At 36.5% G+C, this 115,025-nt stretch overlaps 4 protein-coding genes across 12 annotated transcripts; 3 read left to right on the top strand and 1 right to left on the bottom strand.

Annotated features, from left to right (window-relative positions):
- The first annotated feature begins 620 nt into the window (after positions 1 to 620).
- Positions 621 to 12,857, top strand: LOC127523241 (phosphoglucomutase-1-like). Of its 4 annotated transcripts, XM_051913745.1 has the most exons (14): positions 621 to 995; positions 2,447 to 2,609; positions 2,677 to 2,823; positions 2,918 to 3,043; positions 3,665 to 3,855; positions 3,988 to 4,142; positions 4,220 to 4,335; positions 7,074 to 7,209; positions 7,291 to 7,474; positions 8,730 to 8,864; positions 8,993 to 9,397; positions 10,415 to 10,583; positions 10,728 to 10,789; positions 10,867 to 12,857. In XM_051913745.1, exons 1-11 carry the CDS (start codon positions 738 to 740, stop codon positions 9,080 to 9,082), a joined length of 1,701 nt encoding a protein of 566 aa, XP_051769705.1. In that variant the 5' UTR covers positions 621 to 737; the 3' UTR covers positions 9,083 to 9,397; positions 10,415 to 10,583; positions 10,728 to 10,789; positions 10,867 to 12,857. The 4 variants fall into 4 exon arrangements, with proteins under 4 accessions (XP_051769705.1, XP_051769696.1, XP_051769686.1 ...); XM_051913736.1 differs by having other exon boundaries at positions 10,728 to 12,857; XM_051913726.1 differs by having other exon boundaries at positions 10,415 to 12,857.
- LOC127523162 (tyrosine-protein kinase JAK1-like) lies at positions 12,712 to 30,972 on the bottom strand. 2 transcript variants are annotated; one of them, XM_051913557.1, is made up of 24 exons: positions 30,821 to 30,972; positions 30,416 to 30,595; positions 30,208 to 30,331; positions 29,170 to 29,302; positions 28,928 to 29,079; positions 27,416 to 27,755; positions 27,097 to 27,297; positions 26,856 to 27,013; positions 25,693 to 25,807; positions 24,427 to 24,622; positions 23,907 to 24,013; positions 23,009 to 23,152; positions 22,843 to 22,930; positions 22,598 to 22,725; positions 21,776 to 21,911; positions 18,967 to 19,118; positions 18,655 to 18,814; positions 18,320 to 18,408; positions 17,410 to 17,593; positions 17,093 to 17,217; positions 14,722 to 14,894; positions 14,154 to 14,271; positions 13,653 to 13,763; positions 12,712 to 13,500 (listed from the first exon to the last, which is right to left on the bottom strand). In XM_051913557.1, the coding sequence occupies exons 2-24, from the start codon at positions 30,537 to 30,539 to the stop codon at positions 13,393 to 13,395; spliced, it is 3,366 nt and encodes a 1,121-aa protein (XP_051769517.1). In that variant the 5' UTR covers positions 30,540 to 30,595; positions 30,821 to 30,972; the 3' UTR covers positions 12,712 to 13,392. The 2 variants fall into 2 exon arrangements, with proteins under 2 accessions (XP_051769517.1, XP_051769524.1); XM_051913564.1 differs by having other exon boundaries at positions 30,816 to 30,946.
- A 525-nt stretch (positions 30,973 to 31,497) lies between these two features.
- On the top strand, positions 31,498 to 38,911 carry LOC127523355 (leptin receptor gene-related protein). Its single transcript, XM_051913967.1, has 4 exons — positions 31,498 to 31,682; positions 32,217 to 32,292; positions 32,384 to 32,567; positions 37,543 to 38,911. The coding sequence occupies exons 1-4, from the start codon at positions 31,667 to 31,669 to the stop codon at positions 37,657 to 37,659; spliced, it is 393 nt and encodes a 130-aa protein (XP_051769927.1). The 5' UTR covers positions 31,498 to 31,666; the 3' UTR covers positions 37,660 to 38,911.
- A 5,470-nt stretch (positions 38,912 to 44,381) lies between these two features.
- pde4bb (phosphodiesterase 4B, cAMP-specific b) lies at positions 44,382 to 108,954 on the top strand. 5 transcript variants are annotated; one of them, XM_051913666.1, is made up of 17 exons: positions 44,382 to 44,517; positions 58,420 to 58,545; positions 71,930 to 72,147; positions 78,811 to 79,008; positions 80,210 to 80,246; positions 80,366 to 80,436; positions 80,780 to 80,829; positions 98,297 to 98,409; positions 102,890 to 102,983; positions 104,526 to 104,716; positions 104,801 to 104,899; positions 104,985 to 105,149; positions 105,498 to 105,597; positions 105,761 to 105,915; positions 106,140 to 106,262; positions 106,350 to 106,532; positions 107,362 to 108,954. In XM_051913666.1, exons 2-17 carry the CDS (start codon positions 58,504 to 58,506, stop codon positions 107,647 to 107,649), a joined length of 2,127 nt encoding a protein of 708 aa, XP_051769626.1. In that variant the 5' UTR covers positions 44,382 to 44,517; positions 58,420 to 58,503; the 3' UTR covers positions 107,650 to 108,954. The 5 variants fall into 5 exon arrangements, with proteins under 5 accessions (XP_051769626.1, XP_051769635.1, XP_051769644.1 ...); XM_051913675.1 differs by lacking the exons at positions 44,382 to 44,517; positions 58,420 to 58,545; positions 71,930 to 72,147 and adding an exon at positions 73,362 to 73,450; XM_051913684.1 differs by lacking the exons at positions 44,382 to 44,517; positions 58,420 to 58,545; positions 71,930 to 72,147; ... (2 more) ...; positions 80,366 to 80,436; positions 80,780 to 80,829 and adding an exon at positions 90,390 to 90,541.
- Positions 108,955 to 115,025: the final 6,071 nt, after the last annotated feature.

Here is a 115,025-nt window from a genome sequence, read left to right as displayed (position 1 = left end):
TGAATGTAGTTTGAAGATTTGATTTTGTGTTTAATGTTGTGAGAAAATGAGTGAAGATTTCAAGAAATGTGTCTTAGCAATTGTGAAAAACTGTAAGGATTTTTTCTTTCTTTCCCACTTGCCCTGGTCTTGATGCAGTAAGAACTTACCCTGGGTCTTTTTTTATTCAGTTCATTCTGGAGCCAGCTAAACCACCTGTTACAATCAACACATCAACGCAGACATTTCATCCGTAAGCATCTTAAACATGCTGCAGTTAAAACCCAAACCCCCCTGACTGTCCCCAAACCTCATCCTGTTATTAAACTATTTGGCATGTTTTTCATTAGCTGCTCAAATCTTGAATGATCCTGGGAGATTTAGCAAATGTCAAAACAACTCATGTAGAGTTTACAGCCAAATCATCCTGGGCTTATTCACACAGAATCAGCTCTGTTTAGCTTCTGAGTAAATGGCTGGACAAATAGTGCACATGAATGAGCCCTTGTTGGCTGTCTTATGCATCTGCCTCAACAGGCCTCTGGAGGCGAGCGTGTCTGACAGTGATGCCCATGCACATGTGTGAGAAGCTGTCTTTAGTTACCAAGTTTATTTTTAGCCCGTTAACGGCCTCAATTTAACTCTCGAGAATGCTATAAGGGCACAAGGCTTTTCCTCCTTCTCCTCCCGTCACTCTCTCTCTCCTCTGAGAGGAGATAACAGCTTTTCCTTCATTCTTCCTCAACGTTTCCTCAACAATGAACGATAGTCCCTTGCAAGTGCTGACATTGCCTACCTCTCCGTACCCCGACCAGAGGCCTGGAACCAGCGGCCTGAGGAAGAAGGTCCATGTTTTCCAGTCTAAAAAAAACTACCTGCACAACTTTATTCAGTGCATCTTCTCCTCCATCGACCTGCGGGACAGGCAGGGCTCCACTATGGTGGTGGGTGGAGACGGACGCTACTTCAATTCGACTGCCATTCAAGTCATAGTGCAGATGGCTGCTGCTAATGGGGTCAGTTGCAATTCTTACAGTTGTTTTCTTATGAAGAACCACTATATGCTTCTAAATCTCATCCAGGTTATCGTGATAGACACCTGGCTCTCTTCCCAAATGCATCATGACAACTGCACAGTATTTTTTGTAGTATATTATAGATTTACTTTGTATTCTTGCAGTTTGATGGCAAGAAATAGGAAAGAAGTTCTAATAGAGTACTTTTTTAACATAACCAATGTGATGAAATGATAGCTGATGAATATGATGAATAGATAGCTAGTTTGTTGCTGACCACTTTCCATTTTTGAATTTGCCTCAAAACAAGACATTTACTCTTGACACAAATGGTAGGTATACAGACACAGCTAACCTAGCTCTCAGAACTTTAGCTAACGTTCTGGCAAGGTTCTCGCAAAGTTATAAACAAACATTCTTCGAGTAATGTTAATAGAAGTTATGGTCTTTAATAGTGCTCTGAAAATGTTAGTTGAAACATTATTTATTCGTAGTTAATGGAATGTACTTTTTCTGAAGAGTTTTAGTTGGATGTTCATCTAACATTTTTTAAATGTTACTTATTTCATAATGTTCAGAGAACATTCAAAAGTAATGTTCGCATAATGTTCGTAAATGATAAAATAGAATGTTCCCTTAATGTTTGAATAACCAAGAAAAAAAATTAAATAATGCACGTTTTGAATGTTCAGAAAACATTCAGAAATAACATTTTCTTAATGGGAACATTAGCAAAACATTTATAGAACATATTTTTGTTAGCTGGGTATATAGGACACATTATAAGCAAATGGTGCCACAGTCTTTAATAGATTTCTAATTTTGCCAATTTGGATCTGGCACAGGTGGAAAGAACATGTTGAGCATGAAGTTACTATAGTTGATCTGGTGAAACTTTTTTTGCTCTATTAACTTTTTACAGCAAACACATTAACACACTATCATTTCTCATATGTGACCCTGGACCCAAAATAAGTCGCACAGGTATATTTGTAGCAATAGCCAACAATACATTACATAAATTATCGATTTTTCTTTTATGCCAAAAATCATTAGGGTATTAAGTAAAGACATGTTCCATGAAGATATTTTGTAAATACTGTAAATATAACAAAAATTTATTTTTGTAAGTAATATGCGTTGGCGATTTTCTCAATATTCTCAATATATATATATATATATATATATATATATTTTTTTTTTTTTTTCAGATTTGTATCTCAAATCTGTATAATCAAATAATTGTATCTCAGCCACATATTGTCCTATCCTAACAAACCATACATCAGTGGAAAGCTTATTAGCTAATTTTACTCAATTGACCCTTATGACTGGTTTTGTGGTCCAGGGTCACATATGATGTTGGTCCAACTGAAATTTATACATTATGTCCTACAATAATGACCAGTAACAAATGGTGTTTAATTCAATGGGGCTGTTGAATTTCTTAGGTGGGTCGTGTTGTGATTGGTCAGAATGGCATCATGTCGACGCCGACTGTGTCTTGTCTGATCAGGAAGATCAAAGCCATTGGAGGGATTATTCTTACAGCCAGTCACAACCCTGGAGGACCTGACGGAGACTTCGGCATCAAATTTAATACTGCCAATGGAGGTAAAATAGCTCATGGGTGGTTATGAAGTTTTTTTTTTTGCGTTATCATTGTAAATCTTTAATGCAGGTCCAGCACCAGAGGCGGTCACAAGCAAAGTCTTCCAAATGAGCAGAATCATAGAGGAGTATGCCATCTGTCCTGAACTCAGAGTCGATCTGGGGACTATTGGCAAGCAATCCTTCGACCTGGAGAACAAATTCAAACCTTTTACAGGTGAGAACATTGGCATCTTTTTTTATAAAAAGAATGGCATCTTTTTTAAAAAAAAATAAAAAATAAAATGTCCTGTCGATATTCTGTCATGCAGTAGAAATTGTGGACCCAATTGAATCCTATGCCAACTCTCTGAGGAACATCTTCGATTTTGCTGTTTTGAAGGAGTTGCTATCAGGAGACAACCACATACAAATCCGTTTAGATGGAATGCATGGAGGTGAGGAACCATATTTCATCGAACAGATTGATCTAGCCATTGAGTTACAACCATAGCCAACGCTTCATCAAGTTCATTTTCCGCATTTTGAAAAGAGCATTTAGAGTAGCAGCTGCATCTACTTAATAGGATGAAGATGCTTCCATGTGTGCCAGTTGGATAGGGATGAGTTTAGACTTGCACTGCTGCCCGCTTCTCTGCGAGATTGAGTTTCCATTTACATGCAAGTGATCTGAATGATTAAAACGAGCCATCTGACATAATACAGCTCTCCTCTTTCAAGGAGTAACTCCATACCACATTGATGATTCATTTGAAATTATAGGAATCTTCTAAATCAAGAATTGATTAGATGACTTCCATTATAACTGCATGACTGTAAATGCGATATTTGCTTGTTTTAAGTCTGGTAATTAACAGAATGTCACGGTTTCTGTAGATGCAGTTTAAATTGTATTGAACCCAGAACATTCCTTTAATGGATAAGAGAAACTTTATTCTAATTGAATCAATAAAAAGGAAGGAGAGTTCTCAATATGAATCATTTTATAACTTGGTCCTGTGTCTCATTAAAACTGCTGACTCTGAACTTTTATTGTTGAACCTTCATTGGTTCTACAGTGATTGGGCCGTATGTGAAGAAGATCCTGTGTGAGGAACTGGGCTCCCCTGCAAATTCAGCCATTAACTGTGTACCTCTGGAGAACTTTGGAGGTTGCCACCCAGACCCTAACTTGACCTATGCCGCTGACCTTGTTGAAACAATGAAGAGTGGACAGTATGACTTTGGAGCAGCTTTTGATGGTGACGGTGTAGGTGTTGAGACATTGAGATCAATGTTGCTACTGCATACGACCCTTTGACCCAAGCGAAAGTGCTCAAGTGACAGTCAGCAAAACATTTTTTTGACCCCGCCCTGACCCATTCACTCTCTCTCTTTCTAGGACCGTAATATGATCCTTGGGAAGCATGGATTCTTTGTTACCCCCTCCGACTCAGTTGCCGTTATTGCTGCAAACATCTTCTGCATTCCTTACTTCCAGCACACAGGAGTAAGAGGTTTTGCTAGGAGTATGCCCACCAGTGCAGCTCTAGACATGTGAATATTACTCCCAAATGTTTCACATTATTAAAGATCTATACTTGCATCTCGACTCACTCTGCTTTTCTATGCAGGGTGGCCAGGGCCACCAAGATCCAGCTATATGAGACTGCAACCGGATGGAAGTTTTTTGGGAGCTTGATGGACGCAGGTCGTCTCTCACTGTGTGGGGAGGAAAGTTTTGGCACAGGTAATGAATGTACAGTACCAAGATATATAAAGACAAAAATACTTCAACTATGGCCACTTTTGGAGATGCAGACAATAAAATCTCTTAAAGAGGACCTATTATGCTCTTTTACAAAGTCCTGATTTTTTTTTTGGGTTCTACTTAAATAGGTTTTCATGCTTGAATGTTCAAAAAACAAATTTTTCCACATATTTGACATTGTTGCAGCACCCCTCCTCCCAGTCTGTCAGTAAAGCCCTGGATATACTTCTGTTTTTTTTACACGTACACAGTTGAACACACAGCCTTGGAAAGTATACTTCATTTAATTTCATCTTTCGCAACGAGTTACAACCCATGTAAACAACTTTGTATTCTTTCATGCTTAAGTAGTACACATGAGGGTACTTTCTAACCTCTTCGCACAATCTCTCATCTATGTAGGCCTCCATTGTCTCTGTAGCTTGTATGCGCTCCGGTCTGTTCTGTTTATGTGGGACAGGCAAGTTAAGTTTTTCTTTGACTACCTTGTGAATCAACACCCCCAGGGCACGGTTGCCACCTTGTGGATAAAGTAATTATTGCAAAAAATTAAATGCGCATGCGCAAGCTGCGTGTACAAAATACGCACGGTTACAAAAATTTGGCGGTGCGTCTAAAGTGCGCGTGTACGCTTCTGATGAAGAAATTGGCGTCACACGCACTGTATGCTGACCCTCGCGTACGCGTAAAAAGTGAAGTATACTTTGGGCTTAACGCTCCTGGCTGTTTCCCAAAAGCATTGTGAGCTAAGTTGATCGTAGAGAACATTCGTGGTAAATGGTCTCCATGATCAACTTGGGTTCGTGCTTTTGGGAAACACAGCCCTGTTTAGTTCCTGTCTCTATGAAGCCCCTCCTTCCAAAAAGTGCAATGTGCTCTGAATGGTAAGCTGGACCAGTGTGTTGTGATTGGTTAACTGCTTCGAGCATGTTTGGGAAATGTCACACGCCTTACCATAACCGCGTTTCAACACACTACTAACACAACTTAATGTACTTGTGTATGCCTTGGGCAGGAATTATTTAAATGAGGAATATTGTGACGTGTTTGTTCCTGGAAGAAAACTCAAGACTACAATCCAGGCGTTTCAGGGAGTTCCGAAAAAGACTCACTTTGGAGTGATTTTGAGCTTTGTAACTTTGCAGACATTTTTCATGCTCAAACAGCAATATTACACACTAAATAAAGTTGAAAACATTAAAAACATAATAAGACCCCTATAAAAACAAACTCGCACTATACAGTATGTACAGGATATACAGGATATACAGTATGTTAAAAGTCACGAACACTCGTGTCATTTCGATCACATCACAACATTCTGAGGAAAATACAGTGAAGAAAATGGCATTTCTACATTTTTAAAAGTAAAGGTGCATTGATGGCTCCATGAAGAAACTAACATCCATGGAACCAAAAGTTCTTGAAAAAGGTTCTACAGATTATTGAAAAGTTCTTTGGAAAACCCAAAATGGCTCTTCTATGGCTTCGCTGAGATTTACCTTGGTTTTTCTTTGTTTTCTTTAAACATGTATACAGTATATATATTATATTTACATGTATTACATTTCATCTCATGCTCATCGCCGGCACTGCTGCCTCCATTGTAAACTATAGAAAAAAATTGATTAGGGGTTAAGGTTAGGGTGAAAATACATAACTGAGGGACAGTTTTTATTTGTGTTATAGAATAAAACATTATAAAATTAAATAAATAAATAAATCTATATAAAATTGATATAATTCAATAAAGACTGAATTTGTTTAATTCATTATTTTCTTAGATTACTGTTTTAAAATACAGAGAGTTTGGGTCTGGGACAAGATACGAGATACAAGACACCAAGACACAGTTTTAATGTGACCTTAAAGGGATAGTTCACCCAAAAATGAAAATTTGATGTTTATCTGCTTACCCCCAGGGCATCCAAGATGTAGGTGACTTTGTTTCTTCAGTAGAACACAAATGATGATTTTTAACAACCGTTGCAGTCTGTCAGTCTTATAATGCTTGTCAATGGGAACTCCATCTATAAGAGTCAAAAAAACATGCACAGACAAATCCAAATTAAACCCTGTGGCTTGTGACGACACATTGATGTCCTAAGACACGAAACGATCAGTTTGTGCTAGAAACCGAACAGTATTTATATCATTTTTTACCTCTTATACACCACTATGTCCAGCTGTCCGGTTGGTGAGGTCTGAACGCGCTCTGACAACGAAAGTGATGTCTCGCACTCATTGAAGTATAAGCGCGAGACATCACTTCTGTTGTCAGAGCGCGTTTTCAGACCTCAAAAAATTGATATAAATACTGTTCGGTTTCTCGCACAAACCGATTGTTTCGTGTCTTAGGACATCAATGTGTCGTCACGAGCCGCAGGATTTAATTTGGATTTGTCTGTGCATGTTTTTTTTTACTCTTATAGATGGAGTTCCCATTGACAAGCATTATACCACTGACAGACTGCAACGGTTGGAGTTAAAAATCATCATTTGTGTTCTACTGAAGAAACAAAGTCACCTACATCTTGGATGCCCTGGGGGTAAACAGATAAACATCAAATTTTCATTTTTGGGTGAACTATCCCTTTAAATATAACAAAATATTTATTATTTATTGCTAGGACATAAAAGTGACCAAAGTTGAAGAAATGCCCAACAGAAAGTGTAGCAACAAAGATATGATTAAATTTGCTATATCTTCTTGATAGGTTCAGATTATATCCGGGAAAAGGATGGGCTTTGGGCAGTGCTAGCATGGCTGTCCATCCTTGCAGTGAGGAGACAAAGTGTAGAAGACATTATGACAGACCACTGGAGAACCTATGGGAGGAACTACTACACCAGGTGTACTATCAGTAAAAGACCATCTCTACATATACAGTCTAGTCAGACATTTCATATTGATGATATATGTACGCATGACAGATTTGATTATGAGGAGGTGGATTTAGATGCGGCTGTGGAGATGATGTTGGATCTTGAGCTGATGGTTTCAGACAAGGCATTCATTGGGCAAGTGTTTACTGTGGGGGAAAAGAAATACCAAGTGGAGGCAGCAGACAATTTTGAATACAGTGACCCTGTGGATGGAACCATTTCAAGAAATCAGGTATTGTTTTATAGTAGATTCTCCTTGTTGAGTCAGTATTATACAAGTAAAAAAAAAAAACACCAAAAAAAGCTATTTAGCTATTTATTTATTAGCTATTTATTGAGACTCATTGCAGAAAGATTATTGAAACAGAAAAAATGTTAACATACGAAATATCGACATGTCATTTTGACAAAGGAACTTGATTTCCTTCCCCCAAACAAGTTAAGCGCAAACTCCGCCCAGTAACCAATTCTAACGATTTCATTGGTCACATCAATGACAGTGCTGATTGTCCACATCAGGGGTCAATCTTTTAGGGGCCATTTATGTAACAACTTAAAAACTGAAAACATTTTATGGTTTTTGGCCGTTCATTTACACAATAACGACATTTTGGGGGCCTGAAAACGCAAACTTTTGCAAATGGGATTCAAAGGGCAAGTTTGTGAAAATGATACCGTTATCTTCTCTGTGGAAACTACAAAAACTCAAATTTGTGAAAATGATAACATCATGGGCTACGTATTACATGTTCAGTCTATAGGCACATAGTGTTTCTTTACAAAGTGACATCGCCAACTACTGGCCTGGCATGAATAATACAGCGTTTTTAATCGTTTTAACCATTTATATTAAATAAATGAATTAGTTTTTGCATTGTTTTTGTCTACGCTTATCCATAGACCATCTAGCACTCTCTTGTGTCTCCGGACCCCAGTTAAAACCCCTCTGCATAAGCGAGCTCCGCAGGCAGCAGACTTCTTCCCGACAGTTAAAACGGCGTTACGTCACAAAGTGCGTAACTCATAGAAGTAGGGACAGCAGCAAGTGTTTAGGGTGTCATTTGGGACAGGGCCATAACTTTAACCTGAAATCTAACGTTTAGTATAGCATAATGATCGGTAGTGATGGGCACTTTCGAAACAGTGCTTTGTGAAGCTTCGAAACCTTTACAAATCTTGTTTTGAAACAAGGCTTTGTTACATAACTGTTTCAAAATGTTTCAAAATTCCAGTGGTTTCAATCCATTGTTATATTGAAATGTTGAAGTTGTTCTTGTTCTTACTTGCAATTAAAAAAAAATAATTAAAAAAATTCCAGTGGTTCACCACTGGGGGGGCGATCTCTGTGAACCCGTGAACCAATGAAATCGGCTGTTGGGCGGGGTTATCGCTTAACTTGTTTGGGGAGGGATACTGTGATTAATGTCTGTAATGAATTGTATAACATTACAACATAAGTATTAAGAACATGTAAACATCCCCTGTAGGGTTTGCGGATCATTTTTAAAGGAGGTTCTCGCATAATCTTTCGTCTTAGTGGGACCGATAGTTTCGGAGCCACAGTTCGTCTGTATATCGACAGTTATGAGAAAGATATAAACAAGCTCTTTCAGGACCCACAGGTAAATTCTTTTTTTTTTCTTTTCAAAATTATATCGTTCATACTTAGGTCTTGCTTACCATATAAAATTAAAAAATGAGCAATAAAATGTTGAGTAATAAGATGTTTTTTCCCCACAACTTACCACAGGTGGCGCTGGCGGAGCTCGTCACTATTGCCCTGCAGCTTTCACAGATACATGAAAGAACCGGACGAAGAGGCCCTACTGTTATTACATAATTACTTCTTATGTCCTAATTACATCTTCGGTTTTTTTAAACATTGCTTTCAGCGAAAAATATAATTGCAACACTCGTCTTATCAGAAGGAGAGATAAAGTGTACAGGCGTTCTTCTTTCGCCTCTTACTGTCACCTTTGCTTGGCTTATGAATATTAATTACGTCACTTGACGTTCCAGGAAGGTTACCGAGCAACGTGGCCATAACCTAATAAATATTCGTGACATGACGGACTCATAAACAAGCTCTGATGTCAAGTAATACTGTAATATCCAGGCTGAAATAATTGTGAAATGAGACGCAACTGTCACTCAGGTAGGCTAACTTCTGATAACGGATATAATTTAAGGAATATGGTGGCTTCTATAAAACAGTAAAATGTGCTATTCCAGCACTGTTTTGAGTGCATGATTCTTTCATTACGGGTTTTGATGTAAAGTCCTTAAAAAAAGTTGGGTAAAACTACTTAAATTTGACCTTGCTGTAATATTGTTATATAAATGTGATTCTGAATGTCTGTGTAAAATGGTATTGCACAGTTGTCCATCTGTCTCATTTGTTTTATGCTGTAGATTCAGTAAATTCTGAATAAATATCTCGTTCACCCAGAGAGAGAGATATATATTTCAGATACAGGCATTAGGCCAGTAGCTTTTATATTTTAGGTTAGGTTAAACAACCTGCTGTAATGTGCATTTAAAAGGTTAACATTTTAGGCTACAATAAGATCCCATTAGTTAACTAACAATATAAGCAATTCATTTGTTACCATATTTATTAATGTTAGTTAACTGTTTACTGTTAGTTAATGTTAGCTCAGGTCCATTAAATAATATTAACAGATACAACTTTTGATTTTAAGTAAATGTTGATATTAACATTAACTAAGCTTACTAAATGCTTTACAAGTATTTTTTTCCATTGTTGATTCATGTTAACTAATGTTAACAAATGGAACCTTATAGTAAAGTGTTACTGTTAAAATGGCAAAATTTACATTGTAAAAAATGGAAATAACAGTAAAATAATTTATCCCAACAACTGCATTCCAGATATTATTACAGTCGTTAAGGAAATCTCTCATGAAGCTTACTATAAAACTCTTTAAACCTGAAACATGTGTAGGCAAACGTAAAAAAGTGTCCTTGTGCAGTTCTAGCAAAAAGTTAAAAACAAACAAACAAAAAAAAACACTTTTTTTAAATATAAGAATGTATATATTTAATATTATTTGTATAACTGATATAATTACTGGTTAAAAAAAAAAAAAAAAAAGAAAAAGAAAGAAAGAATTTAATCAGACAAGCCTGACTTTCCCTCACATTCCAACAGGTTACAGGCCACATGCACATACAGTACTTTTGATGAGTCAGCATAATCCACACTCATTTTAAACTGCTCTCTTGCCTACTGCTAAAGAAATCAGTAACCATGGAAGCATATGATATGCTGTCCTGCTCTCCGTCGACACAAATCATTACAAACAGCCAGGAGTTAGAGGGTAAGAATAACCCACAAGCTACGAACTCCACCTTTCACATCACTTCACTTGCATTACACATTATTACAACTAAATAACATTTACAAAAATCCTATTAAAATGACAATACTTTCGAACCATATTTTTTCACCATTTAAATCACAGATGGTGTTGCAGGTATGGGGCTGAAGTCAAGGGAGAGGCAAGACCACAAATGTTTTAACTCTGTAACTATTTACTTTTTCATTTTTAATAGATATCATAAAAATATAGGCTTTGTAAACTAGCTCATTTTCTTTACAAGACGAGTGTGTAGAATTGCCTTTGAGGAGTATCTCGACATATGGATGAAAATCGCCACCACCAACCCAGAACTTCTGATGGGAAGTGAATGTAAGTGATTTAATAAGACTTATAGTGATGGTGTGGAATACATCAGCAAATCTAATGCTAGTGCTTCATTTGCAAAGCAAACTTTATGATCTCTCTAATATGTTTTCAAATATAGAGTCTGGTGTGGAGATGGTCTGCCAAATTTGTTGATATTCTTTATTACAGCTTTGGATGAATTCAGCAAATATACAGAGAGATGTGAAGTCCATTATGGGTCAACAAGCGGTGAAAAAGATTGTCTCGTTCAAGCGCAGGGCAGCATGTGAGTTGATTTAATGCACGTCCACTCATTACATACAAGTTCAGATAGTATTTTTTTAAAAATAAAATTATTTTTTGTTTCAATTAAAAGTTGACAGAACATTTCTGAGATAAAGTAGTGCTTGTAATGTTCTGTATCACTTTTATCCTATTTGCGCTAGCGCAAACCCTTTTTTGGCGTTAAAAAACTACTGTTGGGATTTACTAAAGACATGCAGTGCAAAATTAGCGCTGAAAAGGCATGGACAATTGTTTTTGCAGCTGACCTTATTGCATATGCATTTGTAGGAGGTCCCCTTTCAGACCCAAGGAGGAGAGGAGAGGAGAGTATTTAAATGAATCACGCAACATGATTTACTAATGTTTGCACTAGTCAATTTTGCGTCCGCAAAGAACAGAGAGCGTGTGGTAGAAGGGAGAAAATATTTTCCACTCGTATTAATTTCTTTGGAATGCCAGAGGAAGACGGGTATGGCGGGGACTTTAGACGTCATCATGACAAACAGGACATTTGGACAGCATTTCTCATGAAAAAGTGGATAAGTATTCATACACAGCGCAGATCATAATCAGCAAGCATGTTTTTAAATAGAGTTGTTTTTTAAATAAAGTTTGAGGAAGCTTGGTGGTGGTGACGTTGATCCGCAACCATGGTGTGCCAAGTTGATAGACAAAACGTGTAAATGTCATAACCCTTTGTTAAACACAGAGCTTATTTTTTGCGATTTTCCGAAAGTCTATGGGAAAAATGCCTTGGCTTTCGACCAAGGGAACCCGTGTGTCGCTAACTTCCGGGTTGGCCTACAAAAACATGTCATCCCTGAGGTACTCTATTGTGCTCTCGCGATAATTTGCCCCATTTAGTAAAATTAAAAAAAAAAAAGGTCTTTTTTTGCTAATTTTGTAGAATAGATAGTAAAGAACTGCACTCCATACAAACTGTTTTAACTTATAATTTTACATTTTTTTTATAGCTTATCAATGCATGCTTTTATTTAGTGGATATAATGGGCTTTACTTTTTAATATTGGAACACCTATATATATATATAATGCTGAACACCAGCACAGTAAAATACTCTAAACATTATTTAAAGTTTTCTGTCATTATGTGCAGCCCTGTTCAGAAGCGTCCAAAGAAAGACATCCAAGTGAAGCACACCCGTGTGGAACGCATGAGAAGACTCTACATGCAGTGCAGAGCTCCAGGTGATTTTGGTCCTGTAGATCAGTCTGTGTGTTCTTGCAGAGATCCCATCTCACCTCAGTTTCTATGTGTACCCCACTAGAATTGCTGATGCCTGGTCCTGCTCAGGGTTCAGATGGGCAGGAAAACTGGGAGCAAGAAATGGACGAACTGGTGAAATGGACCCACTCTCTCTCTTTGAAAGAATTGGATCTATGACCTCTAACACAAATTTAGATAATATCAGGTGATCCTATAAACACAAATCAGAAACTTTTAAACTTTTTAAACTAGATATGATTTAAGAGCATCATTTTTAGATATATTTATTTTAGCATATTTTACTGGATTTACAGTACAATATACTGAATGTCTTTAGGACACATTTAACACCCAGTAATACTTTATTGAAAAAAAAAAATAGAAAAATGAAATGACAAGTATGACAGTATTCATCCACTCTCCATTCTTTCTTTCTCTTTCTTTCTTTCTTTCTATCTGTCTGTCTCTGTCTTAGATATTGCAGTCAAATACAACAAATATATCTCCTGTGATATTAAGGCACTTCTGCATTTTACCTTTCCAAAAATAAATTTAGGTTAAGTGCTAAGTGTAGGTTGTTGTGTTAACCAATAAGAATACACTGTATAAACAGAGTGTTTTGGAGGTAGGTGATTAACTAGCAATGATTTATAGAGAAAGTAACATGCATGATAGTTCTTAATCCCCGGGTATACTTCACTTTCCGCGCCCGCGCATCTTTTAAAGTATACTAAACCACGGATGCGCGCTGATGACTGAGTTCGACACATGCACAGTGCGCTGTTGCATGCCCACCGGGATGTGCGGCCAGCCGAAAATTACGTCATGCGGACGGTGCACAAACGCAGACGGCCGAAGTATACCCCGGGCTTTAGTATAATGAGGAAGGTATTGAAAAATATAAAATTAATCTGAATTCTGTAGGTGAAACTGATGTGATGAAAGGAAGTTAGATGCTTTCTCTAGAGTGGAGAAACGTAAACTCCTCAGTCAGGCTGCTGAAGTCCACTCTGTTTTCTGGGGCTTGACTCCAGCATCTCTGCATCTGAGTGTACACCTGCAGCCACAGAGACACATATATTGGAGAATCTAGCCATAATACAGTATAATACAATATCTGTACATTTTAGTGTACAAATGCACCAAATAACAGCCCTTCCATAGACAAAAGTCCACGGGGGGCTGTTTCTCAGAGGTCAAGTATCTTACCATTTCAGGGCATGAATCTGGGCGTGGCATCCTCCAGCCTTTCTCAAGAGCTTCTACCAGTCTGGCCATAGTCATCTGCCCTTGAGACCGACCAATCATCTTCAGGAAAACCTATCAGAGATATATTTTCAGCAACATCAAAGACTGTAGATATACAAAGACGGTGCACACATATTACTATAAATGGGAGAAAGTGCAGCATTGCGGAATAAGTCCCGCCTTCTAAATAAAAAAGCCTGAGACGTGCACTTAGGACTGCACATGCACATTGGCTGGTCTAGCAAAAATATGTTTTTTAATGCTATTTGAGCATAAGAAACAACATTAATGGGACAGTTTATCCGCCCGGAGGCATTGCAAATATGGACAATGAGTGAACAGACTTTCCTTGAAAGGGACTTTGACAAAATATAATAACAGGAATCAGTGAATGGGTCACTGTGTTACCTGAAGTATTCAATGAAGTCAATATCAGGTTTGTAATGGCCAGGGGCGGCTCACCTGTGGAGGGCTGCTCTCACGGTCACAGTAGGTCATAATTTCATGGAGGGTGACCCCAAATGACCAAACATCAGATGCCTTGTAGAACTTCCGATTAATCAGACACTCTGGAGCATACCTGCACAGACAGAGGACAATTAGTGTAAGGTAGTGCCTGTGGAATTAAACAATATCTGAATCATGTAGAAATCATGTTTCTTGAGCAGCAAACATCCTAGATTGATTTCTGAAAGATCATGTGACACTGAAGACTGGAGTAATGATGTTGAAAATTCAGCTTTGCCATCACAGGAACAAATTACGTTTTGAAATATATGTTTTTTTGTAACTGTATTTTTACTGTAAAAATCTTGCTGACACCAAACATTTGAATGGCACTGTATAAATCACTGGCTAACCTGAGAACTCATCAGAAAACATTTATCCATTTCTCCTTTATATAAAATAATACAATTATATAATATTCAACAAATTTAAAAACAACAAGTTGAGACAGGGATTTACACGATGATTCAAATATTTAAAGTCGTATAACGTCCAATCTAAGCTGAAATGGGTGCTGCTTTACCAGTACACAGGACTGTCCTGTTCTTCTGTCACTTTGTAATAATCCTTATCTTCTTTGATGCTCTTTGTCAGACCAAAATCCCCAATCTTCACAAGTGATTCATTCTCCACTAAGATGTTCCTCGCTGCTAGATCCCTGTGGATGTAGTTCTGAGATCCCAGGTATTCCATTCCCTGATGAACACACAGGAAACGGTCAAACCCACAATATCTATACTATACACATGTAAACTAAAATTACAATGGAAACTGAAAATAAAAAAATTAAAAGCTGAATCAAAATATTAATAAATACTACAATAATACTATATAAATAATACTGACTGGGAACTAAAACGTGATCTTAAAAAATCTATGTTTTATGAATTCTATAAAAACATTTCCAAATATATTTATAAAAATTCCAGTAAGAATCCTGTATATTTGACTCGAGAAGTGTAACAGTACACAATATTTAAAGCGCCATCTTTCTAGGCAGCAGTGTGACAGATCACTTGACAGAAGTACAGTTACTCATAGTGATCGCTACTGATGTGTGGCATATTTATACACTTAAGTCACAATTAAATATGTCTGAATGTAATTGCATTGGATCCAAAATATCAAACTAAGTGGTATCTGTAAGCTTGTTTAGTGTATTTAAAAAAAAAAAAAAAAAAACACACACACACACAAAAAAAAACAAAACAAAAAAAGTAATGGGTAAAGTAATGAGTAATGGGTAAAGTAGCTGCCTGTTGTATTGGCTATCAGTGTTCATTACAAGTAACATGCATTATGTAATCAGATTATTTTTTTGATGTAATGAGTAAAGTAAAGCATTACTTTATAAATTTACACATAAATATTTCAGTTACTTTTATAAAAGAAATGCACATTAATTTTCAATTTAATTAATTTGCTTAAACACCTGAATTAAAATTCTCTCTCTTCTCCATAACACAGTCAGTTAGACAGTTAGTCAGTTAGCTCTAGGGGTCCGGAAATATTCTAAGTAGTCAGAATATAATAATATGTATTTTTAAAAGAAAATGAAGATGTATGTTATATAGGGTATGTTGTTGAATGCATTACTGTTAAACACTTGCAAAAAAGAGAGCGTCTCAGCCAGGTGAGAAAAAGTAACGCAATATTTTAACGCATTACTTAAAGGGGTCATGAACTGAGAAATCAACTTTTCCTTGAGCTTTTGTTATATAAGAGGTCATTGTACTATGAGAATATCCTGTAATTTTAGAACTGAAAACTTCCTTGTTAGTCCAATAAAAGCTTTTACTGACACCAGGCCCATTGAATGACTGATCTTGGAATGTGCCTATCTATGACAGGTGAAACGCCGCCTCCACAGAAGAAATCAACGCCTACTTCATCATTGCACTGTTAGCCCCGCCCACTGGCATGTTTATTGAGATGAGGAAGAGAGAAGAGTGATACAGGCTCCCTTTGCAATTGCTGGAGCTGTCAATCAAATAGCACGAGTTTATCAGTGACCGAGTTCTGGACACATGCCAAAACTTCTGTTTTATTCAACGAATCTCTTAGTTATATCGCGTTTGCGCTGTTAGTAACGATGAAAGCATTTGTTAGTGTACAGAAATTGAGTTGCAATGATGAGATCACTGCTTTCATGTGCTCAACAACATGTCTGTGATCGGCTACGATGTTCATGACTGCAACCTTTCATGTCATGATCTAGATATAATGCCATAGATCTAAATGTAATGCAGCACTTTTCACAATTAGTTAACCTTGAGAGCTGTGATAGTAAAAACGTGCTAAAAGAGAGTAATAAGTTGGCTATTTCAAATGGAACGATGTTAACCAATCACAGCAGTGGGCGTTTACACTGAATTCTCACAGCAGACACACCCCTTAAAACAGAGCGTTCAAATAAGAGGGGTAAAATCAGGGTAGCAAAAATGCCTTTTATTTCTACATTTTGACAATTTTTGATGTAAAAGCATACTAACATTATAAGTGCACCCCAGGAAACACTATAAAACAACACAGTGTACAATAAGGTTCATTAGTTAACTTTAGTTAACTACATTAGTTAACATGAACTAATAATGAACTGCACTTCTACAGCATTTATTAATCTTTGTTAATGTTTATTTCAACATTTACTAATACATTATTAAAATCTTGTTAACATTAGTTAATGCACTGTGAACTAACATGAACATAATGAACAACTGTATTGTCATTAACTAACTTTAACGAAGATTAGTAAATACAGTAACAAATGCATTGCTCATGGTTAGTTCACATTAGTTAATAAAATAACTAATGTTTAACTAATAAACCTTATTGTAAAGTGTTACCAACGCAGTTCATGACCCCTCTTTCCCCAACACTGTTGGCTATATTACCTGACATATCTGAAGAGCATAAAGCAGCAGTCTCTTTTGTCCAATGTTGGATTTGTTACGGGGCAGGTATTCTTTCAGACTGCCGGCGGGCAAATACTCCATAATGAGCTTGATGTTTATTCCTCCTGAGTGACACATTCAGCGCAAGCAATAAGTAATACGGTCAATGTATATATAACTGGACTATATGATCTTTTGTAACTGAAGTATAAAATCTTATTCATGAAGGCGTAAGCCATAAAGATTAGATACAAATGTGAATACTGTGTCTAAACACTAAACAGAGACTTGTGTGTGAAAGTGTGTTTACGACTTGCCTTCTTCATTGCAGATGCCTTTGTATTTGACGATATTTTCATGGAAGAGGTTTCTGATGGTGTTGATCTCTCTCCTCAGGTTGCTGCTCTCATTCTCTGATTTCAGAGATTTGACAGCCACCAGCTCACCTGTCTGATCTCCATTAGGATCATACATACACAGTTCCACCATCCCAAAGTTACCCTGGACAAGATTTATAACGAACAATGTAAACAGATGTAATGAATCAAGGACACATGAAACCAAAGGGATTATGTGATTCAGGAGGGATGAGAGGGAATGTAAGGATCTCATCTCATGATGAATGGATCAAGTGTGAAATTGGCTTAACTTGGTCCAGATTTCCAATTAGAACCCCTAGTTCAAAATTCTAAAGGAATTTATATAGAATTTTTTTTTTTTTTTTTTTTTTTTTTATCTATACTATATTATACTAATTTGAAATTTCATTAAATATTGTTAATGATAATAGTCCCATTAGGAACAACAGTGTTAACTAAAACAAACTATGAAAAATAATTTCCGTTAATTAAAATAATAAAGCTGAAATAAAATAAAATAAAATATAAATATTAGATTAAGAACATTACTTAGAAAAATATTAGAAGTATTGTCTCAGCCATTACCTTAAATAAAATAGATGAAGTACTAAAATTACTACAACTGAAATAAATATAAATTAAAGCTAAATAGAAATGTTAAAAAAAAAACAAATAACTAAAGCACGTAACAAAATTATAAAAACTTAAACTAAGATTAAAATAAAAACTGAAAAAATAAAAAAATAAAAGTGAATTCAAAATTATAAATACTATGATATTATATAAATAATACTAAAATAACACTAAATTAAAATGTGTTCTAAAAACTCAATTCTAGAATTCCATTTTTTTACTAAAAGTCCAGTACCTCTCCAAGTTTTCGGATTTTTTTGAGGAATCTCCTCTTGAAATCTGCAGGATCAGTCTCCTGTGGAGGAATTACCCCTGATATAAGTTCTGTAGATAAAAAATTAAACATTAAATTTAGTATAACAAATACTACCATGATTTATACTTCTAGTTGTATTTTAAAATTTAAATAATACCACCTTTTAAATAACATTTTTTAAGGAGGGTCATGACTATACAGTACTTTTTTTTTTTTCTTTCTTTTTGGTTTTGGGGTGAAATATTAAATCTTTTGATGCACTTGATGACAACAACAACAAAAAAATAATAATAAAAAAAATTCTTGACAGATACCCTGCTCTCGTTGCTCTTTGATGCGGCCCAGCTCTCTTACTATGGCTCTGAAAAACGGTCTCTTCCGGGGGTCATAGTTCATGCACTGGGAGATCAGATCAGCCAGTTCACTGATGCTGGGAGTGACCAGAGTACCGCACACCTCATAGAATCGCTCTTTCTATTTACACACACAGATGTTACATTAAAAACATTATAGTTTAAGAAGCAACTGACAATACATGGTTTTCAATTACAATAAAACAACGGCTGCTTTGGTCAAGTCTAAATGTAGAAACATATTAGATATGTCATCAAGGAAGAGTGAAGCACCTCTGACAGCTTCATTTTAGACAGGGGCACCTCGCCATTGTAGCAGATCTCCCACAACGTGGTCCCAAACCCCCACTTGTCTGCTGCAACGCTTAATGCTTTGGGGTTATTAACACACTCTGGAGCGATCCAGGGGATCCTTTCAATACACTCTGTTGACGTGCACAATGAGTGTTAGTAGTGCAAAATGGGGGTTATGTGCAACAAACAACTAATTTGATATTTAAAAGTTTTTTTATTTTTCTTCTTCTCACTAACTTGTAGATATTTAAACTGAATAAACATCAACAATAAAAAGAACTAGCTAGGCTGGCTGATTACCTTAAAGGGATAGTTCACCCAAAAATGAAAAATTTATCATTTACTCACCCTCATGACGTTCCAAACCCATAAGACTTTCGTTCATCTTCGAAACACAAAAGATATTTTTAATGAAACCTGAGAAATTTCTGTCCCTCCACTGATGGTCTATGTAACTACCAATTTGATGCTTCAAAAAGTTCAAAAAAAGAATCCATATGAATCAGCGGTTTAGTCCAAATTTTCTGAAGAGACACGATCGCTTTATATGATGAACAGATTGAAATTAAGCTTTTATTCACATATAAATATTGATCAGCGAACATAAACAGAAGCTCAACTATTTGATTGACACGCAAGAACAAACCTCAATGGTTCTTGCGGAAGCTCAAACGTGCTGCGTAACACATGAGAATGAACCTTACTGGTTCCTGTGGAAGCTCAAACGTGCTTCGTAACACACAAGAATGAACCTCATTGGTTCTTGCGGAAGCTCAAACTTGATGCATAACACACAAGAAATGAACCTCATTGGTTTATGCGGAAGCTCAAATAAGCTGCATAACATGAGAATGAACCTCATTAGTTCTTGCAGAAGCTCAAACTTGATGCGTAACACATGAGAAATGAACCTCATTGGTTCTTGTGGAAGCTCAAACGTGCTGCGTAACATGAGAATGAACATCATTGGTTGTTACGGAAGCTCAAACATGCTGCACAACACACAAGAATTAACCTCATTGGTTCCAGTGTTGGGGAAAGTTACTTATAAAAGTAATGTGTTACAATATTGCGTTACTCCCTAAAAAAGTAACTAATTGCATTACATGGTTACTTTTTATAGAAAGTAATGCCTTACATTACTTTCGCATTACTTTTTGTCACCTGAGCTGGGCTTGCATGTGTTTTAATAAAAAATAGAAAATAAACGTTCTATTTTTGGTAAAACTAAAGGCCCTTTCACAGCAAAAGTGAAATGAATAAGCCTCAGACTGAAGAAATTGCAAATTCATGCCTGTACAGTAGAGGGCGCAGCAATAAAACAAAAATGAAACAAATGTGATGTTTAACTAAAGTCATTTTTGATTATTGGTATGGTTGAAGTGGATCATCAAAAGTCAGCAGCAAAGACATTTCTTAATAAAGTGAGATTAAATACATAAAGTATATATGTGTAATTTAACATATTTCTTTAATTACTGCAGGTTTGCGTAATATTCTGACTTTGCATTTCACTGCTTTTATTTATTTTGAGGGATACTGAATCTGTTATTGTATAAGTGAGATGAGTAAATGCCTGCTCAGATTTATTCTAGAACTACAATAACCATCATGTTCACACACAGCACACACAAAGCCTCTGTGCTTACAATTCCCCTCACAATGAGGACAGGAGAGCTGTCAATCAATATGGGAAAACAAAGTAACTTGCATTACTTATTTAAAAAAGTAACTCACATATTTTGTTGTAAATTTAAAAGTAATGCATTACTTTAGTTACTTGAAAAAAGTAATCTGATTACATAACTCACGTTACTTGTAATGCGTTACTCCCAACACTGGTTCCTACAGAAGCTCAAACGTGCTGCGTAACACGAGAATGAACCTCATTGGTTCTCACGTCAAGAAAGCATGCTTGAGCTTCCGTTTGTTGAATGTTTATATGTGAATAAAAGCCTAAATTAAACCTATTCATCATATAAAGCGATCGTGTCTTCAGAAAATTTGGACTAAACCGCTCAATTCGTATGTATTAGTTTAACAATCTCTTTATGAACTTTTTGAAGCATCAAAGTGGTAGTTGCATAGACTGTCAACTGAGGGACAGAAATCTCTCAGATTTCCTTTAAAATATCTTAATTTGTGCTTTAAAGATAAAAGATGACAATTTTTCAATTTTTGGGTGCACTAACCCTTTAAAAAGTCCATAGATATTGCCGTCAGTTTGTTCTGCTGTTAACACTTTCTCCAGCAAGCGGATGCAATGAGACTTGTTTTTCTGTTTGTTCATGTGATGTTCGGCATAAAGCCTATGGGCTCTGTCAGAAACTGTCAATGACACTTTAACACTGTAACACTGTTGTTTGCTTGGTTTCTTTTTCTGTCATGTGACAAAAAAAGACCTTTTTTGTTTCTTTTTCTGTAAGCACATTACCTTCAAAAGTTTGGGGTCAGTTTGGGATTTCTTTAAAGAAATTAAAACATTTATTCAGCAAGGACCCATTGAATTGATTGAAAAGTGGCAGTAAAAAAATAATATATTTTTTAATATATGCAGTCTTGGTGAGAATTAGAGACTTTAAAAAAGTTTTGAATAGTAGTTCAGCGCCACCACAGTGAATTCTTATTGGTGTATATTAACATTAAATATGTTCTGACTGGCTGTGATTTTGTCACACCAAGCAGCATTTCAGTATTAGTGAAACTGAAAAATAACTTGTCACTGACACTTGTATGGCGTAAGGGTATACAGAGCCTCTCTAGATAAGCGTGTATGAGCGTTTGTTACCCCTTCGGCTGAGCACAGAAATGGACAGTCCAGGATCACTCAGTTTAATGAAAGGACCACCCTGTCCTTCCAGACCATCCAGCTTCAACAAGATGTTTTTAGAGCAGACATAGCCGTGGACAAGCTTATTATCCTCCTAAAAGAGAGAAAATAAGACAGTCTTAAAGAAAAATGTCTAGGTGGTAAAACTGTCAAGTGATTGCAATAAAGAAGAAAAAGTGTCAATAAAAGGCTAAAATTCATTTATAAACAGTGTGGCCTAATCTTGCATTATTGTTTCTTTTAAAAAAAAAGTTTTGTTTTAAATTATCATTAACCAGGGCTGTCACTAAAACTTTACTGATTTACCTTGAAATATACATTATTAAAAAAGCTATTTAAAAAAAAAAAAAATTATATATATATATATATATATATATATATATATATATATATATATTTAAGATGTGTACTACTTAACTAAACTAAAATCACTAAAACTAAAACTGAAATAAATATAAATTAAAGCTAAATAGATATATTTAAAAAATCTAAACTAATACAAATGACGAAAGCACATGACAAAATTACCAAAATCTAAAGGAAAATGAAAATGAAAACTGAAAATATAAAAATAAAGCTAATACAAAATAATGTTATATAAATAATTCTAAAATAACACTGACTGGGAACTAAAAATGTGTTATAAAAAATCTATTTTCTATGTATATTTAAGACGTGTACGCCTCAAATATGCCTATTAGAATCACCCATAACTTTTAAATATTTCACAGAATGTAAACAAGGGTGAAACAAGGTCAAGTTCAAACTTAAATATTGTACCAAATAACTGAGGACACTGGAAAGCTGCTCCGCAACTTGGAACTTCCAAGAGGATGTGAGATCAGAGCGATGGTTTCTCATGAACAGATCCAGAGGGCCGTGCTGAACAAACTCCTCCACCATAAGAACTGGCAGAACAACAGCAATGAGACGTGAGATAATCTGCAGTAAAAGGCTGACCTATTCCTTTAACTTTAAAAATACAAATAAGCATTGTTGCATTTTTGTCAAGTGGAGCTACTTACTGTCCATGCTGTGCATGCATATGCCATACATCAGAACCATGTGTTTATGGGATATCTTTTGCATTATACTGACTGTGTCCAGGAAGGCCTAAGAGAAGTAGAGCAGTATTTGTCAAAGCAATTACCCGTTATTTACTCATGTATAAAAAGATGGTTTGCCACTTACAGAAATGTAATTGTGTCCTGCTCCCAGAACCTTCAGAACCACATCCACCACCTCATGGCCTGGAAAACCTTCATCATCCTCATTTCTCAGCTTCAGCTTCCCAGAATAGATGTTTGTGTGAGTGCCTTGACCCAGGTGTTTCTCCTGTTTTACAAGCATCAGCTTCATAAGACGGAGCATTTCTTTCCATTTCAACGCTCCAGATAAATTTTATCTAGATGTCCCTGCTGGAAAATCCAACCTAATCTGGAACACAATAGCTGATCTGAACTAGTAGACCACTGTAAACCTGGTCTATCCAGCTTCAAGACTGCAAAACTTTCTTGACTGTCTTGTTTTCCAGTAAAAATATCTAAACATCCTTAAAACCAGATAAACTGAATTGACTAAATTGATATGTACAGTAAAACAAGACCATAAAACTTGCTTTCAGAGAATACATTTTAAATGTACTTTTCTGTTTTTAAATATAAATCTCACTAACATGGCTTAGATTTATGCTTAAATCAAGTCTTATTATTTTAGACAAATTTGTTTTTTTGTTGTTGTTTTTTTTACAAGAAAATGTATTTTGTTCTAAGGGTGTTAAGATTTTTACTAGAAACCAAGACAAAAGTACTAGATAAAGTCACCATTAAAAATCAAAATAGACAATTCTAATTTTTTTAATAAAATATTGCAGTATTTATTATAAATTATTTATCCATGCACATCATTATTTTTTTTTTTTTAGCAGTGCAACATAATGGCTGCCACAGCTGCCCACTTTGGTCAGATCTTCCAGCAGGACACACCAAGAAATAACTTCTGACTATAAGAAAATGTTTTTTTTTTTTCTAGTAAACATATTTAACTTTATTCATATCATACACATAAGCACAGTTTTTTGATGTCCAACCTGGGTAATATCCTCTTTGAGGATCTTATGGAAGATTGTAGGATGACTGTAGGAAGAGCGTGATGATTCTGAATCTTTTCTGGTTATCATGACGAGGTTGGATTGCTCTGTGAAGCAGCGAAATTGAAGATTATTCATGTTTCTGCCATCTTTCAAGACATAAGCATGATTTTAGTCACCCTGTTAAGAACAGTTACTTCTGATTTTGACAGTTAATTCGTTCTCAGAAGAAAATTCAAGACTACAATCAAGGTGTTTCAGGAAGTTCAGAAACAGTGCTTACTGATATAGAGAATAACTTCCTTTGGAATGGACTTTGTGCTTTGTAACTTTGCAGAACTTTTTCATTCTCTAACAGCAACATTACACAATAAAGAAAGTTGAAAATGTAAAAACGTGTAATAGGTCCTCTGTAAATTATTTAATTAAGAAGACAAATATTATAAACCTCTGGCTATCTACTTCTGCAATACTTCTGAATTCTTCTCACAATATCACTGTTGGAGGGAAGCTTCAGTACCTTTTGGCTGGGGTGGGCAGCCACGCTCAAGTCTTAAGCTGGTGTGGTCTGTTGTGAGACACTGGCCAGATAGGTGGTCCGTCAGCTCCCTCAGAGTGGGTTTCACAATATCTGTCCCAGTCAGGAGGTAGCCCTGTGCGCACACTTCAATCTGGAAGTTCTTGAAGGATTTGGTGATGCCGCCATGACAATCCCTCTAGAAGAAAATTTTTGATTGATTGAAGATTTGATTTAGTTATTCTGAGTGAAACATGGAAAAATTGTGACATTTCCCCCTAAAGTTCAACAGATTATAATGCAAACTTATTTTCATATAACATATGTTCTTTGAAGGCCACTTCACACTGCACTGACAGACACAGACTAACGGCAACAGTCACCAGATTACAGTGCGTCACTTCTCAGACATTCTAAGACAGACAAACGGCAATTCAGCATGTTCAATCAACAAAAACAAGCTCTGACAGATGCCAACAGACACCGACAGGGGTAACACACTGATCTGACAAAACCCGACTGCATCTGTCGGTGCAGTGTGAATTGGCCTTTATTCTATATTTGCTGGAGATACTCAACTTTTACTGAAAGCTCTTTTTTCACAAGTAGAATGTATAGTAACTGTGTATACTAGGCTTGCTGCGATAGTCTGTGTTACTGGTGTTACCGGTTCCATCACTTGCCCACCGTCCCCACCGTCGTTTTGATTATTTATAGTAGTAAAATCATTCAGTTAAGTTAGAGAACAGATGCTACAATTAAAAACTGAACGTGTCTGCTAAATACAGCGTGAGCCGAATGAGAGTCGCAGCACAAATCAGCAGCAGGAGTCAGATTTCATTTATCACGAGAGTGAGGAGCTGACTGACAAGACGATGGCGGAAGATTTGGTTTCAAAGCTAAATGTAAAAGTGCCTATTTAAGGGAGTTTGTCATTGTACTGTTTTGTTGTTGTGTTTTTCATTAAGAATAATACTCAAGCAATTGCTGCCCCCGAATTGGCGCTAATGCAAAAGTAAAATGCGCATGGCCGAACCGGCATTTATAATTCAAGGAATTAATTGAAAACATTCGCTCTGCTCCGCACTGTTATGAATGCCTGTGCGGCTGTGCACATTTTACTTTTGCATTCAAATTAGTGATTTAAAGGCAAGGTACAAAAGAGGGAAAAACTACAATGTCACCCACCCCCGCCTCCTCTCGATGAAACCGGTTTTACCAGTGTTGTCACACGTCAATTAACTGGTGGGAAACATCCCTAGTGCTTACCTCATTGCATATGACAGTCAGGAAAATTTGATCGTAGTCATGAGTGCTCCAGCGCAGCAGGTACATGCCCTCCTCATAACCTTCCTGCTTGAGTTTATGGATGGCATATTCAGTACTGAGGGGTACAAAAGAGATACCATTACATCATTACATCTATCATTTGATTATTGGTTACATTAGACAATTGTAGATGCTGATAAAACATACTGAGCAATTTAATTAGAGCTATAGACCTTATTCAGAGCAGCACCATGACAGGTATGAAAGCGAGGCTGTGAGGAATAGACTTACTGTGTTTTCAATGACATCTGCTGTAAAAAGCTGTATAAAGCTCCTCGATCACTTGTAATTTTCCACAGCTAATATTGTCTGAAGTTTTTTCTCTACTGAAATTTCTTGGAAAGATATTTTTGAAGTGTTTCGTCAATCCAAAAACACATTAAAAAATAACAGGACAACCCATAGAAGAGATGTATGTCTATTCCTCACAGCCTTGCTTTCATTCCTGTCAAAGATGGTGCTGCTGTGAATAAGGTCTATAGAATGTTATATGAATTATGGGATGAATTAAAGTTTCATTATTACACTACCATTGAAATGTTTGAGGTCAGTAAGATTTTTTAATGTTTTTGAAAGGCTCTTATGCTCACCAAAGATGCATTTATTTGTTCAAAAGAAATATAGTATAAACAGTAATATTGTGAAATATTATTGCAATATATTGTTACTTACTATTATTACAAAACAACTGTTTTGAAATATTTTAAAATGTAGTTTATTCCTGTGAATTTTCAGCATCATTTCAAGTCTTCAGTGTCACATGATCCTTCCGAAATCATTCTAATATGATGATTTGGTGCTCAAGAAACATTTCTTAATATTATCAGCATTGAAAACAGTTGTGCTGCTTAATATTTTTGAGGAAACTGTGATATATTTGCATGGTTCTTTGAAGAATAGAAGTTAAAAATAACAGCATTTATATGAAACAATGCTTTTGTAACATTACAAATGTATTTACTGTCACTTTAGTATTTTCCTTTAAAACATTTCTTTTTGTGTTTTACAGAAGAAAGAAAGTTTTGGAAGATTTGGAACAACATGAGTTAATTTTAATTTTTGAGTGTACTATTCCTTTAAACAGGATGAGTGAATGTACTAACCTGATTGGACCATGGCAGCCCTCTCGTAGGTTAATTTCCAATGAGACAGGAGCCACATCCCTGCAGAGGAAATGATGTGCATCTACTGTGAGCCTAAAATATCCATCTACAAGACTGGCAAAGGACAGCGCTTCCTCATGGGTCGCCAACATCAGCTCCTGTAGAAAATCAAGAAAATAAAACAGGGTCATACTAAAATGAACCAAAACTGACAGATTACAGATCTCACAGTGAGCCTCACCATGCTTTTGTTGTCCTGTTTGTGGATGGTAACAATGGAGAATTTGATGACAAGATGCGTTATCTCATTAAAGTCTGAAAAGAGTGTCCATCTTTCCCCTCCTGGATCATATGATGCTTCTTTACTCTTAGGCTTCTTTTGTTTCTTACTGTCCCTCTTTGATTCACGTCTCTCCTGGTTGGTACACAGGTCTGAACAGGTCTTGGAAACAAATATTTGACATTAGAAACTGTCAAAATGGATATATTATTATATAATGGATATATTATGGATACAATTTATTAATATGTGGATATTATTTGTACTACAGCCTTCTTACCGCAGAGGGGACTTTACACCAATGAATGCCAGTGGTGCCAGACACCAGGATCTTGTAGTCAACATCAGCAGCACAGCTGGAGTCTGTGAGCATTTGCTCATTCTCATGTATGATAAGGGAAGAGGGTTTAAACACCTCCTGGCCGAAGTGTTTCGTTAGAGTCTCTAAAGTGGACATATATTTGACCTTCAGGTCATGCGTACTGATCTTGTTGCCTTGCACAGTATTCCTGGTGAATTCCTCAAGGAACACTTTAAAGACGTTGGATATGCGTAAACGTGTGAGAATGTTCCTGTGACGTATGGACTCTTGTAGGACCCAGGGGATGTAATTCTTGTACCTGACAAAGATAAAGCATAACAATGAAAGTTTCAGGGACTTTAATAGTTAATAATGGCACAACATAGACTACCAGTCAAAAGTTTGGAAACATTACTATTTTTAATGTTTTTGAACGAAGTCTCTTATGCTCATTAAGGCTGCATTTATTTCATAATAAATAGAGAAAAAACAATAATATTGTGAAATATGTGAAATCATGGTTTTCTATTTTAATATACTTTAAAATATAATTTATTTCTGTGATGCAAAGCTGAATTGTCAGCATCATTACTCCAGTCTTCAGTGTCACATGATCCTTCAGAAATCATTGTAATATGCTGATTTATTATCGATGTTGGAAACAGTTGTGCTGCTTAATACTATTTTATAACCTGTGATACTTTTTCAGGATTCTTTGATGAATAAAAAGTTAAAAAATATCAGCATTTATTTAAAATAGAAATCTTTTGTAACAATATACACTACCGTTCAAAAGGTCAGTAATTTTTTTTTCTTTCTTTTTTTTGAAAGAAATTAATACTTTTATTCAGCACTGATGTGTTAAATTGATAAAAAGTGATAGTAAAGATTTATATTGCTAGAAAAGATTTATATTTTGAATAAATGCTGTTCTTTTTAACATTTTATTCATCAATGAATCCTGAAAAAAGTATCACAGGTTCCAAAAAAATATTAAGCAACACAACTGTTTTCAACATTGATGATAAATGAGTATCAAATCAGCATATTAGAATGATTTCTGAAGGATCATGTGACACTGAAGACTGGAGTAATGATGCTGAAAATTCAGCTTTGCATCACAGAAATAAATTATATTTTAAAGTATATTAAAATAGAAAACCATCATTTTAAATTGTAATAATATTTCACAATATTATTGTTTTTCTCTATTTTTTATGAAATAAATGCAGCCTTAGTGAGCATAAGAAACTTAAACTAAACAAACTAAAAATAGTAATGTTTCCAAACTTTTGACTGGTAGTGTAATGACTCATTAATGGTAAAGTTGCTTCTTCGATCACATGGGGTTGAAATTTCGGACGACTTGGGGTAAAATTTCAACTTTACACCTGTGATCTCCATCTCAGGGAAAACACGGATCATGCAATTATACTTTTGAAATATGTTTCAAAATATATTTCAGACTTAAATGAAAAAAGGAGTTCTTACTCAAATTCACCAACAGGAAGATTTTTTTCAATGGCATCATGGGAGATGGCCATCACAGCCATACCCAAACACTCATTTTCTATCTGCTGGATGTCATTCTCATCACGAGTCCTACGCAGCGGTGCCAGACCGCTCTGAAAGTCACTCTGACTCTGCCAAACATAAACACACATAGAAATGAGCAGCCACAACTTTCTTGAACAACGTATCTTTAACATTGTCCAATGTTCTTGTCACCGTACCTGTGCGTAGAGGTACGTTAGTGAAGCTACATCCAGCACAGCTGCGCCCGTAGACCCTGTCCCTCGTTTGAGAGAGTATCTGCACACTGGAAGAGATGTCTTGCTGCTCCCATGCCAGTTTGTAAAATAAAACCTGCCCCAAAAAGGTGATTATAATGTAAATATGTAAAAGTTAAAATATCTGTACACTGTTTCCCATTAATTGCCTAGACTCTGACGGCCTGCCATAGCTTTTGGGAAGACAGCACATGCATTATTTTCATAAATATGACATAAAAAGTCGAAATTATGACATAATATGACATGAGATACTATGAGATAAAAAATAGACATTATGAGATAAAAAAAGTTGTAAATTATGACATTCTAGTCATAATCATGACATAGCCTACTATGTCAGTTGTGGATATAAAGTCGAAATTGTGATGTCATAATTATGACATACTAAATCATAATTATAAGATTAAAATGTTGAAATTGTGAGATAAAGTCAAAATTAGGTCTTTCTGTGTCATATTATTATTAGATGAAAAGTCAAAATTTTGACATAAAACATCAATATTGTCATTACTGTAGTGTAAAGTAAAATAATATACGTACTGAACTGAAATATTTGGTAACACTTTAATTTAGGGTCTTTTAACTAGTTGCTTATTAGCATGCATATTACTAGAATATTGGCTATTTATTAGTACTTATTAAGCACATATTAATGCCTTATTCTACATTCTTAATCCTACCCAATACCTGAACTTAACAACTAACTTACTGACTATTAATAAGCAGTAAATTATAAGTTTATTGAGGGAAAAGTCACAGTTAATAGTTTATATGTGTTCCCTATACTAAAGTGTTACCAAATATTTATTACTGAAATATTTATTTTTCATTTACATTTATTTTACAGTGCATTTGTTTTACAATCCTAGAGGGACAGAGGTCCACCCCCCACTGTAGTCTAACAAAATCCCATGGGAAACGCTGCTGTACCAAACTGGGAAGGAAAAATAGATGCGAAAAGACTAAGAACAGGAATACCTCATACGATAGAAAAGCTTCAGTCTTGTTGTCTCATCAATGTTGAAGGAGTGATTGGGTGGATACCAGACCTTGCTATATTCATCATACAGGGCAAACAAACTGCTACACAGAGGAGATATACCTATAATAATAAGACAACAATCGGTTTGTCTTGTTTTTCTGTCATAATACAATGTTCATCTTGTGCAATAGCAGAAAAACTTACCCAACTTCTTGGCAGCTTCAACACACAGTTCCTCTGCTGTGAAAGTTCCCGAGAGATGAATAATCTGGTGTGTCTCTGGCAGGTAAAAATGGATCTCGAGCCCTTGTAATATCACTGAGGCCATGATTGACTACTTCTCAGCACTATATAGTGCTGGGTGTTTTCCATTCCAACAATGTCCTATAAATTACAGAACACTCTAGTAAAAACGGATATTCTGTCATCATATAACAACGTCCTCTTTGAAATACGAACACCTGGAGTCATTTAAGGCAGTTTAATAGAAACTGAAAGTTTGAGAAAACGCTCAATTCACAGCTAACACACTTCTCTGTTATTTCTGAATGTCATTAGTCAAAGTTAACTTATAAATTATATAAATCATGTAAACGAATTGTACCTTACCGTCCAGTGCGAAAGATCATCTGATTCACACAACGCGATTCGCTTCCGAAGAAACTGACGAGAATTTCTGATAAACTACGTGACACACAAGCCGATCCTGATTGGCTGCTTGACGTTTCCCTCATTTGACGTCAACTTTATTTAACCCTTAATTCAACAGAGTTTTTGTCACTGTAACTCTGATCATGGTTTGGTGTATACCGATCCTTTAAGGCAAAGTCTTTACGTCATTTCCAGTGAAGACTCTTTGTGGTTACGGGTTGCACGGTGTTACTAAGAAATGCGTGTTTAATAAAGTCCACAATATGGCAGTTTCTATTCTCCTATCTTGTCGTTTTGTTTAGTTTAAGTTTCTTTCCCTTTAATTTTTATTGCTTTAGTTTTCCCCAGTACAAACTATATTCAGTTAAATACGTAGCTATATGCATGTTAGACCTTCATTTATTTTAACATTAATTATTATAATATTCTTTATTATTATTAGACAGACAGAAGGACGGACAGACAATGATAGATAGATAGATAGATAGATAGATAGATAGATAGATAGATGATAGATAGATAGATAGATAGATAGATAGATAGATAGATAGAGATACTGTAGATAGACTGTAAATAATAATAATTATTATTATTATTATTATTGTCATTATTGTTGTTGTTGTTGTTGTACTTGTTTTTCTGAAAAGCTTCAGATCAGTGCATTACTCTACTCTTGTAGATTTTGAAAGGCTGTAAATTTTGAAAGGCTGTACCTTTAAGGGTGTATCAGTAGTTGAGGAGGAAATAGGAAGTCAGTCCATTAACATTTAGCACTAAGATAAAAACAAAAGGCGTTTGTCAGTGATGGCAGGAATAAAAGGTAAAGTTAAACCGTGACTCTTGATGTGATCAACTCTTAATAATATTTTACACAAAACCACCCCGATCATTTTACGAGTGCATCTGCTTTCGATCGCCACCTAAAAAGTCTTGTAAACTCTGTTGAGTTTAAACTACCGATTGTTACATGAATCTTTGCATCGAAGTAAAATATAATCGCAAACGGTGCAAACTGATTAAGTAAAGTCTATAAAGTGCCATAGGGTAAATGATAAGTTGTCAACTAGGGTTCAAGTTTAGCATACGTAGGTTTACTTTAGTAACTTTAGTAACTTTTACTGTTGAGGTCCAGTCTTTTTCCCTATTCAGTAATTAACCAATAAAAATTAAATCAATAAATGATCTTATACATGGGGGGGGAAAATCAAAAAATTAATTTATTTACAGTCTGTTTACTTAAAGTACGTCATGTCTGCAGTTGCAAGCTAATGCCGCAAGGGGGCAACAAATACACGTCATGTTTCAGTACTGAAAGCCTTGGCCTTGACTTATCTGAATTATTATTCCTTTTTAGCTCTTGTTGCGTTGTCCTTCAGTGGTGCGCTTGGACTGACCTTTCTCCTTTTGGGATGTGCACTGGAACAATTTGGGTAGGTTCATGTTTTTGTCATCAGTAGGGATTTTTACTTGACTGAAGTGCAGAAATTCAAGAGACTGTAAATTCTGCTTCTTTCCTCACAGACAGTACTGGCCCATGTTTGTCCTGCTGTTCTACATCCTGTCACCTATACCAAATTTAATAGCCAAGAGGCATGCAGATGACACTGAGTCAAGCAACGCATGCAGGGAGCTTGCATACTTCTTAACCACCGGTATCGTGGTGTCAGCCTACGGGCTTCCCATCGTGCTTGCACGAAAATCTGTGGTGAGAACACAATATATGTACATTTTTAAATTATTATTTCACTTCTGAATGAAAATTTCCTGATAATTTACTCACCCCAATGTCATCCAAAGTGTTCATATCTTTCTTCAGTCGAAAAGAAATTAAAGTTTTTTTAAGGAAAACATTCCAGGATTTTTCTCCATATAGTGGACTTCAGTGGGGTACAACGGGTGGAAGGTCCAAATTGCAGTTTCAGTGGAGCTTCAAAGCGCTCTACATGATCCCAGACGAGGAATAAGGGTCTTATCTAGCAAAACAATTGGTCGTTTTCAAAATAAAATAAAATAAAATGTATATTCTTTTTGACCACAAATGCTCGTCTTGCACTGCTCTGCGATCCGCCACGCATTGCGTAATCACATTAGAAAGGTCACGCGTGTTCTCTCAAAGAAAAGTCAAAGAAAAGCTTAACGAAGTCCTAAAAGTGATCGTTTTGAAGAAATTGATGGGCACGTATGTCAGTACATAGCCAAAAAAAAAAGAAATGAGGGGCTGCCCATAACCAAAGCCGTCGTCCAGCTAAAGGCACTGGATATCGCCAAAGAGCCCCTCTTTTCTTATTTCGGCTACGTACTGACACACTTGCCTGTCAAATTCTTGGAAGAAGCCGCTTTGACGCGGCATAACGGTACGTGTCCACTGGTGCAGAGCGAGCGTTTCATTCAATTAATTGGAAAACTGAGCGTGAAGCATAGAAATGAAGCATAGAAAGTAATTGAAAACATAGAAATGAATTGAAATCGTTTGCTCTGAGCCACTGGACACGCACGTAAGAATGATGCGGCGTAATGGATTAGCATTACGCTGCAGAACAAGTCTTGCCAGTGCTTGACCTTTGACTTCAGGGAGAAACTGCTGTCTTTTCAGCTTTGTGTGATCGGCCTAAGGAAAAAACATTTATATCCCCTGGATCAGATAGGTAATGCGTAACCTGTGTTTTTTGACATGTCAGCATCTGTCACTGTACACTGTACATGTGAAATCTACTGAAAATAAAAACTACAGGTTATTTTTATGGTATGCCATAAAGTGTTTATTTTTAAATGTGATTATTGGTATACTTTTACCATACTTTTAATATAAAAATTAAAATATGAAAATATGCAATATGAAAATAATTTTCAGAAAAAGCATTTTCTTTATAAAAGACAAGATTTGGTCCTCAAAAAAGACTTTTTCTAAAAGGTACATCTTGAAAGGGGGGGGGGGGGGGGGGGGGTGTCGTCTTATAATCAGGGTCGTCTTATATTCGGAACAATACAGTAAGTTTCCATTTGTTAACATTAGTTCCCTTTCGAAGGGGAACGAGACACTGCATCATGGAGTTGACGCTATGGGAACACTCCTTTTGAACCGGTGTCTGAAGCACCTATGCGACACGCCGGTCTTAATTAGCTGCAAAGAGCAAGCTTTTTCTTCTTGACGCCCCAGTGTCGCCTTCAGGACTTTTTGGCACCACTGTCGAGACCTCTCAAGATCCCGAGAGGCGAAGAGAAAAGACTTCACACAAATGAGGTAGTGGGATTTCACTGTTAGTGCTCCGCCCCACTATCTGTCGAGCCCGTGTACACATTGGTGATGCATCCGTACGTCTCTGTTGCAGTAAAGCTAGACTGTTGTAGAGGAGGTAAAGTGATTGTTATAATCACTCCCTTATTTATTCTCCAGATCAGAGAATAGAAAGATGGGCAATTCCATGAATTGCTTCCCTCACCTTTATCTGTCTGTTATTCCCAGTACCAAGAGTTCAGAGGTAGTAGCAATATTCTTGTTCTAGAGCAAATAAAAGGGCTGTGATAAAAGTGGATGATGAGCAATACCATAACTTGCATCCCACATCCTCATTTATTACCCTTCCCCCCCTCCAGTTTCGGAAGTGCAGAGGTGTTAGCTATATGCTTCCTCTGTGATTACATCACGAATGGGCTAGACGGGACAGGAAGAGTGGGCAGTACTGCAGTAGCATCCCAGTTTCTTATCTGTCGCCATATTTGATGGAGAAGTATCAAACTGCTTCTCTTTTAATTACATTCATATTGGAAATGGCATTTTGGCACTTCCCTCTGATGCCCCCTCCTGGTTATGGAGGCTGCATCAATATGTTTCCCTATGTGGATGGGCAGCAAGGAGAATGAGCATTCCACTTCTGTGTCTCACTCCGTTATTTGTTGCCCCCAGTTTATACCTGGAGGTGCTGGTGTGGACATAGTTGGAGGACTATGTTAGCATGTTTCCTAATGGTTTATGAGGAGTACTGAGACAGAGCATAAACGTGGACTTAATCACAGTTAGCAACCCACTCTTTGTTATTCGCAAGAACTGTAGGAATAGGCAACCATCAGCTGATAACAGCTACTTGGTAGGGGGTGTACAAGAGCTCCACGGCACTCCGCTCTCTCAGCAGCCCCTCCAATTCACACTGGAGATTTTAGTCAGGCGATTTGATGTTCACTATCTCCCTAGGACACCCAATACTAGGTAGAGCCCTTCCCTAGGGGTTCAGTAGTGAAGTTCTTTGGTGTGAAGAACATTGCTTCGTTCTTATGTAGAGCATACAGTTGAGAGAACACAGTTCTCTCCTGAGGCCTCCCCTGTTCCTATGGACAGGATGCTTAATTTTGTGCTTCTTTGGAGTAGGTTGCCCCTTTGAACTGATGGCTGAGGATCCGGGTAGCAGTCGGAGTAGTAGCCTTTTGGGCTGCATACTGACAGTCATGCACATGGCGACCTGAGTTCGAGTCTCGGCAGAGATTGAACTGCGGACGTAACCTCAGGCTATCTAGTTCTTGGTCATGGGTACGCTGTATGGTAATGCTTTGGCTAAAGCTTAGCTTATTGGGCAGTTCACAAGCATAGTGAGCAGCCATTTGTTCAGTATGACATAGTGAGTATTCGTTCTACTTCGAAAGAGAATGTCTCAGGTTACAACTGTAACCATGGTTCCCTGAGAAGAGAAACAAGACACTGCGTCACATTGCCATACTTCTGGCATGCATGTTCATCTTCCTTCAGACAATAGAAGTTGATGACGTCCTCTCTAGGCACCCTTATATACCCTGCTGGCGCACCCACGGTAGCCAATCAAGATCAACGTGTAGCACAAGTGCTTCAGACACCGGTTCATGAAGAGCATTTCCATAGTGTCAACTCCATGACGCAGTGTCTCATTCCCCTTCTCAGGGAACCATGGTTAATATATGATGTATTTTATGTCGTAGAATAAAACATGAAAGTATCTTGAGCTTGTTTTAACCACAGACCTAAACCAAAAAAAAACATTCAAAAAACCCATTGACTTGGGGACGATGGAACCAGAAGTGCTCGTTTCTGTGTTTTGGCCTACAAATTTACGTCATACCTGCACTACTCTATAGACCTTATGTAGCCCTGCCCCTTTCAGCGCTGCGCTCATTGTGTTCTGTCTTCCGGTTTATATTTCCACTGCATGAAGGTAAAATCTTACAGATTTATGAATGAACTGCTTGTTTTAAAATCGGTCTACTGACATTTGTTATGACATCCGCTTCAAACATTGCAATGCTCATGATAACTTTTGTTAACTCTACAAAAAGTAAATCCTCTTCATGGGCTAATTACTCTTCGACAGCAATGCCATAGAAATAAACAGAGCTATTGCAAAAACGGAAGTTCAAATACACAATTCTAAAGATGGCTGCGCACTTGTTTCTCTAGCGCACAAGGGCCCTGTTTATACCTGGTACTAAGATGCATTTTGGTCAATAGGATTACAAGTAGACAAGGGAGACACATACGTGTTTACACCTGGTGGTTTAATGTGTCTCTTTTGTCCACTTTCAACCACTTCTGTCCTGATTTCTTCGAGGGGAGGGTCTGTGGGCAGGTAGAACGGATTCGTAACCAGTTTCTGGCTACCAGTTTCTCTGTAGATGGCTAAGCGCTTTAAGCGACGTAAACACAAATTAATAATAAAATTAAAAGAAATATCTGATCATCCTTCATAACACGGTTATGTTATTTCCATCTCATATCATCAGTAAACCATTGCATTACCAAGGCCCAGATCGGCACACAATGGAAGGTTACGCAATGGCCCAACGGTGGAAAAGTGGCTATTGTAACAAATCACAGACATATATGTTGAGCACTTGAACACAATGGCCAATCAGAGGTGTTTACTAATCCTCTCAATGCGTCACATTTTTAAAATTTCAGTACCGACTTTGTATCGAAGTCAGTACTTTTGACAACACTAAGTTAATAATGAATTGGACCCTAAACTAAAGTGTGACCGAAATCACATTGTGCTTGGTATGATTTTTTTGTCTTCAAACCAAACTTGGGTATTCAGCCGATAAAGTTTAAATCCCTTCTGGCTAGCGTGCTTCCCATAACGTTTACGTGTTAAGTCAGTATAGGCCGGGAGTAGGCAGTCTTTTGTGGCTGTTCAAATGCATTCGACCACATGAGTGTCTACACTGTGAAAGCAATCCGGTTGAATGCGTTTTCGACTATCTCTGGAAGCGATTGAAAGTAGACAAGCTCAAAATGTTTTAGACCCCGTTTACACCTGTATTTAGCGCCGTCCACTTGTGATCCAATCGGCCGGGTGTACACAGGGCCATGGTCCACTGGGGAGGAATATCATAATGCAAAATATTAATGGTTTAAAAAATACTATGTCTTCTGTTCATTTAATTTTTTTCTTGCTTGTTCATATAGCAGCTCAGAGGTTATAGCAATATTCTGATTTTGTAGAGGGAAAAACCTCTAAATGTTTCAATATCACTGTGGAAGCACTAATTAAATTTCATAACATTTTTGTTCAGATTGCATTTAGTGCTTACATGTCCATAAAATGATTTAAAAGCATGCACAGGCAGAATATGCTTTCTAAAATAGCAAATGGGTTTTATCTGTACACTGAATTAAATGTGTCACTGTCAATGAAGCTAATGCGTCTCTTCCTCTGCAGATCCAGTGGGGTGCCTGTGGCCTGGTGATGGCAGGCAATTGTGTAATTTTTCTGACCATTCTGGGTTTCTTTCTGATATTCGGAGGTGGAGATGACTTCAGCTGGGAACAGTGGTAAAACCCATCAGGAGGAAGTACATCACTACACAATAAACTGAAACTTTAAATAGTTTCCCATAGTAATTCTGATGAACCCAGGCCTTGACAGAGACTGTGTCCATTGCTTTGTTTCACTCTCTGTTACTCTGCTTCTGCCTTTTCATTTGCATTACATCTCAGCCTATGCATGGCTCTGTATATATACAATGATTTGCTTAAAAAAGCATAATTCTGAAGTTGCATTTATAGAAAGTAGATTAAACAGCAAAATGTAAAGGGTGAATCTCTCAAAATCTGTAATGTGGAGCTTGAGTCATATTTCACTCAATCAAAAGCAATAAAAAAGTTAATTATATTAGCTTATTAAAATGAAGCCTATTTTAGGACCATTTAAGATTGTTTTGCATTAAGTTTTTTTCCCCCCCACCCGCTCATTAACATGCTTGTTTTATACACAGACACTTTTTGGTTTAGGGGTGAATTATGAACAAGTGAACATTTTTAGCATCTTGAATTGTTAGTTACCTTGAATAAATTATTAATGATGATCCTTTGCACTATATATATATTTCTACCAATTAATTGACTAACAATGCCACTGTCACCTTAGCTTTAAAGCAACCCTTTGTTTTTGAAAACTGAAGCACTGTAACCATGGCAGTCAATTAATTGTTTTTCTGTTGCCTTTGTTTTTGCAATGCCACTAATGTCAATTATGGATTGGACCCATTAAGCTTTAACCTTCTTGAACTTGTAAATGTTTACATCAGATTACCAAAGCAGACATTTTCCTGCAGTTCTGTTCCTTCATTTCTTGTTTACATCCACAAGTTTGTATATGGGTCTGTAGAAAAAGAAAAAAAGTGTGCAGAACACTATCAAAAATAGCCTATGATTCATGCAATTCCAGAAATATTTTCTTATAACTGACATAATTCCACATCAAAGCTTATGAAACACTATGACATGATTGTTATGTAATTCAATATAGGCTATGTAGTAAATGCAATGTTTTGATCCAATTTCACCTGAAAGGCATAGTGTTCAGGTTCACACTACTGGTGTTGTCATTGGTATTTTATAACGGTAAGATTATTGTTAGGGTATTATTTTATCAACTGTTTCAAATCTTTTTGTTTTGTTTCTTCGGAGATTTCACTGAATCACTTGTATAAGGGAGGTTTTTGATATACCTTTGTGAACTTTGATTCTTTTTAGCACTTTCAAACAATATCCATTTGATTATATGAATAAATTCACTTGAATTTTTATCTTTTTTGTCTTGTCATAATTTTATATACATAAACAGTGCAAATGTTTGTTTAAAATTACACTATTTTTGACTAATGACTTTAAGAATGTGCATATAGTATGTCATTGCAGTGGCTTCTGTTGATGTCAGGTATGTAATGAAAGTGGCAAGTTACTTACAGGGCAGAGGATGGATGTTCAGAGATTGTAACCATATAAGGACTGTTTTAAAGATGTGTTCACACAGCAATATAACATATACGTGAGTGACAGCACAATGACAGATCTGTATTTACATCATACTTTTACATCTGGCTTAATTCCCAATGCTTGCTGCAGATACTGGATGCCAATACAGAGAGTACAAATGATTTTGTATATGGAGGTGGCAACTATTGTAGGAGTATGAGCAGAGACCAGCTGAGAAATCACTTGAAGCTTTAATATGATGGGTATGTAAAAGCAAGATTTTTCTGGATTGTTGCACCTGTTTGGCCTGTCAAGATCAATTGATCATCCTGAACATATCAGGGTTTTTTATTTTTATAAGTGAAAAGCATGGCCTTCAGTTGAAACCACAGCTGAGTTTGGGCGATGGAGGTCTTGTTCTCCAGACTCTCAGTGCTTATAATAAACTTAGTAGGTGGTCTCCTGCTAAAGTCTTCATAAATGTTTTTGGTAATAATTTTGATTCTACTTGAGCCATATTTTGGATAAAAAGAATAGGCCTCCATTTTAGTTTTAAAGGTGCGGTAAGTAGAATTTGAACAACGCTGTTGGACATTGTTGATATTTGAAATCAACCCAAACGAACCCACCCCTCTCTTCATTGCTCCGCCTCCAAAACCCACACTCCAATACTAACCACCCTGCTCCGAGTCAGTCTCTAACCCCAGCCCGATCACTGCTGGCATGCAAGATGAATGCACTAACAATGACGCTAAACACTGCATTCTCTAGCGGTCGTCAGTGTGCAGTAGTACAGCAACTCTCACTATCTGGCTACTGTGACACACGCAATGTGAGAGAGGATGTCTATTTATCACAGCTGACGCGCAACAAAATGCTTCACGAAAAATAAAGCGCGGTTGATAATCGAACGACAAGGAAGCACAAAAAATGAGCGTACAGTACACAAGAGTAAAAACAAAGTGTTTGTTGTTAGTCGCAAACAGCACAACAGCTCCAGACAATCAAAACCCAGTGTTACTCACGTGAGAAGCGGAATGAAAGCAGCCTCCGCGTCTGTTTTCAGGCCTTCCCACTTAGCTCTCTCCAGCGCTGGAAAGCTTTTCTAATATAAACGTGCGTCCTAAAGCACTTACCCAGTCATTAACCTTCATTCCAGTGATATTCTTTTGAGCTCTTTTGTATTGTGTCTCATCTCTCGTTCTGCTGTTTTTTTTTTTCTTATTTTCAAATCTCCCTCTTACTCCTTCTCTCTCCTCTACCTTCATACGCCCCTAATGCTGATTGGTTAGACGTTTGTTGTTGGTGTCGGCCCAACTAACTTCCAAACAGTGTAGTTGAAAAAATACATACCCCACCTTTAAAGGGATAGTTCACCCAAAAATGAAAATTCTATCATCATTTACTCACCCTCAAGTTGTTCAAAATCTGTATAATTTTCTTTGTTTTGTTGAACACAAAGGAAGATATTTTGAAGAATGTGTTAAACTGAACAGTTTTGGGGCACCATTGACCTCCATAGTAGTTTTTTTCCTACTATGGAAGTCAGTGGTGCCCCAAAGTGGCCTGGTTACAAACTTTCTTCAAAATATCTTCCTTTGTGTTCAGCAGAACAAAGAAATTTATACAGATTTGGAACAATTTGAGGGTGAGTAAATGATGATAAAATTTTAATTTTGGGGTGAACTATCCCTTTAAGATCCTCCTTTTTCAACGACTGTTTGAGATGGTGCCACAATTCAAGTCCAATGATGATTGAGGCAGATTAAGTAGTTAAAAACAACAACAAGGTTTATTTAACAAGAGAAAACAACATGTAACAGAGTGCATGGCACAGACAATAATGGACCATGAATGTGAGAAACAGAGGAACTAAAACACACAATGATAATGAACTAAATACGGACAGGTGAGATCATTAAATGAATGTCCATGACAATGATTAGTGTCGGGAAAAAGAGGAAAAGGGAACACAGGTGACTAAACATAGAGAAAACGAAACCAAAACTGAGCATAATCGTGACAGATGGGAAAAAAATAAGTCAATGCTTCTGTGTTCTCACGCAAATGTTTTGCGTTCTCTCAAGAAACTTTGCGTTTGCTTGCAAACCTTTTGAGTTCTTTGCAAGCGAACAAATGGTTTTTTGGGGGAACTCAAAACTTTTACAAGAGAATATTTTTTCCTCTCATCTCAATTTTTTTCATCAATATGTTACTTTAGGGGCTCCGTACCATTCATATACAGTCAAACCAAAATAATTCAGACATTTTTTATATTTTTGATATATTTTTACTAGTGGGTGCAGGACACTATAGTTCATTTATGTAAGTGAGGATAGCAAAATAAAGTAAATTGTGACATATTATACCCAAAAATTCTTCATACAGTGGACTACCAGTAAAATTGATAAAAAATTTCGGACCAAAAATTATTCAGACACTTTGACCTGACCATGTTTTGCTTAAGTGTTATCTGACATAATTAAGATTAATTTTTTCGGACACAGTTTAACTCTTTAAGATCTTGTCATATTTTATTACCATTTTTTTAATCTATAGTGAATAAACTGTATTAATGAATGAAATGTTCAAGGTGCCTGAATAAATTTTGGTTTGACTATAGGTGGTCTGTACCAAAATAAACCGGTATCAGTTATATTGACTATTTTTATGATAATTTTATAATGCTTTTGCATCCTTTTTTAATTTTGAAGGCATCAGTCCCTGTTGATAGTAAATGCATAGAAAAATAGATATATATTTTGCATCTTGCTTTTAAATGTAGATAAACACTTAAAATATCTAGACTTGTCCACACTATGCAAAATCCCAGGCATACTGTAATTTATTGCAAGGAAATGGCTAAAGTTTCAAATATTCAATACTTTAATGAGATTAAAGGGATTAAATGACAAAATATCACAGAAACCCTGCCTGAAGACAGGAAGACAGAGCCATCCTGCTGAGTTGTGTCTTTCTCTGAGCGCTTCTCTTGTGCTCTGATTCAAATAAGTAAATGACTGGTCCGCAGACAGTGGCCCTTACGGCAGCGGTGCCACTCGGTAATGACCTCCCCTGGGGAGTTCTGCTCTATTTTAAGCGCGATCAAAGCGGCCAGACTGAATGATGATAATTAAAGAGGAGGAAGACTGTCTTCAGAGGTGTCCTAAAGGAGATAAGAAACATCTTGTAATATATTCATGCATTTGGTGCAGGTTTTCAAATATTGATGCTTTGAAAATAATGTTCTAATGGCACACATCCTATATAAAGAGGGAAATAAATGCAGAATTGTCAATCTGACAACATCATTCACAGGAGACGCATGATGTTTACTTTCAGAAAACATCAATGAATGAATATATTTGAAGGCTTAGTCACATGCATTCATGCCTCCAGAAAAAAAAAAAAATCATTCAGGAATTAGTTTTTATAAATCATAATACTCATAATTCCAAGACACTGGAGAGATACAGGATAGTTCTTATAAAAACGGTAGATGTGGGTTAGGAAAGGGCCCTCCAGTGGCCATGAATCTCATACCTCACAACCGTTGCCTGGAAACAGCCCGGTGATCCTCTGATTTATTTATTTCATTCATTCACCAAATTTTACTCATTGTTTTTTTTAATTTCATTTTATAATTACTCAACAGGTAACACTGACCTTGTGCTTGACCCTCTGACACATTGCAGATGGTTTGGCAGCTTTTTTTTCTTATAAGTTTAGTGATGTGTCTCAAACACAACATATAAGGCAACTTAGTGTACAGAGGCTGTATATAGAGGTGAATGCTCTATGGAAGATCATGCAAACAAGTCTGCACGTTTTAATAGACACTTTTAATAGTCACTTTTAATCTAATTTAACTGTCATTTTAAGCTATTTTCTTAAGCAAATATAGCTACAAGTTTCTTAGAAGGTTCATAGTCAAATATTTTACTATGTAGTGAGAAACTAAGGGAGTGTCTTTATTGCGTCAGAGATGTGTCACAGCTTATTGGTCCAGTTTCAGTTTGAGATCTCTTACTCAGAACATAACCTGTCTTGGAGCAGGTTAGCCATGGAGCGTTAAGTTACTATGGGGATGAACACTGCTAAAAGCTGAGCCTCTTTCATGGTGCCTAAAACTCAAGGTTGGTACAAACTAAAATCCAGCGTAAGCGTCAGTTCTGGCAGGTCACGTCAGTCAAGCTCGCATAAGCTGACTCCCAGGTGACTTATGTCTACCTATAGGAATATGACGCCTATCATGGCATTCATATATAAGCTCCTCAGTATTATCAGCAGCTATTTCTCAGGAGCTAATTAAATGGTGAATTCGACAGGCAAATCAAACGCATTTTAAAGAAACATGGCATTCAGATTTTCACACTCAGTTTGTGTTGGGGATATCAGCATAGGTTTTGTTTTGGGGGGTTATTGCTGCTCTCCCTGCTCTTATCCATGCTAGGCTGCATGGATGCGCAGGGAGTTCTTGCCCAGAAGAGAACCATACCGCCAATACAAACTCTATGCAATTATCAATCATATTTGACGATAGTGGTCCTGACAGAAATCCAGCGTTAGCGTCAGTTCTGGCAGGTCACGTCAGTCAAGCTTGCATCAGCTGACTCCCAGGTGACTTACGTCTACCTATAGGAATACGACGCCTATAACAGCATCCATATATAAGCTCTTCAGTATTATCGGCATTCTCAGGAGCTAATTACCCTCCTCCATCCCCAGCTCCTCCTCTCTTCAGTCAGGATTGGCCTTATGATTCCCCTGAATCAGACTAATTCTTGAAATATGTGTACATGTTAAATTATTGACATTAATTATATCTGCATATGTTGGTTCTGTTCTGTTTACCCTAAGGGGGGGTTATTGCTGCTCTCCCTGCTCTTATCCATGCTAGGCTGCATGGATGCGCAGGGAGTTCTTGCCCAGAACAGAACCATACCACCAATACAAACTCTATGCAATTATCAGTCATATTTGACGATAGTGGTCCTGACAGAACTGAAACATATCTGGTGTTTTCATGATCGGATTTGGTTAGCTATCTGATCAGAGGAAAGGCATGAAGTGACAAGGTGTAAACAGACCATAGATACAGTAGATAGATAGATAGATAGATAGATAGATAGATAGAATCTGCAGTCTCCTTTAATGTCTTGTCGTGATTCTTGTTTTCTGGTTTCTTTCATCTTCTCCATTATCATTCAATTGGAGGGAATAGGGGTGTCAGGAGGATCACAGCACACCGTCAATGCCAGAGTCCCAGAGAGGAGGAGGATGGGGAGGAGGAGGGTTGTCCCATCCGCTGGTGATGGGTGACCACTTCCAATAGGATAGGAGGGGTTTACGGAGAGGTCTGTTATATTTGCTCTCACGCCGATTTTATTCGTTCATCTGCGACTATCATCTCGAAACGACAGCGCATGCATATAAGGTAAGTTTGCACGGGTCTCTCGGTCCCGCGGGCTATTGTTCGTTGCATACAACGATTCAACCGTGCACTAGTTCGTGCACTTCATTGACAAAGCAGAACATTACGTTGTCGCTTTCTAAGCATTTGACTCAGGACTTGAATCGCCTCTCGAACATCGTGACTGTGTAGGCTGATGTAAGTTGCTACTTGCATCTGTTAACGTGTTGGCATCGTAGTTCGCGCGTATGATGATTCATGTAGCCGATGTAACAGTGATCTGTTAAAGTACCGATACAATTCAATCAAATGACTAAATATCTGCCTAGCTGTACTATATGAAAATCCCAGGCTATTTGAAGTTCATCTCATTTGGTCAAATTAAGTAGACCTGGTCAAACGATGCACGAGGCACGCGCAGACTGTCAGTGAATCGTTAAGGTGTTTTTCACTGGAGACGTCGTGTTATTGAATATTTTATCTGACAGGGTTGTTTTATCTTTAAAAACAACGGGTTTTTTTGTTGTTGTTTTTTTTTAATGTTTAGGACCACCGGCTTGTGAATTATCTTAATTAACTTGATGAACTTCATTGCCTGATACCTTTTCACTGTTCTGCTCTGGGAAAAGTGTGAAAGCTCATCATACAATCTCATGAATATTAATTGACGTTATACAAATTTCTGCTGTCAGACTAATATAACTGCGTTGCTGTGATAATAAATGCACAACGAGGCAACGTGGTTCATTCATTCATCCCTTCTAATATCATCTGTATTATTGAGGAATATGGTTAAATGTTATGTTGTTCTTAAAGGTATGTATACCACATTACTTTACTTATTACGATATTACTACCATACCAACATTTTAAGAATGAACTTTTTCATGTAGTTCGGCATATAGAGTGATAATTGAGTGATGAATTTGATTTATTGACTCCTTGGGCTTTAATGTTCACTTTCAAACAGTTACATTGAGAATAGCCTTTCTGTGTGATGACTTCCTCTATGGAAAAATTCTATGATGTAGGGAATGTAGACTTGAATAATAATTCCTGTTGACTCTTGGAATTTCCTATTGACTTTTTTTTTCAGGAAATAGGTCTAGTATTCGGTGCCACATTGAAACCTAATAGAACAAATTAAATGCATCTCACACCACGCTGTCTTCTCCTCGCCAACCCCATACAGTTCCCATCCTCATTTTCTCCAGCTCTGTCTCTCCGTCTCTTACCCTGACATACATCTTGTAAATTGTTCAATACTGTATTCTGCCATTCATTAAAAGTAGGCCTAGCGGACATCATTACAAATAGCTACTGTTTACTGGATCTGATGTTAGACATCATACCAATTAAAAAAGAACAGCTCATATGCCCTTGTTATATATTTTGTTTTCAGGCAAGACTGATGAAAACACAACTAACAAATTTTGGTCCTCAAAATGTTCTGGAAATGTTAGTTTATGATCCTAAAAAAAGCCCAGAAAAAAAAACATTCTTATAATGTTAGATATTGGTTTCACCCCCCAAAAAATGTTAGAGGAACAGCTCATATGCCCTTGTTGTTTTCAGGTAAGATCGATGCAAACACAACTAACAAACTTTGGTCCCCTAAATAATCTATGAATGTTACTTTAAGGTTCTAAAAAACCTAAAAAAGAATAGTTAGATATTGGGTCCACCTAAAAAAATAACCAAATGGAACTGTATAGCAATGTTAGGGGAACAGCTCATATGCCCTTGTTGTGTATTTTGTTTGCAGACAAGATCGATGCAAAAACAACTAACAAATTTTGGTCCCCAAAATGTTCTTGGAATGTTAGTTTATAGTTCTAAAACAACCTAAAAAGAGTGTTCTTAGAACGTTAGATATTGGTTCCACCCCAAAATAAATAACCAGATGGAAAGTGAAATGTTCTGTTGAAAGTGTTGTGCCCTCTTGAGGTGAGACCATTAAAAAAAAACAGCCATCTGTGTGCACCCCAATCAAATAATAACTGGGACATGTTTTTGAGATCTAATTGTCTGATGTTTATGTATAAACATTGTGCAGTGCATTTATCTGAAATGACCGTTTGAGCGATCATTCCCCAATTTGTTTTACTAGGTGTTACATGATGACTGTCTGTTTCTTACATGTAATTATATAATTCTTACATAACTGCTGAATCAATTGTGACATGGAACAAATCAAAGCTATTAATGTAGATAGAGAAACAAAGACTTGGCAAGTTGGCAACCCCAGAGGCTGTCTGTTTTGCAATGAGTTTGTTGCAGTGTGCCAGTGAATTGTATAGTTCACGTAGACAGTGATGTCAAATAATTATACTGAGCATTGTAGTGAGTACATTAATGAGTACACATCGCATAGCGTGACATTGTGTTGTCCAGAGATTGTTTACAGCACAGAGCAAATGATTGTACAGGCCAGTGAGAGACATCAGCTAATCTGCTTGCCCACAGGATATTACACTTAGTCAGGGGATTCAACAGGGGGTCCATGTTGGTATTGAAAACAAATCTCAAACAGATTTTTGTGGGGGAAAATATAGTAAAAATACATTAAGTTAAAAAACATTTTAAAATATATTAAAATAGAAAAAAGAATTATTTCAATAATTTAAAATTATTTATATCCTCTACCACCCCCCCACCCCACAATTGGGATTATTGCTTTTTTTTTTTTTTAGGGAAAAAAAAGAATAGAAATGCTGCTTAACATAATCACAAGCAATCAGAAGATATTACTGCATTGTTACACTATACAGTTCAAAAGTTTGGTGTCGGTACGTTTTTTAAAATATTTTTGAAAGAAGTCTCTTATGTTCACCAAGGATGCATTTATTTGATACAGCAAAAAATACAATTAAACAGAAAAAGTGTGAAATATTGTAATTTAAATTAAAGGTGTAATGTGTAACATTTGGGAGGATCTATTGACAGAGATGCAATATATTATAACTATGTTTTCAGTGGTGCATAAAGACCTTACATAATTAGCTTATGCTGCGTTCACACTGAACACGTCTGGGGCGTTTGGGGCGTCTGATTTACATGTTAAGTCAATGTAAACGTGCGTCTAGACGTCCTGCGGCGCGAATCAAGTGTGTAGCGCGGCGCGAATCGGCCGTTGATGCGCGAATGGCGCGGCGCGAATTGAGCGTTCACGCGTCTGATGCGCGAATCGAGCGTTCACGCGTCTGACGCGCGAATCGAGCGTCTGACGCCCTAGATGCCCGAGTTGAAAAATCTGAACTTTGCCGAATATTCGCGGCGTGTTAACCAATCAGGGACTCTGCTTTGGTAGTCACGTGTTTATGACGTGATCAGCGGTGGAGACCAGAACAAAGATGTAGGACAAATTAATAGTCGCTGTGTGTGGCCACCCTGCTCCTGGAGTAAATGGTGAAACTCACCAAACTGGGAGTGTCTCTGGATAATCTCATGAACCCAGACACGGCGAGCCCGCCGACGCCGCTGATGGGCTTTCCAGAGTAAATAAAGCCAACCCACTCTCTCAGCAACATCCATATCCGCCATTATCTAGCAAGGAGGCCGGCAAATACACTGGGTAGCACAGGTAGCACGCCAGGCAGAAGCCCCTCCCATGACGCGAATTCGCATCTGAACACACTTTGTTTAAACGCGCGAATAGAGCGAATTTTGACGCGCGTCTGAAGTGTCTTACTTCAAAATGTTCAAGCGTCCAACTAGACGCGTCTGACGCGAATTTGACGCGCGATTCGCATTTGGTGTGAACGCAGCATTAGAATGAGCCATTTTTATCTTATACACCGCGGGTCCTCCTCCATGTCAAGTCGTCATTATGCGCCGACATGTTTCTACAGCAGCCCTAAACGGACAAACACTCTACAGAGCGCATTTAGTCACTATATTGTTGTTCTTCTAAACCGTTCATGTTTTTGAGGCAGCTTGCATCGTCACTACGTTGAATACGCACAAAGAAGAAGTAGTAGTAGTAGTAGTCGTCTGGTTTATTAGAAGCAGAGACCATTCTTTGTTAGAAGTAGAAACCTCATTGCTTCACACAGGCTACTCTCTGCTCTCTCAGACACCTTTAAATGTTTTCTATTTTAAAATATTATTTATTCCTGTGATTCAAAGCTAAATTTTCAGCATCATTACTTCGGTCTTCAGTGTCACATGATCCAGACATCTTCTAATATGCTGATTTGCTGCTCAAGAAACATTTCTTATTATTTATTATTATTAATGTTGAAAACATATAGAAAGTTTAGCAACTCTGATTTCAGTAATTTAAAATAGAATTTTTTTGTAACATTAAATTAAACTTTTTTTTTTTAATGTAATGCAATTTAATGCATCCTTGCTGAATAAAAGTATTAATTAAAAAATATTACTGACCCAAACTTTTAAATGTTGGTTATGTAGAGAACAAAATAAATAAACAAAAACAGATTTACATAAAACAGTTTTATTGTTGACACAATGTTAGTCTGTAGCGATCACAAATATGAAACGATTTTTATTCAGCAGCCAAATGGTTGAGCTAAAATAACAATTGGACACATACACATACTCTAGTAGAGAGTTGTACACATACACCATATAAAGGCAGGCTGCGTCCGAAAACTTAGGCAGCTGACTTGTTACCTCACTGCCTTAAAGACCCCCTGTGGTGAAAATCAAGTTTTTAATGTTGTTTATATGTCTATGTTGTGTTTTCAATATGCTTTAAGACAAACCATGTGCAAATTGACGTCAACACCATTGCTAAGTATTTTCTCCTTAAAACTGCAGTGAAAAAAAGACTCTCACTGGTGTCTGTGATGTCACAAACTACTTTGCAACCAATCACGTCAACGTGCCGGCGGGCTTTAGCATATCATTAACAGCGAACTAGCTTGGGAGTCTCGAGAGAAGCCAGGTTATCCCAATACATTTTTCTGTTGATATGAAAAATTGTGTAGATTTAGCAATATGGCATTTGTATGATGTATATTACGATGACGATATGAACTATATGCCTTTCTCTACTGATGTTCTGAGATGTTCAAAACGTTTGTAAGGATACTGATTGTTAGAAGGCAGCTGTCTGACTCTGAGATGATGAACGGGACCATGGTTTGTTATTTTTATCAACACATTTTTAGCTGTTCGATAACAGCTAAAAATAGCAAAAGGCTAATCATATTAATTACCGTTATGTGTCCGATGTTGTAAAGAGCGATACTATTGTGTTGAGCGAGTTAATCTCTGAGCTGGCGTGAGTGGAGGCGGGGCTAATTTGCATATTCAGTGATGCGCGTATACTAAAAGAGGCAAGGGTGTAGAGTTACATTCAAGCTATTTTAAGTAATGAAGAAATTTTTTTCACAGGAAAAACGTTTAAATATGTCATTTTGATGAGTTTTAAGGGATAACGTTATTGACTACAAGGAGACTTTAAGTTATCCAGAATGACTTTGTAGCGAGCGTTTGAACACAAAGGTACCTCACAAAACTGTGATAACGTCGCATCACTTAGGCTTTTTTCGTAAGTTGAATATGGAAGGCGTAGGACGTCATGTAAGCGTTTAAGAGGCGTTACACTTTCTACGTAAGTTGAATACGGAAGGCGGTTTGGCGGAAGCTAGATATTTTACTTTATAATTGGTTAAATGTGTGTTGTTTTGGAATGTCGTTTTACAGGCTTCAGTGTAACTCGCAATCCATTAGGAAAAAAAAAAAAAAAAACGAGCCGGTTGCATTGTCATTTTCACAGTCATTTAAAGCAAAGTAATTGTTTTGGAAATTCTTCTGAGAGCTTGACTGAATTTGAAATGGTTGGCAGAACAAAAATAAATATATCCAATTGAAAAAGTCACAAGTCTCTGAGACCCTACATGATCTGTAAATATTTTGCTTTCCATACATAAACATTAATGCCAGGACACATTATTTTATTGACCAAGTTAACATAACCATGTTTTTATTCAGGTCAGTGGTGGGACAGGAACGTCATTGTGGCTACAGCATGTGGATATAAACAAGCGCTGGTTCTGGTAATAAGATTGTGGAGCTGGTGAGCACCATGGAGTCTTTGTTTCAGCTCAGATAACATATTGTGTCTGACGTCTGACTCAATAAACAATACACGCCTGTTTGTCAGGAATACAGAACATGAAGTGTGCACTTTTGGTGCCCAGCTATGGATTTTATAAGACAAGGCAACTGTACTGAAATCAAAACATTACAAACATGTTGTGTTAGCAATATTGGTCAGCATGACCAGTTTTGATGGCTTTATATTTAATGTTGTATTCAGTCCTATGGTGGCTGAAGAAAGATATTAAAATGTAAAATATAGATAATCATATCCCAGCTTACTTGTTCACACCTTTCCCTTTACATGATTACAGTTCATGCCTGCTGTTATAAACTAGACGTAAAATAAATTTCCACCTAATTGAATCCATCACCCTATGTTGTAATTTTGCATAAACTCAAATTTTATCTTAGGAAATCTGTCTAACAAATTGAGTACCTCCACCAAATAAGAGAAAGATGAGGGGGAAAAAAGAAAAATAAGAAAGTGTGGAGCTGAAATGTAAATTGCCTCATCAAGGTTCTGCACAAGAGTCCATGTGATCATTTTTCACCTTCTGCATAAAAACTGCATGAAAGTGAGGCAGAATCCATCAAGACCTCATTATTTATCTCCCCGACCTTAAACTACAAGTACTTTATTTGGGTGGAAAGGCAAATAAAAGGCAAACAGTTCTATCACTAATGATTTAGGCCATCAGTACTATGAAACCCTGAATTTTCCAATTGAAATGGTAATGATCCACATGAAATGTAGAAAAACCATGTCAATTCACTTGTGAAAGGGTTGGTCAACCACTCAATATAATGTAATACTGTATACTGTAACTATCTAAATTAAACCAGAGGCTCTCAAGCAAACGTCCAAAGGGACCTCAAGATTTAAAAATGAGTATTAAAATAATCTTTCACCCCCTCAACTGTTGAAGAACCATGGTTCCTATCTGGATAATTTTAAGTTTTAAAGCCTAATTTAAAAAGTGTGGTTTTTAGACCTGGAAAAGTTATGGAAATTGTTAAACTCTTAAAGATGCAGTATGGAATATTGACAGCTAGTGTTTGAAAAGGGTACTGCAGTCCAAATTCAAAACATTGGAGATGTTTGTTTCTCCCACTCCCTCCATGTTTTAAAGGGGACCTGTAATGCCCCTTTTACAAGATGTAATATAAGTCTCTGGTGTCCCTAGAATGTGTGTTCGCCCCTATTTGGTTGTGAGCAAAAACACACCGTTTTGTGTGTGTCCCTTTAAATGCCAATGAGCTGCTGCTCCCAGCCCCCTTTCCAGAAGAGGGTGGAGCTTTAACAGCTTGCGCTTTGGTTGCTCAACAACAAAGCTGGAGAATCTCACGTTGCCAAAATGATGATTGTCAGTAATGGTGTTCAGCCTTACATTGTTCAAACCGGATTTGGACACTGATGAAGAGACTCAAGAAGTTACTAACTTTTAGAATGCATCTGGACGTTTCTGAATGGTTAGTGGATGAATTTATGTAGTTGCTGTGGAGTTGATTCAACTCAACATGGCCTCACTGCCTTTGTTGTGTGTTCTCAGGGGCAGGGTTTATGTAAATTTTAGGGAAGAAGCTCGTTGTAGTCCCTACCAGCCATTTGTTGTAGTCCTTAAAAAACAATTTCTGTAAAGGAAAATATCTCCCTTTGCATTGAATTTTGAGCTTTGTAACTTTGCAGACATTGTTTATGCTTAAATTACACACTAACTAAAGTTAAAAAAGTGAAATCATAATCAACCACCCCTTTAATATGCCTCTGGACATAGAGCTTTTTAGATGAAAGCCGAGGCTGTTTAGGTCGAGTAGAATCTGCGATCTCTGACCTAGTTTGTTTTCTGGCTTCCGTGGCTACAATACACTGTTTTTTCTGCCAAATGGCAACCCAGAGTGTCAAAATACTATTGGGTAAATTGGCAATGGGCGGGATCACATAGACCAAAACAAAAACAGACATTCCGGCATGGAACACACATTTCAAGTAGAATTGTTTTTCGTAGAAACAAGTATGTGAACTTAGCATGTTTCCTAAATCTCTGCAAACATATAATGGTAATTTTGTGGTTTAGTACAGTCAAAAAAATTTACATACCGGCAACTCCATGGGCATGTCTAAAATAAATAGGCTATACAATTTCCTAGTAATGCCAAGCTTTGAAATATTTTATTTTTAAAATGTTTTAGACAAATTATTTTATTGAAGTTTGAGAACCACTGCTTTAGACATTTAATAAACCACATGTGGAAAGGAGACAATATCAGGACTTTATTGCTGTTTTACACAACAGTTAGTTCCAGTCCTCAAAGAGTGTCGGGACAGTTGCGTTCTGGACTTAAAAACCAAATTCCACTTGTCTGTGTTTGTGCACTGCTGACAGACTGTCTGTGTAGTTGGGATTTTTTCAGTGAGTCATTCTTAAATTGTTACATCAGTAGATGTCTTTATGAGTGAGCCAGTGAATCATTCATTCAACCAACTCTTTAAAAAATACTGATTCATTCAGGAACAAAACAATAAACTTTGTGAACTAGTCATTGAATCATTCACTTGATTTGTACAAAAACACTGACCTGGTGTCAAGGTTCTGCTGCAGCTTCATTTGGAGCTGTTTTGTTGGCGGAGCAAAAACAGATGAGCACTGTAACTAGCAATAGTGTGTCTGTTGTATAAAAAGCAGTACAACACAATCATGCTGCCTTTCTTGTTACTGCAATAACTTCTTGTATCTGCAATGACCTAAGGCGTCATTGCTAATTCTAACTAGACACTTTTGAATTAGTAACGGAGGCTCTGAATCATCTTTTGAACTAGCAATGGCAAGTAAGTACAACTCACAAGAGAGTCTTTGTTACGCTCTTTTGTTTTTCCTTGTTTAAACTTGCAGGAGTGTGTTATGGCCGTACATCAGCTGTGCTTTTGCTCATGTGATATTGCATTTATAAGACTTATCTTAGGAGTAGCTTCAAACCCATCGTCTTGCCTTGTTATTTTACATGTGGTTGCAGCCCAAAATAGGTCAGGTCAGTTCTGCCAAATACATGTGAGGCAAAGCAAGGCAAGTTTATTTATATAGCACATTTCATACACAATGGTAATACAAAGTGCTTTACATAAAAAGGAATTAAAATCAGAAATGCAACTAATGTAATCCAATGCAATAAACCAAGTAATCATACATAACTAGGACAGCAAAATAAATAGACTTATCAGCATTTAAAAGGGAGTAGAAAACATTTCCCATATCGTTTGTTATTGACGTCAAAGGTTTTGTGTCCAATCAAACTCTATGGTGATCAAATACTCTTGGCAAAAACTATAAATATTTGCTCCAGTGTTTATCCATGTGTTATGCTGGTAAATCACACTTATGCTGTGTTTTTACATTTACAAAATCGTCTTTTCAGTCTTTCTCATGTTATTCATCCTACCATATGACACACCAGCCTTGCAATAAGTTAAGTTTTTAATATTATGATTATGTAGAATTGAACAAGCTGCCTTTTAAAAAGGACCCATTGTTTGTGTGTTTTTACATTTTCAACTTCTTTAGTGTGTAATGTTGCTGTTTGAGCATGAAAAAGGTTTTGAAAATTACAAAGCACAAAGTCCACTCCAAAAGGAGTTGTTCTCTTTATCAGTAAGCACTGTTTCTGAACTCCCTGAAATGCCTCGATTGTAGTCTTGAGTTTTCTTCTGGGAAAGTACTTGTCACAATATCCCTCATTTAAATAATTCTCACCCAAGGCATATGCAGAATAAAAAGTGGGCCTGGATGAGTTGCATTAGTAGTGTGTTGAAACCCGTGGTTATGGTAAGGAGCATGACATTTCTGAAACACACTCAAAGGGGTTAACCAATCACAATACAATGACCCGGCCGACCAATCAGAGCCCATTGCGCTTTTTTGGAAGAAGGGCTTCATAGAAACAGGAACTAAACAGAGCGTTACTGACAGACTGGGAAGAGAGGTGCTGCAATAATGTAAAATATGTGAAAAAAATTTTTTTTGAACAATCAAACATGAAAACCTGTTCTAGTAGACCCCAAAAACTAAATCAAGACTTTGTAAAAGGGCATAATACGGTCATCTTTAATTATGAATGCATGCAAAAAGTATGGAGGGAAAATGTAGTATAGGCAAAATAAATATGTCCATGCCTTAGTTGGTTAAAAAAAAATGATGCTTGGAAAAAGTTCAATGTTTCAGCTGGACAGGGATCTCTAAGGCAGGGGACAGAGCCATCTGGTGTGGCTCAGGAACACAAAGTCATACAGTGATCCAGTCAGACTTCTGATCTCAGTGCCAAAGAGACATTGTTGTGGCACTGTTTGAAAAATGTGATTCACTGTCGTCATCTGACCAACCTAAACAAGCTTGAAGAAATCTGCTACAAGGATAGGCAGATATTATTAACAAACTTCTTTATATGCAACAATGGCAGGTAACCCAATATTAGTGGAACAGTTTTTCACAGCTATATTTCTTTTTGTTCTATTTCTATTTTAAAATTAAACCCAAATAAGATAATTGAGCAGTGATAATGTAAGACAATAAACATAAAAACAAAAAATGTTTTGTCCCAAATGCTGTCCCAAGCCCTTTCAGTCCTCTTGCGATTCTATGTTTTGGTGAAGTAAAGCCGTATTTAAATGTCAGGTAGTAGTCCACTGTGGAGCCAGCATTTGTGGGGCCCTATCATACACCTGGCACAATGCAGCCCCAGGTGCGACGCAAGTTATCATTTTCACGTCCTGCGCCACGTTGTTTAAATAGCAAATGTATTGTTGGCGCTTTACTATTTTGAGGCAACTGAAATAGACTACGCCATTGACCAACTGAAACCTGGTCTAAAGTCAATGCTGCAATATTTGTTTTGTTATTTAAAGAGCGCGTTAGTAATATGCACCTATATGCGGGTGCACAACGCGCGTACATTCTGCTTATTACACACACACAGGGACGTGCAGCAGCACACAAACATGCCAAATATTAAAAATAAAAGGATTACAATGTATGCTTTGGTGGAATCCAGCTTTTCCCTTAGATGGTCTGCTCGTGCACGAGGTTAAAGCACTTCCTCGCTAGAGAAGCGTTTAGTTTTTTTGCTTGCAAATTCCGCCATGTAAATGCTGATTGCACACACAGCTACATTACCAGACTGATGGGCCTAGTTTTTCAATATAATGTCAAAATATGTATAAATACTCAAACTTGCATCATTATGAAATTTTATTAGCAACATTTCGATCAATCAACCTTGCTCAGACTTACAATACACACATGGATTGCTTAATATAACATTTATGAATTCTTTCGAATTTGTATAGGACTTTTATCCTATGTACATATGTATGTACATTGATATGGATCAAACCATATGTGAACCAGCATAGACGTGAAAGGGATTATCTGATCCTGGATAGCAAAACATGGGATATTCAAATCCGGATCATTCTGATCCAGATTAAACTTTTTGAACAACTGGGCCCTGAAGATGCAATATATAAAGTATATGTTCATGTACAAATCAGTTCTAAAATGGTGCTTGGCAGGTAGTCCATTTACTTTTCCTCCATAATGAAATAATGTAACATGTCACGCAATTTGCGATTTTCAATGTTGTCAGATTACAGTTACTGACTTGATTAAAAGCAGATTACTTTTACACATTTTAAATATGGAATACATTTAAAAAATAGATGGGTCTGCTTGCATTTGTGCAATAGTAAAATACCTAAAATAGAATAAATAATCAGCAAAGCTTTCTTCACACAGTTCTGTTGATTATAATGGGTGTCATTATCTTATTTCTGCGAGCAATCCAGTGCGGTTGCATCGAGCTGCTCACTTAGATATGGTTCAGACTGTGCCAAACATTAAAGAACTTTGCACCAATGTAAGATTTACAAGAAATGTATCGAAACATGACAGGTGCCTTAGGAAAAAGAAGTTTATTCAAGTGTGCTATTAGTATACTTATTTTAAACTAAAAACAAGAAAATATACTTTCAGTCTACTTTTTATGTACTTCTCAGAAATATACTTAAAATTGCACAAGTACACTTTACTTATACATGTACCCAATCTTTTGATCGAGATATACTTAAAAGTATAATTAAGTAATCTAACTATACTTGGCTTGATTGAATAGCCTTTTTTTTCACATAGTTTTACATACTGTCTTATAAACTTACATTGTTTGAAAATATAAACAAAACAGATATGTTCCTAATTTTGAGTATCTGAATTTTTGTGTAGGCTAGTCCATTGGTAGTGTACATAGGAATTTACATCAAATCTACTTTACTCTTTCCCCGCCATTCACTGAATTTTCCAGCTATCCATGTTTTGGCTGTTGTACGGTAGGGGGCGCTATTACAAATCTTCTAGTACAGAATTTCCAGATCAAAACACAGGTAAAGAAGAAGCAGAAACAATTGATAGAAGATTGCTTACGCAAATGTAAAACAAAGCGATCATCAAGTAAACAGAATATAAATCAAAACTGCCTAACGTTACTGAATGAAATGCCATGAAGAGGAGACGACTGTGAAGCTTTGGGGTGTTGACTTGAACTACTCCATCATCGTTCTCAATCTGATCCATATGTCTTTGCCAAAAAAAAAAAAAAAAAAAAAAACGATTTTCTCAGCTTTTTGTTTAAAATGTTGCTTTTTTTATTATGAAACTTACCCACATCCAAGTGTTGATAAAAAAAAAAGAATGCATGAAGCTAGAATAAAATGTTTTTTAAAATGGAAAGAGTTTAAGGTATATTTCAAGTATAAAAAATTTATACTTAAATAGTAACATAGTAGTATACTAAAAGTACAAAAATAATATATAAATTGTAAACTATAGGTATGTTATGTTAACTACATTAAACCTACAAGTATACTTGCCGTATAAAACTACTAAACTAGAAGTTTACTGAGAGTACACTTCAAAGTGTACTTTCATAAACTAAAAAAAATTCTACAAGTATTAAAATAGTAAACTGCTAGTGTAGTACAGATGCAGTACAAATGAGAAATTTAGTTGTGAACTAGTTGTGCACAAAGTTTACTACTGTTACACTTATACTACACTTAAACATATACTTTCATATACTAAAAACTGGGCCAAATGAGTCCTACGCAGTATTGAAATAGTACACTTACAAGTTTATTACTAGTACATTGATATTAGTATACTTACTTCATAAAGTATACTTAAAAATATACTTGAACATTACTTAAGTATACTTCCTAAAATGAACTTGAACTTCTTTTTCGTGAGGGGTGCCATCATATGCAAACAAACAAGAATAGGTTTGGTGTCAGTCAGTGTACAAATACTGAAAACCCAAAATCTGAGTGTTTTTCTTTTACTATTTTCCATTTAGTTTCCATTAACAACCGTCTGTCCATTCCATACCATTTAGATGAACAATCATTATACTCAACGAAAGGATGCAAATTGCCTTTAACTGTTACTGATACGTTAATCATCATAAATATATACATTTTGCACTACTTGGATCCTGCTGTTTACAAAAGTTTGATGTTTTTATTTTAAGTTTGTTGTTTTGTATTTGAGTAAACATAAACAAACCTACAATGTGAAAACTCAATCAATGTGAAATATAATATATTTTAGAACTTTTCTTGTGAGATAGTATGACCTAATGTTTATAATTTGATGTTTATTTGGTTTTTATTGTCTTCAGTTTCATGTTACTTAACACAAGAAATTAATATCAAAACTGATAAAAAAAAGTGACTTTAATTTGTAAATTGGCCCAGTGGAGGGTTTGATGAAGAATTATGCTAATGTTGTTGTTTTTTTTTTCTTCTGGCTACAGTACACAGCAGAAGTCCATTTGTATGCTGGTGGAGAGTCCCAGGAGACAGAAGAACCTTCTGAGCTGCAGCTGTCAGCAGAGAACATGAGGAAGAGCCGGAGTGTTTTGGCAGTGACACCTATAGATGTGAGACATTTTACTTTTGTGCTTGAATAGAGAATAATGCTATGCAGAGATTTTTCTTTCTTTTTCACCCCAACTTTTAGAAGTTTAGATGCGATTTAGACATTTAACAAAATCACATGTTGGTTTTTGCCCTTTGTTGTACACCTGTGTTACATGAGGAGATACAGCCAGGATTTCTGTGCAGTAAAATGTTATGCTTTTTGATTTCTTGAGAAAGAACTAAAACAATCAACAAGCTCTAGGCAAGCGTGGCCACAAGAACATAAACAACCAATTAACCACACACACATACAAACCCACACACTCATACGCATATTATTAATAGCTATTTATGAGGGACATGGGAAAAAATGGCAAGCACCATAAAACCTTAACGGAGAAAGAAGGACAGAACAAAGATGAAAAAAGGGCAGTCATTCATTTATCTTATTCATGTTTTTAATTACCTGAACTCTGCTGGTTGTAACCAAATTAGGCTTAACGTTTTAACAGTCTTTGAATTGTAATTTACATAAAGTATATTACTGAAACTCTGTTTGAAGGAGAAGTGTTTCTTCCCCAAAATAATTATTCTCCAATTAGGGTTAGTTTAAGTCATTGTAGAGACAAAGAAACAGCATTCGCTACCTATTTTAATTCTAAAATGTTGGCTTAACTTTTTTCTTTTGTCCTTTAGGAATTGATTTTATTATGAAAAGTGCTCTGCAGCTTCAGAAAAGGTTCTGGCAAGGTTCTCTCAAAGTTATGAACTCACATTATTCCAGTAACATTAATAGAACATTTGCTCATCTGGTCTTTAATAATGCTCCTAAAACATTAGCACAAAAACATTTTTACATCGTTCATTAAACGTTTTTTTTTTTTTTTTCTGAAACTTTTTAGTTGGATGCTTGTCTAACATTTTTTAAATGTTACAACTTGTTTCAGAATGTTCAGAGAACATTCATAAGTAACATTACTATAATTTTTGCAAAATGGTAAAATGGAATTTTCCCTTAAAGGAACACTCCACTTTTTTTGAAAATAGGCTCATTTTCCAACTCCCCTAGAGTTAAACAGTTGAGTTTTACCGTTTTCGAATCCATTCAGCCGATCTCCGGGTCTGGCGGTACCACTTTTAGCATAGCTTAGCATAGTTCATTGAATCTGATTAGACCGTTAGCATCTTGCTCAAAAAAGACCAAAGAGTTTCAATATTTTTCCTATTTAAAACTTGACTCTTCTGTAGTTACATTGTGCACTAAGATCGACGGAAAATGAAAAGTTGCGATTTTCTAGGCCGATATGGCTAGGAACTATACTCTCATTCCGGCGTAATAATCAAGGAACTTTGCTGCCGTACCATGGGTGCAGCAGGCGCAATGATATCACGCAGCGCCTGTGATGGGAGCGTGCACAGGGAGCGTGCCTTGCAACCATGGAGACATTTGTGAAAGACGCTGCATAAGTACACGATGTAACTACAGAATAGTCAAGTTTTAAATAGGAAAAATATTGAAACTCTCTGGTCATTTTTGAGTGAGATGCTAACGGTCTAATCAGATTCAATGAACTATAATAAGCTATGCTAAAAGTGGTACCGCCAGACCCGGAGATCGGCTGAATGGATTCGAAAACGGTAAAACTCAGCTGTTTAACTCTAGGGGAGTTGGAAAATGAGCCTATTTTCAAAAAAGTGGAGTGTTCCTTTAATGTTCACATAAGAGAAGAAACAAGAAAAACATTTTAAAAAACATTTTTAAAGCAGAGAACATTCAGAAGAACCAAAGACAATAGTGTCATTATTCAGCTCATTTTAGTTCAGTGTTGATTCAGTTGAGTTCAATAACAGTGCAAAGTTAATCAGTTATGACATTATTAACATTAAAATTATATCACTTAATGAAATATGTTATGAATTGATTTTTTACTGTAAACTTAATGGGATATTTTTACAGTGTACAATAAACAGTGATGTAAATATTCTTTCACCGTATTATTAACAGCCACAATGGACATTTTTCGCAGCTGGACAAACAGACCACATGTCTGCCGCGAGCTGTATTTGTCCAATCAATCTTATTGACATTGTAAATATGCAAAAATAGATGTACAGTGTGAAACAATTTTAAGCGTGAAACGCCAGTGTGATACTCTGGTTACTAGATATAGCTCAGGCTCCCATTTTTTATTTAAATGCACTACTAAAAATAATATCTAGAGGTACTTACGAAATTTGTATTTCAAAGAACACAAAATTTGTTCAGAAATAATATTTTCATAACTTAAAGGGAACGTTAGCAAAATGATTTTAGAACATATTTTTGTTAGCTGGGTCTCTATGACAATAATAAATTGTTCACAATAGGACCAGATAAATTTTTTCGAGTAAAATTGATAAATTTTGATTTTTTAATGTTGGCTTTATTGATATTGATTTCTCAGAATGTTAAAACTGTCACTCAGTGATGTTTTCAAGACATCGACCTGTATAGTTAAATAACCCAGAACTTCTGGCTCAACCGATGGCATGTTTTTGAAACGGAACAATCAGTTTGTCTGAAAAATTATTGATGGCACTGTATGGCGGAAGCAGCACTGAAAGTGTTTGGGTAAACGGTCATTATTTCTCCATCTGGTGTAGCATTAGTCACACAGAAATTAAATACATGACCTTTAAAGAAAGGTGTACTCAGTGTTTTCTTTATTTATATATTGCTAGCCGATATTTTTTTTTTTTTTTTTTTTGTCTTTGAAAAGTAAAAAAAGCTGTTACATTGTTCATTTGAGTTGGCATTCAGTAAAGCCTTTTGGAGATGGAGAATTCATAAAACATCCACAAAGTTCCTGATTAGGTTCCTGTACACAGAGGAACAGTATTCACACACACATGCAAACAGACTATTCACTTCAGTAGTCTGTTTGCATGTGCACAATGAAGTGAAGTGATGACGCTGATATTGATTGTCTGAAAAGGCCATTCTCACCTTTCTTCGCTATCACTCAATGAAAGCTTGACACTCATCTCTCCTGCCTATGATTAACGTCCACATCTGCACAGTCTATGGCAGCAACCCTATAACCCTGTTTATTCTCTAGAACAAGTGCATCTGATTACTTACTGAGTCTTTCTCAGCCAAGAGTGGAGGCTGAGTTTGAGTTTTTCTGCCACTCAGATGTCGGTGTAGAAAGGCTGCAAATATTTTTTTAAACATGCATGCTGTTCATACTGCGTTTATAGAACCTTATACAATCTTTCCAGGGCAGTGATGTAACAAACTAGATTTGTTCTAAAAGAATGTGAGTGGTGTTTGTCTCTGCAAAAGTTGCTGTACTAGGGTGTTATATGGATGATTGCTATGTGGTTGCTAAGTGTGTTTCTGAAGGGTTTTATCACATCAACATGTGGGTTCTAGGGTGGTTGCTTATTGCCCTAAGCCGGAAAGGATGTTAAAGAAAGTTGTTTAGCGACAGACAGTGAATCATACATTGTAAAATATGTTTGCAATTTTTAAAGGAAAAGACTAAAAATGCTACACCAAAAAAAAAAAAAAACTTAACTTTGTTATTTGTAAATTACTTGGTGAAAAATTGTAAATGATTTAACATCACATTATAAGTAATTTTACTGTCAAATGTATGGTTTTTGGAAGGAAAAACGATTAATATTTTAATTAAGATTAATATTATACGATTAAATATTTAGTGGTTTGTGTTACTTTGATTGTGTTTTGTGTGTTTGACCCTGTGCACCATATTTTATGAACAGGCCACTTACCATGAACTCTGGTTAATCATGTGGCTTTCTATTGTACTGACTGTATTATTATGGTGGTTATCAGTACATTTTGAAGAAAAAATCAAATTTGGGAAAGTTCAAGTAGAGTATATTAAAGGTGCAATGTGTAAATTTTAAGAGGATCTATTGACGGAAATGCAATATAATATACATAACTATGTTTTCAGTGGTGTATAAAGACCTTATATAATGAACCGTTATGTTTTTATTACCTTAGAATGAGCCATTTCTATCTACATACACCGTGGGTCCCCTTACATGTTAAGTCACCATTTTGCGCCGGCATGTTTCTACAGTAGCCCTAAACGGACAAACTGATCTACAGTGCGCGTTTGATTGACTAGCTAGTCTCTGCTGTCTTAGATGACGAGATATTTGTCCTGTGTTGGCCACCGTGGCTTCTCTATACCGGAATTTGCAACCTCACCGCTAAAATTTACATTTGCCATTACAATTATAACAACAATATCTTAGTCTAAACCTAAAGTAATCTTGACAACCTATATATCATTTGAAAGCTTTCAGACTCTAGTTTTCATATTTGGTGACTAATTTTTAAAAGAAATGACAGCAATAGAGAAATAGCGATAGACTCTCCATTTCTGATGTGGTGCCAAACTATAACACGCTCTGTTTCTTTTCGTATGTTTTTTATGTGTTTTTGGGAATGAATTCAAATCAAATATTAACATTACTGCACAAACTTCTTCATAATAGGATGTCTACTTCACAAATATTTTGGAAAGTATGGAAAAATATGGTTCAGATCACTCAAACCATATATGGAAATCGAAGAGTATATGGTTACCAGTGGAGTCTGAATGTCTTCTAGTGAAAAAGTTTGGTACTGCGCACAAAAAAATACTACTGAAAGTTATTTTTTTGTGATATCAACCTAAAATTTGACACATAACTTGTTCAGATATTTAGCTTTGATTTTCTTGAAGTTTTAGTGTTGAACATGTTTTGTAAAATATATTTTATATAAAATATAAATATATATATATTATATATTTTACAAAAGGTAACAAAATATGATTTTTTTTTATTCTTCTGTAATTGTTACTTACTCTAATATCAGAGAAGTTTATTATCGCGACAGGTAGAGAGCCTTCCGTGTTAGATATACAGTGGTGTGAAAAAGTGTTGGCCCCCTTCCTGATTTTTTTGCATGTTTGTCACACTTTAATGTTTCAGATCATCAAACAAATTTAAATATTAATCAAAGATAACACAAGTAAACACAATGCAGTTTTTAAATGAAGGTTTTTATTATGAAGGGAAAAACAAAATCCAAACCCACGTGGCCCTGTGTGGAAAAGTGCTTGCTCCCCCCAGGAGTGGCCGGCCGACCAAAATTACCCCAAGAGCGCAGCGACTACTCATCCAAGAGGTCGCAAAAGAGCCCACAACAACATCCAAAGAACTGCAGGCCTCGCTTGCCTCAGTTAAGGTCAGTGTTCATGACTCCACCATAAGAAAGAGAATGGGCAAAAATGGCCTGCATGGCAGAGTTCCAAGACGAAAACTGCTGCTGAGCAAAAAGAACATAAAGGCTCGTCTCAGTTTTGCCAGAAAACATCTTGATGATCCCCAAGACTTTTGAGAAAATACTCTGTTGACTGACGAGACAAAAGTTGAACTTTTTGGAAGGTGTGTGTCCCATTACGTCTGGCGTAAAAGTAACACAGCATTTCAGAAAAAGAACATCATACCAACAGTAAAATATGGTGGTGGTAGTGTGATGGTCTGGGGCTATTTTGCTGCTTCAGGACCTGGAAGACTTGCTGTGATAAATGGAACCATGAATTCTGCTGTCTACCAAAAAATCCTGAAGGACAATGTCCGGCCATCTGTTCGTGACCTCAAGCTGAAGCGAACTTGGGTTCTGCAGCAGGACAATGATCCAAAACACACCAGCAAGTCCACCTCTGAATGGCTGAAGAAAAACAAAATGAAGACTTTAGAGTGGCCTAGTCAAAGTCCTGACCTCAATCTTATTGAGACGCTGCGGCATGACCTTAAAAAGGCGGTTCATGCTCAAAAACCCTCCAATGTGGCTGAATTACAACAATTCTGCAAAGATGAGTGGGCCAAAATTCCTCCACAGCGCTGTAACAGACTCATTGCAAGTTATCGCAAACGCTTGATTGCAGTTGTTGCTGCTAAGGGTGGCCCAACCAGTTATTAGGTTTAGGGGGCAAGCACTTTTTCACACAGGGCCATGTGGGTTTGGATTTTGTTTTCCCTTCATAATAAAAACCTTCATTTAAAAACTGCATGTTGTGTTTACTTGTGTTATCTTTGATTAATATTTAAATTTGTTTGATGATCTGAAACATTAAAGTGTGACAAACATGCAAAAAAATAAAAAATCAGGAAGGGGGCCAACACTTTTTCACACCACTGTAGATCCGGGTCGATAAAGACCCGAATATGTAAGAACGATTGGCGAAACAGTCATGCATTTAAGGGTTAAGAGTGAAAAGTAATTTTTATATCTATGTTCAAAAAGTGGGACAGACAATTAATAGGTAAAACAACTTTATATTTGAACAAACTTTGAAAATAAAAAGTTGTTAAACTCACTAAGACACTGGCACTTCAGGACTAGAGTTGAGGAGTTCTGACATACATCACAGAAGTGTTTTGTATTTTGGGTCTTTACAGTTGTTTTTGAATGGCTGTCTATATGGGTCAAATTGACCCACGAACAATAAGAACGTATACATTTCTGTATGCACATTTCACAACACATCAGCGTGTTGAAACTTTGCATGCATATTCATGACCCTAAATGAGAAAAAGTCACACAATTTCAAGAAAAACAATGTAGGTTAGATAGTATTTCAGACAGATTGAAAAAAGAAATGATAGCTCATTTTTACCATATGTGGCTGACAAAATATTTTTTTATATTGAAATAAGCGAGGAAAAGCTCCTTTTTTTTAGCTTCATAGGGTAGTAAAAAAAACTAAAATAACTAAATATAATCACGAAATGTTATTATTTTGGGTCTGTACAGTTGCCTTAGAACATTAAAATATGCGGGTCAAATTGACCCGCGAACATCACCAACGTAACCAAAATTTAGTGTGTATGTCAAAACACATCAGCGTGTTGAAACTTTGCATGCATGTTCATGACCCTAAATGAGAAAAGGTCTCAAAATTTCAAGAAAGAAAACATAGGGTAACTGATGTTTCCGACAACTCAAAAATCAAAACAGGTCAAACTGACCCGCAACAGTACATGAGGGTTAATGGGATATTTTTACAGTGTACAAAAAACAGTGATGTAAATATTCTTTCACCATATTATTTGTTAACAGCCACAGTGTACATTTTAGCAGCTGGACAAGTGCCGCGAGCTGTATTTGTCCAATCAATCTTATTGACATTGTAAATATGTAAAAATAGATGTACAGTGTGAAACAATTTTAAGTGCAAAATGCCAGTGTGATACTCTGGTTACTAGATATAGCTCAGGTTCCCTTTTTTGATTTAAATGCACTAATAATAATATCTAGAGCTACTTACGAAATTTGTATTTCAAAGAACACACAATTTATTGTCAATTTCTCACATATTGAAACATTAGTAGTCTGGTTTTACAGTACTGTGAGGCAGAAGGGTGTGCGCTGTGACTCTCACATGACCGTAGGATGGCAGGGGGAACACAGAGGACATGCTGCCCATCTGTTTCTCTAAGCTACAGGAGAGAGTCTGTTCTGTCAGATGCTCATGATCTCTTATAGAGAGATTCATTATTGATTTGTGCATTAACCGTTTCCCCAAACTGCAGGGCTTAAAGTAACACCATTATTTCACTCTTAATGGGCAGCCACATTTTTTCTTTAAATTCTTGAAGTGGGTTTTGCGAAACTCAAAGGAAGCCAAGCACTGGTTTTCCAGTTTTATTCAAACCCAAGACCCCATCCTCCCCTCTCGAAGCACTGGCTGTGCGTGTTTACTGACAAGCCTTGTTGCTTAACCCTCAATCAAACTCATTATTAAAGGAGTCAGAGTGGTTGCCAAGGTAACCGATCCTCCCAGCAATTGGCCGGTCTCTGGACATAGTGTTCATGTATATCTCTATTTCTCTTTTATGTATTTGTTTACTTATTTATTTATTAGATCAATGCCTATGGGCAGTGTTATCCTTCTTCACCATGTTCCTTTCAATTCAGCCAATGAAAATTTCTCATTTTCTCTCTCGTCCTCAATGTTTTTCTCATTCACTCCAGAGCGTAGCAGCCTTCAGGGCTTTAATGCTGTCATCACTTGTACTGCAGTGGCTCCACTGTTTGTAACATCTGTAAAGCATGACATGATTGTTAAATGATACCTCACACACTTCTCATGGGAGTCCCCTTTCCTTTCAATTAATTTCCCCTCCATTAATTAACAGGGCTCTCTCGTTTATATGATGTCATTTTTTCCACGGCCTTCCAATAAAAAATAAAGAATTGTATTAAAGGAACACTCCACTTTTTTTGAAAATAGGCTCATTTTCCAACTCCCCTAGAGTTAAACAGTTGAGTTTTACCGTTTTCGAATCCATTCAGCCGATCTCTGGGTCTGGCGGTACCACTTTTAGCATAGCTTAGCATAGTTCATTGAATCTGATTAGACCGTTAGCATCTCCTTAAAAAATGACCAAAGAGTTTCAATATTTTTCCTATTTAAAACTTGACTCTTCTGTAGTTACATCGTGTACTAAGACCGACGGAAAATGAAAAGTTGCAATTTTCTAGGCCGATATGGCTAGGAACTATACTCTCATTCTGGCGTAATAATCAAGGAAATTTGCTGCCGTACCATGGGTGCAGCAGGCGCAATGATATTACGCAACTTTTCATTTTCCGTCGGTCTTAGTACACGATGTAACTACAGAAGAGTCAAGTTTTAAATAGGAAAAATATCAAAACTCTTTGGTCATTTTTGAGCGAGATGCTAACGGTCTAATCAGATTCAATGAACTATGCTAAGCTATGCTAAAAGTGGTACCGCCAGACCCGGAGATCGGCTGAATGGATTCGAAAACGGTAAAACTCAACTGTTTAACTCTAGGGGAGTTGGAAAATGAGCCTATTTTCAAAAAAAGTGGAGTGTTCCTTTAATGCTTAAATTCACAGTATATCATATTGTTTAAGACTGACCCCAAAATGTATTCATTTATTTTTGCATTACAGAAATGAAATGGGGTTCTCATGCGTACTGGAAAACCTGTAATTTCTAAATGTGCAAAAAACAAAACAAAAAAATTGTCCTGGAAAATATTTATGTATAATAAAATTGTCAGTAACAATGCTTTTGTACAAAAACATAGTCAATACTAGGGATAGGTACAAATGTATTTCACCAAAGTCAGCAGCTGTGCATTGTGAAGCAACATCAGCGGGTGAACGAATGAAGCCCTGTCACATAAAAGAAAAAGAAAAAAGATTAGTTGCTCTGCTGCACATTTTATTTGCTGTCATTCCTGTGCTCCAGGCAGCATGCGATTGCAAATTCAGTTCTCGTTCATGAATTATTGTACTTGAATGGTCAAAAATATAAGTGGTACTCAGTGCAGAGTCTATGATGGCCAGCTCCTTCTCTCTGGACGTCCAGTGGGGTGGAGGGATAGAACTCTCCACCTCTCTGGACGTCGAATGTGGTGGGGACATAGAGTTGTGGGTATGGTTAGGGTTAGGGAATGATTAGGGTGTGGTTGTACATTCGCTCCTCCTCGCTGGACGTCTAGCGAGGGGGAGCTAACGTAAGCTCCACTCATTTGCTCTGCAGCGACCACCTTCTCCATAAATATATCTTAAGATGACAGCAGAGAAAAAAGAAAAGAGAAAATTATCCACTGCTTGACTGAATAACTTTAATATATTTATAAAGAATAAGTTTATAGGCTAGTTAATTTATAGAGTGAAGACTATGCAGTTTTTACATTTAATTATTTAATTTCTTACTTGAATGCTACTGTTAAAATGTCCTATTGTAGCCTACCAAATTTTTTATTTTTATTTTTTTTTGCATCTTTGCTTATTTTAAACATAAAAGATAAAATAGAATAACTATATTGTGATATAAAATTACATTAAAAAATATTACATTACTAATATCGTGAAATAAAATTTAGGTAATATCACCCAAACCTATCCCAACCAGAATTGTGAATTCACATTCGCTAACCTTTCACAATTCTGATTTGATTGATAATATGTTTGACATATGATAATATGACTGATAATAGGATTGACAATGTGTTTTTTAAAATTAATTTATAAAACAATTAATTTTAAGTTCTGTCATATTATTCAATTACTTTTACTGTTGTTTTAGTTTTTGTCGTGGTGTTGGTTCAGTATTGGTATCGAGATATTTCAGTCAAGTATTGTATCGAAGTTTGGTATTGTGGCAACACTAGTCCAAAGCAGAGCCGGTGGCTCGTCGGACCGGGGCGAAAGCGGAGAGAATGAGGACAAAGGAGGAGGCAGAGGGAAGGAGGAGGCCGGTGGAGTCGAACGGGTGGAGGGCTGAGGCACAGCCGCAGGCCCGGAAGTCTGTGGTGGATTCAGGACTACGAGGGACCAAGGTGGAGCCAGAAGAACATGGAGCCCAAGGACTGACAGTGAAGCCGAGGGAGAGTAGAGCCAAGGTAGAGCTGATGGGCTGACAGGCTGTGGTGGCATCATAGGCCTGTAGGGAATCCGTCTCACAAGGCCGAGCTGGTGGTAGAGACGCCTGAGGCAGAGCTAGATGAAGACAGAGGCAAGAGCTGCGTGGTATCAGTGAAGGGGCATCTTGGTAATTCACAGAGACAGACTGAAGAGGAGAGAGTTCAGGGGTGGGGACTGGCTCCTTGGTCCACAAATCAATAAGCCAGTGCTCCTCTTCTGGCTCTGGGAACCTGGCGGCAAGCTTTGGGGCGGACATAATGGCTGGCTCTGGCTCCGTGGCGGGCATGTGCGTTGTCTGGTCTGTGGCAGAAGTTCTTTCTGTTGTTTTGGGACACTCCGGACTGAGATGATGAGTTATCCAGTTTGGAGCGGGCAGAGAGATGGCTGCTGAAAGTGGAACTGGTTCCAGGGAGTCAGAGCTGATGTTGTCTTCCTTGACAACTCCCACTGTGAAGGAGGATCCGCACACCCACAAGGTGTAATTGATGAAGTCAGTCAGGGGATGGTGACCCTCCTTCAACAGCAGCATCTGGCCTAAGATGTCATCTGTCCCACTCCAGAATATGGATTTGAGGGCCTCATCATCCCACTCGCGACTCGTGGAACAGCTCAAGAAGCTCCTTCACTTACTCCTCCAGTGTACGGCCCTTTTGCAGTATAAGCAGTCCATGTTTTTTTTATTTCTTTTACTTCTCTTTGTGTCTGTGTCAGTTATTCTGTCACAGTTGCTGTGGTAATTAAGCACGCACAAAGAATAATATTTTTTCTAATATCTTTGATAAATAAATCAGAGATGCAGGAGGTCATTGGATAATCACAGGAATAATAAATAAGCAAAACCACATGCAAAACAAAGACGAGAACTGACCAGGAGTAACAGAAACAGAGCTATATATAGAGGGGACAAATAAAGGCAACTAAATTAGACACAGGTGAAACTAATTAGTAACTTAGGCAGCTAACAAGGTTTAATCAAGAACTAAACTGAAAGGAAACGCAAGAAACAGAAACACAAGAATTAAGTGACAACTAAATTTACAGTTACAGAACCCTGACAATATAGATATGTCAAATGAAAACATTGTGTATATTCAGTTAATCCCCATTTGTTGTCGTATGAAAAATTAAAATGCATATGATCATACTAAAGCATTGCTTTAGGTTTCACAAGATCCACCCAATTACTGCAGTTGCACAGTTCTCCATCAAAGTGTTTAATACATTCCCCTGAGTTATAGCCAATCCTAAACTCCTGTTAAAACTCAAAAAACAGAACAGAAGCAGTAGCTGTTTTCTCTCTCTCTCTCTCTCTCTCTCTCTCTCTCTCTCTCATTCTCAATTTCTGGATTCTCATTAGTTATCCCTCTCATGCGGTCCCAATCTACAGGCTGTTCTCGAGGAATTCCTGGTAGCACTTCTCTCTTCTGGGCAATTCTAATTGAGCTATAAACATATTTTGTGATGATATATTCAGTCTCCTGCTATAGGCTGTTAAAAGAGGATGTTGTCCAGAGGCTACACTGACAGTGATATGCAATCACGGTGAGGGAGCCAGACATTAAACACGCTGTATCTATAAAGAACTGTCAGGAGAGTCAACATGCCAGAGTCCTAGAAACAGAACAGGGCTCTATATCAGTCATGTAGCATAATTGAGAGGCTCACTCCCTAGAGCACCGTAGATCACCCAAAGCTAGTTTAGTGACATCAACCTAAACAAATGAAGATAAGAACAAAATTTATGTGCCATGCTGACAAAGTCAAATACAAATTCACATAATGATGTGTTTTATAAAACTTGCGTGATTGTAGAAACAATTTTTGCTCAGAAATGGCTGGTGAATTACAAAGACATGGCAGGTACCACACTGAATTAAAGTGAAATTTTGAAGTAGAAAGATAATCTTTGTTTTATTTACACACAATTTAACTATTTCTAGCTTCGGCGTGGAACAAATTTGAATAGAAAATTTGAAAATATAATTTACATATATGTGTAGTCATTATTGTATCTCAGGGGCCGTTTACATGACACCATTTTCAACTTAAAACAGAAAATGCGTTTTGGTCGTTCATTTACACAACAACAGCGTTTTGGGGTCCTGAAAACACAAACTTTTGAAAACGGGTTTCAATCTGTACGTTTTTAAAAACGATACCGTTATTGTCTCTGTGTGAACAACAAAAATGTGAATTTTTGAAAACGGTGACATTGTGCGCATGATTATTACGTGTTTAGTCTATAGGCGTATAGTGTTTCTTTTCTACTGGCCTGGAATGCATAATACAGTGCTTTTAATCTTGCTTCGGCCAATAGTTAGTCGGCATTCTGATGTAGAACCTGGAAGCGCTGAACGTAAACAACGTAGGAGAATGTTTTTGAGAATTTTTTTGTTTTTGTGCACAAAAAGTATTCTCGTCACTTCATAAAATTAAGGTTGAACCACTGCAGTCACATGGACTATTTTAACGATGTCTTCAGTACCTTTCTGGACCTTGAAAGTGGTTGTTAAATTGCTGTCTATTAATTTGTGTTCTGAAGATGAACGAAGGTCTTACAGGTTTGGAACGACACGAGGATGAGTAACTAATGACAGAATTTTCATTTTTGGGTGAACTAACCCTTTAACAAGAGAAAAAAATGTAAGATGGGACTTAATTTTCTCCATAAGGAATTGATTAGATTGAATGTAACAGGTGGTTTGAGGGGAAGAGCTGAAGAAAAACAAGAGTAGTTGATGATGTCAACAAAAAAAGATTTTCAGAGGCATAAACACGCTACATGATTTTGTAAATAGTCCATATTCTTGCAAATATTCATTCAGTTGTTCATTTATGTATTAATTACTTAATCGATTATATGGATGATTATACTGTGTGTATGTTTCTTAAACAGTGCATACATTTCTGCTCTATTCTCATTATGTTAGGACAGCAAGGACCTCTTAGGATGTACATCTTCAGGCGCTACACTGGGCGTGGATCTCTGGCGAGGCCCCCGACGGCACTCAGGAACCCTTGTGTTGCCGCCGTTGTCATGGAGACAGACAGAGAGGGCCCGCAGTCCTCAAGATCACGTTTCAAGACCCACGTCACTGGGCTTCATTACTCCACCACGTATAGATATCACACCAGTTCCCCCTGATAGGTAAGCTTAATTTTGAATGCAACAGCAAATATAACACCAGAAAATTGTGTCTGCACATAATTATTTCATGATGACACAAAGTTCAACTTTTAAGCGCTTTTTATTTTATTTTGCATTTTATTGTACTTTGTGATTTAAATAGTAACAAAACTCCTTACCATCACAGGTATAAATTTCATGTGAAAACAGATTCAAATAGAAAACAGTCATTTTAAATTGGAATAATGTTTCATAAAGTTCCTGTTTTTACTGTATTTTGCAGCATTGGTGAGCATAAAGACATCTAAAAATGTTCCTTTGAGAACATGCCAAGGTGTGCACACGATTATAAAATGAATGACAGATTATATTTTTGTGGAACATATATATTATATGAAAACCTCTAAGTCTGTCTGACATTTTTCTTTTAAATGAGCATTTTTATCAGGCTCCTGTGTTTAGGGTTAGATTTCACTTTAATGGCAATGAAAAGGTTATTAGTAAGTTATTGAAATGCCTTATTTTAAAAAAAAATCACTGATAAGAGTAAAATTAAAAACAAAAATGCTCATTTAAAAGAAAAATGTCAGGCGGACTTAGAGGTTTTTGCACCTGAAGTCTTCATATGTTGTCAATTAACCTTTAAGTAATCCTGTAAAATAATCTTGTTAAGTCCAGTTCACTTAGACCCCATTTACACTTGGTTTTATCATCTGTATTGGGTGATACGATCAAAAATTGTCAGCTGTGACACATACTGTGTAAACCTGGTATTAACATCAACAAATGTCTCACTTAACTTCGCCTCTCCAGCCGCACCTGTCTGTCAGTATCAAGTTCATACTCCATCTAAACTGGGCCAAGTAGGCTGCCATGTAGAAGTTCCAAGAATGTTCCAGAAGACGACTCTTGGGAGGGGAGGGCGTGCTGGGCAGAGGCCTGACAAGTAGGCAAGAGGGGAGAATAAAGGGAAAAGGGTTGGATTGAAGCAGATAGTGACAGAGACTGAATGTAAACAGAGTCAGGCCTAACACAGCACCTCAACACACACTTCTACTGCCAAACCGCTGGATTTAAGGCTTAGCGCTTCCACAAATCTCTGTGTATGACACTTCCTCATGGATTTAAAACAAGATGCTGACACTGGCCCTGTCAGTCAGAGGATAGAGATGAGTTTGGACACAGGCTGTCAGTCTGATGTGAAAGAGCACACAGCTGGTGCAAGAAACTCACCCCAGAACTCCCCAGGCATGTTCAGAAAGCTGGTGGTGAATAAAACTGTCCGCCAACGCAGACGCTTCACAGTGGCTGTGTCTCATACCTGGTAAGACTCAGTGTTTGCAGCTTTGTTTTGCTGTATCCTTTCCTTAAATGAGTCTTTCTATGAGCTTTTATTGAAATCAAAAGCACTTCTTGAATATATTTGCCACCAGGATGGATGATTGTAATACTGTGTAATCTAGGGAAATTTGGAAAAAGTGCTATTTATGTTTGAAGATATTTATATTTTATTCATAATGTAAACATCACTATTACTATTATTGCTCATACTTAAAGTTTATGGATTACACTTGGGTGCGTAACTCCCACAAAGTTTGTCCCTTAGACATGGATGATACCTCAATTTGTGTGGTTTATTGATATGCTTCTATTACTTTTATATGGAATTGGATTTTCACACAGTGGGTGATAAAATGGGTAAAAAAAAAATCTATCGACCGTCACTGAGGGAGGTACCCAAGCCAATTCTAAGGATCGAATTAGTGAAACAGTGACTGCATGCTTTTCCTGCAGCTGTATTTTCAGAAGTATTTCTCCCTTAACTCTGTAGTCATTGTTTAGAGAGATCTAAGCAATAAACCAAACCAACAAGCTACGAGAGGAATCAAATCATTAGCTTTGATCTGAAGCAAAAAAAGTATATGAAAATAGTATATGAAAACACTCATCTCATGAAGCATTGCAAATAATGTAATCAACAATGGTATAATAAAAAAAAAAATACTGGCTTAAAGCCAGTAATTAAGAGGTCTAGGAAGATAAAAAATTAAGTTTAATAATAAAAATTAATTAAAAATAAAAAAAAGTGTATTGATATATTTAAATGCATACCATATGCAAATATTAAGCAGCACAGCTGTTTTCAACATTGATAATAATAAAAAAAATGTTTCTTGAGCAGCAAATCATCATATTGGAATGATTCCTGAAGGATCATGTGACACTGAAGACTGGAGTAATGATGCTGAAAATTAAGCTTTGCCATCACAGGAAAAAAACTTACATCCATCAGTCTATCCCATCTTATCCTCTGGGTTGCAGGGATGCTGGCCACAGGCAGGGGACACCCTGGATGGATGTCCAGTCCATCACAGGGCTCAAACACACATTCACATTTTTTTGTGCGTGTCAAATTCACCTATGCTGCAAACCCACACAGACGTGCAAACTCCACACCGAAAGGCCTCCTCTTGCTGTGATGCGACAATGCTACCCACTGAGACACCGTGTGGCCAGAATAAATTACATTTTAAAATATATTTAAATAAAAAACAGTGTGACAATATTTCACAAAATTAATGTTTTACAGTATTTTTGATTACATATATGGAGCCTGGTTGAGCACAAGGGACATGTTTTCAAAAAAATTCTTACAGAGTCCGACCACAAACTTTTGAACTGTAGCATATGTCATTGTGCAATGCTTCATGGGAGTGGTCATGTTTCTCCAAAATAACAACAACAAGCTTTTTTGTTGATCTAACAGCAACTGTTAGTTGATCTCTGTTAAGGATTGCATTATTGTTCAAAAATTAAAAATGGAATTTTTAACTTGGACCAGTAATTAATCACCCAGATCACCCTAACAACATCCTAGCTACTACACAGAACACTTTACTGTAGCTCAGTAATTCAGTAATTCACATTTTCAGAAAAATTAAAAAATTCATTTGTTAAAAAAAAAAAAAAAACTGTTATGTCCTCATATTCCCTGTAGAGTTTCTGCCCTCCAGATGCCACTTATGATGATTCTGCACTTTCAGCAGTAACTAGACTCTTGCAATAGCAGCCTGTTACCACACACACACACACACACACACATACACGTAAGAGGTGGTGATAGTTGCTAGACGCCCAATGTCATTTCTCCCAGTTCCTTTTAACCGTGTCGCTCTGTGGCCTATTTTTCTGTCAGCTGAGATTCCTTCTCACTGTCCTTTCTTTTATAATTGATTGTTTCTGTTCATTATGTCAACCCAAAACAGACTGTTAGTTAGTAGATATTGTTATAATAACTAAGCAGTAAACTATTAGTAGTGATCTAAATCACTAAAAACATTCCAAAGTACCAATGAATTATTTTGAAGGCATTTGTTTCCACCGTCAGATATGAAAAAAATATGTACTATCTTGTAAAAAGCAGTAGTGGATGTGCCTATAGAGAGATTATCATAATGTTGAGAGAAAATGTTCTTAGAACAATGTTCTTGACACATCCATATGGTGTTATTTGTACACGATGAATGTTCTCATGATGTTGAGAGAAAACATTCTTAGATAAAACGTTCTAAGTACAACGTTCATGGAACGTCCTTACAATGTATTTTGTACTTAATGAATGTACTCGTAATGTAGAGAGAAAACATTGTGAGAACAATGTTCATGAAATGTCATGGAACGAGTTAACATGTTCTCCGTGTGTCAGTGTGGGTTTCCACCACAGTTCAAAGATATGAAGCATAGGTAAATTGGCGAAACTAAATTGTCTGTGTGTGAACCTTGTGATGGCCATCCGTCCAGGGTGTTTCCCCCACCTGTGGCCCAAGATGGTGGGAAAGGCTCCAGCAACAGTACAATCCTAAAGAGGATAAGTGATGTGGAGAATGGATGGATAGAGTAGAAGCAATGTTCCCAGGGGAATGCTTGAAGGATTTTTGCATAACCAAGAAAAAATGGACGTTTTGAACGTTCAAAAAACATTCAGAAGTAACATTGTAGTAACATTTTTATCAATATGATAGATTGTATGTTCCTCTAACATTCACATAAACCAAGAAAAAACATTCTTAATACATAAAAAAAAATGATGTTTTGAAAGTTCAGAAAATTTTCAGAAATAACATTTTCATAACATTTTTAAAATGATAGAATGGAATGTTCTTTTACCATTCACATAAACCAAGAAAAAAAAAACATTTTTAATACATAAAAAAACTGGACGTTTTGAACTTTAAAAAAAGACATTCAGAAATAATGTTTTCATAACTTAATGGGAATGTTAGCAAAACATTCTAAAAACATATTTTTGTTAGCTGGGTTAGTGAATCTCCAAATTAATGTAGAAACAGCATAAAGACGGTCTATTTTAAATATGTATTTAATAAATCGTTTTTATCAAGTACAATGCACAAAGGCCAGTATCATCAATACCAATTTCGCTACTGTCTCTATTAAATAGATGTTTTCACCTTTTCTGGGGACAAAATAAGTAATTATAGCCATTCAACATTACAATATAATTAAAAGCCATCAATTCTAACATTTAATTAGCTTAAAAGGGAACTTTTATGCTGCGTTATGCTGCGTTAGCTGTTGACGCTATGGGGAAGCCATACCAAAGCCTCAGCCTAGCCCAGGAAGAAGAAAAGAAAGCATGAAAAAGGTGGCGAGGGCCCCATTCATTCACTCGCAGAGGCGTTCCCATAGCTTTGCTACTTCCGATGCAGCATCTTGTTCCCTTGTCAGGGAACAATGGTTAGTTGTAACCTGAGACATTTTGAATATACAGTATATATATTTTTTTATTTGATTGAAGTGAAATTGTCCTTCTTAAATGGTTTGCTTCTCTGTGCTTTCTTATTGAAGCAGGCAGCTCAGTGACCTTCACTTCAAAGTACTTCACTGCTCCCGGGAGTTTCTTGAGTATGGTTCTCTGACCTATGTCTCTCCTCGATGGCTCTCCATGGGAGATTCCCATCAGGAAGGACGTTCTGTCCCAGGCAGGGAGCAAAAACCCTCACCTGGACTTGTGGGTTTTGCCCCTGAAGGGGTCCAATTCATGAACTCTGGTCTCTCAACTGAGATTGTTGAGACCATCCTAACTCTAGAGCTCCCTCCACTAGGAAACTATTTGCACTTGAAGTGGAGAATCTTCACTTCATGGTGCAGGAATCGCCAGTTGGACCCAGTTAACTGCCTGGTTGGTTCAGTGCTGGAGTTCCTTCAGGATCGCTTTTCTGCTTGGCTATCCCCCTCCACACTAAGGTTTTTGTGGCAGCCGGCCATAGCTGCTTATCCATGCACCTTGGGCGATGGATATCTAGGGAGACACCCTCTGGCATCTTGTTACCTTTGTGGCACACTAAGGTTAAGACCTGCTATATATGCGTGAGGTCTGGGGCTTTCTCACTCAGTAGTCATGCAGGCCTTTTATCCTCCTCCATTGGTGTCGGTGGACCAAGCTCCAGGGTCTCAGGTACATGTCCTAAGCTGTGCTTGGCATGATTCACGCAAGGACAGGCACTTGTCAGTATGGCGTAGTGGGTATTATCATTCCCATAGCGTTGCTACCTCCGACACAGCGCGAATTCCCTCGAAAGAGAACGTCTCAGGTTACGACTGTAACCATTGTTCCCTGAAAAGGGAACGTGACAAAAGCTGACTATGTTTGGTGCGGGTATCAGTTAGCTTCCTCTATAGCATCACGGGACGACGGGATGAATCAGTGATTACACGGGTGCTTCAGACACAATCACGCAGAGGCGTTCCCATAGCTTCGCTACTTCTGACGCAGCGTCTTGTTCCCTTCTCAAGGAACAATGGTTTCAGTGGTTTTAAATATATGTATATTTTTATTTTATTGAAGTGAAATTGTCTTTCTGAAACAGTTTGCTTCTCTTTGCTTTCTCACTGAAGCTGCTCAATGACCTTCACTTCAAAGCATCAGTTTTGACCTGTTCTCCACGATTCCTTTCTTCCCTGTCAATCTTTTCATCTCTGTTCAGTGCTGTTTTCTATTAGCTCTTGCATTGAGTGCATTCTTTTCTACTCAATAGTTTCTGTATGCACCTCTCTTTTAAACTCTGACATCCTTCTTTCTCCTTTACCTTTTTCCTTTTTTTGTACTTTTTTCCCCTTGTACCTAAAGACTTTATCAGTATTCACTCAGTTGAGACACAGCACAAGTCTGACTGAGTCAGTGTCCACTGATTCAGTCAGACTTGTGTTTCAGGCCTCTGAGCTTTTCATGTTACACTGTCTAGATCAGCATCTCAAATGGTTTTGCTTCAGGAACCACATTTTACAATGGCTGTTTATAACTAAAGATATCAGAAGTATTTTCTCCCATTTAGGGAGTTAATGTGCAGGTGTTTATTTTTCCCTCTCATGTCCTCTGTCTTTTCTCTCTTGCAAAGTCATTTAGTCTAATGCACTTTGCAGTTTACTCTCAATAAAACCGGCCACTTAGACAGAAAGAAACCTTCTGACTGACTTTTGTTAAAGTGACAACCACATTTTTGTTTTGTCTTGATGTGCTGTTTACAGACTTAAACAATACATAAAGGTGTGATTTTGCAAAAAAATATTGTTTTCCATTTGCAGACATTAATATTAGTTTGTGGGGTGGTATTTTATTCATGTAACCACAATGTTGACTCTATGTGTCTCTCTCTGTCTGTGTAGTTTGGAGGTGGAGAATGGCCCCTCTATCGGCTGTAGTCCACTGGACCTGCAAGCGTCCCCAGGCTCTGGTTTGGTCTTGCATCCCAACATGGCCAGTCACGGGCAACGGCGAGAGTCTTTCCTTTACCGCTCGGACAGCGACTACGACCTCTCGCCCAAATCCACCTCTCGCAACTCCTCCCTTGTTGGAGAACAGTTGTGAGTAAAAGCTCAGTACTTCACACCTTTACTGACTGGCACTTAACATGATTTGTTCGCTTTACACCTTAACAAAAATACACCAATACTGGTACAATAAATCAAAGGTGCTCAGCCCAGCTACAGTCTATCACAGTTTGTTGAAAATAGTAAGCCAAACACTATGTACTTTTTCAAGTGGATTTTTGAAGTGTGTATACTATCCATGCATGCTTTCCATTTAATGTTGCCACAACTCCAATGGAAGTGGAGGAGTTTGTGATTGTAAAAAGTCGTGAGAAATACTATAGAAAGAAAAATTAATAAACATCCTAACAAGATAAATGCCATTAATGTTTCACACAAAATATAGCACTATTTATTTGTTAGTACGGAAGCCTTAAAGAATTAGTTCATTTCAGAATAAAAATTTCCTGATAATTTACTCACCCCCGTGTCATCCGAGATGTCTTTCTTTCTTTAGTCAAAAAGCAATTATGGTTTTTGAGTAAAAAATTCCAGGATTTTTCTCCATTTAGTGGACTTCAACAGCTACCAACAGGTTGAAGGTCCAAATTGCAGTTTAAATGCAGCTTCAAAGGGTTCTACATGATCCCAGATAATGAATAAGGGTCTCATCTAGCGAAACAATCAATTATTTTCTAAAAAAATGAACATTTATATACTTTTTAACCACAAATACTCGTCTTGCACTAGCTCTGCGATGCTCCATGCATTATGTAATCACGTTGGAAAGGTCACGCGTGACGTAGGCAGAAGGGACAAATTGTTTCACAGTATAACATAAATTCCAGCAGATTTTAGCTCAGTCGGTACACACTACACACCTGAATCAGTAAGTCAAGGTCTTTAGGTTCACCACACTCCTACAGGCAGGTGTGTGTGAGCAGGTTTGACACTAAACTCTGCATTAAGGTAGATCTCCACAAGTAGGACTCAGTACATCTGCAATAAATCATTCAAGCCTTTGCAGCTGCAGAAGAGAAACCACAGAAACAATGCAGAAATAATGCATAACCTATTTAAACCTGAGAGACAGTATAGTCTTAACATATTGCTCAGTATATTACATGAAGTATATATATAAGGTAAACAACTAATACAGTGATTTATTTTGAACGGAATGTGAATTTTTCTAGCATGGACAATACAGCACACAGGTTTTGTATTCTGTATGATTTTTGTTTTCTTTGGTTGTCAGACATGGTGAAGATCTGATAGTCACTCCTTTTGCTCAGGTACGTTTGGCTCTTGCTTTTTTTTGGAATGGAAGGCTATATCAAAACGTGAATGATTTTACACATGTGGACTGTTTCACCTCCTTTCATATCTGTGTCACTATCATTTTATTCAATAGGTGCTTGCAAGTCTTCGCACTGTTAGGAATAATGTCAGCTTCCTGACAAATGTGCCTTGTCCCTCCAGCAAGTAAGTGAATTTTATGTGCGTTTCATAAAATGTAATATGAGATAATACCACAAGAGGGCAGAATTCACTTAATATGTCATTTTGTCAGACTGGATGGATACGACACTAACCTACTGTACAGGCCTTCGTTCTTATAATGATAATAGTAAATGTCTATTGATTTTTTTTTGTCTGGTCATTGTAACAAAATGAACAGACACTTTAACTTTGTAATTGATAAATCAGAAAAAAAAATGTTACTCTTAAGTTTCTGAGCAGATGCTAAGTCTAGTGTGTTCAGTTGGTGAGTGAGTCATCCGTTTCTATTGAATTTTCTCATTTATTTTCACGCTTCACTTAATAGAAGATCACCAGTCAGCAGTCAACCACCAATGACCAAAGGCAACCTGTCAGGTAAGATCTTCTGAAGCCATTCACAGACATTAGACTGAGGAAAGTTCAGTGGTCGTAAACCTCAACGTGACATCGCACTTATAGTAGAATTACTCATATCATCTTTACTTGAAAGCTTACAGGATCATGAAGGGAAGACTATGATCTGTGTTATGAATAAATATAAAGTACCAAACTATTAGTTGAGAGAGTGTTAAAAAGTACTGGGGAAAAGTTTAATCTAAGTGGAAGACGTAAAACGTGTCAAATCTTGTCCCCTTGTCAAGAGCCTTTTCGTATTTCACCACAAAAGAGAAATAAGTAAATTAAAGGGTTAGTTCACCCAAAAATGAAAATAATGTCATTAATTACTCACCCTCATGTCGTTCCACACCCGTAAGACCTTCATTCATCTTCGGAACACAAATTAAGATATTTTTGATTAAATCCGATGGCTCAGTGAGGCCTGCATTCAAAGCAATGACATTTCCTCTCTCAAGATCCATAAAGGTACTAAAAACATATTTAAAACAGTTCATGCGAGTTCAGTAGTTCTACCTTAATATTATAAAGCGACGAGAATATTTTTGTGCGGCAAAAAAACAAAATAACGACGCGAATCGAATCAGTGACTCGGAGCGCCAAAATCACGTGATTTCAGCAGTTTAGCTGTTCGATAGGAGATCCGAGTCACTGATTCAATTCGTAAAGCTCCGAAGCAGTGTTTTGAAATCGGCCCATCACTATACTGTTGAAAAGTCGTTATTTTGTTTTTTTGGCGAATGATTTTGTTATTAAAATCTGCATTAAAGGTCCCATGAATTAACTTGACAATCTCATGTTTCTTTACTGTGTTTGGGAGGGACATATTGAAGGACCCAATCAATCAATCAATCAATAAAAGTAATATAGTAATATTAAATAAGTCACAAAGCATGATTTGTTAGTCGCTATTGCTAGTCTGAAGTAGGTGGTTTTATGGGGAGGAGCATTCTCATTCTATTGGACACAATTTGATTGGACCAAAAATGTTATGTTTACGCTTGTAAGTGCAAGATGAGTCAATATTTTTAGTAAATTTTTCCGGTTCAGTTTGCCATATTTTCTTGCTTATAGATGGTACAATAGAACAAACAGACTAACAGCCATTATAAAACGCTAGTTTTGATTTCATGGGTGTTCAAATGCAGTGGTGTAAAGGATTTGAGTAAATGCAATTAGTTAATAATTAGTATATTTGGCTACTTTGTAGTTTGACTGAGTATCAAAGATATTAGCAACCTTTACTCACTTGACTAGATTTTTAAGTAAGAATATGTACTCTTTACTCCAATACATTTCTGATGAATAATACAATCACTTGTTACATTTTGCATGGCACCTAACTGTTTCTGCAGCAGTTTATTTCTGCTACAAAAGAAATGATATCGGCATCTACAGGGCATTGAAGGTTAGGGGTGGGAGAAAAAATCGATGCATCATGATTCTCTCCAATGATTCTAGATCTCTGAGCTTAGTTTTTAACCGCATATGTGATGATGCTGCTTGTGTTTCTGAAACACCCGTATTCTGTTTGCTTCCAATTCCTCAGACACACACACACACTACTCGAACCTTCCATAAAATAATCTTTCATAAAGTGAATTATAAGGACAATCGCGAGCTTCATTTCACAGGATATATGCGCTGTAAGAAATGCACGCTTTGCTTGATGTTACACGTGCAGTGTGCAGTCTCGCCAGCCGGTATTTTAATTACAAATGCTCAACGAAGGCATCATTTATGTCGTTTGGAATGCAGTGGGCTTATATATTAAAAATATGAAACTCACTAACAGAAGGCTGCTTTCAATTTCAAATGCTCATGTGCACTTTGTGAAGAGGGCTCGTGCATGCAGCTGCGTGCGATTCTGTGTTTGTGGTTAAATGTGCATTTCAAAATGCACGCAAAATTAATGTAAACACAGTCTGTTATTAGTATGAATGCAGCTTATTAGATCTTCCGCTGTCTGTGATGTCATCAGTAATTATCAAACAACAGTAAAGCTGAGAAAAAAAAATCACTCACAGCTCCTGAATGGAAAATATTCAGATACTGAAAGCTCCCTTTGTTTATTGCTTGTAATATGTTTTTTTGTCGTTGTTCCTCTTTATTATTTACTACTTGCTTTTATGTTTTAAAGCTATTTTAGTTTATATATTTAAAATTCTTAACATAGGCCTACAAGTTTTAATTTAATTTTTTATTTTGTAATTGTTAAAAAGTTCGCTACTTATAGATTACATATGTAATTAAATAATACAAAAAAATGATTTTATGATTTTCTAGTCGGTAAACTACTTAATAAGTCGATCAAGAATCGTTCTGGAATTGGATTGTGACTCCCAGAATCGTAATCGGATTGTGAGGTGCCTAAAAATTCCCACCTCTATTGAAGGCGCTGCTTCTTGTGCATTTTGCCCTTATTCACCCAAACTTGTCAACAAGGCTACTTTACGCAAATGTGAGTATTTGCGTAAAGATAAGCTGGCAGTTGTGAATCTCAGGTGTTTCATTTGAGGACAAGCCAAAACCAGCATGTCCAGTGCAAGTAGGCTTTGACTGTTTCATTTTAATTAACCATTAATCTGTTATATTGAAGAGACCTTTTTGAAGGATATTGTTTTACTTATGCCCTTTTTGAGCACTTGAGCTTAACTGAGACTGAGACTTGTCTGTAGACGTTTAAGAGGTTGTGTCGACCTTGATTTATTGCAATATTAAAGGGTTAGTTCACCCAAAAATGAAAATTGTGTCATTAATTACTCACCCTCATGTCGTTCCACACCCGTAAGACCTTCATTCATCTTCAGAACACAAATTAAGATATTTTTCATAAAATCCGATGGCTCACTGATTCGAAACAAAAGATTCGTAAAGCTTCGAAGCTTAATAAAGCAGTGTTTTGAAATCGCCCATCACTAGATACTGTTGAATAAAGTCGTTATTTTGTTTTTTTGGTGCACAAAAAGTACTCGTCGCTTCATATTATTAAGGTTGAACCACTGTAGTCACATGAACAGTTTTAAATATGTCTTTAGTAGCTTTCTGGGCATCTGAAAGTGTTAATTATCTTGCTGTCAATGGAGGCTTCACTGAGCCATCGGATTTTATCAAAAATATCTTAATTTGTGTTCCGAAGATGAACATGTCGTTTTGTGTGGAACGACATGAGGGTGAGTAATTGATGACAAAATGTTCATTTTTGGGTGAACTAACACTTTAAGAAGTTTAGTTTTATTTTCATTTTAGAAAATAAACATATAATCACTCTCCTCACAAATGAACTGTTTCTTGTTTTTCACTGCCATGTCTCTTATGTGTTGACTAGTGCATGTGTACAATCAGTATGAGTAAAATAATTAAGTACTGATAATATCAGATACTGTAAGACTTTTACTCAAGTCGTATTGGAATTAGGGACTTGTAACTTGTAATGGAGTCATTTGTGCTGTAAAGGTATTGTACTTTTACTCAAGTACGGTTTTAAGGTACTCTTTACACCTTTGTTCAAATGGAATAAATGTTCTTGTTTTTGTAAAATGAAGCAGCAGGTGTTGTTGTGCATGTTTTAAACACTCGTTATCACGGTTAGTATGATGGCCACCGCATCTCTCTCCATCTGAGCGGCTTGAAAATCCCAGCGTCTCTGAAGAATAGAGAAATGAGGGTGTGAGTGTGGGTGGAGGGGGAAGAATGAAAGTTTGAGTAAGATAACGTGCTTGTATGACCTCTTACACACACACAAACCACAGAGACGCAATGTGCGTAAATGCAGCAGCGCGACGCATATAAAAAGCTGTGTTTATTGCATGCATGAGTGTGTGCGTTTGTGCAGGTGTGAATAGTCATGCGTAAGCATGCATACTTAAAAAGAGCAGGATTATGTGCGCACAGCTGTTAATAAAATTCATGAAAGTGTTTGCCGGTTTGTGTGAGAATTTACAAGTAAGTGAATCTCGTTAAACATGTCCAGGTCATATTTCACCCCAAAATCAAAATCATCCTTTTTCTTTTTTTCTTGTAATATTTGGGATGAACTAGACCTAGACATGTTTTTGTGAGATTTGCCCAAGTGGTTTTGGTTTATGGTGCAAGGGAAACAAAAACTATGCTCACATGTGTAGTAAATGTGCCTGCAGTTTTGTTTATGTGAGCTGTGTGTGTGTGTGCTCCAGGTGTAAAGGCTTTCACCACTGATCTACTGAGCTGAGAGTTGAGAGGAGGGGGGGGTAAAGGATTGTGGGATGTTTTGGTTCCTGTTTCAGAGGCCTCTTAGCCTCATTGACGTCAGTCACCACCCACCTACTAGTACCTTCACTTCCTGTGTGTTTGAAAGCGCAGACGCCTCATGGTCCTGGCAGGAAGATACACTCACTCACACGCTGAAAATGGTGGAAAACTCTGCTCACTTACGTTGCACAAGCATATTAAGTTCGCCAGAGGAAATCTGAGCATATCTAATGTTGCGCAGTCCTCACGCAGACCGCTGTCTCTGTTGGCCTGTTATGTGTGTAATAACGCAGCATGAGGATGTTGCTGTTATTTGATCACAGGAGCTTCATTGCTCAATACTTTTACTGAAATCTTTTGTGACCAAATGCTTGACTTTCACATTTACTCTATTATTTTTTACAATGGGTTAACTTGTTAATTACTTTATACATACACATACATTAAATAAATATCATTTTCTACTCATGCCATTCCAAACCTGTATGCACTTCTTTCTTCCATAGAACAGGATGTTGGTAATAAACAGTTTCGGTTCCCATTGACTTGCATTGTATGGACAAAAAATCCAATGGAAGTTAATGGGAACTAAAACTGTTTGGGTATCAACATTCTTCAAAATAACTTTTTTTGTGTTCAGCAGAAGAAAGAAATGCAAACAGGTCTGAAATGACGTGAGGGTGAATTTATGATGAGAGAATTTTCATTTTCTTGTGCACTATCCCTTTAATACATAATAAATAAGTACTCAAAGAGAGATAAATAATCTATTATTTATTAGCATGGTTGCAATATACCAATTGGAAATTACAAAAATGCACCAAATATTTATCTTTTTTTATATCTAATTGTTAGAATATATCATTATGTCTTATTCTAGGTCTGTATCTAGTTTAGTATGGGTTTAAGTACAGCATATTGTATCTTTTCATAAAGGTAAAAAATTAAATACCTTATTTATTATATATTTCATTTATTATACATTTTGATGATGATTATTATTATTACTATAATTATTATAGGTTTAATTATAGTTTATTTAAGCTTTTGGGTTTTTTTTTAACAATAATGACCGTAATTATTATTATTGTTGTTGATGTTATAAAAATATTAATATAGTTTTAATTGATTTAATTATTGTTTGTGTTGTTTCGTTGATTTTAGTCATTATCATCATCATCATCATCAAAAATAAACTACAAATTTATACGACAAACACAACCAGACAAACCAAACAAAGCCAAACCAAATATACTGTCCTGTTGTTTCTATAAATAAATGTCTTTAATTGTAAAAATAGACTTGATTGAAAAGAAAATTGTTACAATACACATGTGTATTGTATATGTATAATAAAACACTTCACAGCTGCATGTTTTCAACTGAATCTAAAGTAGAGAGAGATTTAATTTTTTTTTGTCATTGTGTCGTCATAGTACCCTTTTGCCAGTGCCCTGGCCCTGAACCACGGCTTCATAAAACACTTCCAGAGAAATTAGGGAGGGAAAGAGGGAGAAAAAAAGACAGAAAATAAAGAAAAGAACTTTCATCAGGAGCCAGACTCTTCAGGGAGAGAGGTCTCATCCTCTGGCCTGTGTTTATACTTTCTCATGTAAATCTCTCTCTCATACTGCCAAAGGCCCGTCGGGCTAGAGAAGCAATGCCATGCAGAAGACTATCAGGATGAATGCAGGTATAATGACAGAAAAAGCAGCTGCGTAAAATCACTGTCTGGACTGGAGCACTGTGATTGGGCTCATGGCCATTTTACTTACAACAAAGTACTTTTCAAGCAAAAAAAAAAAAAAAAAAATTCATTAAAAAAAGTTGGTTTATTAGGTTTCAACTTGTATATAATACAGTGTTTCAAATGAAGACAATAAGTATTGTGACACTTTCTGGTTTGTCCGAGGGACATGTTCATAGTTAGTGTGATTCTTTACACCTGTGGTTACTCTGTTAGAACATCTGTGTAAATTAAAGAAGAACTGATTTAATATATCCACTAAAAAAATCATCAAAACACCAGCTGGTTAAAAGTTATAGCAAAATAGGCACTGCATAATGTCTGCTTTGTTATACTCTTTTCATACAGCTCAGACTGGATGTGAATCGATGAACAATTTTTGTGGTTACCTGTGTGCTGATGCAACTTGTGCTTAAGGTATTTATAGGGGTTGTAAACCATATTAGCAAGATTGTTGCAGGTTTGCATTTGTTCACATTCTGAAGAGATGTTGCAGGATGTGTAAACAACCTGTGCTCACATTCACACCATGCTTGCATACTGGAGTATGCATGTTTACACGTTTTTGCACTTAAGTCAGCTAACATATTTTGGTACACGAAACCTTGGTGGTAAGAGTTTTCGGTCAGCTGTCGCGGTTTTTTATAATATTATTCTAATATTATTAATAATTTAATTATTTATTACTCAACTCTATAAATATAACCTCAGTAACTATTACAACTTAGTCCAAATCCAAGAGAACTGTTTATATTATATTATATTATATTATATTATATTATATTATATATAACCTCATTAACTATTAATACACCAGAACCGTTTTTAAAAATATATATATTTTAAAAAATTAGCTGGAGCTGACAGAAAAAAAAAAAAAAAAAATATATATATATATATATATATAGCTCAGGGATCAATTTATGACACTGCTAATGTTTTCTGCTCAAATTGGTGAGATAAAAGACAGTAGCATGCATCTCTTTAGTTTCAAATACATTTCTTGTTTTCATATTTAGGCCATTCTCAACATTCTGTTTTCTACAGATGTTTTCTCACATTGCAAATCCAGTCCATATTTTCAATCCACCCAGGCTGCAAAGCGGCAGTGCAGGTCTTAAAGCGTGCACCCTGGTTAGTATTTGAATTATGCCATTGACGTCAGCAGAGCTGTAAAGCTGACCGGCGTCCCTTCCCCAAAGTAATTTCTGGCCAAAAGCTCTCTATGGTGCATTGTGGAGGCTGTCAAACAGGCGCAAGATGAGTTGCAGACGTGAAAGAGAGCAAGAATGAAAGAAAGCAAAAGAGAGGGAGTATGTGAAAAGAGTTGTTAGATGTAGGTTGAGATAAAAACCACAGTTAGACAGTGAAAGTAAGACCCCCGTGTAAGTGTTTCGTAGGTGCAATAAATGTCAAATAACCTACACAAGACCCTCTCGGCCCATAATGCAGATTGTGTGGCAAAAATGCAGAAGCCCCACAGAAACAATGAGGATTAAATTGTAATCATTTTTTCAGAAGTCGTTTCGACCAAATGGTTCTTTTTTCCTAGTCTCAGTATTCTCCCAATAACATTGTTATGCAAAAACTATTAGTTTCATCAATGCTGATATTTTAGATGGAGTTTTTTTTTTTTTTTTTATTATTATTATTGTTGGCAGGTCTCTGTTCAAGTCTTTTGTTCGGACAGCAGATAAGCACGCCCGTCATTTTTGGCAGCCAGCCTGAGTGCATTTGACCCCAATGACACAGTGTTGATTCATGGAGCTGTTTGGCATTCTAGTCCCCCTGCCCACGTGCGAAGCCCAGACAAACAAAAACAAGAGTGGGATGGTGAGAGCCAATGAGCCGTGCCAGAGGACAAACATGTGCTCGCCTCTAGAACGTGATCCAGTGAGCTAAACTCCACCAATCCATCAGCTCCAGCAAATAACTCAACCTCCGTGCTTCATTCATTAATGTGTGGGTTAGACATGTGGGAAGGTATCCCAGACTGTTTCATTATTTTTGGACATGTCATTTGGTTTAGAATAACACAGACAAAAACATAATAGCTGTAAAGATTCACAATATGGGTCAATGACGTGACAATCTTTTTTCGAGCTGTTAATTTACTTTGAAATACAAAATGCGACACATACAGTACAATAACACTTTTTCTATATTAATAGAATTTTAGAATTAAAATCTTTGTATGGATATTCAGTCATAAAGGTGATCCAGTTTTCTTATGTCATAATAAAAATGATTAAATTAGTGAAAAGTAGTTATTTCTTTGAAAAAAACAGATTCATTGCTTATTATTATTTGAAAAACCTTTGTGCACCAAATCAAAGTCATGTGGTGCAACCAACATTCGGAAAAAAAATGAAATTTAAATGAAAACTGAAAATATATATATAAAAAATAAATAAATAAAAGCTCATTTAAAATAACAATAAACACTATAAATAATGCTAAAATAATGTTGATCAGTAAGACTCTTTAAAGGGATAGTTCTCCCAAAAATGAAAATTCCGTCATCATTTACTCACCCTAAGGTGGTTCCAAACCGGTATAAATTTCTTTGTACTGCTGAACGCAAAGGAAGATATTTTGAAGAAAGTTTATATCCAGGCTGCTTTGGGCCACCATTGACTTCCATAGTAGGAAAAAAAAATGCTATGGAGGTCAATGGTGGCCCAAAGCGGACAGGATACAAACTTTCTTTATACCGGTTTGGAACAACCTTAGGGTGAGTAAATGATGACAGAATTTGCGGGTGAACTATCCCTTTAAATATCAAGGCAAGACAAGGTTAGTTTAGTCTGTAATGTCATGTGGTGCAACACCTCAAAATCTGTAATATTTAATATTAGTATTTTTTTAAGACATTCGTGATGTTTTTGAATAATAATTCAAGGTAAAATACGTGTGTGCTTTAACTAAAGATTTATTTTCCTGGTTGTGCAAACACTTATATGTTATTGACCCATATAACAAAATTTAAACAATAATTACTTGTCCTACACATTTAGTATGTGTTGTAACCATGAAAGATTTTTCAAATACTTCATACTTTTTGCAGTTTGCAATTGCACTTTTTTTGTACAATCTGCCATTTTTCCTGGCAGATGTTAAAATGAGGGTAAAATCTCTTAGACTTACGTTGAAGGAGGGACCAGAGACAAGACTTGGCACAGGGATTTTTTAGCATACAAACACCCTGTGAATCACCCAAAACACCTTGGCATCATATAGCGGGGAGTTTTGCAGGTGCAAGTACCTTTCACATTTTCTTGAGAAATGTAATTCGAATTTGAATTTTTCATTTAAACCCATAGTTAAAAAAGACACATGGTCTACAGCTACAGTCTGTTTCATTTGGGTCCTTTTGATAAAGCATTTTACCGGCATCAGCCTGTCCACTCCATTTTGATATGACATAGAATTGGCCATGACTATCAAAAGAATCATCTGAATTATCTGAATCATACATCTGTCGTGAGTTTGCAGCTTTATGAGTCACATCCAGCAGACCAGTCGAAACGAGAAGCCGTCGACTCTTTGCCTCTTTATGGGTGAAATCAGGAAAACCTGGCCCATATATCAACGGTGCGGCTGGGGACACGAGGACACAGAGAGGGGCAGTGTATGATGGAAAGGGGAGGAGGGGCTGCTGGAACGGCCAAACGCTCTCACAGAGGTGGTTTTGTGGGACAGAGGGGATGCTGGGTAAATCTACACTATGGTCTTTTGTAAAGAGAATCAAACGGTAGGCCAATCAAACAGAAAGTCAGATGCTCTGTAAACCTTAGCAAGGAAGGTTTGACTTCTTAAAGGTCAATGGTAAAGAGTCTCAACATTCACTTACTGCTGATGTACGTCATGGGGTTGGGCGAAAGGGAAATTGTGAAACATCTCATGACATTTGAGTCTAATAATCAACTTGTCTACTTGTGTAATTGTATCAGATCTGCAGGTTCAGCATGAAAGTAGGCCTGCTGAAAATGTGCAATGTCAGTGTGTACATGCCAAAATCTGGTTAATCAGTGTTCATGTGTGACGCCTGTAGGATTTATGTATTTGAAGTTTGATTTTTGTTGCTACTATTGAATTTTTTTCCTATAATGAGGCAAAAATGAGATAAGATAATGCAGAGGTTGATTTGTTTAATGAAAGTTATGCAAGCCGCATAACCAGTTCATTTGGAAAAAAAAAAAATGTCTTTTGAAAAGTGTGCATTTATGTACAACTTGTGTACAAATGACATCGCCCAGTACAGATTGTCATGATGATTTTTGACTGTTGTCAAAGGTGAGATGCGTCCTGTTTTGACAGGAAACAATGCTGTGATGTTGTCAAGATTCTATCTGCTACTGTACTGGTAGTTGTGGAACTATTGAATTTTATTCCATTTAATCCTGGTGTCACGCTAACAACAGAAAACACAATGTGCATCAAGAGGGAAAATCAAAATCACATTGAAAGTAGATTAATCGTAGATTTTGTGTTTTGGGTGGTTATTAGGACGTTACCATTTATATATATATAGATAGATAGATAGATAGATAGATATCTCTAAGCATGAGCAAAAGTAGTTATGTTTTCTATAAGTAAAATATAAAAAAATAATTTAAAAAACACCATATTCTATAAATTATAGTTTATAATACAAATGGCAATATTAATAAAATTGTGTGTGCGTAAATATGTATATATATATATATATATATATATATACAGTTGTGGTCAGAATTATTGGCACCCTTGGTAAATATGATCAAAGATGACTATAAAAATAAATCTGCATTGTTTATGCTTTTGATCTTTAATTCATAAAATTTGCAAAAAATCTAACCTTTCATTGAAGGAAAAGAATTGAAGGTGGGGGAAAAATCACTTTATGAAATAAATGTTTTTCTCCAAAACACGTTGGCCACAATTATTGGCACCCCTAGAATTTTTTATGAGTAAAATATCTCTGAAGTATTCCCATTCATATTTACATTTTTTTTAGCACACCAGGGTGATCATGAACATGAAATTGTCCAGCCATGACTTCCTGTTCCACAGGAGTATAAACATGAGGAAACACAAAGGCCAAATTCCCTTAATCATTCATCACAATGAGTAAAACCAAAGAATATAGTTCTGTTGTGCAGCAAAAGATTGTTGAGCTTCACAAAATAGTGGCTGTAAGAAAATAGCTAAAGCATTGAAAATATCCATTTCCACTATCAGGGCAATAATTAAGAAGTTCCAATCAACTAAAGATGTCACAAATCTGCCTGGAAGAGGACATGTGTCTTTATCATCCTAATGCACGGTGAGGAGGAAAGTTTGAGTGGCCAAAGACTCTCCAAGGATCACAGCTGGAGAATTGCAGAGATTAGTTAAGTCTTGAGTCTCAGAAAGCCTAAAAAAAATGATCAAACAGCACCTACGTCCCCACAAGTTGTTCAGGAGGGTTTCAAGAAAAATCCTCTGCGCTCATCCAGAAACAATCTCCAGCATATTCAGTTGTCAGACACAACTTCAAACTGGACTGGCTTCTATGGTCAGATGAAACTAAAAAAAGAGCTTTTTGGCAGCAAACCCACCAGATGGGTTTGGTGCACACATGGATAAAAAGTACCCCATGCCCACGGTTAAATATACTGCTGGATCTTTAATGTTGTGGGCCTACTTTTCTGCTGGAGGTCCTGGACATCTTGTTCAGATACATGGTATCATGGATTCTATCAAATACCAACAGATAAAAAATCAAAACCTGACCGCTTCTGCTAGAAATCCAATAATGGGCCGTGGTTGGATCTTCCATCAGGACAATGATCCAAAACAAACATCAAAATGGAGCTGGGAATCTGAAGGATCTGTAGAGATTCTGTATGAAGGAATGGTCTCTGATCTCTTGTCAGGTGTTCTCCAAACTCATCAGGCATTATAGGTGAAGACTCAGAGCTGTTATCTTTGCAAAAGGAGGTTGCAAAAAGTATTGAATAAAAGGGTGCCAATAATTGTGGCCAACGTGATTTGGAGAAAAACATTTATTTCATAATGTGATTTTCCCCCCACTTTCAATTCTTTTCCTTCAATGAAAGGTTAGATTTTTGCTAATTTTATTAATTAAAGATCAAAAGGATAAACAATGCAGATTTATTTTTATAGTCATCTTTGATCATATTTACCAAGGGTGCCAATAATTATGACCACCACTGTATATATATATATATATATATATATATATATATATAGTAATTTACTATGCACAATAAATGATAAAAAATGAAAAGCATTATTATATATTATGCACTAAAAGAGGATTAATATGTTCACAAATGCTATATTAATTATTTGCTCAAAATACAGTCTGAAACAGTAATGCTGTGAAATATTACTACAATTTAAAACAATGTTGTCTATTTTATATTACATATATTTTAAAATGCTGATTTGGTGCTCAAGAAACATTTCTTATCAACATTAAAAACATTAAAATTGTAATATTATAAAATATGTTTGTGGAAACCATGATGCAATGTCTTTTTTAGGTTTCTTTGACGAATAGAACAAAAGAACAGCATTTATTTGTAATGGAAATCTTTTCTAGCATTATAAATGTAGTTTTTGATCAATTTAATGTATCCTTGCTAAATAAAACTCAGGTTCTTTAAAAAAAAAAAAAGTGCTGACAATATATCTAATATTTATGTTTCACAAATATCTAAATTACTACTTTCAATCCTCTGATTTTACCAAAATGATCCTGCCCATAATTTTAGGCATCAGTAGTTGACAGTGGCACATGCTTGGCTTCATTTAGGCCCCTGGTGAAAGTTGCCCAGTCGTTGTTCTCTCTCAAGCTCCATGGCGATGACATATTGATGCTGTTATTCGTGTGTATCCATGCCAGGCTTCAGATCTACACACACGCTTAAATGGACTCCATATGTGAAACATCTTGAGCGCAGGAGGCTTCTCTAAAATGACCTTATTCATCAGGAGTAATGCACTGTATATCCCTCACAGACGTCAGCAGGGTTAATGCAAACCCTTCGCTCGGTTGTATCCGGAGCTCATTGTTGGATGTGGTCGCTTTATTTGTAGGTGCTCGCAGGAACTCGGTGATTAACTCATCAGTTAAACTCAAGGGATCGAATTTATTGAAGCGTTTGCATTCGAGCTAATCGATGCATGTGGTATTTCTGCCACATGACCAATCATAGGAGCATGATGATGAATACCGAGTTAATTAATTGGCTGTCTTAGTCAATCCACAGCAGAAAGCCACACTTGTTTAAATTGGGTCTTTTTTTTTGCTAAATGTTTAGATGGTTTCATCTGTTCCTCATCAGCTGATTGTTTTAAATGACTTTAAATGACAATGGTTTGCCTTAAGATATTATTGTGTTTTAAAAAGGTAAAATGCTTACAGTAACTGTGGGGATAATATGAGGCCTGAACAATGCTCAAGTACATGAACTTCTAGTTATCTCGATTCACATACCACTGCGTTCCTAACTGTGTCAAAGTGCAATTCATAATGCAATGCAAAGACATTTGCGTTGTCAGCATTCCCATAGTTTGTTTTTAACAGTTAAGTACAATGGAAGTACACAGGGCCAGACAGTAAACATTACATTTCCGCTTTCAAATGTATAGCCACAAGATAATAAACATTAGACATGTTGTCATGAGACTAGTGTGATAAAATTCAAAAGTTTGGGGTCTGTAAGATTTTGAAATAAGTCTCTTATGCTCACCAAGGCTGCATTTATTTGATCCAAAAAAAACAAAAAAAAAACAGTAATATTGTGGAATATTGTTACAATTTAAAATATCCATTTTCTATTTTAATATATTTTTTAAAATGTAATTTATTCCTGTGATGGCAAAGCTGAATTTTCAGCATCATTACTCCAGTCTTCAGTGTCACATGATCCTCCAGAAATCAATCTAATATGCTGATTTGTTGCTCTGGTAACATTTCTTATTATTACCAATGTTGGAAACTGTTTTGCTTAATTTTTTTGTGAAAACAGCTTTTATTTGAAATAGAATCTTTTTAGAATCTTAGAATAGAATCTTTTGTTACATTATAAGGCCAATTCACACCGCACCAACAAACTCGTCTATTGGAGTTTGTTGGATAGGTGTGATACCTCTGTTGGCGTTGGTCGGAGTCTGTTTTCACCCGACTGAACATGTTTAATCTGCGTTTGTTGGGTCGTGGAATGTCTGAGCAGTGTGAACAGTTTTCCAACAAACGGCAACAAACTCTGACGTAATCTGACCTTTCCACGAACCGTTGCTATGACGAGGCCTGCAAAGACAGCTGTTGATCGCGCCCGCGCCTCACGCACACACAACAAAATACTGGAAACGTGACATCGCAGCTTGTTCATTATAAAAAATAAAATACAGTTTAAAAAAACCACATAAAAGGTACAATAGTCCGTAGTGCAATCCGTGCCATTCAGCAATAGCACTGCTCCACTTCACCGAAAGAGAGAGCAATGCAGGTTTACCTTCAGTTCAGGCCTATGGGTCACATAAATAAAAAGGGTCGCGCTAAAAAAAAGTTTAAAAACCGGTGTATACCAACCGCAACGTAATGGGTTGTGATCAGATCGATAGCTACAGCACTTCGGATTTCAGGTTAGTATTTTTGTTTTGCCTCAATACTTTAATACAATGAAAATTGTAGCAGTATTAAAATAATGCAGTTTAACTGCACAATAGCTGCTAAAAATGACAACAAAACCAGCAAAGATTGCACTTCAGTCTCCATGTTATTGTTTACACGGTCGTCAAGGATACGCAGAGCGAACATGGGCAGCCACGGCATCGTTTACACTGAAACGCAACCACTGCGTTTTCAAACTAAAACGGGCTCTGCAGCGTTTTTGAAAGTCGACGTTTTCGAGGGTCGAAAATGCCGGAATAGTGTAAACGACAGGCGTAACCATAGCAAAAGTTACGTTTTTAAAACAAAAACGCACTAGTGTAAACGGGGCCTCAGTCTGTCAACTGCATCATGATGAGCTTTGCACAAAAGAATGTCAAATCAGCATTCAATTGATCAGCATTAAAATAACAAATCAGCATTCACCCAACAGCATTAAAAAAAAACACTGAGACATTCTTCAAAATATCTCTTTTTGTATTCCACAGTAAAAAGAAAGTCAAACAGGTTGGAACAAAATGAGGGTGCGTGCATGGTGACAGAAGTTTCATTAACTATCCCTTTAACTATTGAAATTTAAACCTTTTTTTTTACTTTTTCCACCATTGATGGAATTTTCCAGCAATCCATGTTTTCACAAAACATTCAAGTATCGTCACGTTATGTTTAGCACAGACCTTATTTTACTCATAAATTGAAAAACCAAATTATTAAAACCCATAGGAAAATCTAGAGGGAGCCAGTAGCGAATTAATCTTCTAGATTTTGATGTCATTCTTTCGCCACTCTATTATGCATCTTCTGAAAGAGTACAGAATCTCCGGATCAAAACACAGGCGAAGAAGAAGCAGAAACAAGCAGTAGAAGCATTGCTTATGCACATGTAAAATAACATCAGACATTAAACAGCATATAAATCAAAACTACTTGACGATATCGAATGAAATGTCGACCCAAGACGAGGTGTAGGACTGTGCAAGCTTTGGGGGTGTTGATGGACTTGACCTACTCCATCTATGTTTTGCTCATCGTTCTGAATCTGATCCGGATGTAGTCTTTGACAAAACCATGAATTTCTTAGCTTTTTGTTCAGAATGTTGCTTTTTTATATATTTACTCACATTCAAGTGTTGATTTAAAAAAAGAATGCATAAAGTTTTTGTTGTTTAAAAGCAAAGGCTCTGATTTCTTTTTTGATTTATTGTATGTTCAGATATTCATACAACAAAATATACTGGGGCCCATGAAAGTTGTGTGAAAATGATCCAAAATGCTAAAGCTTTTTTTTTTTTAAATGCTGCATGGCAGGGAAAGAGTTACGGGACCATGCTTGCTATGCATTGATGATGGATTTGCATTTGTCTGAGCTGAGATTTCTAATGGTGTGTGTGCAATACAGATCTGTGAGTAAAGTTTGAACTGGAAGCCAGATGACCTTGTCAGTGCAACATTTCCTATGGTCATCCTGCAAGGCAGGGAATAAAAGTTCATTTAGACAAAAAATTGCCATCTTTGTGAAACCTAGCTGCAGCCTGAGGGGAGACTCCAGCCTTAGTGTCACACGGAAATCTGTTCCACGATTTAGCGGCGTCTCAACCTCCAGGGAAGTGGTTTACTTTGCTTGGCTCCTGTTGAGCTTTGACTGGATTCTGGCCAGCAAAGGGAGTAAAGTTTGCCTCTCGGGTTGCTCCTGCAAACACAGCCCCAGCTTTGATTTCATACCTCCTTCTCGTTAGCCCTATCGGGGGATCAAATGGAGTTGGTGGGGGGGTCCATGAGTTCTGATCTCTCGCTAAATCCCAATACCACCTTGGAAAAGGCTTGTGTCTACTAAAAGATCAGAGGCTCACTGTAAGGCTGGTGGAGTTATTCAAACTGACGGATACATTGCAGACCCTTTCTGCAGAATTTGTAGTGGGTGTAATTCATTCTTCTAAGCTTTACGCCTTTTTACTGTTGTCTTATCAGCTCTTTTCAGCAGCCTGTCTTTATTGTCACTGGTATATTTTTTTAACTTGTTAAATCCTTTTCAAGGGTCATACTTCATTCCTGGGGCTGGGTCTTATTTCATCCCCCTTATTTTAACCCCAAAAATGATAAAAATGAAAAAATGTTGTTGTTGTTGTTGTTTGCATTGACATTATTTTCATGATAATTAAGAATATATTAATCTAAATCATAATATTCAGACATATTATGATTCATATTATAAAAACTTGGAGGGAAAATATGCTTAATCTACATTAATATAAATGAAAAAAAAAAATGCATTATGGTCTCAAAAATAGACTTTATTTCATTTACGCTAAATGTTGAGTAATGGTTGAAATGTGTCCCTAACATGTTTTTTAATTTATCCATCAAAATAATTTACTAACAAGATAATTGAGCATTAATCATTTTCATTATTCTCTCCTCACTTTGGTTTCAATTAAATGCATTTTTCAGTAAACAGAAGAGGAGAGAAATTGGGAATGAGTTTTAGAGTCCCTCCCACTAAGTTCCCCTGGGTCTGAGGCTCATTGACACATCAGCACAAGGCGATGTGAGGAGAAAGAGACTGACTAGCAGACAGACTGCACAGTAGGTGAGTTTGGAGACTGAGGCTGTGACACAATGGGAAGGACTATGCAGTGAGCTATTAATCCAGCTGCTATCAGTGCAGAATGACTACATCAGCAGCACTCAGCCCACCATGAAAGATCACTGCTGCCCTATCTGCACTGCTCCTGCTGGACCACCTTTTCTGGCCATGCAGCAGACGCTGGATCCTGAATACATATCCGTGTGTCTCTTACCAGATGAATCCTACCAGAAGTTGGCTGTGGAGACCATGGAGGAGCTAGACTGGTGCCTGGACCAGCTGGAGACCATCCAGACTTACCGCTCTGTTAGTGACATGGCCTCCAACAAGGTGAGATGGCAGCTCATCTATTTCCTCTTCACCTGAGCATTGCTTATTAAAACTAACTTGAATGCTGCTCTCTGCATGTTTGCACGTTTGAGCCGATGCAAATTTGAATTTACTGCAAACTTTCTTTATGGTACTTTTTGATGCCTTCCACATTTGTCTGTTATTTCAAAGCCTAATAAGTCAAAGTTTTGTTGGAATATAGATTCGATGCAACAAGGAGGATTTGATACCCTCTTGTGGTATTCTGCAAACACTACTGAAGTACCTTTTGGTCTATCACTAGGATTTGATTATCAGTCTTAGACAGTCTGAACATGTTAGTCATCTTATTTCCTTAGTGTACCAGAATTAGTCAGTCACAGCTCTCAAATGCAGTTTTGAATCCTGGATTTTTTAGTGCTGATACATAAATAGAGTATGTGGTTGTTCTTGAACAGTCTAGTCATGTCGATAAGGTTAATACTGGGAACGTCATTAATGAGTTGTTGACGTGGGATCTACATATATTGTCGCAAAACATTTATACTGTCAATAGGAAAGAATGTAATGAGAACTTGATTGACTGCCTGATTATTACCCAAATAATTGCATAAGAAACATTAAAATAATGTATATTAATTGTAATATCCTAGTTTATATCCAGTTTGTTGTCTTGGTGAAAGGCATTTGGCCCAGCTAACTATTATTATTCTAACAAATGAATTAAACAAGTGTGGGTGGTTACTGGTTATGGATTCAGTGGATTTACTGGAATCAGTGTTAAAAGGAAACTGTTGAAACACTCATTACTTAGAGTGAAAAGCCAAATGATTGAACCAGTTTTTTTCATGCAGGCATTATTTGAGCACCGGCATTGGCCTCTTTTTCAGTTGTGACCTCATTGCTTTGTTTACCCTGATACCTAATCAGATCTAGATAGGACGCACATTACTTCACTGACATTGAAGCATTCTGGACTGAATTACACAGCATTTTATCATTATATATATATATATATATATATATATATACAGTCAAACCAAACCAAAAATTATTTTTACTAGTGGGTGCAGGACACTATAGTTAATTTATGTAAGTGAGGATAGCAAAATAAAGTAAACCGTGCATACTGAAAAATTCTTCATACAGTGGACTACCAGTAATATATATATATACATATATATATATGTAAGCAATAAGGTATGAGAGGCTGTGCTGTATCGTGAATAAGTCACGGCTGAAGGGCGTTGTTAGACACGACACAAAGCGGAGTACCTGCAACCCCTTCAGCCGTGACTTATTCATGATACAGCACTAGCCTAGTGTACCTTATTGCTGCTATAAAACGGTTACCACACAATACAAATATTAAAGCCAGAAATATGTATCAATGCAACTTTCATGAAGTAAACTTTTTCTAAAAGCCTTCCTTCCGCCGGAAAAAATAGTCCCTGACCATGAACAGCAACAGAAGTTACATTATTACACCATTAGATGGCAGCAAAGACTGTCTTTATGAGTGTGTCAGTCAGTAGCGAAGACTTTTACATTGAAAAGTGTGAATTGTTGTCAACACGGAATGAGACGCAACTGACAAATGCTTTGACTAGCGCTGTCAGTCACGGGAAAACCCCATAACTGTTAAAAGGACAAGATAATACATCGGACATTTAAACAGATTTTTTATTATGAACATAGGACTGAAATGAAGGAAAATGCTAAATCTGAATGCAGGTAATAAACTCGCTCACTCGATCTTTTTCTCACAATACTCTTCTATATAATACAGTAAGCTTCAATGAACAATATCAATTGAGAACAAACAGTTTACGTTGCTAAGGGTGGTTGCTAAGAGTGTTGTGTAGTGATACACAGAACCGTTGGGTGAAGCGGTCATAGCCGTGTTTTATTCACGATTGACCAATCAGAATCAAGGACAGGAACTAACCGTTTTATAACTTTATTTAAAATATACTATTACTTTTTTCTCATATTTGAACAGCACTAGGCTGAGTTAAATGAGAGATAAAATGAGTTGGTGCATGGTCATAATATACAGTATATAAAATAAAATAAAATAGGTGCAGGCCTATAAAATAAAATACTTTACAGAATTTAATTATATTTCATTATATTATATAACATTTTTGTAATATTTGCTACATTTTTACATTCTATATACTTTAAAGTATATATATAAAGTATATATATTTTAAAGTTAATATATTTAGACTTAATTAACATACAATGGGTTATATAGTCTTTTTAAGAAGTTCTAGTCATATATTACATTTATAATTGATTATTTCAAAATAATTTGTTATTATTAGTTTAGTATTTATTGTTGAAAGTGGGAAGGCAACATATAATGACATTCAGCTATGTGGTGCAAGTCTTCAATTCACGTCATAAAATATATATGACAAAAGACTGAGTCTTCTTGCCATGCCTTTGAAGTTCATTGAGTAGTAATTTAGTCAGTTCCACCCATGTCTGCAGTCAGAACAAAAGTAGCGTGGTCTCAGCGCGTCTGTACCTGAGCTTGTGGACAGAGAGAGGGAGGGGCTGTGAGTCGTGAGGGAGGAGGGCATGTCTACAGTGAGGTGAATCAGTCAGCACTTTGTCTAACGCATTTCCTGACACCCGTCACAGTGAGCTCACGGGCACTGCCTTGCCACATGCTCACCAATAGTGCGCTAAACACCATCACTGCAACAATGGGACTATGCTACTCGGAGAAAAAGAGAAAGTTTGGTGTGCTAAAAAGCTGGGGAGAGGTGAGTTTTTGTTTGAGTGCAAGTTTTTTTTTTTGTTTTGTGGAGTTTTGATCACAATCTGGCTTTGCTCTGTGGTTTAATCCTGAAGCAACCGATTCATCGGTCTCATATATTAGAGATTGGTTGTCCTTTTTTTGTATAAGATATTAGCTTATGTTGTTATAATAATTGAGAACATATGAGCTCAGAATTCTTTCATTTTTGGAAGTATGAATATGTTTAGATATGTGCAAAAATAAATAAATTGTCAACACTGTGAAAACAGGGAATAGTGCAGCAGTTTGACTTTCTTAAATTTGTTGTGCAAACTGCACTTTTAATTATAAAGTTCGATTTAAATAATTCATTTACACTGGTGATTTATTAACAACTTGATTCATTTAAAACAGTTTATAAAAATATATATATAAAAACTTATTTTTACAAAAGATTAAATGTTAAAAAAAAAAAAAAAAAGTATTATGCATAAATATTTATGCAAAAAAAAAAAAAAAAAAACATTTAGACTAGGTCTAGTAGAAAAATGAGACTTGTTGACCTTGGTTCAACAGTCTAGTTCTTCTATAATATCAGCTGAAGTCTACTTTCATTACATTTATGCATTTAACAGATGCTTTTGTCCAAAGCGACTTGCGACATATACATTTTAGCAATTTTGCATTCCCTGTGAATTGCCTCTATGACCTTGCCGTTGCTAACATCATGCTACAGTGTTTGAGTTTCAGAAAAATAGCCTGTTGCAAAACCACGTTCAGAACTTCCCAGTATAACAACATATTACGGGAATACAGCTGATAGGAACAAATGTGTCATTTTGTACAAAATGTGGAGGATGTGCAGGACTGATTAATAATATTAGTGTTTGTGTGCGAGTTGAGTACGTACTACTTCTGTCTGGCTGAAGTTTTTTTATGCAAACACTCTGCTCTGATTATGTAAGAATTTTCTTTGATATGATTAGTTAAAAATTGCTACAGACCAAAGATCATACAGTAACTGTAAAGTTACTTTGTACCATGGATGGATATTGCATATACAAATTTAAAAACATTGTTAGTCTTGCAGGTTAAAGGCAGAGCATTGTGGGTTTTGTGTGTTTATGTGCATGCGTCCGTCTTTGCTGCGGCAAAGGATGTGGAGTATAACGACAGGAGAGAGAAAGAGAGAGAGAGATAGAGACTGACAGAGAGAAGGAGGAGGAGGGTGAAAGGGAGTCAGAAAATAAGCGAGAGAGAAACAAGACTTAGTGTTGAAAACACACAGTACGGCAGATGCAGCAGATTTCATGGAATTCTGTCTGGATTTCTCCTCTTTGTTGCTGTTTATCTGAACCTGGCTGGGATGTGAAACATATTACAGAGGGATGAGATCAGGAGAGACTGTGGGCTGCTGCTGGAGCCAGCGGTGGACTTTTGTTTGAACTGAGAAGAGTTTGTATAATTCAAATGAAGCGAGGAGTTCAGGGTTTAGGCTACTAACTGAAGACTCCAACATGCCTGAAGTCAACTACCTGCTCTCAGTGTCCTGGGGTTACATTAAGGTGCGCTTGTGGGTTATTAACCGACACACATTGTTTGCCATGTATTGGTTGTTTAATTTGGATGTTGCTTGAGTTTCTTGCATTGCTTGCTTAAAATGCACTGTGATGACTGGCAGTTCATGTAATGAGAAGAAATATTTATAATGTATGGATTTAATAAGACTTGTCTTGTTGTTTGTTTTAGTTCAAGAGGATGTTGAATCGGGAACTGACACATCTGTCTGAGATGAGTCGCTCTGGAAACCAGGTGTCTGAGTTCATCTCCAACACTTTCTTAGGTAAGTCTGAACCTTTGTTTCATCGTCTTATAATGTGCAATTCAATTGAAACAGATATATGGAGAGAAGAGAGATTAATTGTTTCTGAAATCCTGCGGTGTTTTTACTTCAGTATGCAGAATTTCAGACTAGTGGGTTAAACTGAGAAACCAAAACATCATGAGAAACTTGGTAAAAAAAAACATATCTCAGATGGTGACAGAGATAAAAGATGGTGGATAAAGAGGCGGTCTAGCTCCTCCATGAAAACGGTGATAGCTAGAAAGAAGAAGCCTGCACCTCTGTTTTTCAAACCAGTCTGATCTGGTCTGGCATCTATGCAGTGAGAGAGTGTGTGAGAGAATGGAGGGCTGAAACTGTAGTCTGCTTCAGATGCCACAGGGTCACTGTACTCCCCTAACCCTGCCGTTCAGAGCCCTACAGCCTACGCACTTACTCATCAACAGGAGAGTCATCAGTGGGGAGATTTTCAGACAAACACTCTTGATATGCAGTGTTACTGAGAGCTCACACACAGTTCAGGCTCTCCTGACTGAAAAACAAGAGGTGTTTTGAAACAGAAGAAAGAATATGTGGTTCTGGGACGTCACTGGAGAAAAGAAATCAAGAGATTTCTTTTTCATCTCAGGAGAGTTGGATGTTTTTTTTTTTTTCCATGCATGTTTCAAGTATCAACTTTGTCTCAGATGTTTCTCTTAAAAGACCTCAATAGACATAACATTAGACACAAGTACTATAAATCGGATGGTACCAGCATACACTGAAAAATTATACTTTGGTCCAACTTAAAAAAATAGAAAATGTATTAGGTTTTCTCAAATATTTATGTTTGTTTTGAACCTTAAATTTTGATTTAATATTAATCCAAAATATTTCTTTTCACAAAGACACAAACATTCATACAAAATAAAAAGATTATTTAGTATAAAGACCATAGTTAATCAAAGTATTGTCTTTGTACAATTTTTGGCTTTTTACAACTTAATTTCACCATAAACAAAAGCTAAATTGGCTATAATATAAAAGTAGAATTCACTTAAAGGGATAGTTCACCCAAAAAATGAAAATTCTGTCATCATTTACTCCCCCCTCAAGTTGAACTCTCTCTTTAACATAAAAACTAAAACCATATTGTTATTCAATGTTTAATTTAGTTTACTTACTATAAATAAAGACAACTTCGAAAGTCAGTAAAACTAGCCAGTATGTGTTCTGCACATCGACACTCTGGTGTCAAAATGTTTCTGTTATTTTTTTTGCTGGTCCATCTATACAGTACCAGCATCAAACCAACATAAACCAACCTAGGCCATCATTCAGGTCTAAGTTGTTATTTTCAGCAAGGAACACTTAGCTGTTACGTCAACTGTTGAACTTGGCAGAAAAGTTTTTGTAGGTGGCTTGTAGTAATATCAAACTTTTTTTGGCGACTTGAATTTACTCAACGAGTCTGAAAAGTCATGGCTGTTGTAGTGAATTGAGTGTGCGAGTGCTGAAATTAACAATCTCATGAGTAACAGGCCGAAACCTCTCCCCCTGTAGATAAACAGAATGAACTGGAGATCCCATCGCCCACTTCAAAATCACGGGAGAGGAAGAGGAGGCAGCAGCAGCAGCAGCTTATGACTCAGATCAGCGGGGTGAGGAAGGTCACGCTTGGCCCGGGTCTGTCCAGCAGCTGCAGTACGGCCCGTTTTGGCGTAAAGACAGATTTGGAGGACTTGCTCTCTAAGGTATGTTACAGACCACCTGTTGCATGTAAATCGTGCAATTTTGGTCAAGTTTGTACCATAATTGGACGGATCCTCCTTTTGTAGGACCTGGAGAACATCAACAAGTGGGGTCTGAACATCTTCAATGTTGCAGAGCACTCTCACCACCGGCCTCTGACCTGCATCATGTATGCCATCCTTCAGGTTAGTACATAAAAAAGCTCAACTCATAAGTGAAAAGATGAGTTTTTTAAAATTAAATGTAACTAAAGCATGTTTTTTTCTGTAGGAGAGAGATTTAATGAAGACATTTAAGATCCCAGTGGACACCTTTGTGACATACATGATGACTCTTGAAGACCACTACCACGCAGACGTGGCCTATCACAACAGTCTACACGCGGCTGATGTGGCCCAGTCCACACACATCCTGCTGTCCACACCTGCACTGGAAGTAAGAAACTCATATATGTAGCCAGTCATAGCTGTTTCTGAGCACTTTGAACTGATTTGTCTTTAATCTTCCTTATGTGTGAACCCTCTAATCTCTAAACAGCCTGCATGTTTTGTCTGCAGCTGGTTTTTGCTTTGTTTCTTGGTGCAAAAATAAAACTTGAAAAGACAAAGCTGTCTTTTATCTACAAAATATTTTGTTTTATTAAAGGTCATTGGCAAACAAAGTCAAAGCTGAATCTGTTTCAACTTTCAACTTGTGTTACAACATACAGTACTTGAAGTTCACTGCACTGAGGAAAGTTGATCCACGTCATGTAACACAGTCCTTTTCCGTTATTATTTACAGGCAGTCTTTACAGACCTGGAGATCCTGGCCGCTATCTTTGCAGCAGCCATCCATGACGTGGACCACCCAGGGGTCTCAAACCAGTTCCTAATTAATACCAGTGAGTGTGTTTTTATCTACACCTCCCTTTACATATTGAAGTATGCATGCTTTTGGATCCAAACTGCTGCAGTTATTGAAACTCAAACCATATGGAAGAACAAAGCCTCAATGTTATGACTGTTTCATGACTCTCATAAACATCATGCCTCTCTTTACTGCAGACTCTGAGCTGGCGCTCATGTACAATGATGAGTCTGTTCTCGAGAACCATCACCTAGCGGTTGGTTTCAAGCTCTTGCAAGGGGAAAACTGTGATATCTTCCAAAACCTCTCCAAGAAACAGCGACAGACTCTCAGGAAAATGGTCATTGACATGGTAGGCAGAATTAGTGCTAGTTGACTTTTTCCTCTTAACCGTTACATTTTAAGGTGCGGCCTCATTAGAGAAATTTCAGCAAAATTTCACATGCAAAAAACGAGGCCCATTTTCACCCTCACACAAAACTCTCAAATTCCTATTGAAATGACTGGGTTTTGGCTGCAAAATTTTCTCGAACAATAGTAAGTCTCCTAAATAAGTCTCCATCTCTCTCTCAATAGGTACTAGCGACAGACATGTCCAAGCACATGAGCTTACTGGCTGACTTGAAGACAATGGTCGAGACCAAGAAGGTGACTAGTTCAGGAGTGTTGTTGCTTGACAACTATACGGACAGGATACAGGTGAGTCCCGGCAAATGTGTCCTCAACAACATTGTTCCTCACTACTTCCTCGATACCATTCAACATCCTGTCTCACTATGTCTACAGGTCTTACGAAATATGGTTCACTGTGCCGATCTCAGCAATCCCACCAAGCCATTAGATCTGTACCGGCAATGGACGGACCGCATTATGGATGAGTTTTTCCACCAGGGTGACCGAGAGAGAGAGCGAGGCATGGAGATCAGCCCGATGTGTGACAAACACACCGCTTCAGTGGAGAAATCTCAGGTGGGCGTCCAAAGAATCCATCACCTCCAAGTCATTCCATGTGGAAAAAGAAGTACACTTTAGCATACTTTTAAAAAGAGCACTTATTATGGAAATAATATACTTTAAAAAATATACTTAAGTGTGAACTGAATGTAATGTTTTTTCAAATATTTAACTGAATGTTATTTACAATTCAATTAAATTTTTTATAGTTTAAATTTATATTAAATTTAACTTAAGAATACTTTTTTGACCCACTTAAGTATATGTACTTAAGTGGGTCAAAAAGTGTAAGCTAAAATATTATTTTTTATTGAAAGCTGTATGTTATGTATTTAAATATAGGCTATATTTGTAATTACACTTTTGCATTCAGCTGCAATTCAGTATATTTAAAATATATTAACTTTTAATGTAATATCAAATAACACACTACAGTTCAAATTATAGTTAAGCACTTTACATGTGCTTTAGTATGTTAGTCGACACATTAAAATAAGTGTACTTTAAAGCATGACAACAGATTATTAAACTTAATGATTTCAAATGCTACTTTACTTTAAAGTAAAACTTTTAATTTGACATTATTAAAAAGTGGACTTTTAAAAGTGTACTTAAGTGTGTTAAGAACTCTCTTTAAGTACACTTAATGGCCTTTTATTTCATTAATATTATATTATCTGCAGATACAGTTTTTTTTTTTTTTTTAAATATGCTTTTAAGATTTGAAGTACTGTACACTACAAGTGGACATTCAATATAATTGAATGCATTTCTTTTTTACGAGGGATTGGTCATGTCCAGCCATTTCTAGAAGAAACTTATCATGTGTTTGTTTTCCTTTTAGGTTGGTTTCATTGACTACATCGTGCACCCGCTATGGGAGACTTGGGCGGACCTGGTGCATCCAGATGCGCAGGATATCTTGGACACTTTAGAAGAGAACAGGAACTGGTACCACAGCATGATACCACAGAGTCCCTCCCCTCCCTTCTTTGAAACAGGAACTGACGGTGGAGATAAGTTTCAGTTCGAGTTGGAAGTTGAGGAAGGACCCAAGCAGGATACAGAGAATATGTTAGAGACAGACGATGTAGAGATTGAGACATGTTCTCCTTCATCTGCCGAGACGTAGCACCTCACTACAATGGCTGTCATGTTGGCCGTATTTGATGACAGAGTAAAGTGGTGGAATGTTATTCTCCTGCTACCTGAGAATCCCTCAGAGGACCACTGTGTCTTGGGACTCTGCCGTTGTTACAGAGCCTAAAAGGGGAGTGAGTGAACATCCTACACAATATAGTTTTCACAGAAGTTGCAAGAATCCAGTCAAGTTGGACATTGGCAGAAGTGGACGGACGGCCGTACCGAAAGTGCCATAAGATGGATTTTCTTAATCAGTCGCTCCAGTCTGATCCGAATGTTGGAGTGGGTTTCTGTGAAGGAGAAATGCTGACCCTCTTATAAGAGGGGTTTGTACTACAACATCAGACTTTTTTGTAAAAAAGAAAAAAAAAAGACTACTTTTTGTACTTGTGTTTTGTCACTTTTTTGGTGTCACATCCAACTACACTTTTGAAAATGTCAAAAGTGATGAATGTTGTCATGCTGAAAGCAAAAGCATGTAATTCCCAGTCGTGTATTTGGGAATGCAGTCTTCCTAAATTTTGGAGAACAGAATATTCTAATTCTTGTGCCAGCATACTTTATCTTTATTTAAGGAATACAAAACCTTTGTACTTTGTAACAAACAGTTTCTCTTTTAAAAGGCGTTCTTATAAAGCGATTCCTCTGGTAAAACTAATGTGACGTTTTATGTCGTATTAACTATAAACAGGATCCAAAGAGTCCAGCATTTTAGTGGTTACTCTTAAGGAATGTCCTGGGATGGATATAAATTAAGCTCTTTCAACTGTATTAGTTGCGATTATGTTGATTACCACGAAAAAAAAAAAAAATATATATATATATATTAAACTTCTATTGTAAAAGCCATTACAAGTCCAATAAGGAACTACTATTGCAAGTACCTTATTGATTTTTGCTTTTAAAAAACTAATGGATGAGTCAAAATGATTTTTCTTTGGTAACTGACATTATCCCACAGATGCTTTCGATCGAGCTGCACTAGTACTGAACCCAGATCATTCCTTTTAAACCACTTTAATATGGGAAACAAACATCCCAACACTTAATAGTGACATTAAACTGATTTATAGCAGTTTTTTATGTGCTATATATTTAAAAATTACCTCTTTGTGTCTGTAAATGTCACTAAGATACTTTTATGTCAAAGGAACAAAAGAGACTTCAGATTTAACATTTAAAAATTTCAACTCTCAAATCCCAATTAATTTCTCTTTACATGTTTTATTTCTTAGAATCTAAGCTGTTAATATTCACGGAACAGAGTCAACAATAAACCTCAATTACACAATCACTGATGTCAAACAATGTGGTTCCTCCTGTATGTTCTTACTGGTGAGGAACGGATGTGGTGAACACACGTCATTCTGAGATTAGCCTTTAAATCAACAAGTATCTTTTCTTCCTAACAAGATGTATACTATTTGCTTTCGCTTACCCTATGTTTTAATGTTTTTTTTCCCTCTTATTCACGAAAGCATGACTACATTTTGCCACAGTTCAACTGACGTAATTTGCCCAAATTGAAATTACGTTTACAGTATGAAGCTATAACTTTTTTTACTCATGGTTGTCATTGTGAAGCAGATGATGAACATGCACACTGTAGAAGAACTGTGATTTCACTGGTGGAATCACTGTTATCTCTATTATTATTATTATTATATTTATTATTATTATTATTATTATATTATCATTTGTAGTATTAAACCTCTGTTAAAGTTGTGTTGCACATTTCTTATTTGTCAAAAAACAAAACAAAGAAAGAAATGAAAATTGAAAATTGTTGTGATTCTTTTGCATGCTCCATGTCTATCTATAGACAGCCTAGAATTTTACTGAACCAAAAGGGAAAATTTGTCACAGTAACAGTCATATAATATAAACAATATAATATAGTTACAAGGAAAAAAATAGTGGTCACACTTTATGTTAGGTGTCTCTAACTACTATGTACTTGTATACTGTATATATATATTTTTTAAAAATTGTCACGTCAGAGGATGGTGATGAAGGAAGGAGATGGATATAATTCCAACAAACCAAAAACAAAGAAGGTAATATAAATATAAACTCAAAACTCAGGAGTAGGAGAAAACGTAACAGCTTACTAGCTAAATAACAGAGAGACAACATAAGACACTAAACTACAAATTGAGGAGGGTTTAGATACACAGAATAATGAGGGGTAACACGAGGCACAGGTGGGGACTCCTCAATCAACTAATGAATCACTATGACAACAAATGAAAAGCAGGAACAAAGGCAACAGTCTACAGGAACTAAATTGACAACAATATACTTAATGTGTTCATGTTGTATTGTGAAACACTTTTGCTGCCATTGAGGTGGGATATGGGAAAGGCTACGGACAGGTTTGGAGGTATGGGTAGGTTTAAGGGTGGGTTAAGGTGTAAGGGAAGGTCAACAGTATAATTATAGATGTAATACATAAATTAATGACAGCTGTAATTAAATGCTGGTATTTTTTTAAATGCAAGTACAATGTAAAAACATGTATGTACACAAGTGCACTATATCAAATTTAAATGTTAGTACTAGTAGTTAAAGACACTTAATATAAAGTAGGACCAAATTTGTTATATAAAAATAGTTTGCAAACTGTGTGCAATTATACATGAGACAATTTTGCTTTAATAGCTACCGAGTTTGGCTGAGAGATTCAAAACTAGCAGTGATGTAAAAACTCATTAGAACAAATGTATCAAAAGTTTGTTTGCAGTTAAACAGAAATCCAAGCAATTATGGCACACTAAATGATTTATAAATATTTCATTCGTTTAATATCATTTCATTTATTAAATGTTATTGCATTTATTAAATACATACATGAGTCATTGATGAATAAGGTTTTTAAAAGTGTAAAAAACATAATGGATATATAATTAATTTTGATGTATAATTTAATTTTATTAAGTGTTAACAATGAGATTATGTGGTTTTTATAATCAGTTAACACTGCTTTTGTCATTTTTTACAAGATGGACAAAATTTTGGTTTTACCAAATGACACTTTTGGTTATACTGAATGACGATATTTTCAAACAGTGCTAGCTAGCTAGCAAAAGGACAATCAAACATTTTATATTTTAGTACAAGTTTTTAAAATAATACAACATTTTCCATGTTTTATAGCGGTTGTACCGAATGACCTGATGTTTCGAGACATGCGTATGAGCAAGTGAAAACATGAATTTTTCAAATAGTTAAGAGAGAGTTAGTTACTTTGCTTCATGACCATGTGGTCCTTTTTCAGGTGTCTGAATGATGTCACAACCTGTCACATGATACTGAGCGCATGACTTGATCCAAAACGGTCCCTTTACATTGGTTACTCCGAATGACATAAATGAAATTAATTTTTCCGGACATTCTTTTTTCATAACAAAGAAACGACTTCTACACATAATTTTAACCTTTTTTTTTTTTTTTTTTTTTTTTTTTTTGATATATGATGTTTTAAAATCATGCCAGAAAAAAAATGTATATACTTTTATTACATTATAAGATGTTTTAATCACAAATGAAATGGCTGTATTGGCCTTTGGACGGTTAAACCAAATGACCTTTTGCCACTTCAGAATCTTTAAAATACCTTTACATGTAGCAAAATATAATTAAAACCTTTTGGATTCAATAAAAGAGATCTAGATGTACTACCTTACATACTTTGGATGTCATATCTTTGTTTTTTATTATTATTAAGGCCTTATTATTAAATTATTATTATTAAAAAAAAATGACCCGTCACGTCATTTACCCACATAAAAACGGGAGTTGTTAGCTATTTCCCCTGATCACGCTGACTTGACATAAAACACCAAAAACAGAATGAATCAACGTATTCATTCACCAAATATCACAGTAAAGATCATGCAGACGTGACACCTGCCACCTCCTAGAAACAACTGAAGCGCATCTTGCTCAGCAAGTCTGGTTTCATTGAGTAACAGCATTATGCTAAAGTTTACCAGTAATGTTGATGATCAGCTTCAGTAAGCTGACCTTTGTGTAGCGAACACTGTTTGCACTGACTGAATTTGAAGTTGTTACAAAGCATCTCAGGATATCATGGGTGCCACCCTATAAATATGATTTGATTGAAACAAACCCCTCACGTTTATGTGTTTAAAGTCACCAGAATATTAAAGAGACTTAGTAACCACATATTAACACCTTAGCAACCATTAGCGTCATGCACTCTAAAAACAAATATCTTGGCTCAACAACAACAACAAATATAAAAACAGCTTGCATCGGTTTTGAGTTATGACAACTTCTAATGAAATTATGTTCAACCAACAAACTACACTAAGTTAGAGGAACTTAATTTGTAGCATAAGTTAATTAGGCCTATTTAAAAATGCACTTGTTCCAACAAATTTCAACATAATTGAGTGGTGGCCCTGAAACCAATTAATCTTATCTAACCACAAAAACCACATCTTTCCCTTTACTAAACAAACCCATAAAATACCACTAATTTGAAGATTTAAGGCCCACTCACACCAAGAACAATAACTGTAAAGATAACTACAGTATAACAATAAATATTTTAGCTTCCAACACCAACACACAATATCATTCTGTTCATTTTAAGCGCATGCAGCAGTTCTGTCATCTGCCACTTTAAATGCTTGTGCTTTTTAAAGTGGGATGGAATCTGATTGGCATCAGCTGGAGAAAACAGTTCTGAAAGTGTTTCAAACGATTTCTCTGTGCTGTTATTATTATAGTTGTGGTGTGAACTCTACTATTCTTTTATATTTAGAACGATTTTTAGAAATATATCTTTACCGTATTGTTATAGTTATCGTCCTTGGTGTGAATTGGGCCTCCTTATCTGGAATCATGGGAACTAGAAATCCACTGCCCAATTTTTAAATGTATCAAGACCATTTTAGCAAAGATAAAGTTACCACAATTTAAAAAAAATAAAAATAAATTAAGTTAATGTAGTGATCACCATTATTACCAAAGTTTTGCACAGGTTTTGCAAGTACCAATCTAAAAATCTACTTAGATAAATACATAAGAAATATATTTTCTGACATAGTGTTGTTAATAGTAGTACTTGAAAGAACAAAAAATAGACAAGAGGGCGAGGTCTCTGAGTTATTAGAGTACACGAGGAAGATGCTCGGGACGTGCTATTTAGGGTACATTCAATTTTTACCAAAAATCCCGTGACACTTGGGTTAACTTTTTCCATTGCTGCCATGTCAGTAGCTATGAAAGCTTGGGAATTTTTTGGGGAGCGCCACAAAAACTTTGCAGTGTTTGACGTCAAAGTTCTTGTTGTTCCAGTGAGCAGCACGTGGAAACTCAATACATGTGGGTCACTGGAGGCTTTTCTTAGGGCCCTGAGCTCCAGAGGAGGAAGCGATCAAGCTTCTACAGCTCATGGTGAAAACAAGTCTGATCATTTTCCCTTTACAGTAAAGGCCCACTTTGCTGATAACAGGATTGTTTATTATGCACTCAAGATGAGGGCCATGTTGAATATCTGATTATGGTTACACAGAACTCATTCAAGGGTAATAAAACAATGAGTTTGTTGACAGAGAGGGAGACAATTCCTGAGAATGAGGACAGGTATATGCCACCTGATTTTATATATATATATATTTTATTATTTTTTATTTTTTTATATGCGTGTGTGTTGCTTACCTGGGGAACACATGGCACCAAGATGCACAATGGGAAGAAGGCACGCCGGCAGAGGCAGTGTGATGCTTTGGACAATGTTCCGCTGGGAAACCTTGGGTCCTGCCATCCATGTTCATGTTACTTTGACACGTACCACCTACCTAAGCATTGCTGCAGACCATGTACACCCTTTCATGGAAATGGTATTCCCTGATGGCTGTGACCTCTTTCAGCAGGATAATGCGCCCTGCCACGAAGCAAAAATGGTTCAGGAATGGTTTGAGGAGCACAACAACGAGTTTGAGGTGTTGACTTGGCCTCCAAATTCCCCAGATCTCAATCCAATCGAGTATCTGTGGAATGTGCTGAACAAACAAGTCAGATCCACGGGGGGCCCCATGAAATCTTGAAATTACACAATTTTTGCCTAAAAGAACAATACAGAGTAAAAAGTCAGCTCAAATGTGATGCAAATAAAACAAAAACGTCTTTCACATACTGCAGAAATGATCTCACATCTTTTTTTATCTACATGTATGCAAGTAGGTGTAGCTTACAAAGGAAGTTTATGAAATCATTCTAGTAAATCAGTCTCTTTGGAAGGTAATCTGTTGATCTAATCTTTACTCTCACCCAGCACCACAAACAGAACGTCAAGCATTCTGCACAACACAAATAGAGAATTATATCTTACACATTTAGAATGTGCTACACTGCTGAACAAACATTCATAATAAAATTTGATTATGTTCCCTCATTGACAATTTTATCTATTAATAAAAACTTTTTTCTTTCTTTCTTTTCTTTCTTTTGTTTAATGCATTCCTTAGTTTAATACACCTTTTTCAGTATTATATGGCATATTAATATTCAGTGTTGGGTGGTAACTGAATAGCCTAGGCTATATTTTATCTGGATTATGTAATCAGATTCCAAAAATTAAATAGGCCTATTTGTAATTAGATTATATATTGTGAGATATAATATAAAATTAAAACCGAGCATTTATTTCTAATAATAGATGACATTCAAATAAAAATCTTTTGCAGTCGAAACTGACTGCGCACACAAGCAACGTGCATATGACACTGTAGGTTGCGTGCATGCTCCCTTAGCAAATCGCGCTACATTGCCTTTCTTGAATATGTTGTAAAAGTGGGGATTTAGCATTAACTAGCATGAAGAACAAATAGCCTATAGACAGACTGTGCATAAAGATTGATTAAAGACTCAAAACACTGTTCGATACAAAAACATACCCTGTGTGAGTTCTTGTTTTTAATGTTGATAATAGGCTATAATATACTAGAAAGAATGCAAATCCAAATATCCACACGATTGCAAATGTGACATTGATTTTACAACAGTTAAACAAACAATAGTGATGTAGGCTACATTTTAAACACAGCATTGCCAGTACTGTTTTGCAATGAAATAATAGTTCCAACGAATGAATCGTTACAGGTAAATGATTCAATGACCCATTCAGAAATAAAGCCACTTGCTTTTACTGAATGAATGAATGAATGATGACTCACTCATTATGACAGTGAATTACTGCCACCTACTGGAGGGTTTAGTTGAATATTTAAAAGTATCACTTCGTTTTTTTATTTAAAACATTATTTATTTTATAACGGTAAAAAAAGAGAGGGCAAATAGTGTCCCTTAATGGAAAAGGTGTCGAAGAGAGAG

Source organism: Ctenopharyngodon idella, chromosome 2, assembly GCF_019924925.1.
Source record: "Ctenopharyngodon idella isolate HZGC_01 chromosome 2, HZGC01, whole genome shotgun sequence".
Taxonomy (NCBI): Eukaryota; Metazoa; Chordata; class Actinopteri; order Cypriniformes; family Xenocyprididae; genus Ctenopharyngodon; species Ctenopharyngodon idella.
This window is presented reverse-complemented; position numbering and strand designations above follow the sequence as displayed.

Bases quoted from the DNA above. Each gene is read 5' to 3' on its own strand.
- LOC127523241 (XM_051913745.1), top strand. From the start codon at position 738: ATGAACGATAGTCCCTTGCAAGTGCTGACATTGCCTACCTCTCCGTAC. The intron at 3,856-3,987 runs GTAGGTGTTGAG...CTCTCTTTCTAG, and splicing joins CAGCTTTTGATGGTGACGGT to GACCGTAATATGATCCTTGG. The intron at 7,210-7,290 runs GTGTACTATCAG...TACGCATGACAG, and splicing joins GGGAGGAACTACTACACCAG to ATTTGATTATGAGGAGGTGG.
- LOC127523162 (XM_051913557.1), bottom strand. From the start codon at position 30,539: ATGGCCTCAGTGATATTACAAGGGCTCGAGATCCATTTTTACCTGCCA. The intron at 29,080-29,169 runs GTACGGTGACAA...TATGTTTGGCAG, and splicing joins TAACGTACCTCTACGCACAG to AGTCAGAGTGACTTTCAGAG. The intron at 14,895-17,092 runs GTAATATAGCCA...TGTGTTCATCAG, and splicing joins ATGCTCTTCAGATATGTCAG to GGAATGGAATACCTGGGATC.
- LOC127523355 (XM_051913967.1), top strand. The intron at 32,293-32,383 runs GTAGGTTCATGT...CTTTCCTCACAG, and splicing joins TGTGCACTGGAACAATTTGG to ACAGTACTGGCCCATGTTTG. The intron at 32,568-37,542 runs GTGAGAACACAA...CTTCCTCTGCAG, and splicing joins TGCTTGCACGAAAATCTGTG to ATCCAGTGGGGTGCCTGTGG.
- pde4bb (XM_051913666.1), top strand. From the start codon at position 58,504: ATGAGGAAGAGCCGGAGTGTTTTGGCAGTGACACCTATAGAT. The intron at 80,830-98,296 runs GTAAGATCTTCT...GTCTCTTACCAG, and splicing joins GACCAAAGGCAACCTGTCAG to ATGAATCCTACCAGAAGTTG. The intron at 98,410-102,889 runs GTGAGATGGCAG...TGTTTGTTTTAG, and splicing joins GTGACATGGCCTCCAACAAG to TTCAAGAGGATGTTGAATCG.